Source organism: Manduca sexta, chromosome 2 (assembly GCF_014839805.1).
Source record: "Manduca sexta isolate Smith_Timp_Sample1 chromosome 2, JHU_Msex_v1.0, whole genome shotgun sequence".
Taxonomy (NCBI): domain Eukaryota; kingdom Metazoa; phylum Arthropoda; class Insecta; order Lepidoptera; family Sphingidae; genus Manduca; species Manduca sexta.
Window position 1 is genome coordinate 8,876,034 of NC_051116.1, and position 109,825 is coordinate 8,985,858.

The following is a 109,825-nucleotide window of genomic DNA, read 5'->3' on the forward strand; positions in this document are numbered from 1 at the left end:
CACAAGAAAAGAGATTACCGCAAATATCAACTAAAAGAAAATGATTAGTGACCAATTTAACGGACTACTGCATACAAAACTAATCGAAATTAATAACTTTCTAGACTTCAACTACACCGTAGAACGTGTCCTGTTAGAACATAACTATAAGGCACCCTACTGTACACTGAACAGCGATGCTAGCACGATGTTGGTATGTTTGCGCACATAATGAATGGCCGCCGCACCCGCGCGGCTGTGTGTAAACATCAAGCGTGTATACTCGCGGATCTGATGCGAATCTGAAGGTCGATTGTGTAATGCTGATCTGCAAGTTTATAGATTATCGGAGGCGTCTAGACGTAGCAATAGTGGTGGGGTGATGCGCCGTGAGTACACACTCGAATAACTTTTTAGCAAAACAAAAAGTAAGCTCTCGCCTTCATTTTCATAGTGCTACAGTAGCGAAACTTATAGCTTACGAAATGTGTTGATATCACCTCTACCTACCCCAATGAAGGGATACACTGTAGTTTACATCACATTGATCCGATGGCCGACTATCCCATCCTCACAGCCGGCACTGCGAACTCTTGTAAGCCAGGTACGGCAGTGGCACGGATTATATTACACCGAGTGGTGAAGTTCAGCGAGTCTCAGGGAACATTCATGTGTTTTAACCCCACAAAAATAATGTGTGTAATTAACGGCCAACCTATCATGTATTATTTCCTCTTCAGTTAATTAAGCTTCAAATCGTACCCATGTTATTTTAGTTTACACAACCAAAGAGGTTTTTCTCAACCTGTTTTGTAGCTTTGTCGGCGGTGAGGCTGCGCAACAGCCGCTTGATGCTGCGCCGGCGCCGCACGCCACACGTTTCCTCCGTACCACTCATGATGCGCAAACGCACACAAATCGAACTTCACTTATCACCATCGTCACTTAATATCGAATAGGATTTGGATGTTTTTTCATTTCACTGATGAGGTTTGTTCTTATTGAAAATAAATTTTATATAAGTAAAAACAAAACTTACTAGATACTTGTTAAACTTAGAAATGTAATTCTTGCGTAAAGCTAATTTGTGATATTTGCTGCCGAGTATTTAAGGTTCCAACTGAATTTATATTGTTTCCTGTCAAATACTGTACTTCGCTATTGCATTTGTAGTCTTTTATATTCTATACTTTGCATATTTTTATGGTGTATTTTCTCATTTCCCGGAGTAGCGAGTTCTAAATGCCAGCGAAAGGTTACCAGGCCGCCACGGTCGACAGATATTGCCGAAACTCACTCTACCGTATATTTCCAAATAGGCCAGTTTTTACTTCAAACCGCAATCATATTTAAATGGACGAATTCCTTGTTATTTAGGTAAACATTCGATTTATTTTGAAAAGATACAATTTCGTTCGTTTCAAGACAATCTTTAGTCAGAATAGGGATGTTTATTATGCAATCGAGTGAGTAATAGATTGAATGGTTCCTCTGACGGTAACGGCTACAGCAACCCATAATTAATAACAAACTATCCAAAATTACACAGGCCTCGCCTAGTTCGTGAACCGCTGATAGGGTTTGTAATAAATATTTCCTTTCAGCTGGAAAACAAGAGTTCTTTGACATCGCTCGACTGCAGAAACAGACAATCTGGCGCTAACTATATACCTACCTACCTACCTCCAGACTTTTCCCGCCCTCACACCCACCACTACAAGTCCTGTAAGCCAGGATCAGCAGTGGCACGCATTTTATGACACCGAGCGGTGAAGCTCGGCGAGTCTCAGGGAAAACTAATATGTCATTATCCCGTAACGAAATTAATCGAATAGAAAAATAGGGAGGTGTTGGAAATATTAATTGTCCACTTCCCTACAGAGCAATAGACAAACCACAAATACAGACTGTCTCTAACCAATCTAATTCACATGTTCTCGATGCAAAAATCAAACCCGCTACCTCGATCGAGTCACCGCCACACCACTAATCGAATTGCATTGATTTGCGATCGTTTTTTAATAACGTATCAACCTTCGCCATGTCACTCCGCGCTGGTTATCTCACTTACAATGCACATAGTATCTAATCTCACCTACGCATTTGCAATCAATGCGTAAACTGTTTCGCTCATCATTTTATGATGTATATCACGAATTTCGGTAATTGTGTTCATGTTAATGGTTTTTCGTGCTTGCCTGATTGGTTTTGCTGTTGGTAAGATATATTTTATATCCGCCTCGATTGCTACCGCCGTACACAAGGTGTTAAAACCCGCAATATTGGCCCATATAAGTGTGTCGTGTACTGGAAGCAGCCTGTGTATCCGGCTCTAACATAATTAAACTAAAAACCGGCATAGTAGTGTGGACTGTTGAGAGATAATCATCTCTTACTAACAGGTGCAGTGGAGTCACTTTGCGGCGCTCGTATAAAAAATAGAAAAATACAGTCTTGTGGGGTTACGAATCTTAAGGATGTGCATTCGATTTCCAGGTCGGTAGGGAAAAAACTTTTGTAAAACGCACCTGGATTGCGAACTTATACTCGATATAGAAATAACCTCCTATTACACTTACAGAAATAAGCTTTGAAAACTGTGTATGCACTAATAGCGGCTCTGCCTACACATTTCAAGATAAAGGCGTGATCTTAGTATATCTGTCTTGTTGATAGCTACAACTATGATTTTTATTCTCACACAACTGGCTGAAAACATTTTCCCAGTTACCTGACGATACAACCGTCCATAAACAAAACTATCACCTGACTTGCGCATAGATAAAGTGATCACAATCGGGACACAAATCATTAGGGAATTTCAGGTGTATATTTATTTGACTACTAAATAAATCCAGCGCCCTGCTCACCTCTAACAAAACCAACCGTGACAATATTTACTTACAATCGATTCCGAACGAACGAGCACGCTCTAATCTCAAACGTGTTAAATTAATCGATCTGCAGGCGTGTTAGGGTACCTATAGGGCACCATGGTCTGGGGTCGACGACCCGTGCCCTGAAGGGTCCGAACAGTGGCTAGGGGGATCGATGTTGCCAGGTGATAAGGTTTATACTGAAATAAAAGTACTTAACGTGTTTTTGCATTAAATTTGTTTAGTTTTATCTTATTTCGAAGACTACGGCATTATGGTCACAGTGCGTACTGGATCCATTACGGACAATAAAGGTTGCAAAATAATCGATCGTCGATAGTAAACATTAAACAAATTTATCGCGTAAAAAAACCGTTAATAATCAGGTGGCCTATTCCGTCTACGGATGCGAATCCGTCTTCTTGCAAATACAGGCGTTCTAATCGAAGGATACCATTGCTAGCCGTATAGCTAAATAAAGAATTTGTTGACTCTTTTACCAATACGGCTATAAAAGCTGCCCTTCCATTAGCTCGTTCGAAATTGCAAAAAGGCAGCTGCTCTACAGAGGCAACTTATACTAACCCATCTACTACATAATTAAAATTAGTGTTATAAAAACGCTGGCAGCTCAGCCGGGGTTACTGTGCAAGCCGGCGTGAGATCAAAGGAAAGCCGCGGACCTTTATTGACCTCCACATGCCCTCAGGTGTATTGACATCGCTAAGTATAATGTTAGGCATGAAAAACATCTAGATTTATAAAGGTGCCTAAGTTTAAAACTAACTATGGGGTTAAGGTAAAAAATCAGGAAGCGAAGATTGGATAAGCATATCACTCCAGCATAATGATTTCGTTCTTAGACATTGAAATAAAACCACTCGAACGGATTTTATCACAGTTTTTAATTTCAATTTTCTCCCGATGCTTCGAAGACTTCGGGAGAAAATCATAATAAAAAATAGCAGTTTTATATATTTTCAGCGATTTGATCAAACTTTTTGAAGATTGTTTCGAGTTGCGCGACAGCTATTTTGATTTTACGGACTATAACGTAACATGCGGCGTAGAAAAAAGATACAGTAAGTAATAAGACGGAGAGAAAATACCGGTGATATTTATAATCTCTGGACATATTAGTCCTATTCCGAACATGATGTCACTAATGAAAAGCTTCGTAATGTCTTTTTTTATTGCTTTGAATGACGAGATGAGCTTGCCGTTCGCCTGATTGTAAGCGATACGACCGCCCATAAACAGAAGAAACACCATGCAATACCATGAATTACAAAGTATTGCGCGGTATTCCATTGCGCTCGCTATCCTGAGACATGAAAAAATTTGTCTTATTTCCTGTAGTTACACCGGGTACAATGTCCTTCAAACCGGAACACAACAGTGACTACACACTGCTGCTTGACGGCAGACATAAACATGCATGTGTGCTATACAACCTTTCACATACCAAAGCCCTATTATCCACGGCCATAATCAACCGGTAAATCCGTAACCGCCCCTCACAACCGCGCGTCAACACCGAAAACAAAATATCGAAACGGTTTTTACGATGACAACACGCTTCATAAAGATGTTATAATATTCCGCGCCGGTTTATTGTTACATAATGTGCAGGCGCCGCGCGAAACAGCCCTGATATTTATGTTTTAATGGTGTACAGTCGCGACTGTAAATCTTTATCGCGAGTTATGTGAGGACTGAATGAGAGATGGTATTTACCGACCATTCCGTAACACAAATATGGAATATAAACGCTGATGTAAACGTTTTACGGTTCTTTTTTATTATTGTCTATTCACTTGTCAAATGTAGCGGTAGTCATTAAAATATTTTTATGCAATATTGTCACCATCTTGGTTTGGTGGCAGTGTAGTCTACTCCGAGTGCTCCTAGGTTCGAATCCCAAGTTGAGTAACATTGCGCGCGTCTTCTACGGAATAGAGCGAGTTAACATTATAAAACTAAGCCAAGTTCTTTTCCCAACACGGTTAAAATGTACAGACCGCCCTAGCATAGGGATCGAGTCTCCACTATCTGGATCCCACACCGCTTCCCATTAAATGACTTGCCATAAAAAAAACGATTAGATGTTGAAACAAAGAAACTTAATCCATGATTCATGCATCAATCAGACCTTTTCACGTAGAAGATTGCATATTTTAGTAACCAAATAACACGCCTCATTCACTACACATAAAAAAACTTTTCCATCCGACATTACAATGCCGTGTAACAACTAACAACCGACAACGCGTCTGGCGTAGCGCCAAACAATCGAATATTCGCTTCGGCGCGCGATGTTTTATTGTTGCCCATGTGGATTCAATCACATATATTAACTGGCCCACGTCGGCGCGATTCGGCCGGGTTCACACCTGTGAGATGGTTGGGGTAGGCAGGATTGTATGCAGCTTTTTTTTGGACAACAGACCAGTGGTTCGCGAACATCTCCCCTCCCTCTCCCTTCCAACCAAACAAACTCCTACTCCTTCCTCTTCTCTTCCTTCCCTCTATCCCCCTTCTTCCTCTCGGGCCCCAGTGACCCGCATAGCTGCAGGTTGCCAGCGTACCGTCCGCTGGCACCCTCAGTGATAGCGGTAGGGCCTACCAAATCATCATTGGAACTGCCGTTAGCAGAGTATCCTCGGTGACAACCGCGGCAGTGCCAAAAAAAGAACACCAGTGGCGGTGGGTCAAATTTTTTATAAGGTACCCGACGCAACGAAAAAAAATGACTTAGTTAACATATCGCGGCCACTTTAATTGAAAACAAAGACGAAGAACATAAATAAATCTAAAAGGGAAGAGTAGGAATCAAGTCGAAAGGACTTCTCGCCACTGCAAAAGACGACGATAAAGATGCATATTTTGAGATTCGTGGATATTAGGCTTGGTTGTATAGAAAATTCCTCTAAATTATTAACCACGATGACCTCATAAAAGTAGCTGGATACGGGCCGCTTCCAATGGGTCGATCTGATCTGATCTGACGAGGAGGCCCATGTTCAGAAGTTGACATCCTGCGGCTGATCATGATGATGATGATTAACCGCGGTACGAGACTACGTGTGAAGTTAAGAGCAATTAACCGTGGGTTTTGAATGATAGCAGAAGCATCGCGACGTCTATAGAGGTAGCTTATCTCATAAATGAAGACGTTACAGAAATTGTCGCCACAAAGACGACAGCACTTAGGAGACTGACATTGGCACTTTTTTTTAGTAATCACCCGCCTGTAATTGCCTCGGATGGCGTAGTATTACAGTACGACAGTAGTGCTGAGGTCTCGGGTCCGATGCCCAAATCGGGCAGCGCGATATTGTGCTTTTCTAATCAGTATCAGCCCGATCTATTCCGTCAATACTTTATCAAACAACTCACAGGTGGAACTCTACGTTGTATACAAGACCTAACCTAGTAATTCCAGGAATCCTGAATCTACGAGTATAACTCTCGTATTAATGCGATATTTAGTATGGCTGTTGCCGTAAATAACACTTTTATCGCCTCTTCAACAAATGTTTAGTTCACACATACCATCTGAATAGCAATAGACGAAGGACAAAACCGACAAAAACCCTGGATATTTAGAAAAAGACAGTCTTCCTTGAATTTTTTTTACTTATCTTACGACTTATGTCCATGACTGGGTTATTCCATCTTAAATATCACTGAGGTGCAGCTTGGAATCAAGAAGTTGGAGGTGTGATACCTCCGTGTCTCGGAACCACTTAAAGCCGTTGGTCCTGCGTTTGATCTCTCTCCGGTCATGTCAGAGTGCCGTCTCACCGGACTATGAGAGTGAAAGAACAAAGAGTGCTTGTGTATTGCGCACATACTTGTGCACTATAATATCTCCTGCGCACTTAGCCGATCTCAGTTTAGATTGACCGCCGTGATCGAACTTCGGCTAGGAGGGATTCATTGAAATTTTGTTTTTTTTTGGAACATAGATAAACCACGTCCTTCTAATCAGATAAAGGTGTTGGATGGTGTTTCTACTCTTTATGGGCGGTTGTATCGCTTACTATCAGGCGAACAGCAAGCTCGTCTCGTCATTCAAGCAATAAAAAAGCAATAAAAAAATAAAAAAAAATGGACGATGCTGGCTTCATAAAGATGACGCTACGAATCTCTACAGTGATTTAGAAACTTGTAGCGGGAAATGCTTTTCACGTTAGCGGAGCTGCGAGCAACACCAACCATTGTGATTTTCAAGTTTCTTACAGAATGTAGACGAACGAACAAGTGGATCATTTGAGTGTTCACCATCGCATGTATAAACAGCAAGAGATATTATATTGCTAATATTTAAATATAAGGAAAGGATATTTGATTGTACCACACTGATATTTTTACCACTACGATCGAACATTAATAGGTACTATAAAACCACTCTTCAGTACACGAATATATTGACAAGCACCCCCGAATCGACGCGTATCGTTCCCTGGGGAGCGTGCGTAACGCATCCCGGCCTTGACCAGCTGGCGTCCTGCCAACGAGCGTATCACTCGTTTACAAGCTTAGGGCACGCACAGAGATGACAGTTTTTTTAACACGGAAAACTACACCTAGAGTTTAATGAAAATTTTAAACTAAAGGGAAATGTCGATCAGGAAAAGGTAATGTATCCCATGAAGGCAAAATTATTCCTCTTAAAGGACCCAATCTCTTACTGTTTTATTCTGGCAGGGAGTACTCTAGACACGGTATGACAGGGTAACAAAAAGCTCTACGGCTTTTACTCTAGGGGTACGCAGAGGCGTAACTCACAATTCACCTATGTTTTTTTTTTCATACGGACGCGGCAGACCCCACTGCATCTTATGGTAAGTGGAAGCAAAATTCCAGACAAAGAAAAATCGTTGTCATTTCATTACCAAGTTTATTTCGTTGTGATAAGGTCATAAATTTATTTTATATGAAGTGTTGCGGGTAAATGGCCAATAAAGCTTTCCGCCAGACCTATGCAGATTCTTATTTGCCATGTCTTTGAATTACTTTTTATCGTCTTTTAACGTTTATAGATTTATTAAAGTAACAAAAGATATAATAAAAACTTCACGAATAGGTAATTACATATTAGTGCAATTCAATAAAAGTATATCCACCTTACACACATAGTTCTGTCAAAAAGATGCTACTTCTATCTGATCGTTATATTTGTATTAAACTCCATATATCATCAGGTCTCAGGTCGCTCCTTGGTGTCCAAAGTTACTGCGTATGATATGTAATCAAAATCTATTCAGTAGTTAAGCCCTAAAACCATTAGTGGCGGTCTTAATCGGTGCGAGGACCCTAGGGGAAAGGAAAAAATAAAGTTTCCCGATTTCAACAATTTCATATGTAATGTGCTCTATTGTTTAAAAGGGTGGTTCCACTGAAGCGCGAAGATACCGGGCCTGGTTCGCAAGTGACACCCCCCCCCCCCTACTCTTTAACATTTGGACGGATTGATAGTTCTTAATACTTCACGCTGCAACAGGCATATCATCCCAACCTTTAACTAACCAATTCAAAAACAATTGCCTACACACGGTCCATCATTTACAAAAACCCCATCGCACAAAGCGAGCGTTTATTAATCCACGCGCCATTGAATACGTATTTACAGTTTACACACAACGGCATCGAACCTACACCCCTGTCTAGACCGCGGTAACCCCTCGCTGTGACATAATACCGTTTATACGTGGTCAGGTTAGTATACTACTTCATATCAACGTCTACAGCTGATTGACACATTTTCTTGAGCTTCAGATTACTTAACAAATGCAGTGTTACTTTACGCTAGATAAAAAAAACTTGTACTTTACTTCACCACTGTTTCTGATATAAAACATAGTCTAAAATTTTTCACTCCGAAAATTGTTTTTCCTTGTGAAAAACATTGAAATCTATTCAGCAGTTTACGCGTTTAGTCTAATCACCATCTTAAGTATTTGCAAATTAATAAGAAGCAAACTACTAAACCGATTTTGATAACGATTCTATGGCACCAATACGGAAGTATATTCTATCAAATAAGAAGACAAACAAAAATACATATGCCGCTAACGCCCGAAGGGGTAAGCAAAAATGCAACCACTCACTTTTCGTCTGTATATTTATAACCAACCTCAAAAAAGGGGGAGGTTTTCAATTCATCATGTTGTTTTTTTAATCACGCACCGACTCCAAAATTGGTAACCACTATAAAGGACTTATCTACTGGTTATGTTGATGTTAAATAACTTTTTAGTTTTTCTATGTTTTTGAATACGATTTTTGTCAATAAAAATTTAGATAAATCAACATCTCATCTCGCCCTTAATGAGTCACCGCGGGGAACCCTGCCTGACTCACGGCAGTCACTTGGCACGAGTCCCACCGCATTTGGTTCAAGTTTATTTACCCGCGCGACGCCGTGACACATCTTACGTAAACGCGCGCGTTTTTGGACGCCGCACGCGTGTCAATGTTGAGTTTATTTTTGTTTTGCATTTTTTTCTGATGATGAACACTGTAGCAATACAGTCCAGACTATGCTAAGATGCAAATTTAGTAAGTCAGTGTCATGTACCAATCTAGGAATGACTGTTTTTTTTGTCGGGACACTACGTTTGTGAGCCTAGCAAGTACCGGCTTATACAAACGCAACGGACTTTTGAGTGAACACTTTAGACGCTCGCAACCCTTGAAGGACGAGTGACGGTTTCTATCTATCTATTATCACCAAGACAGGAAATACACAGTTGCGGATCACTGAAGTATGTCTCGAAACTGGAACACACCAGTGAGAGATAGGTTCACGAGGAGAAAATCCAGTGTATACATTGATGACTTTCGAAGCATTGTGTGTATTTTTGAAAAAACTGGTGGTAGGATAAATTAAAAGTGTTAAAACCCGCCATAGCGGCCCACGTATGTCGAGTTCCGGGATCAGCCTGTGTATATCCGGCTCCAACAAGCCGGTATAATTGTGTCGACTGTCGAGGGGTAATCATCCCTCATCAGTCGACAGTCTATTGGACCCGTGCCCATTATAAATATGAAGAAACCTACATATCTGAGAATTCTACATAAGAATTTTGAAAGTACGTGAAGTCTGCCAAACCGCACAAGACCAGCTTGATGGACCTTAAACCCTCTCAGTAACGCATTCTTATGCCCAACAATATATCATAACACAGACCTAGAATTATTTCAATGATAATTATTTAGAAGTATATAGTTAAAATCACATCCAAAACTCAAGATGACCTAGCTTACGTACCATCCAAATCCAGTCCAAACTCATTAAACCAAGTATAAATCCACATCCGCGTAACACGCATCTATCTTTAAATCTTCGCACTGAATGAATGAGTGCAGTGCAGTTCGTGTGCAGTGTTCCTGTGACGTCATCACTACGTCAGCACGCGCGGCGGACACGCGAAACGATCCACGAGATGGCAAGGTCTTTTACGTATAATCTGGTAGTATCATTGTTAATGTACAGAATGGATGTGCGTAGGCGCATAGTGTCTGGTGTTATATAACTGCATGATGAAACGAGCTAACTACTCGACGGATGGTTATAAATTTTAGGTAGTTTTCTTTTTTATTGCTTTGAATGACGAGACGAGCTTGCCGTTCGTCTGATGGTAAGCGATACGACCGCCCATAAACAGTAGAATCACTATTCAACACTTTGAATTACAAAATATTGTTTGGTATTCCACTGCGCTCGCCATCCTGAGACGTGAGATGTTAAGTCTTATTATGTCAAGTAGTTACAATGGTTACAATGTCCTTCAAACTGAAACACAACAGTGACTACACACTACTGCTTGGCGGCAAAAATGGACATTGCGGTGGTACCAACCCAGGCGGAATCTCACATATGAGAGACCTACCACCAATTGGTGCACCAGTTGCGCCTCTGTAGACAGAGGCGACCGATTATCCTCGAAGGGGTAGACCCCTTCGAGGATAATCGGCGTGAGTGTATATGTGGAATTATAATTTTGAAGGAAGGATTGAACCAGTTAATCGCCAGATAAATTCTATCACACGAATAACATTGTAATTTTGACATTGTTTCATAAATATCAAAATTCATGTAACGAATGAAAACCTCTAAACCAAATACAATCATAAAACTACCACTCACAACAACAAGCTCGTTTCATCATTCACTTACAAAACACTAGCGCCCCGGCTTCACACGGGTGCAATGCTGATACTAAATACACTACAGAAAAACTGTGAACGTTGTATATAAAAACATAGCGGCCCGCTCTGGCTTCGCACGGGTATAACATAACAAAATAACAGTATTTCTCCACTATTTAATGGATGTTATTATACATATAAACCTTCCTCTTGAATCACTCTATCTATTAAAAAAACCGCATCAAAATCCGTCGCGTAGTTTTAAAGATTTAAGCATACAAAGGGACATAGGGACAGAGAAAGCGACTTTGTTTTATACTATGTAGTGATAAGACAATTTCCATCAAGCGACAGGAATGTCATATAGAAATGTCACGTACATAACTTGGCTCGTGAACCCTTTACGAGCATTGCTGAACAGCAAACGCCACTGCGGCTGTGGCTAGGCGATCGCAGGACGGTCCGCTGAATAATTTAACCTGAGTAGGGTGGTCACGCGTTCGGATATTACAGGACACGGTTTATAGCATTTATTTTGACAGTTTGTGTAGCATCAGCAAGCAAATGTCCAAATGTATGACCCAATGCTGTTTATTTATTATTTATACATATATAACACCATTACAGTTTTTATATAGTCAAAGTAGGTGAGTATTAATTGTAACAATTGGTTTTAATAAATTTATGGGCCTCTTCTGTTTCTGCTCTGACCACTATAAGGGAAAATTCCTATTTATGTTTAAAGAAAAAGGAAACGCGTTTAAATCCAGAATATCTTAACGTATCGCTAATCTCTCACCAAATTTCGTGTAGTTTGTAAAACATAACACCTGCTTCAATATATAAAAAATTGATAAAAATATGGTAAAAATTGCTGCTGTTAATGATTAGATTGTTTGTTCGCTACTACTACGCGCATCCATAATCGCTAATGTTTCATCCTCTCCCAGTGATCGTCCTGAGCCGAGGTTCCTAACCTGTTAGTGGGTTGCCTTTAGCATGGTCGCTTAATTTTTTTCGGACCAGTAAACGCTCGTATCATACAATAAATTTGTACAAAATTCGTTATTAAAGTCATTCGCTTGTCACCCCGGTCGGTGATCTATCCGGGTGTTTCGACGCGGCCACCAGCCCGGGGAGGGCGGCTCGCATTCTGTGTAGTCGCAAGGGACAGCGGCGGGTTCGTGCGAGGGTCATGGGGACACGTGCTGGGATAAAGCGGTTTAATGTATGTGCGTTTGTGATGCGACATTATATTTTGATTGGATAATGGTTTATATGAAGGAAATAGTATGGGTTTATTTTCATAAAGTTCAAAATATTTTAGTTTTTGTTTTTACTGCTGTTAGATTCCAGGCTCTAAGCTAATTGATACTAACCAGTAAAACCGAGTATCACTGACCGACAAGGGACTTAAACTCAACACTACAATGGTTATCATATCACGCACGTTATACAACCACGTCACGGACGCAATCAAACAGAGGATTAAATAAAGCAAATACTGGCCCATTACACTACACTTAGCCGTAAATAGTATGATCCCAGAATATGTCAGTAGTATATACGCTGAGGATATAATATTAGTTTGGGCAAAAAGTTTCTTTACATTTTATATGACAAACTGAAGACTTGGTTATATTACCAGTTTATACATTCTACAGAAATCACCCCGACCTATTTTTTATCTGCAGGACGAATGGACGGGCTCTATCGGGATACTAATACTATGATAGGTTTATCCACAAGATCGATCCGAAGACAACGACTGAGATCGCATATCGTATCCGCGCTTTAGTTTATCTAACAACCACAGATGTAATCAGTTAGTTCCTCATTCCGTTTCCCCCGGCACGTGTATGCGCCCATACCACTCCCCCCTTTGTTCTACATGCGAGACAAGCGTGTGGTGTTTGTGACGTGTGTATTATTAGACAACATAGATTGCATGTGTGGTTGTGTTGCAAATGGATAGATATTTAGATTGTATGGGTAATGTATGGTATCTTTGCGATTATAAACTGCGTAGTAACTTGTTAGTATATATAATAAACTGTCGCCTTTTTTTACGGGCAAAATGAGCCCACTGCAACTGATGATAAGTGGAGTGGGGTTAATAGAATGTCGACCGACGACAGATGATTACCTTTAGACAGTCCACACTATTATGCCGGCCTGTTGGAACCGGATATACACAGGCTGGTCCCGGAACGCGATACTTACGTGGACCACTATGGCGGGTTTTAACAACTAACTTACGGTGTTCGCTATCTGGGCGGATATAAAATATATCCTACCACCAGCAGCCTTATCTTCGAATGGCTGTATAGAGTAGCTACTAATGCGATTTGGCCAAGTTTATGTGTGTACCGTGAAATAATACGAACAGTTTTGAATCCAAAACAACTGAGATGTTATTTTATATTGAAAATATCACCCAAATACATTATTGTTAGGGTGACAAACCAATCAGCCAAACAATCAAACAGAGATGACAAGACATAACTTTTCAAATAAAACAATGGGACGTTATATATACTAATCATTTTAATAATAAAGATGTAAAACAAACACCAGTAGTGAAAAGTCATATAAATTCAAGGTCAAAATTTAACGAGAAACTCACAACCCTTAGAATTGAGGAAAACGACACAAAGAAGAATACAAGAGCAAGAAAAACAATTTTACGACAGTTAAAAATCCAAGTCTATCCGTCATAATTATATTTCACATAAAACGAATCTATTTGACTCTTTTGTAGTTGTATTCTTCTGTTCTTATATTTAAGGCTGATTTTTCTATTATCACATGAAATATATTCATTATCTTGTGATATCCCACGTCCTTTTCTTCAGCCATTAATTTTATTTTCGCAGTTCCTAAAGAAACCATCCGTACTGAAGAATTATTAACCGAAACAACTAACAGCCTATCACAATAAACGGTCTCAATCTTTACCTTCTCTTCGCCCGGGTAGCGACCACCGTACACAAGTTGGTAAAACCCGCCATAGTGGCCCACGTAAGTGTCGCGTTCTGGGATCGGCCTGTGTATATCCGGTTCCAAAAGGCCGGCATAATTGTGTCGACTGTCGAGGGGTAATCATCTCTCGTCAGTCGACATCCTATTGGTCCCTACGCCACTTACCATCAGGTGCAGGAGCTCACTTTGCTGTGCCCATATGAAAGAAAACCTTTATTCCGATCCTCTGGATCATAAACCAATCATACAAATTCATTTTTAAGCAGGACAAAACTTTTAAAACTCTGACTGGTGCATTTTCGTCATCGATGAATAAAATGATTGAGATCTAATTTTTAAAACGGCCATAAATCACATTATGCATCCAAGACGCATCGAACCCGCGACCCAACGTCATACCGGGAACTGAGTAACGAGCCACGCGAGCGTAAAATCGCTTGTGCTTTGAACGGCTATTTATGAACATCCGGACGTCGTAGAACGGAATATTGTAGACACGATGTAAATGACGACTTTGTAAATACGTTCAATAGAGAGAGACGACTGATGAGGTTCGGCTCCGTGGTCCAATGACAGCATGGACTTTCTTTTGTATACGGGCACGACATAGTGACCCCACTGCACCTGATGGTAAGTGGAGTAGGGATCCAATAGAATGTCGACTGACAGGAGAATATCCCTGGACAGTCGGAAAATGCTGGGTTCTGATCTAGAATCAGTGTGTATGAGATATTCTACCACGATTTGCTCAGGACCTGATCCACAAAGAGTACTAACGTCAGATAGTCAGCCAGCTGTAAACAATAATCCCAGTTTCTTAATATCATTGAAAGTGTGCTGTGCCGACCTAATATTGAAGTGGGATAGGGGTAGGTAGAAGAATTTATGGAACGTGAACTTCGAGATTTTTTTAATGCTTACAAAGACATATTATGGGCCCGCTTTATGGCAAGAGGTCAGCACCATCTATAGACAAGTAGCTGCCTCTCGTGAGGTCCGTGACACTACAAAACAAAGTAAAAGAACATGATCCTGTTTGATTTCATTGGTTGAAATCAATCATAGAACATTCCCGTCTACCAGCATATAATCTATGTACAACAGTGCGGCTGGCGACAGCGTCCAGTAGTTTTACGAGCATCAGTTATAGAAGACTCCTCATGCCGCTGGAATGCTACCACGAGCAAGCACCATGAAAGAGTGGGCAGAGGTGTGTAGTGTTTGGAACGTCGACATTGTTTTTAATGATTGATATTTTTAGCATTAATGCTTAACTGGAATAATTTCAAAATAACTGATTCATAATAACGCAGGAGCGTAATTTTCTCCCGACCACGAAGACTTTGCAGCCTTCATGGTCATAGGGGGTACGAGTACTCCGTTTATTTCAATATCTAACATTTGCGTAAAGATAAGGAATCAATAGTTTATGAATTTATCGCATTTAAACAGGCAGACGCAGCGAGGGACCATGTTTTAAAATATCTAAAATCCAAACGCACTATAGGGCTAGTTCGCACTCTCGTACAAATATAAAATTCTCTCGTTGTGCCGTCGCCCATCCACCCGTTATACCCGATTTGTTTACACCATCGGGCATCTGTTCCGACGTTTTGATAGCAACATTTATTCTATATGACGCAACACTTTCATGTTGAGATCACTCGACGGCGTTCGGCATTGTTGCCAAATTTAATGGCTTTTTTTTACGTAATTAATGAATGAATCTTTGTAAACGAATACGTGATACGATGCTAAGCGTTGTGAACACCGCATAGATATTACAAAATATTTTGTAAGTATACTGCGACTATCACCTTTAGTTTATAATCTATAAATATTATAATACTAAGTCCCCTTTTCTGTATGTCTATATGTTATCGATTTTCTCAAAATCTGCTGAACGGATTTTTATGAAATTTGGTATGAAGGTAGTTTAAGACCCTGGAAAGGTTATAGGCTACTTTCTATCCTGGGAAACTATATAACGGGACTGTTATCCTGGAAAACTCCTTCACGCGGGCGAAGCCGCGAGCTACTTGATAATATTTTCCTTACGGCAATGGAAACACGAGCCTAGCGCTCCCTGATGAAAACCATATAAACCTTTTAATTACAAAGTACTTCGTGACACTCCACTGCGCTCACCACCCTAAGACATATTATATTAAGTCCCATAAAGCCCAATAACACTGACTACTACAATCAAAACGGAACAGTACAGTATACGGACATTCGTGCTTGGTGTTTAAAAGATATTCAAGTCTTATAATAATACCATCCATAGTATACTGATCCACAGTTGAACCTAGGCCTCCTCTACCACATACTTAGGTTTCTTTTTATATCTAGCGCCTACACAATTATAGTGCTAGACGGTGAGAAGAGATAATGTGATGGTACCAATCCGACCCTCGCATACAAGACCCAACTAGGAGATCCAGTCACGTTGCCACGGCAAATTGACCCTTATAACACGCATGAAACACAATGACATACGAACTATCCACATTCTATTTCACGAGTGTCCACTCACGCTAACGGGCGTCTGTTTAGAATTCTCTTTGTCATAAATCAGTTTATAGCGCTGGCGTCAGCTAGCGAAATAGCTCTGCTATTTCCTGATGGAAAAAAACTTTTGCAGATTGTGATTATGTATTATTCTTTTTGAATGTATGCTTTTGTGTGATTATTGTTTATTGCTTACAGCCCGAGCTGCGTAAAAGCCTTTCCCGCTGCAAAAGTGCCTAAAATTGCCATTATTTGACGCCAGTGCCATTTAATAAAAAACACATTTAACAATTTTCCAATGGTAGTATATATTTTAAATCCGCCCGGATAGCGACTGTACACAAGGTGTTAAAACCCGCCATAGCAGCCCACGTAAGTATGTCGCATTCCGGGATCATCCTGGGCAAATTCGATTCCAAAAAGCCGGCATAATTGTGTCGACTGCCGATGGGTAATCATCTCTCGTCAGTCGACTTCTATTAGACTCCACTCCACTTACCATCAGGTGCAGTCACTATGCTGTGTCCGTGTGTAAATAAAACTGATGCTTGTTAAGGTCTTTATACCGCTGGCATATAGCAGAAGACACAAGTGACCTGATCGCCAGTCATTTATATCTTCTGGTATAACTAATTTGTACTAAACACGTTCCCGATGTCTCTCTCGGCATGCGAACGGCCGATATCTACGGGGAGAGGACAACATCCTGCGCGCGCCGATAGCATTTTTGTGTGTCTGTTTATATTTACAGATTTCATTCATTTGCAACATGTTTTAATGTTTAGTATGATGATTTGGAATTGGCTGTCTATTTAATCTGACAATCGTGATGATGTGGATTCAATTTATTGCAAGTTATTTTTTAATGAAAAATACTCTAGATCTCTGATATATGTATTTGTAAATGATTTGGTAATAAATTTGTTCCCCATCACGTAATAGGACATTTAGATCACGCATGCGGGAACCGAACCTACAACATCCCTTTACAGCCTCCTTTCTACGCCCTAAGAACCAAAAACACTATATTTTATATAATTAAATTTATTTCATCTCTTAAAAATCGAGACGCTAATAAAAAGGAATATTATAAAACAAGTAATAACAACAAACAGCAATTTTAATAAAAACCCCGTCGGGTTTCCCGCCATAAAATGTACAAAATGGCGCCGTTGAAAGGGTTCCGGGACATTTGTTAATTAATACAAAAGTAAAACACGACGCTCACTAAAAGCTATATTTCGCTTTATACAACTCCTTTAGCGTGAAGTTAGTCATAAACAGCACCGTGGCTAATGTCAGTCTAAAGGGTTAGATGAGGTATACAGCAGAAGTTGTCTAAATTTAAAAGTAACAGAGTAATATCCGCTAACTAAAGAGGAAATAGGAGACATATTTTTATAGCATAGGCCGTAAAACTAGACAATGGGTCACATAATATTAAATAATTATCATAAACATCTATAATGACATGAGAATGAGGTGAGCGATGTTGGCCCGAGGAAAGAGGGATAGCGGAAGAAAACCGATGGTCATGTAACCGGAAATTTCATTGAATAGGCGTAAAATAAAAAAATGTTTCTACTTAACAAACTTTAAACATATCTTTTAGCAGCTTTTTTATAGCATCGCGTATGCAGTGGATGACAACATTTACAAAAACTCAATTCTTTCAATTAATTACTAGCAAGACATTTCTTATATTATCAACATGACTCCAGGATAAAGATTACATAACGGGTGCGAAAGAGCACCTTACACATTTTTACTGATTTCAAAAAAGGAGAAAATTCTCCATTCATCACGCTTGTACACGACTGTTACGTGGTAAAAAAGCCGACATATTTATGGCGACCGTAAAGAAATGCAAGGTCTCTTGGTTAAGGTCCTTGGCTAACCCGACAGACGTTGTCCCGTCTTAACTATGAATTTGCAGCGCGCATTCTGTCAATCGCTGACAGTTATTTCGTTAAGTTTTCTTAAATGTTCTAATATTCCGCGCAATTTCTTGAAATTTTTCTTTCATAAGAACCTTCTCCTGACAATAACAAACACAACAAAAAAAAACAGTGAAATCGGTTCAGCCGTTCACGTGTGATGGCGTGACCAAGGGAAATAGGGATTCATTTTTATGTATATAGATTATATCAGGTCTAGACTTTAGATTTTTCTGTACTTTACAAGACAATGACTTAACGTAACTCTCAAGTCACGTAAAACAACATAGTTCACATAAAACGGTAGTTGTAGTAAACAAAACTAATTCCTTTACATAACCTATTTCGAGAAAAACACGTACGCCCTTAACCGAGCGCACCCTGTGTTTCCGCCGTAAGGTTGTCAGGCGTCTTGATTTTCCTATTTTATTTAATAAATATAATAATCACTTAAACGAATATAGTTGATTGAATTTATATTGACAATAATTGTCGTAATGTGTAAAGCCGTATTTCCATTATAAAAAAAAAATAGAAAATAAAAATAAATTACCAACTGATATTAGCGTACATCATTACTTTTATAGAAACGTAAAACTGACATAGTTATACTTCCTTTTGCTTTTAGATAGGTAATGCATTTCTAAGCACTTTCCGCAGTGCACATCATACCAGCCGAGCCAACACGGCATAAATCGGAATAATCAATTAATTGCAAATCGGAAAATTTTGTAGACGGTCCAGAATATGCAACGTTGCATCGTCAAATTTCCTATGTTGTTCTATTAAATACGGCAGCCGAGTCGCCGAGCTGTGTTGTATGTGAAGCAATCTAAAGCCTCACTTAGACGAATCAGTTATTGCTAGCAATAATTATATGCAATAATTGCTTAAAAATCTTACCGTGTCTGCAAGTCCCACGCATCATCGCATTCACGTATACAAATCTTTTAACAGTTATTCAAACGACTATTGCTAATAAGCGCTCCGTTTAATAATATCTGCCCTGTATTATATACTGTCCCACTGCTGGGCACGGGCCTCCTCTACTACTGAGAGGGATTAGGCCTTAGTCCACCACGCTGGCCTAGTGCGGATTGGTAGACTTCACACACCCTCGAAAATTCCTATAGAGAATTTCTCAGGTACGCAGGTTTCCTCACGATGTTTTCCTTCACCGTTAGAGCAAGCGATAATTCACAAAGAATACACACATATTTTTTTAGAAAAGTCAGAGGTGTGTGCCCTTGGTATTTGAACCTGCGGACATTCGTCTCGGCAGTCCGTTCCACAACCAACTAGGCAATCGCCGCTTTCAACGAGGGTTAAACCATTACCCCGCGGTGGCAGCCCTGATCCCCCCACTGCCGATCACTCAACACATCGCCCCGTGCCCTTGGCCGCACCCCGTCAAATCTGCGCCGCGTCACTGCCCGCTCCCATACGCATTAACTTAATGATACACTCTTTACTTTCTTTGGTACGTTCTCACTTGATGACGTTGGTTTAATGGTGCCTACGTATAACGACTAGGGCCCTATACAATAGTTGGGAGTAAATTTTATTTGATAATTGTCGTTAAACAGCTAATGTACATAGTACACATTTTATTACAATTTGAGCACCTCCAATATCGAGAGCGTTCAGTTTAGTCCACCACATGTATTTACGAACATGTTTAGGTTATTTGTGAGAAGTAAACACAGAAGCTTCTAAACGGCTTTCAATAATATTTCACACACAAATAGAAAACATTCTGAATTAAAATACGGGATAGTTATTTATCCCAAAAAATACTTACATAGATTTTTATCCTAATTCCTTTTACGAGAGTGTAGTAGTAATCCCCACCCTAATACTCTTAACATTTCTCAAACCTATAGAGCTCATTTTACACTGGCCGACATCAACGCGGACGCAAACACGGCCGTAACTTTTGACTTTGAAACTGGACCGATCTTGTTGACAGGAACCAAACTAGATGGAATTACGTAATACCGACTTTATTGCCGACCCGGTGCCCTACAAATATATAGGAATATTTTTTACATTCAAGGTCGAGGAAATAAGCGGTAATTTTATTTAGGCGTAAAACAATTTTAACTAACCGCCGTTTTGAATAAACGGTCACTTTCGATCCATCGCCACAATGAGCCAATCAGAATAAAAAGAATTTAACATGACAAAAAAATCTAATTCTGATGGTTATTCTGGAGATCGGATCGACAATTAAAATTACGATTAGGAAAATCGCCGTAAGTAGTTAATATGGGGAGACTGGGCGGGTATTGCTTTGTCTGTTTTACCAATAAGCAATGGTCAAGTACTGTTATATCCCGTATTGAATATTGTTATCCGTGTAATTACTAGACATTATGAAGCTTAATAGTTAACATATGACAAGGTTGACAAGCAGTTCAGTACCATGCAAAGGTTTATAATCAAAATTCTGTTTGGTGTTGCAACTGTTTACCAGCAGTCGACAGGTTTGCAATCAGGCGAGCAACTTGCTCGTCCTATCATTTAGTAGTAAAAAGTTCAACCAATTAGCATCTAGACAACTAAATAAGAAACACAGTCTTCCCCAGGTACCTTAAATTTTTAAAAAGTAAATATTTTTTCTAATATTGTGAGTATTCCCAGTAACAATAAAACGTAACCAATTTGCTTGCCTATTAGTATAAAATTACATAACCCAGAAAATATTTTTTTTTATTGCGGATCAGAAAAATAAAAAAAATGGCAAATGATAACGATCGTCCTAATGTTGACAATAAAAACATTCAGTTTCGTTTTTGTTTACTCGAGATGGAATATAGAAACGGTACTTTTGGTTGTTGCGTAGAGTCCCAGTTTGCGTACGAACCTCCGGCCAGGGTGTTTGAAGAGTGTAATTTATTGTCAGGGGAAATCCATTTTTTTTATAGATATCTTAGTTAGTCTAATCTTAGTTAAAACCTCATTCATAATAACCCGCATTCAAGAAGGCACGGCAAAATATTTGATGAACAAACGCATCCACCTGTACCCCGCGCGTTGCCGAAAATATTTTTTGAGACGTGTCCTGGGAAAAACCCATATTTCGCCCAAATGTCCGGGATTTTTGCCGTGTTTATCCGGCGTCAGCCATGTAGGTGATAGCATCCCTAAGTCAAAGGATCTTACGTATACTAGTGAAAAAACTCAATTTTACAGTAGAGCGATTTAAACATTCTAACATTCTAAATTATGGTATAGTTCAACAGAAATCTTTGAAATTTTGAAATACTGAGGTATAACATGTCACAAACATAACGATTGTTAATTGCTCGATATGAATGTTTTTATGCGACTAAGTTTTGATGAGAGTATGAGGCGTTCGTGAGCTATCAGCTGCAATTGGAGTCACTAACGCTTCGACTCAGGAAAAGTGACGTAAAACTACTTCTTGGTGTTGCTTTCGCGAGGTAAGATATCCGAGGATTCAAACAACCGCCATCCTAATCCTTATTGCTTTCTCTCAATTCTGCAGCTATGGTTCTTCTGGCATGGTATGCGTTTATGCGTAGTGGAGATCTCTTGACACACTTGAAAATACTCATATTATGAATGCGAAAGTAATATCGCCTATCCATCTGCCAACCAAAGATAGCATTTCCGTCTGTCCTTCCTTAAAATTATATTTCCTATGTTTTAAGTATTCTATTCCTATAGATAAAATGTTTATAGTTATATACATTATTTAATACCTAATAATTATTGTAATAAAATCTTATGGTGTTCATAAGTGCCACTTTGTTCGCCTACGTGATATATATTTCTATATCTATTACGCGTTTCTAACTAAACAACTAAACCGATTTTGATGAAATTTCGTACGGACTAAGCTTGAACCATCAGAAAAAGTACGGTACTTGTTATTCCAAAATAGTACAGTGGGACTTTGATCCCGGGAAAAAATACGACACCCAGGCGGCGTCGTCTCCCTTCAGAGGCAATTCTTGTGCGCTTGGTCTCCACACCAAATGCACGCCCATGCTCGGGGGCACATTTTCCGCGATCCTAGGCACACAGCTCGTGTGTATATCTCTTGGTTGCTAAGTTCACAGTGAGGTCTATAAGGGTTCGTGAACATTTCCCCTCCCTTTCCCTTCCAACCTTCCTAATAACTCCTACTCCTTCCTCTTCTCTTCCTTCCCTCTATTCCCTGCCTTCTTCCTCCCGGGCCCTAAGACCGAGTAGCTGCATGCTGCTACTGAACCTTCAACTGGCGCATCCAGTGATTGCGGTAGGGCCCACCAATTCATAATGGGACTGCCATGGTTGCTAAGCCGGTGGATCGCTTGTACACCATGAGCACGGTACCCTCGGTGATAACCACGGCAGTTCCCCAAAAAAACAAAAGACACCCAGGCGGCGCCGCGAGCAGCACCTAGCAAACTACGAAGGAAAGGAAAAGTCTTTCGATAAGTAACACGAGCTAACGTCCTACAAACAACTGGCATGTTCCTGCCGTTTCTGGGATGCGCGTAACGGTTTGCACATTAACAGACGGAAGCACAATATGTATGCTGAATAAATTAATTAGACGAATAATGTATGTGAAAGTTTAAGAGCCAACGACGCACAAATAATAAAATTTAATATGACATACTTCTAGCCAGTCAGATCAGTCAGATATAATAGTGCACAAGTGTGTGCAATACCCAAGCACTCTCTGTCCCTTCACTCTCATAGTCCGGTGAGACGGCAATCCGACATGACTGGAGATATCTAAACAGGACCAACTCCCTGACTCCGAGCTGCGACTGAGTAATTTATAAGGTTGTCTCAGGTTACCTTTCGTAAAACCTAAATGCTTTCAGCATCATGGTAGAAAGATCTTGTTACGTAGTTCTGTTCCGATGAAATAAGAGCAAACAAATGTGGATTGTAACTGCGTATGGACAGAAATGATCTATAACCAAGTGACATCTCGGACATCCGCTAAAATTATTCCTTCCTACAAAACAGTAGCCAGATTCTAAGGGTTTTTCAAAGTGCCAAAAGTAATTTAATCGCTCATTCCGTTTCGATAATCCCCTTTCCATCGGCAGGTGGGTTCCCGAGGGACGTCCGTAAGCAGAAACTTCAAGTACCCTTTGGTAAGATTATTGATTTGGGACAAACGAATATTCCTTTTCAAGTATTCCGCTTTCAGAGGGAAAAGGCGTTATTCAAATCATTTAATGAGTTTTTGACAGACGTGTAGTCGGTGTTAGCTTTGTAATGAAGATCCAGGAGTTCGATTCCCGCGTTTGATACGTAAATATTACTATTGTGTTAAGACTGGAAATTCCTGTAGTGTACTTAAATTACAAAATAATAGTTACTATGAAGTCAACAATGATGATTTTTTATTACTTTATATAAATTTAACGCATTACGATTAAACAAACCGCGAAGATAAAGTGACCTTAACACTAACAGTGATAAGCAACATTAACCATACAAACTTATCAAACTTACAATAACAATTCAAACAAAATTGTATAATTTGTACGCCGTCTCACATCCTTATCGTCAATATTTATAACCGTGAAATCAGTATCGCACAATCGATAAAACAGAAAAAAAAACATCCAAACAACACCACGCACCGATAACACAACAAATCGATCACCGAATCACAATTCGAATTTAGAATATAATTTTAAAAATTCATAATTTGAATTTCGAATTTCGAACGCGACGTTCGATTTTTCGTAATTTCGGTTATGCACACTTGTATTTTCGTATTGTAACGGTTTGAGAGAGCGGTGAGGCGACGTCCGCGCGGGCCGCACTCGCCGCCTACACTTCAGAACTTCAGAGCTTTCAGTTTCAGCGCGCGGAGGCGGGCGGGCGTTGGCGGTTTACAACTCAATTTGGTGCTAATTTCGCGGTGAAATGTGGTTTGTTTTGTTTATTGGACATCTCGTCGCGTTTTGTGTGGAACGTGTCACGTTGCGAGACGATTGAGTGGGGTTGTGGGTTATTGTGTTAGCGAGAGTGTTTATGTGGAGCATTTTCGCCATATTGTCCGTTTTATTCGAATGCTGTTTAAATGATAATTCTACCATTAAGTGTTATTTTTTTTGATAAAGAATATAATAACACTAGTTTAATAATAGGATCGCTAACTTGTTTATTGCAATTTCGTTTTTTATTTTATAATGCATCCAGGACAGTCCGGATCAGATAAAATGATACCGCGTTTTTCGGCTGTGTCAGTTCAGATCCACGAATTATGTCCGGAAAACGGTATTAGACTTGGACCCTATTACATGGGATGTCAGAAAACTAAATGCTACGTGAGACACGTAGCTTACTGTAAAAATATGATTAATTTTAAATATGTCATAATAATATCAGCTTTGTATTACTACTGTAACTACCTTGTATGCTTTCCCACTGTTGGGCACGGGCCTCCTCTACTACTAAGAGGCATTAGGCCTTAGTCCACCACGCTGGCCTAGTGCGGATTGGTAGACTTCACACACCCTCAAAATTCCTATAGAGATCTTCTCAGGTAGGCAGGCATCCTCACAATGTTTTCCTTCACCATTAAAACAAGAAATAATACACAAAGAATACACACATAACTTTAGAAAAGTCAGAGGTTCTCTTGGGTTTTGAACCTACATACATTCGTCTCGGCAGTAGGTTCCACTCCCAACTAGGCTATCGCGGCATTATTTTCTTTAAATAGTATCGGTTAAATATAACCGTGTGGCATTTCCCATTAACCCCCGTAAGAGAAAATGCCACGAGTTAGTTTATCCATTCTCGTAACCTCGATAAACGACATCCACTTATGGAATAAATTATTGTGGTGGATTGGAAACAGTGCGTGCCGTTCGCATGGCGTTAATGGAAAACTGCAGCCATTGTTGACGGCATAATTACTTTTTCTTGTTTTTTTTTGTTTCGGTGACGTAAAAGAATTTTCTAAAGCTAGGTTTAGGATAGCAAGAAAACTTGCAGTATTCAACGTCGGCAAGTAATAAGTGTCCAAAACTGACCTAGTGCACGTTGGTGGACTTTACATACCTACGATTTTATTGGATAATTCTCATGTATGTAAATTTATTCTTTGGCTAAGTATACGGGGTGTAACTGAATTGAACCCCCCTCCTTTCCCCTCCAGAAACAAGTTTCGATTCCCGTGTACAGAACAGGAATAATAGTATACCGCACAGTCCGCGCTGGCCGGAACACAATCACACTATTTATAGACAATTGCTTACTTAAACTCGGCAACGCACCGAGTGCCGACTATTACTCGCTTGTGGGTGTTCATAATAACCTCACGCTTTTAATTATGGGTTGGGCAGAGGCGCAATGCATTCGGCTATATGCGGCCCGTGAAAGGACGCGAGTCTATCGCCATACTACGCGTTACGTTGAATCGCGAGGTTAAAAAAAAATATTCGTGAAATATTAACATTTTTGAGTCAAATCATAATAACAGACGAACTAAGTGATATATCAGTTATTCAATTCGCATAATAGACGTTCGTTTTGTTACGAGAATGAATTTAATGTCTGACATGTATATAACTAGATCCATTACATTATAAGACGGAAATCATTTAGAAAAATTTAGAAAGCTTTCTCTCAGAAATTTTACTGCAAGACTAAGTTGAGTTGAGTTGGTGGTAGGATATATTATATATCTACTCGGATAGCGACCACCGTACATAAATTGTCAAAACCCGCCATAGCGGCCCACGTAAGTGTCGCGTTCCGGGATCAGCCTGTGTATATCCGGTTCCGGCAGGCCGGCATTATTATGTCAACTGCCTAGTGGTAATCGTCAATCGACATTCTATTTGAGCACACTCCACTTACCATCAGGTACAGGAGCTCACCTTGCTGTGCTCGTAAAAAAAAACAGTTGAAATAAGTAAGAAATTAATACTAACATACTTTATAGCTATATAACTTAATACTAACTGATGCGTACACATCGCCGGCTAGCCCCGGTCTCCCCTCGAGAGCTTGTGAGTTGGAAGAAAGCAGGGGTCAAGTTATAATGGTCCTGTTCGGACACGTTATGCGTCTGTCATTATGTTCGACTCACGTTTACTTATTGAGAGTAATTGTATATCCGTATGTTAGTTTCTGAAGTGGCCAAATGTTTTTTTTAATGAATATTTTAATACATGATAGGGAGTTGAATTTTCAATTTGTATTACAAAATAAATAATGTATAGAAAAATACCTTTTAGCATAATAAACATATTCGTTCCAATTATAGTGATAAACCCACTTTTATAGGTCTAACGATACGCTGCGTAAATTTTGTCAAATAACGCAACGAATTAATAAAAAATGTATCACAGCGTATAAGCATAAATCAGAGAGCCACTTATAAATATGAATATCTTGTATAAATATGATAGTAAAATAATACGGCAAGTTTTATAATACCCGTAAAATGGAACACTCTGTATAAACTCACCAACACAAATAACCAAATCTATTTGTTAATCATGCCTTAAAGGACACTTTTAAACTTATGTGTAGAAGTATTTTTTTTTTACGTTAACGACCAAAACATCTGAAAGTAGTAGAAAAATCGATAAATTCATACGTAGGTGTGTTTTGTTTTTTAAATCCTCAGACGAAAGAAGCGGCTTTACGATATGTATATGGTCTGTATATAGTATCATAACTCCCAAACAGATGAACGGATTACGATTAAGTTTTTTTTACAATCTATGCTTACCTTGCGCGGCGTTTGGCGTCATCGTAGCCTCCCAAGGGATGTCGTCCTCCATCTTGCGAAAACTTCTTTCCACTACACAGACAAATAAGATGAGGTATTTACGACGATTTGTAAAAGATGGAAAGGTGTCTTAAAAAAATATCTGAATCGCTACACCCTCAAACGCTGCAAATAGGTAATACTATTTGCCAATAGATGGCGTTATGTCGAAGCAATATAAACACTATCCACTGAATAATTATGTAATTTTATCTAGATGTTATTTGTATGAGAATGATATGCATACCTTTAATAGTTATACCTATGTATCAGAATTTGTATAATTATTTGTGATTTTTAGATGCATGTCACTGGTGTGTAATTTAATAAATCAAATAAAAATACTAAAATAATTTATATGTCTGTGAATAACTAATAACACTACTATATGATTATTTTGTACATTTCAAACTTACTGTTAAGAAAGTGCGCGGTGCCCGACGCCTTCCGCAGCTTCTTGTCAGTCGAGTCTTGACCTATTATGACAAAAACATATGTTTAATTCCATAATACCTTATACAGGGTGATTCAAAAAGCAGGTATCTGCAAAATTTACGCACCAAGAGGTTATGGGAGCTACTTCTAATACATTTATTTCGAAGATGAAACAAAATACAATATTAGATCTGTGGAAAAAAATACCTAATATTATTTAACCCCACGAGCTTGCTTTTACTATACTGGGGACCATATCTGAAACCTCGACACGGCAGCCGTATCGCAATAGAGCCATGCCACTAAAAGAATCTCGTATGATATAGCTAATCTTTTTATTACAGTAATACAAAATCATGCTCACTATTAGGCTGGTTGTTATGGTGTATCCTCTCCATGAACCGCGAGATCCTGTTGTTGTGATGCTCGCCGTCGAGGCAGCAGCTCTCCTCCACGAACTTGGCGCAGTGCCGATGCACGCGCAGCTTGCAGTCTGGGTACATTAGCGGAACGTTATGGAATATTCGAAGATAATACTTTGCTTGCATTATATTAGTTCTAATAGGTTATAGGAAGCAACATTCTTCCAACTTATCCAACTATAAAGTAGAATGGACACAGCACTTTGTCAACCTTATTGCAAAAAATTTTTGGCTCGGATTTTACAAGTGACCACCAGCGTTTCCTCTACTCCTTGTCCTTCCTACAATATCTATCTCGTCAACGTGTATTTCTAGCCGAAAAGTTAACAATATTAATTGAGTAAATTATCTAACTGTCAATTTCAATAGCCACTATAAAACCAATTATCTGTTACACAAAAAAACACTTATACAAAATAAAAGAGATGGTTGCATGATAATTACTTACCTGTACAGACGAAAGCCTGCGGCGCCAGTCCCCATATGACGTTGTCGCAGTGGTGGCAGTGGCCCACCGACGTCAACGCTTGCAGCTGAAGGTGGTGGCCACGTACCACGAACTAAACATGGAAACAATACATATATTAATTATAAATATTAAATACTCACATATTTAAACCTCATTAAAAGGACACCCTGTATCATGTTTGAAAAAAATCCAAAAAAGAATTCAAATATTGCACTGTAATTAGTTTCCTATAGGTCGATCTGGAAATCTTTGCGGGAGGCCCATGTTCAGTAGTGGACATCCTGTGGCTGATGATGAATTAGTTTTTTAAGCAACTGAATACCAAAAAGAACTAAACAGAGCACTGCATAAGACTGCACTGCATTCGTTATCCTGAGACATTAGATATTAAGACTGGCAGACACTTTTCTCAATGTGTAGTAATTACACACACACACACCATCACGCATTTTATCCCCGGAGGGGTATGCAGAAGTGCAACCAGGGCACCCACTTTTCGCCGACTGTGTTCAGTTCCAGGATGTGATAGGTGGCGAGCCTATCGCCATATCGGGCACAAATTCCAGACGCCGCACAGTGGACGGAAAAACGGGGCTCCCTTTCATAGGAATTTTGAAAAAAAAAATTGCAATTTTCCTTAAATCTAAGTATGTGGTATTGTTACTATCATTTTAACATTTAATATTATTATAATTTTATCGGTTTTTTTGGTCTCAATAAATAAAAAAATGCACTTTGCAGGTTTTAAATGTATGAAAACGGGTTTTGTTTTCGTCATAACTTTTTATATTAAGATGTAAAGCTGAAACTTTCAGGTATTGTAACTTAGATCCTACCTAAGCTATATGATGTATGACCTTGACCCCAACCGTGCCCGTTTAGAAGATATGAGGTCAATAAAAATGCATGTTTAGCCCATATTCTGATCAAGGCTAATGTGCCTTAAATAAATTAGTTTCTTGAATTTGTCTGTGCACTAATATTATATGATAACTAAAGACCCCATACCACTTATGGTCTTGACCTTAAAGAACCACGTTCAAAAGATATGAATTAATTAAAACTGCACATTTTGACGACATTGTTACACGGACATACCTAAATACATTAAACAAATTATTGTCTTAAATCGATTGTTCTGGTATTATAATACATTAACTGAAGACCCCATATGACTTTTGACCTTGACCTTGAAGAGACCCCGTATAAAGGATGAATAAATCAAAAAATCTTTAGTCTATATTACCACCCGAGATTATGATCATTAAACCTTACAATGTCTCAAATTTGGTATTATTACTTCATAACTAAACAATGCATAAGTTCTTTGACCGTGATTCCGAAGGGCAAAGTTCTAAGAAAGTAAAAAATTAAATCTAAATTTAATTATAATATCTTTGTCTTCAAAAAATTGTAAATGTTAATAGTACTCGAGTTGACAAAAAGAACCTAATCATGATTTTAACTATCATAAAATATTTGGTCCTTTAGACTGACTAATAAGCGCAGGTATTAATTGTTGTCAAGTTACAAAGGACACAAATGTTATTGGGGTTTCTAAGTTATTTATGACTTACTCAATATAATATCTAAAGTATAAACAATCAGATGTCGCAGATTGCACCCAATATCCATTGTTATTCTACAGATGTGGCCAAATATTATTAAGTTGTTAATTAAGGTCATATCAAGTATTTACTAATTAAGTATAATACTGTGTCTCAAATCTAGTATGAGACACAGTATTGTTTGAAGTTCATAATCTCGGGTGGTAATATAGACTAAAGATTTTTTGATTTATTCATCCTTTATACGGGGTCTCTTCAAGGTCAAGGTCAAAAGTCATATGGGGTCTTCAGTTAATGTATTATAATACCAGAACAATCGATTTAAGACAATAATTTGTTTAATGTATTTAGGTATGTCCGTGTAACAATGTCGTCAAAATGTGCAGTTTTAATTAATTCATATCTTTTGAACGTGGTTCTTTAAGGTCAAGACCATAAGTGGTATGGGGTCTTTAGTTATCATATAATATTAGTGCACGGACAAATTCAAGAAACTAATTTATTTAAGGCACATTAGCCTTGATCAAAAAGTTATGACGAAAACAAAACCCGTTTTCATACATTTAAAACCTGCAAAGTGCATTTTTTTATTTATTGAGACCAAAAAAACCGATAAAATTATAATAATATTAAATGTTAAAATGATAGTAACAATACCACATACTTAGATTTAAGGAAAATTGCAATTTTTTTTTTTAAATTCCTATGAAAGGGAGCCTCGTTTTTCCGTCCACTGTGCGCCGGGCTGATATTGACCAGAAAAACCCAAATATCTCCTTGCCCGACCTGGGATTCGAACCCAGGACGTCAGAGCGCTGCCGTACCGCGCATGCAGTACAACTACGCCACCGAGGCAGTCTAGTAATTACACTGACAAAATATTATTTCAACCCACAACACTAACTACTAGGCCTCCGTTTAGCCTGACAATGTAAACTAAAAGCACATGCTCACAGGTTGCGGATGCTGCTTCATGATCTGCTTCGTCCTCTGCTTGTAGAGCTTGTCGCGCTGCAGGAACGACGCCCGCGTGCCGCCCACCGCCGCCGCCACCGTCGCCGGCCTGACACACCACTCACATTATGCTTATTATCGAATAACTTGTCTATGGTACACATCATTAGGTACACAACACTGGTAAAGGGTCTTATGTAAAATCTATTATTAGGTATACATCAGTAGCTATGGGTCTTATGTAAAATCTAATTAACATTGAAACAATTTGCAGACATTTATGCATATTAGTAGTACCTGTAGTACCAAGTTCCCTTTCGGAAAATGTCACCCTTCACCGTATATAATGAAACATAACATAAACTATTTGTTTATTCATAAACACACACCGACTCCACTTTTATCAACAAAAAAGATGGACAACAACGGAACTAGTGCACACACTTTACCCCTTGTTTTCCGTCCTATGATTATTATCTATTATTTATACGTATATTATAACAGTTAAAATACTAATCCGATGTTAGACAGACAGATAATTATTAATCTAAACAATTGGTTTCAATACATCTATGATGTGATAGAGGACTGTGTTTTTATTGTTATATGAGGTAATATTGTATGTCTACTTGGTACACGATACGTGGCATACGAATCAACATAAGCCCTATAGTCTTAAAGGTTACTCAGAAGCTAACCAGTGCATGTAAACTTCGTCGAACTTGTAACCGTCCCGTGATAGCGGGTGAATCTAATCACATAGGAAGCAGTCTATTCTTGATTATAATTGAAGGTGTGTTTATTCAACTTGCACTCACAAATTATAAACCAACGTGTAAAGTAAAGATCCCTAATGGAATGTATAGTTCATGCCTATGGAGGCATTTATTACAAACTTTAACAATTATTGAGAATATTGAAATTATTCTTACTCCTTTATCCTCACAATCATCTACTCCTCTATGTTTTAAAACTTACTTTTTGAAACACCATGTACACGATTAAAAACACACAAAAAATATTTTATTTTATTTTTTTCTAAACTTATTTTTATCTGTATATTCCAAAACATTTGTACTACTATTTATAAAGTATTTTTATCTTTATAATATTAGCGATAGTAACACCTAAGTCACTTCAGGAAGCTTCTGCTGAACCATTAAACGTGATAGGCTATTATTATCTTTATTGGTACCTACATATTGTTTAACATTTATTTAATTTTAAAATAGTAATATTTCAAACAACCATCTATTTTGAAATCTGTATGTAGGTCGCGATTCCTCGGGGAAATCAATCTTCTAAAACGAGTCGCGGATCAAATTAAAAAGCAAGGACTGTTTGTACACTAGATTAGAAATACTTTGTATACATTTTTTTTACTATTATTATACTAAAGAAGATTCTTTAAAAAAAATCTAAAATCACTGGTCTTAGTTTTAGGAGTAGCATTTTTTTTAACTTGTAAAATGGTCGCTTTTTAAAAAAAATGTAAACTCATCCCTACACAGCATTATTAACACAATGAATGACTCACTTGACGGATTTCACTTTTTTTACTTTCTTACTAGACTTGGGTGACTGCCACCAGTGCCGCCTCACTTCGCGCGCCTTCTCCTCGCTTATATCCAGGGTGTTCACCATTTTCCACTTTACTAATCACAATATAAGTGACCACGCCTTATTCACAATTTATAACTAAGTGAATATTTCTCTTATTTCCTATATGAAACATTCGACACAAAAATTTTGTAGCACTAAATTTGGAACAAAAATTTTCTACGTTGTAGTAAAAATACAAAATAACTCATAACAAGCAACACGAAATCTACATTTATTGCAATGAACTAAATAAAGGGATAAATTCTGTTTAAAACGATGAGTTATATCACATGACGTCGGCAGTTATAAGGTCGCGTGTATATGCGCGTGGGCAATTTGATATTCGCTAGTTTTCCAGTACAGCCAAGTATATTTAATTTCGAATTGTCGCTAATAGCTTGGAATCGTCAATATCTATTTGATAATACCTTATCAGCAATGGTATGATTAAGGCCTAATTTTAAACGATTAAAATGCGACTATCTTTGTTAAAAAAAAACGATATAAAGGAAATAACGGAAATAAAAAAAAAAATATACAGACTAAATAGGTTTTAAGGCTTAGGACTGAATACATTGTTTCCTTAGATTTAATTTCCAGAAGAATTACGTGTCATCAGTAACAAACCACGTGATCATGTCGGCCGCTTTACTAGTGAACATATATAGGGTGTTTTCTATTTGAGGGATATTCTCCATATACCAAATTTCACATGCATCAATTTATTAGTTTTTTCATATGTAATAATGTTGTAGTGTTTTTTTTATATTTAAATGTAAAATGAATGATCACTGGACCTTGTTAAAATAAGAAAAAACGCTATAATGAAAAATTAGAGACCTCATATTCACAAATATATTTATCACCTTTTTTTAACATAGTTTTAAGCATTCTACAATTTGGCATACGTAAAACTATGCCTTTATTGGGGACTATACACTGAAAACCATGAAAATAACATCATAAGGAAAACCATTTTAATGTGTCATTTACCTCATTACATTATGTGGCACTTATTATAAGTTATTATAATGCCGACAGCGAGATACCGTGGAACCGATTCGTGTTTAAGACAAATGTTTGTGACTTGCGAAAATACCAATGTTTGATTATGGTTTGTATATATTTTTTAAATTTTTTCTTGATTCCGTAATATGTGATAATCGATTCATTGGTTTCAAGGTAAGATATTTTTTTTTTTATAAAAATAGCACTGTTTGTTCCGCTGATAGAGTATATGTATACGCGATACAGCTTTAAAGTGTTATTGTCTAGATAAAGTGTCGACTGACGAAAGACGATTATCCAAAAATCTTTTTTTTTCTTATGAAGCTAAACATGTCCTATAAGTTATTATATATCAATGAAACATTAACACCAAGCACTACCAGCATCGTATGTAACCAATTTACCCCCTACACGACCTGAGATACAATAAAATGTGAAAGATGAACTTTTATCTATGAGAGACATGAAGTATATTGTACTACTGAGGTGTATAAAGTAGAGTGCGCGTGCGTTAGTGTGTGGTGTGTACGCACCTGCACTGCAGACACAGCGCGGCGGCGATGAGCGCCGCCAGCAGCGCCGCGCGCGCCTCGCCCGCGCCCCCCGCGCCCCCAGCACCGCCCCCCGCACCCGCGCCCCCCGCCGCGCCGCGCAGCACCGACCCCATCACCTGCTCCACCACCACTTGCTCCTGCGAAAAACCAACCATAGTCAACACACACCAACAACCACCTAAACAAATCACATTACGCTCCTTCGACAATCAGCGAAGAAGACCACCCAGAGCTTCACATTAGTTGAGCCAATCACTAATAACAACCAGGTCATCATTAAGCTTGTGACTGAGATAGACTCCTATCACCTGATGAGCTTCAAGTCGTGGTACATACCTGCGCCTTATCCACGTCGCACTTGAGGAGCACGGCGTCGTCGGGCGAGTACAGCGAGGCGAGCCCGAGCTGCCGCTTCACCTGGAACTCCGACAGCTGCTGGCTCAACTCGTCCTTCGCCTTCTGCCGCGCCTTGCGGAACACGTTGCGCACTATCTCTTCTTTGTCGTATTCTGTAAAAAAACAACAGATATTGTTGTATACAGGATGTTACATAATGTCGGAATATTGTAAAAATACATCCATGCGAAAAAATCTTATATAATTCAATAAAAATATTACATTCCAATAGTAAGTAAAAAACTATTTTGTACACAAATTAAATTGTACTTACCGTTGACTAAAACATGTTCAATCTCATTGGCCATGTTTTCGTCGACACCGTTCAACTGTAACACCTGTTAACAATATGCACTGTTTAAAAATCTATCTACTACTTTGGAAGGTAAAAATGTATTTATAGCACACAATGAATCGTAATCATGACGTGTGGGTACTATAAGGTAGTATAGTTTGTATGGTTACCGCGTGCGGCATGAGGAAGGTGGAGTGTATCTCGTAGGCCCAGCGGCGCAGCGTGGCGGCGGGCGCGGCGGCGCAGCGGAACCCCTCCGTCAGCACCAGCACCAGCCCCGCGTGTGCGCATCTACACAACACACGAGACGTTCACATTATGGCACTGTTTAGTAATCGATTGGCTTTGCTTATATAATTCCCTCTAAAATATATGACATATGCCATACATATTGTAATAAATAGCTCATTAAAAGTGCTCCTTGCTTTTATGTTATTAGTAATTTATAAAAATAACACATATAAATATAGAACAATTAATTATAAAGTTAGAAACTAAATATTATATTCCTTGAGAAACTAATTATTATACTGACTATATGCAACCTAGAATTACCCTTTGAATTTTTTTTTTGTATATTATGAAAAAATTATCGGAAATAAGGTTTTTAATATAATACAAAAATTGTCATGACACGAAAGTACACAAGCGAAATGCATTTTTAATTTTTTGATTATTTTCTTTAGTCTCACCTCCTCTCCCCAGTAACCAGTTGAGCAGCACGGCCATTCTCGCGTTGGACTCGCGCACGCAGCGCAGGTTGGAGAACAGGCCGGAGTAGCTCGCCGAGTCCTGCGCAAATACAACATAATCCGTTTGTACAAATACAGATACACATAAAATGGAACACGCTGTACATGAAAGTTTATATTATTATTAACATAATTTAATTGTACAAATGCCCATTAAATAGGACATGCTGTACATGAAATTTTAATCAATTTTATACTAAAAAATATTCCTTCTAATATATATGAAACCTGATTAAGTAGTGCATTATTTCAAATAATTTGTAAGTCAAAATACAATTTAATGACTGAATTGTTTATAAGTAGTTAAACAATATTTTTCAATTTAATTGTATGAACAAATTAGACTTTATTCAACTTTTTTAGGCGCAATACTCACAGGCGCAGGAGCGTCGTCTTCCTCCATTGATATAATGGCTCTCTGTGGGTCGGCACACGGCTGGAACAAACATTTTAACATTTGTATTAGTTTATATTAAAGAACAGTCAAGTTCATAAATTTGATGTTGGGTATCTTCGTAAATACTGATCCAATTCAAAATTATTTTACCAATAGGAAGCCACGATTCCTAAACAGGCCGACATAATTGTGTCGACTAGCGAGGGATGATCATCTCTCGCAAGTCTATACTCTATCAGAACACCACTTCGCTTTCCATGAGGTGCAATGGAGTTTTTTGCAGTGCTCATATAAAAAACTGTAAGACTGATTTTTATCCTATGAAATTCCTTTTGCTATGGCACGAGTTACTAGTTTTTTCACTGACAGTAACAGTCAAAATGACTGTTTTCTTTGCCAAAAATAAAAAAAAATATGTTTTCTTAAGCTTTTACTTTTATTTGTATATCGGTTATACATGTTGGTCGATCATAGGCCAACGCGAGCGCAGGCAAATTTCAAACGTTTGGCAAGGTTGAAAAAAATCTATGTAAGTGGCCAATACAGCTGAGTTTTATGGAGCTGTCCACACGTTCTGCGTTGTCCGTTTTTATTGTGTATAAGTGAGACAAATGATCGCGAGCGACTACGAGTTATTACAAACTACGTCAAATGTCAAACGTCAAACATTCACACGTTAACTCGACCCGCACACAACCGGCACCGAAAGATGACAAAGCAAGACATATCGTTCATACCTCAGTATTGGCTATCATTTGGCAAATATCGGCCAACATGTACAGCCAATATTGGAGTTGGTGTAAGCGAGTACCTGTGTGTTGGTGTGGTAGGGCGGCGGCGGCGTGCCGGGCGGCGGCGTGTCGCTCGCGCACTCCGCGCCCGTGGCGCTCGGCGCACACGCCGCGCCGCCCGCGCGGGGGGGGCCGGGGGCGCACGGACCGCCCGCAACTGCACACGACAAGTTTAATAGTCAATGTGAGGATTTATAGACACAATGTAGTTCAGAGTGCTTTGTACTATAGGTGTATCATTGAGAGTACTGATTCTCTTGAAAAACATAAAAAAATAAAATTTGGTTTTTGTCTACAAACACATAAAAGTTTTTTTACAAAGTTACCATATCAATAAATAGCACCTTTATTGTCGCACTTTGTAAAGTGATATTATAGAAAAAAAAAAATGTTGCCCAATTACAAAAACTCATTTCGTTTTATATAATACTGCTTTCAAATACGTTCCCGTGCTGTGATTGTCATACTCACATCTAGTCAAGTCGCAGTCAAGCTGCTCCGGTGAGGACCTGCTCCTCACGTGCAACACGGGCACATTGTTTCTGTTGTCCGTCTGTGTAACATTATAATGTATTAATCATGTAAATAACACGCTAATCAGTACACAAGGTTCATTCAAATCTACAACGCATTGTTAGAAAAATAGGGTAGATAATTTAAAAAATCCGTTAAACACATTTTCCCCGATCCTCCCCTAGGAAACATTCTGATTTGAAATTTATGCTATTACCAAATTTTTGTAAATATAGGAAATTGAAATGTGTGATAATTCACATTTACAAAAACAAGCTTAGAGACATACATAGATGTAGTTGTTAGTCACGATTCAGAAAAGTTAGAAACAAAGACATAAATAATTAAAAAATTCAAACATACACAATATGTTGAAATATTTATAAAAAGAACCTAACTTCTAAATCCCAATTCATCCTAATAATATAAAATAAACAAGCTAAAATACAAAAATATGAGATCGAAAAAGCTACAGCGATAAAAAAAAATATAAAAACGATCTACCAAAAATCGTTAATAAATTAATGCTCACCACCACCAATTATATGAAAAAAAAAACGTCTTGAGTTGTTAGAATGAGTTTTGATAACGTACTATTGTTTTTTCATATTTTTTTTTATCTTTTCATATTTTTACAATAAAAAACATTCATACAACTCTAAAACCGCAAGTTACCTGCAAAGGCGGCGGCGGTACGTTCACGAGCGGGTAGCTCATTTGTAACGCTATCGAATTCGGTTGCGGCCCTTCCAACTCGCCGTCCAACGAGTGAGACGACCTCCTGAACTGCTTCGTGTTATCATCCTTGTACGCCGGCATTGACTGGTGCATTTGGAACGGTTTGTCCGGATAGTAACGTCCCTTGTAGTACTGTTTGTGCGCCGGACTGGCCGAATTGCACGGCTTCGGTTTCGCTAGCGGATTGACCGGCGTAACGGTCGGACTCAGCGAGCTCCGTTTGGGCCTCTCTATAGATCGGGGAGGTAGGGGCGGAGGGGTCACATTGTCCAAACACGTAGTAGGCACTATCGGCACTGTGTTATTATGTACATGTCTCCTTTTATGGTCAGTTTCGTCCGAGTTTTGCCGGACTAGCGGCGGCTGGTTCTCCTGCTGATTCTTGCTGTTCTGTCTCGCTTGTCTGAGGTTTCGGAGACTCTGTCCAGTGAGGTTGCTGAGGGACCGCGGGAGTCCGCTCAGGAAGCCGGTGTTGGACACGGGCGTGGAGGTCTTCTCTACGACGGTTTTATTGCGCAGGCGCGGTGTCGACGGCGGTTGGGGCAGCTCCCCCGGCTAGATAAAGCGTTTGAGGTTCAAGCGTGAGGTGGGCGCGCCGCCTCATGAACAGATTTGAATGTATATTTAGCCTAATTGCAACTCATTAACGAAACATATTAATAATTTTAATAATAATTGAATGTCGACAGAGCATTTGAAAACCAAATCTATATCCGTAAACTTTAAGCACAATTTACAATGCACATTCAAATCCCGTCACAGACAGCGGATACGGTGAGTTGTAATGCAAACTTGGTAGACGACATCAAAACGACCATTCCCAGCGATGTTGAGGCGAAAGCTATGTTATCATGTATTTATTTATGCCTGTCCGTCTGTTTCTATGCATATTGTTAACAGTTCATATTTATAAAAATCGCCTCATTTATAATTTTCATAAATAAAATCTAAGCCATACTGAAACCGGGAATATAAAAACGATATAATATTTTAAATAATATATACAGACAATAAAAATGTGATTCCTTTTTAAATATTAAACTCCGTTTTTCTATTTTAAACCAATCACACTGCGCCTTAACAAATTTACAATAAAATTAACGTTATTAACATATATTGCAATACATTTGTAAGTATATATTGGACTCCGGTATACATAACTATATATAATTAATAATACATACATCTAGATAAATATGTACCTAACAATTTAACATACAACAATCACAATATAAATCTTACCAATAAAGCTCGAAGACTCAAAATTCAATAACAATTTTCGCAAAACATATAGTGCAAATATACACTGCCAATTATCCCCAATCTCCCCAACAAAAAAAAACACATACTGTACAAAATACACAGAGCTCGTCGTATGTTGGTCCCGTAATGTACAAAGAGCTTTGGTCCCATTAAGTTTGGTCCTATTCGAAACACAAACATGCACAGAAGCAGACACGGTACAAAACATATTGTTAGACCCATGGTTCGGTCCCACATTAGCGATGTTAGTGCATGACACCACGTTATGGCGCATGGATGTATGGACGGAGTCACTTTCGCCTCGAAGTGTACACTTGCGGCCCAAAATATTGTACTCAAAAATATATTTAAAAATAAATAAATATAGCAACAGCGTGATTTAATTGAAGGTAGGTATTTTTTATAATTCAATGACGAAAAAATCTCTATGCCATATAAAAAACATTAAGTATAAGTGTTGGATTAGCCACGAAGGACGATTCCATTTTAAGCGGAACATAATAATCATTACACATTACTCCTTGGATATACTATACGGAAATTTGAACGCAAACGGATTTCGGATACGACAAACTTATCTATAATTAACCCCCATTATAATAAATTAGGTCAGAAACTAGAAGCATCAACTCATAATTTTGAAACATCATAACCATTTTCACCCCTATTTGGCAAATAAATAATATTATCTGAACAAACTTTGGCGGCGACGATAGCTAAGTTAGGAGTTGAACGGACTGCCAAGACGAATGTCCGCTAGGTTCAAAATGCAAGGGCGCACACCTCTGACTTTTCTAAAATTATTTGTGAATTATCGCTTGCTTTAACGGTGAAGGAACCTGCAACCTGAGAATTTCTCTATAGGAATTTCGAGGGTGTGTGAAGTCTACTAATCCACTACAGCGTGGTAATCCACTACAGGCCTAATCTCTCTCAGTAGTAGAGGAGGCCCGCAGTGGGACAGTATATAATAAGGGATCATTGTTATATATTATAAACACACTTGAATATAAAAACATACCTGAATATGAATTAATCCACCAAATACCCTCGCACCATTTACCTAATATAAAGTAATACTAACACCGTTGTGTTCATTCATCGAAGCGTTGTTATCGCTTATACACTGTCAATAATGTATTTAGGACGAGAGATGTACGCCGCGGTACACGCACGGAATAATAAACTCTGCTCTTATTGTTTTAATTATGTATATTGTGTGGGGCGATTTCTTTTATATTCTTAGTAGTAACATGTATGGAAATAGTTTTGTATGATACCAATGGTAATTTTAAGATATAAAAGGAGGCTAGACGATGAAGCATGCATTATGAAAAGGAGCAAGAGTGCTAATAAACCCTTCTCCTTAGAATGGCAATGAGAATTGATTAATATTTTTTTCAATTTCGTAATACACCTATCGAAAGTGTGTTTTTATTGATTTAGCGGTTTGGAAAACTACGTAACTGTCTACGCTATGGTAAAAAATATTTTTTCTTTACTACAAAAATTGATAAAAAAAAATAATTAAATTAATTTAATTGTTTTTCTAAATCAAATAATTGCGAATCAACCTTAAGCTTGTCATCCATAATAAATCGCAATATACATTTATTTTTATTTTTAACAGATTACACGCTTACGACAATCAACCAACCAGTACGAAGCAATATAGACAGCAATGTAAACACACATAACTACCATATTTATTACAGTAAATATTAACTTTGCATAAATCTCATATGGCATGGCCAAAACCAATATTTATTTAACACACAAATTTGGGCCGCAAGTGTACCGCACACATGGTATTATCTAGAAATGGAATAGAAAAAAATTAAGTGAATAAAACTATTAAAAATAAAGTTTTAAAAACGGCAGCAAAATATTCAAAAATTTTAAAATACTTTGTGAGAGAAAAAAAACTGTGGGTAGTTGGTGGTTACCGTGACATCGAACTGGGAACTGTGGCGGAGGATGTGAGTGCCGTACTGTATTTATATATTTATTGCATTTCATACAAAACATGTATATCTGACATAATGCCAGAGACATTCTCTACCAGTCAACCTGAGGTGGTGCGAGATAGAATATAGTAATTATTTAATTATTTTTCTAAATTTATACAACAAATCTTCTTTTTAACCGACGTCAAAAAAGGAGGAGGTTTTCAATTCGACTGTATTTTTTATTTTTTTTTATGTTCGTTACCTCAGAACTTTTGACTGAGTGAACCGATTTTGACGATTCTTTTTAATTGACATATTGAAGTTAATATTTTTACACGACCATATTTTCATAATTTATATTTTATTTTTAAGCGTATAATTATTTAGATATTTTATAGGAATAAACAAATATTAGATCTGTTATACAATTAATATCAAGAAACCACTACTACATTGCAATATTTAAGCGCCCCAATAATTCCCCATTCAGTCCGAAACCCTCACATCCTCCCCCAAACACCCAGACGAGTAAATCCGTCTAACGGGGCGGTCTAACCGTCCGTTAGAGCGTCTAACCGCCCCATTGAGCGTTCCAAACGCCCAACGGAGCAGTTGAACCGTTCAACTGAGCTGTCCAACCGTCCATTTACCTGTCCCGCGGTAATGTTGTCTATCTCGTGCTGCAGCACCGAGCACCGCTGCTCGGCCGCCTCGAGCTGGGCCTGTTTCCTCACGTCTGGCACTTTGGTTAGCTCGTCTGGAAGAGTTTCATAAATTTGGAATTATTATATCGTATAATTACACAAGTGAAATTATACTAAATAGAGTAGACAAAATACACAGACCGAGATTTTATCACAGAAGGTAAACAGAGGTATAACCATAGTTATGTCCAGTGTAACTACTGAACATAATAATACTTAACATCTCATGTCTCATGATGGCGAGCGCAGTGGAATACCAAACAATACTTTGTATTTCAAGGTGTTGGATGTTTGTACTGTTTATGGGCGGTCGTATCGCGTACCATCAATGGCAAGCTCGTCTCGTCATTCAAAACAAAAAAAATAGGATCCTTCTATATGTCATGTGTGCTCCATCTCATGACATATGATGTCATACTGGGCGAGCTTACATCCATATCTTGCACAAATTCCACATTCCGAGCTCATACTGAGCAGAAAACTCGATATCGTAATCAATTCTGGGACTTGAGCGGTGTCATACAGCCTTGGCAGTACAACTATGCCATCGAAACAGTCCAAAATCCAAACATACACGATGGTCTCATTATTCAATTGCAATAAAAATACATGTAGAAACATGAATAGCAAATGTTATAGTAGTACTGTATACTCACTCCTCAACTCCCTGATGTACTTCTGCTCCTGCTCCAGCATCAGCTTCATCGTATGCACCTTCGACACTTCCAACTGGCGCTGCTTCTCCGGCTACACAACACATCAACATAACTTTTGAGAAATATTTAATATGTCTTCCATATCTTAAAAAATATTAATATACTTATCAATTTCGTCATACTAGTCTCGATGGGAATAACATAGACCAGGTAATTAAAAACAACGTGGCAAGATATTTAGTTTTCTGATCAGGCTGATGTATCTAAAATACAACCGCAATCAAGAGTCATCAGTTATTAATCCACCAAGAAATAGACAAGTCAATGGCAACCAATCAGTGTAGTCATCAAACACTAAGCAAAAGTCACCAATAATTCTCCCAACCAGCAAACAAATTAGAACCAATGAGACACAAAGTTATTGCCATTCCCAATAAACCAACTCTAACCACCAAATCTGACTCTTACCCTAAAAACCACTTTTAAACGCAAATACATATCAAAACTTCCCCGCTTCCCACACTACATCTAGAGTCTACACTGATGCATCGATAAATCCGTCAATATATTTGTCCGATGCATGTAGATATCAGTTATCAATATGTTCGCAAACACATCGACCCAATTATATGCTAAAGATTTCTGCATCTTCGCAAGATAGTCGACACGATTCGCAATTTCGCACGATAACGTAAATTATTTGAGTTGTGTGCCTAGACTTAGCAAAGACATAGTGTCTCATGACAGGTCTTTGAAAGCGTATACTCTGATGCGACTGAATATGGCGAGCATATTTCATCATTATCATCAGGCGCTGGATGTCCACTGCTGAACATGGGCCTCCCCCAAAGATTTCCAGACTGACCTATTGGAAGCGAACCCCATCAAGCGATCTCCTGACACTTTTATTAGGTCATCTGTTATTCACTCTGAATAATTCGTGTAGAGTCTAAATAATGTTATTCTGAAAATAACATGTTACAATGACTTCACCACACCTGATAGTAAGTGGAGTAGTCTAGACTCCAGATAGAATATCCACTGTTGTAAAACGATTATTCCTCGTCAGTCTACACAAACATACTAGCCTGTTCAAAATATCTGGCGGCTTCAGGAATTCGACTAACTCCAGTATAGAAAACCGTAATGTTAATAAAAGACATAGTCAAACCTTCGTTGTTATATTTCTAATATGAACTAGAGACTTTCCCGCCGTCGCACCCACCACTACAACTCCTGTAAACCAGGATCTGCAGTGGCACGCATTTTATGACACCGAGCAGTGAAGCTCGGCGAGTCTCAGGGAAAACTAATATGTCATTATCCCGTAACGACATTAATCAAATAGAAAGATAGGGAGGAATAAGAAATATTACTTGTCCACTTATTGAATATTATATTAGAATATGAAGTAGGGAAAAATAAAGAAAAAACGGATATTCTTTTACCAGCAGTCATAACTATAGTAATCCAAGTCCGGTATACAATCCTTTACCCCCCTCCCCGTTTACCCTGCCCCTAGGTATTCGGAAACGCACGTACTGTCGCCGTTTCTTGTACGTGACCGCTGCGTAAACAACGCTAAGGTCACATTTGGTGTAGCATTCTAGATCTGAACTTGTGTTTTAACACATGTGTGTGGCATTTTGGTTGTGTGGTTGAGAGAGATGCAAGTTGAATTCCCCGAGTCGGTAGTGAGCCTACGAGGCATGTCTTTTAGCATAGAATAGTATTTATAGGTACAGGACTTCCCAAAAATATCGTTTGAAAGTGATAAAGATGGTATAATCCAGCCTATTCGAGACGGACTTCAAGCCACTAACAAATTGACTACTTATCTATCGATTGATAATAATTTTTCCATACATTATTATTGGCTATTTATTGCCTTTCAAGTATGTGAACTGCTGACATATTGAAATAACAATAGCCAGGCAATATCCTATAAACATAATTTAAACATACCTTTTCAAGACAAAACTAACAAAATTCGTTGGAATGTCAAGTCAAAACTTTAAAACTTTGCTTTTGTCTGATGAGCACGAAGTTTAGCGATACTAAGCCGATTCCAAAGAACTGGTAACGACCAGTTACTTCAATGACAGAGGCAATCAAAGTTACTGTTACTTTTGACAAAATAAACTCTTTTTGTGGCATTCACTTTAGCGAAGATTTTGTTTTGATAAATCCTAACCCCGTAAATTGAGATACAACAATATTATCACAACGGCCCTATGTCTACGCACTGCAAAGGATGCCATGCCGTCAGCACAGAGAAACAGACTTGTTATCGCAGCTTTACTCCGTCCTTAGATAAATAACGTCTATGAATAAGGGGGTAATGCTTTAAATGTTACTTTTAGTTTCAAGCAAGTCAAGCAATATTAAAATTGACTCACATTAACAGGTACGGGTGCTGTGATCGGCGTTTTGTGCCTCGAAGCGTTCTGCTGCACGGTGAGCACTGTCGTTGGGTTCGCTGGAAAAGCGCAAAAATAGTGATAAGTATGGCTATATTAATTGTTAAACAATAATGATTATGGCTATATTGATTATTATAGTACAAGCCGGCAAACCATCAGTAGGAGAAGTAGCCATATTTATAAACTGTTTCAATATAAAAAGAGTTGTTGGTGGTGGAATATTTGTATGCGCCCGGATAAACCCGCTATAGGCGCCCATGTAAGTGATCAGCTTTTGTAATCTGGTTTGAAACAGGCTGGCATAAATGTGTCGATTTGCGAGGTGTAATCATATCTCGTCAGTCGACAGTCTATCTAAACACGACTAAGTTTACCATCAGGTGAAGTGGGGCAACTTTGCCGAACTATAAAAAAAAAACATACATTCACTGCTGGCTTTTAATGCAAAGGGGTTGAATAGAGATTCCAAGATGCGAAGTATTTAAATTGACAGAAACTAAAAAAAATATAGAGCTCTTAATTATAACACATAATCATTTTGGCTGTTCATTATCATTAGCGATGTTCAATAATATTATTCAATACGTAACGTGAGCAATAATATTTACAATGTAGCGGCAAGTTAACGATACGATAATGTAGTGCACCAAATGTACTGCGGCTCATCTTACATTGTTATCTTCGAGAGATTAATTTAAGGGGTCAAAATAAAAAGTATCTCCATGCGTTTAGCGTCACCATTAATGTGCTGATCAGTTTAGGAGAAGACGATTTTTGAAAGTGTATCAGACCTTCATCTACTTGCAGAGGAACGGAAATTGACAAGAAGTTCCTTACACACAATATTTGACCATAATCTAAAATAGGACAGCATAGTATTATAGCATAGTATCGTTTACTTTTATTTCGGATTACATTAAGACAGCTGTTGCCTTAGCCTTGTTAGATCCTCTCCCCCCCCCCATGATTTCTGCTCACCTCGTATCATGTGCACGACCTGCTGGTGCGTGTGGTGGTGCACCGGCACCGAGTCGACGCGCAGGATGCGGTCGCCGGCGCGCAGGCCCGCGCGCCACGCCGCCCCGTGCTCCTTCACCGATTGCACGTATACGGGGTTGTCACCTGACGTTAACACATAATATAATGATTTGCTTCATGACTTCTCAGTAACTACTACTTCTCATATGCATGTATAATACATCAAATACAAAAGTCACATTCTTATCTATGCTTTCAAATTAGTTGTAATTAAAGGAGTTCTATTTAATTTAGCTGTTTAATACGCTGACTGTCGAATATAACTTGAACTTGGTGAAACAGCTCCTACCATTATATTTTGTTATGTCTAGCGTGATTGGCATATGCACGGGAATATGATTTTCTTAATAAATCCATGGATATTTATAATATCAGAACTTACTGCGTTGCCTATATTTTAAATAGACGTTTGATTTAATTTAATAATTAATGGTAACGAGGGAGCTGTATTGACTAGCACGAATTACTCATTTCCTTTAGAATGTACGAGTGCTGTCGGTATGGCATATGATGCTGGATTGCTAGACGGCCACTCACCGGACACCTTCATCCCATACCCGTGCTCGTCGCGCACGACTGTGACGGTGAGAAGGTCGTCGCCGCCCGGCGACCCCGCCCCGCCCAGCATCACCTGCAACAACACATCACACGTTTTACAACATACAACATTACGTATAGCATTATATTATTATACATATGTTTATAAGATGTCATGTAACACGCTTATGTAGATGTAACTAGTGTTTTTTTTTAAACCAGATGTCCATCAAATAGATATTTTATGCTAAGATTTATTATATATCTATACCCATAAACACCCACAATTCTTAGGAATTAAGAAAGGAAAGGATATTGGGGTTTAATTCTGTGGAAAACACGATATGGAACAGCGAAATTACAGCAAGCCTGTTTTCTGTAGAATTTATACATATACCTTCGGCTGAGGTAAGCAAATGTACCATAGAAAGCCTAATTTTACCACCGCAGTCAACAAGAAAGAAGCTGGCTTGCTAGTGAGCGCCATGCTTGCTTATAAACTGTAGTGCTGTATGGTAGCACACTGGACTCAGCCTATTTATTTGGTTTATACAAAATAAATTGTACTTAAAAATATAATGTCGATATTGCTTGCCCAGAAAGCGTCAATAATTTGAACATTTCACCATCACCTACTCCTAGCTTTATTCTGCGTCATAGTTGAATGAAATCAAAAACTCTTATTTACAATTGGCAACATCCTACCCCAGACCACGTACTCATCAACAAAAGATCAAGAAAAACACGACGAAGATAGGAATAACAAAGGCAGTCGCGATCACATGAATGAACACGTAAACACGTGGGTTAAACGACATCAGGTAAACAGGAAGCCGTGCGAGTTACTGTGTAGTTGAATGTACACCAACTGCGTTGCATTACAACGAATTAACATATCTGTTGTATGGTATTTTTGAAGTTATACTTCTTTTGGCGCTTTAGGGAAAAATTATGGAGTAAATTTTATGATGCGCGCGCACACTGTCACGAAAACGGGCCTGAAATTAGCTAATCAATAGTTAATTATTACATTATTATTTAATGTGTAATAAGTGTACAAATAAATTAATAATAGAAACAAATAATTTTAAATAGTAAAGTCCGGAAAATTTTAATTGTTCTGTGATATTTAAATAAGATTTATTTAACTTAATAATGCGTTTAAAACTTTTTTCTGTGTATTAAATACCTTTTTTTCTATTATTAGTTTCGTTTTCTCTACAAACAGGATAACTTGAAGGATCATACTTTTAGAAAGATTTTTATCCTGTTACACCAAAGAAGTATAACTTCTTACGTGCGTACATAACGTATACACACACGTTTTTAGATAGATGTTGCTCTGTTGCTTTACTAATTTCGTTGCAAAGACAAATTAGTGTTCCTGAGACTCGGCGAGCTTCACCGTTCAGTGTCATAAAATGCATGCCACTGCTGATCCTGGCTAACAGGAGTTGTTGTGGTGGGTGGTAGACCTAACACAACTGATCGGTGACGGACATATTTTTATAGGAGGGGAGATTTTTACTGGTGGTAGGTTTCTCATATGTAAGAGTTCGCCAGGGTAGGTACTACTGCAATGTTTATTTCGGCCAACAAGCAGCAGTATGTTACTGTTGTGCTCCGGTTGCAAGAACATTGTAGCCAGTGTAACTACTGGACGTAATAAAACTTAACATCCCATGTCTCAGAATGGCGAGAGCAGTGGAATACCAAACAATACTTTGTAATTCAAGGTGTTGGATGGAGTTTCTATTGTTTATGGGCGATCGTATCGCTTACCATCAGGCGAACAGCATGCTTGTCTCGTCATCAAAAAAAAAATTGTCACTGACAATTCAGTTTTATACTTGCTACGAAGAGATATAAAATGCTTTACTTGTGGCCTATTGTCAGCAGTAAACTTCCAAAAACTAAAGAAGAAGAAAGAAAATAAACGATAACACAGAATCATTAAACATTCCAAATAAGCCCCACCAGTACAAACTGGAGTACAATACATTTCCCAATGGCTAAAACACTTATACTAAATATAGCTCGCACGTAGTGCCGAGTACGAGCGCCGCGTGCGCATAGTTCGCGCCGCGTCGAGTTATAGTTAATACAATAAACACTGGTTTTATATCCGCTCGGATTTAGGAGTTCATTCAGCTTTGCGCGAGAGATACTTGTCGGTTCGAGTGACGAGAACATCTTTCGCTTATTTCGCTTTTTACAATCTGTATTGAAAATACATACACCAGAACAAGGTTTTGTGACATGGTTACAAATTATTTATATTGCTTGATACTAGGGATCGGATGGAAGATTAATTATTTATTAAAAAGTGCCATAAGCAGATGTCAGTCAATACTTATTAGAGAGTGAAAAGGATTTTAGAAAAGAAATACGTTTTCAATCACAGGGTAAATACACCATAAATGTGTTACTTTTAATTGTGTATTATGAACTTTGGGTTGACTTCATTCTCTTACTCATGACTGCATTTTACAGCAACTCTTGTAAGGCAACACTGGAATCACTAATCTGCCTTTAACCCACTCCATAATTAGTCAAATAGTGAGGAGTTGGAAGTCTCGTCAAATATAACAAACGGTATAATTTGCTACAGTTTTATGCAACTGTTATTTGCTTTTTGTCTGCGTTGTACCACAGCCGCTATGTGTCGCCGCCGTCCTAGGAAATCCGAACCGTATTACTGTAGCGGTGCGAGTTCAAGTGGATAATAGTGACCCAGATGCTTCGCTAGATCGTTTCCTACCAACATTTGATACTTTCAAGGAAGTTTGGGTATCAGACGCGGTGACTGAGATAGGAGTTAATATTACACACGTTTATTATAGCTTTTTTAATTATTTAGTTATTCTTTGCAAACTTCATGTTGCGCCCCACAATGCTAAAGATTAAGTGGAGCAACTTGATGAAAAGAAAAGATTACTCCACGTTCAGGGAATCACGACCCTCAGCAATGAAGAATACGATGCGAGAAGGAGAAGAAGTTATTCTTTATTCAACACACAGTCATTACATTACCCAATTCAACTTGCGGGACATAAACATAAAAATATATAACATAAATTATCTCTGCACCACCCTAAGGTTGACTGGAAGAATATGCCTATGGCATTAAGTCCGCCTGTATACTTTTGTATATAAAGTGCTAAATAAATAAATTAAACTAAGTACAAAATAACATATGACAAATTTTTAAACCTAACACAAAGTAAGTAGCTAGATTAATGGTATGCGGCATGAGTAACCATAAACAAAGTAAAGTCACTCAGAACTATTACAAAATACTAAAACTACCAGTAATCACATTGACTAGAATAATAATATTAATCAGACCACTTTTTTTTATACAAGCACGTCCCTGATCCGACTCTCTGCACCTGATGGTAAGCGGAATGAGATCCAGATAGTGTTGGATGATGAGGCGATTATCCTTTGCCAGTCGAAGAAATTCTACCGGCCTGATTGATACCGGGTGTACACAGGCGGATCCCGGAGCAAGACGCGCGTGGCGCTATGGCCGCCACTATAGCGGGTTTTAAACGCTCACACTTTGTTTTTATACACAAATATGGATATAAAACGATCAGACCTACCCAAAAAAACTCTCACATAGAAGATACCACCTATTTCTTATCATCATTATTAGTTACAGAAAGTCCACTGCTAAATATTCACTTATACCTCTTAAATGAATAAATATATTTACGATCGTCGCGAATGTAACAAAACAACCGTAAAACATTTGGCAGAGCGGTGCGCGGCGACAGAGATCGCATTAATTTTATGGCGTTAGGTCATAGCTTCAGTTACAATGGTTCTAAGAAGCGCGGGTTTGGCAACCGACGAGGACACATCATTGCTGAAGCAGTCCGATTGTATAAATAATTAAAGAAGGTAATATTAGTACGCGATGAATTCTCGGTGATCCTAAAGTATCCCCATGCTCAGTGTCATTAAAGACACGCTAATGCAAATTTGTTCATAGCATTTACTGTATAAGTCAGCCTATTTTGTAAAAAGCAAGAGATCTTATTTCCAAACTGCAATTATAAACTTACAGATAGGTCATTGTCATTAGTAGAGGAGGTTCGTGCTCGCCAGTGGGCAGTATATAATATAGGACTGGTATTATTATTATATATAAGTCTGTGTTAATAAATTCCTGGCAAATGTAGAGAGATACAAAGGCATTCGTTGGTCGATATCTCCCTTTCGAAGTTGGCATGTCTTCCCAATTACTAACTAATAATAAAGCATTTCAAAAAACATAAAATGAAATACTTTTAATCAATAATACAGCCAACTTCGCGTCCCAATACACTTCGCATTTTTTTACCTGGAAAAGATTTTAACGCGAGCGAAATGGCCCGCAGAAACACGTAAACATAAAATCAATACATGATACTTGCATTGTCCACTTAAATACATGAGCTTTAACTTGTAGTTGTGTCGGTATATCGATTGCAAAGCCACGCTGCCCGCTATCTAATCTGCATGTAATTGTTTCCCCGTTCGAGTGTACATTTCGGTCAAGGACGTTAAAGGGCTGCTGTTCATATGTCAACTATGATACAGATCAGTGCGAAGTATGCATATTTTGTTATTACAAATGAATAAAGACACTTGTAAGCGAGCTTAGTGTTAACCGTCATAAATCTTTAAATGAGATTAACATCTCATGTCCCAGGATGGCAAGCGCGGTGGAATACCAAACAATACTTTGTAATTCAAGGTGTTGGATGGTGTTTCTACTGTTTATGGGCAGTCGTATCGCTTACCATTAGGCGATCGGCAAGCTCGTCTATTTAAACAGCAACAAAAAAAAAATCTATAACAGTAGGAACTAGGAACACCAAACTTTAAGTAAGGGAGCACTGTACGGCAAGTCATTACACTGGCTGCAATATTCAAGACAACAATAATATCCGCCCCGTATTATACTGTCCCACTGCTGGACACGGGATTACTACTAAGAGGGATAAGGCCTTAGTCCACCACGCAGGCCTAATGCGGATTTGTAGACTTCTCACACGCTTAGTACAATATTCAAACCGGTACACAATCCTAATATGGCAATGTGTTCTAATAAATCGTCAAATATGATAACTCGTGCAAAAAGAAATTGTAGTTAGGTCAGTTCTTGAGAAATATTGTTAAAGCTAATCCTTCATCGATATTTTTGACATAAGACCGATTGGTTTTGTTCACTAATCATTGTTCAGCTTGCCAAGCATTTCCATGTATAATTTTATTATCAATGTTCATAGTAGTTCCCTAAACCATAAAACAAGTATCCATAACAGATATCTGGAACATCATCATAACTGTATGATGATGTTGGCAGACTACACGCCGCCATAGCAGAACATTTATAATGACACGTAAATCAAAACAAGACGTATTTAGACGGCAATATTGGGGACCGAATCGCCCAACCTATTTTATTTAAAAAGTAGAGAGCAAACCAGCAACTTGGTCAGCTGATGATATGCGATCACAGGCGCACATGAACCTTACAATACTGGAGCTCGGTCTCCACACCTAATGCACACCCATGCACGGAAGGACATTTGTCGCGGCCCTAGGCACACAGTTAAGTGTGTATACATCATGGTTGCTAATTCACACTGAGACCTATGAGAGCTCACTAACATTTCATGGCCTTCGCCCTTCCTTCCATTCTAAGAGGTTTCCTTATCCTTTCTTCTCACTCCCTTCCCAGCTTATTCCCTCCCAACTTTCCTCCAGAGCCCTATAGTCGTTAAGCCGAAGGATTCCAGTACCCCATTCGCGGGGTCCGATACCCAAAAAAATCTCTACAATACTTGAGGACTCATGGAAGTATTCTTAGTGTTTGAATTAGGAATACCCACTACTATTACTTCTACATTATTGACAATAGAAAGTCCACTATATATATGAACAAATCCTTGACCGTTCACTAGCAATTATTGTAAATTACTTTTTTCGCTGACGGCTCAAGGTTGTGTATATCATTTTAGTCTTTAATCAAAGCTGAAGGAAAAAACTATTAGAATGTGCCATTGAATTTCTTTTTAGGTCACGAAAATACTGCAACGAATCTCAAAATATAGCAACAAATTTGTATTTATGTAACATAATGCCACGCTTATTGCTCCGAAGGCAAAAGCGTAAGTATATGTATTATGTAATGAATTGAAATTTCACCAAACTCAATAATCCCTAATAATATAATAAGAACAAAACCTATCGCCAATAAGATCAAATACTAAATTTGACATCCAGAAAAAATATAAAACTTTTGTTTAATACGTTATGCTTCTCTAACTTCTCATTCGCTTATTTTCATAACGTTCTGAAATCAGATTTTTCTCAACTCCTTCTTAGATCAAAAAAACAAATACACATCACTACTTTTAACACCGAAGGGATAGATAGAAGTGCAACTAGCGGATCCACTTTCCGCCTGAGTTTTGCCTTATTGCCGTTCCATGATGTGATGGGGGAGAGCTTTACCCTTTTATCGGGCATAATTTCCAGACTCCGGGGTAATACAAAAACAAAAACATTTTAATTTAGTCGGACCTAGGATTCAGATCCAAGCCTTTGGAGCGGTAGTTGTACCACTCACGCAATACTACTACGTCACCAAGGCAGTCAGTCCTTCCTACATACAGGTTTAAAATAATTTTGCCATACAACAACTTTTTATAAATTAAATCATCCCACTATACATTTCACATGCGTGTTGTGTAGTGCATCAGAGTATTCGGCAGACAGGCCGCCGCCGGTCGGCCGCAAAGCATTCAATATAGATTTTATCATGCGCGCCAACATCCGTTCTGCTCCGGCGGCCGGGGGACGTATTCAGACCGGGAGAGGGGGGACCGACCCCCTCGCCGTTTATTGTCAGCAAAACAATGGAAAACCAGACCTTTCTCCAACGTCGAGAGTATGTTATTGATTTTCTAAGATTGAATTTTAGGTAAATCCATCGACACAAGTCTATCGACTTAATCAACCTTCAATAGGGGACGGCTCAAAACAACTGTACAGATATAAAAAACTTAGTAACTTGTTATACAAAAAGTAAAAATACTTATTTAACAACATACATACGGTCAAGGAGAAAAAAGGCCAGAAAAAATACATGTTGTACATGTATAAATGTCAGTTGGTTTGGGATGACCGTCGCGCTGTAATTACTAACCCGACTAAAAGTTACTTCACGAATAGAAACCTACACTACACTGTATTTCTTAGGAAAACCATCACTGACCAAGCCTTTTAGTCTGCTTACTCTCTCCCACCCATCCTACCATACCAACAAAACCCAAACATTGAAATTAAAATACTTTTCGGATTCTATCGCGGTTTTTATATTTTTGTTTTCTCCCGACGTTTCGAAGCCTTTACAGCCTTCATGGTCACGGGGTGGACTGAGGTGTTGTTCACCCGTAAAGTCAAAATTACAATATCTACCTACATTTTACAATTCTACAACTTTTTAAAATTTTAGCTGTTGGTGGTCCGATCTACGCAGAATGAGCTCACAGTGTATTGAAGTCTGCAGTCGCTGAACACGCTGAATGAGGCGCCAATCATTATCTGCGACTAGACAAGCCACAAATCCTCGCCAAAGAACACCAATTCCTGTCTATCATGATTCGCGAGGCTATTGAAATTAAAAAGCATCCTAATTTCAATAGGGAAAATGGTTGGAAACTTGCACAAGCCTGGGATCCAGTTCTACATTTAATTAAATCGGAACCCAAAAGACCGGCTGCCAGACTTCGAGACACTGTGAGCTCATTCTGCGTAGATCGAACCACCAGCAGATAAAAGTTTAAAAAGTTGTATAATTGTAAAATGTAGGTAGATATTGTAACTTTGACTTTACGGATGAACAATACCTCAGTCCCCCCCGTGACAATGAAGGATGCAAAGTCTTCGAAACGTCAGGAGAAGACAAAATATAAAAAACCGCGATAGAATCCCAAAAGTAGTTTAATTTCAATGTCTAACATTCGCGTAAACATAAGAAATCATTAAAATCCAAACATATCTTCACAAATAATCACTCATACACATACACACTGCCCAATTCCACAAACAAATCCTAACAATATTATATCCCCCAAAATCCGCACTAAATCCATCCCCACAGTAACGTGTACCGCAAACGCGCGCGTATTATTTAACATTGGTTTATTATCGGTTTAATATCGTTTGATTGCTTTACGTTCAAACAGCAGATAAATGTACGCGTTTGGTAAGTGCTTCGGTAATAGATTAGAGTGGTTACAATTTTGGGCTTCGGCTGTTGTGCGTGGTTTAGAACTGTTGAGATTATCCATGATCTGTTCGTATGATCAAAACACTGTAAAGTATGCTACAGCCTTCTTCTGTCTTAGCTTCCCATTTCTGTATTTGTTAAGCGCACATTTTTTTTTCGTTTCATTCCATTACTACTTAAATCATACTGTGACAACTTGCTGAATGAGAGGTAAGTTTATTGGTCTTTTTGTTTTTGCTCTACATTTTACGTGTTACCAATATTTTATTCTTTTGTATATCAATATTGTTATTACTGTCTTTTGAAATGGTGCCAGCATTAAATAAACCTTTATTTTCCATCACGATAGATTTTCCTTGTTTTTACAACCGGACGTTTACCTGACGTTTGTTAGGCGTCGGTAGTTACACCCAGATCGTGATGGTAAATAATTGTCACTTCAATGTGGGCATTATAAATAGTTTTTTGTCGGTTCCTACGTCAGAACTAAGATTTTTATAAAATATATAATATATTGACATAGTGAAAAGAGAGTGAAACAAGTGAAAGCGGACGTACCGAGTGACATAAACGTGAAATTACGAACAAACACCTTAAATAAAGATTTTATATAATGTTGCTACGCATTAACATTCACATTACTAAACCAATTTTGAAGAAGGTATCGTATTTCGGTCATCTATATCTCCAACAATCATTGACTGCAATTTATGGAATAGGAAAAATGTTGCCTAATGTCGATTCTCTTTAACAATGAACCATTAATGCTAACCCAAAAAGCAGCAGCTACTTAAAAATCAGCCTAGTGTTAACACAAACGCTTTTATCGAAAGCCATGTCAACAAGAAAAGAACAAACAATAATAACCATAACATCATCAGAACACGTGATCGCATCTATCAGTTAAAACTGCGGAAGACGAGGGCGAAAATCATTTATAAAAGAAATATTTCATACGGAGAACTTTTCATAATGTTTTTTTTTTTTATTAAATGTCGTGACTCGAGTCGACAGCCTATCATAATTCAGACAGGCCGGATGAGCGACGGCTGCTATGTGCCAAGAAATATTGTAGGCACAGGGCATGTATGTTTGTTGATCAAAATATTATTAATCGATTTTACTCGAAAAATCGATCCGATCGACTGATAGGCAACAGTTGGTAATATGGCTTACTTGGTATTCATGCAGATATAATATGATACACTAAAGAGCAAGTGAAATGTTATCATTAAATCAATTGCATAAGAAACCAGTCACCAACAGATACGCTATAAAAATACCTTCTCTTGAACTCTCAAAGGACCAAGAGTTCCGTAACATTATCAATCTAGAATCGATTCCAATGCGATCGATTTTAAAACCATTCTATCGGAATAATCGATACATCACAGCGCAATACGTAAACGCAACAATTGATTTACGAATGTAATGGCGGCGCCTTCTACGACAAGCTTCCTGCATCCAAAATTACCACCTATACATTAAATGCGAAGGTCGGCGGATATTTTTTTGGCAATCCTTTGTTTCAAAGTCAGAAAACTTATTTGGTTCGATTAGAATTGTCGTCTGGTATTTTGGTAGACATGCCCAGTCGCTTTACAAATAATATTATAAGAATGTGTGAATATTTTAAACTGTTCCAATATTACCTAATGAATTATAGATTCGATTCTCATACAACGATGAATCAAGTTTAATTGATTTCGCCGTGATTCAATCTCAGAAACATGACTTTTTTCAATAGACGACATTACATCGTGCTCATCAAACTGCGTACTTTTATCGTAATACTAATAAAACAATTCTCACCAACATCTGCCCAGCCTGCTTCAGAATATCCGACCAACGCGCCATGGTACATCGCAAGATCTATGAATACACTATCAATATCACGCGAATGCGACCTTGTTTCAACTGAACCAAAGGGACCTTTACCTCGTCCCTGGGGTCCACATCACCCTTTGAATATGCTGGATGAATTCTAGTAATATTTATAAACATACACACATGAAAACACTAATGTATACGCTCCAATTGCAACCACTCGCCCCCTAATAAGAGGGGTTGGAAATAGGTCACAGGCAGTCGTGTTAGTTAGTGCTAGCCTGATTTAATATCCAGTTTAATATAAAGTTTCGTATGTATAAGACCAACACTTAGGTATGCCTTCTAAATTAAATCAAACTTTTTTAAATCTCACATTACTTAAAGATTGTAATTCGCCTCGAATTGCTTAGGACATCGTTGTAGGACCAGCGGTAATCAGAAATAGGAGAGTTCACGGAGCATGGTGTATCCGTCGACATTCATCTCAATTACTTATTAATTATTATACCGGCCTTTCTAATTGCTTCATCACATTCTCATCAAACCAAATATTGGCATAAACAGACAATTGTCTTTGAACATAACCGAGTAGACACTAGAAGACGCCAACGCTGCAACAAATAAAATATTCAACATCTGTATAAAAATACCAAATCCAGGTCATATGTCATAGTCCTGCCGCATTGCGGAGTTGAGTCGCGCCAGTCGCCGCTCAGACGTAATGCGTGGCTTAAGGCTTTCGCCTAATTGAGTCTTCTGTTGCCAATGCGAAGATTTTTGGCAGACATAATGCGTACATATAGAACGACGAATCACTGTACATTTTGGTAAAATGTTTATTGCTGTAGAGGATTGTTCTGGTGCCAAATGGTGATAGTAAGTCAGGAGTCGTATAAATAAGGATATTCGTAACAGCGTTGAGATGTTGGGCTTTAATTGGATTTCCTCGGTGGCGTAGTACTGCGTGTGCTTTGCGATCACCGCTATGAGGTCCCGGGTTTAAAAGTCGGGTTGAGCAAAGTGGTATTGGGTTTTATGCTCAGTATCAGTCCGGAGTCCGATATTGCCCGATATGGCGATAGACTCGTCCCTTAAAAGGTATGCTTTGAAATGTTTAAGGTTCAAGTATAAAAGACGATCAATTGATATTGTCAATAACGCTCAACAGCTCTTACAATATTCACGAGATTTTAGTCCACCAATTTTATATTAAAAGAGAATTCGTTGACAATAAAAAACAAGCCTTAAATCTTTTAAAGTAAGCTTAGAAGTTACGCAATAAATCATGCCGAAATAAATGAATTCAATCAAAACCACAAACACACAAATATTGACCAAAGCCATATCACTTTACGAGCAAATACGAGAATCATACACGATGACGTCACAGCATAACAAATCTTCGAAGGCATCTCGTAATTAGCGGCGTGATGTCACCGCACCGCATCAGAATTCCAATATGTATGCTACATTGTACAGTTGTACACCTTTATTAGATGGAAAAGGTACAGTATGGGAAGTGTTATATTTGATAATCAAATTTTATTCCCTGTAGAGTACTGTACAGAGTTTAAATTATGTAATCATAATCAGCCATAGCATGTCTATTACTTAACGTAGGCTTCCCCCAAAGATTTCTCAATTTGAGTTGTCAGTAGCGGCTTGCATTCAGCGAATTCTTGCTACCTTGTATCCAATTATTTAATAACATATAGTCATGTTGGGTACCAATTTACATCCTAGGCCACTTTGATATTTTATTACATTGACACAATTGTCTTTTTCTCAGACGAACGAACGCAGAGATTTCGGAAGCATTCTGCTACTAAACTTTTATTTTACTTTGCTCTAAACGTTTATCGATTTAAATGCTAAACCGACAACGGTACATAACAAACAAAATTAAAACGTATTCTTACTACAATACCTCGACATTTTCCCCGCATATTTTAAAAGGAAAGTATAATAATGGACAGATTAACTGGGTCACTGATTACTTAGTAAACTCACTTGTAATTTGCGAAGAGAGTGAAGACGTAACTGCGAACAGCTCATTAGTTAAGCGAGTACGTGGGCTGTGTACTATGCAGTCTAGGTTCTATTATAGAAAGCATTTGAGAGATCTTATCTATATATACATATAAAAGAAAGTAGTGTTAGTTACACTATTTATAACTCAAGAACGGATGAACCGATTTTGCTGAAAATTGGTGCAGAGGTAGCTTAGAACCAGGAGACGGACATAGGATACTTAGTATGCCGTTCCCACAGGCTCGGGACGTGACATAAGACGTGGTATAAGAAAGCAAAATTTGGTATGGAGATAGTATAAGACCCTGGGAAGGTTATAGGCTACTATCCCGGGAAAATATATGGTGGGAATTTTATCCCGGAAAACTCCTTCACGCGGGCGAAGCCGCGATCAAAAGCTAGTTTAAAATATAATTATCATTAATACGATTTGCAGACCGCATTTATGCATATCAGTACCTATATCTTATGTCAAGTTCCCTTTCAGAAAAGATTTCGACCTTTTGCTACTGGTATATTACATGGAATAAGATTTAAAGACAGAATTACTGATATATTGACGCAATAAAAACTACATAACTCACGCCTATATCACTAAATGGATAGATAGAGGTGCGACAAATGCAGTCAAAATTTGCTGAATTTTCTTTTTTCACTACAAAAAACGCTAGCCTGTTCTAATCTTAACAAAATTACGCGTGGTGTTTTACCAAAAAAGGTAACAGCTATTTTATCAGTCAAATCAATAAATTGAAAGCAGGAACTCGACGATCCCGGAGCAGCACCGCTTCCACTGGCCCAATGAGCCTATTAAAACTATAAAAGCTACAATAACACTAAAATATAGTCTTGAATCGCGGCCAAAGAACGAAAATGTGACTTGGAATAATATTCAACATAATTTATTTGCGATATTTGTCTACGGATGAGATATGATCTCTGTCTACACTTTAAATTGGTGTGATGAGTAAAATGTCGAAGACATCTCGGCTTAATGACGTGGCGACATTGACATAAGCTCGGAATTCGATTCTTGGTACTGCTATAAAATAAGATAGTAGGAAATGGCCTTCATACCGCTTCGAAAACTGTACTTAGTTAATTGATTTTCAGTATCTCTAAAAATACCCTTTCCACGAGGCTTGTAAGGTTTTTGCTTTATTTAAAAGCGGATTCATTGCGTGTCAGAGTTAAGTTTCAAATATTGTTCATTCAAGCAATAATATATTTTTTTTTGTTTATATAGGATTTTCATTAATTCGATAAGTGGTGTACTTACGATAAGATTCTTAATAAAAATAAAGGGGACTCTTGATGTAGGAACTACAAAGGCCAATGTTTCAATACATATAACTGTATCTTCACATCACGTCTTAGCTCAAAATACCAACACTACCCATAATTCAATTAATAAACCCATCAAAACCCCCGCTACATTAGGAGCAGATGTCCTCAGCGCCTAATATAAGCATGATTCAGACACAAATCATATTCTTGGTGTCGTACTGTCTACTCCGCATGCGAACCAACCTCCGCTGACTCATATTATAAAACTAGGATTATGTGACTTATTACTTATCAGTAGATTGTAATTAATGTGATGTAATACAAACATAAAAGGTAACTTCTAGAATTATGCTAGACTGTTCTATTGCTTTTTCACTTAGAGCACCACCCCAATCAATGGGAATTCATTATATAAAAGCCATTAAATTGGAATATGATCCAATATCACTATAACCTCTAGAAGGGGCTGTCGTAAAAACTAGATAAACTCGTTTCTGCAATTTTTTTTGTAAAAGTTGACCCCATATTTGAAATGATTAATTGCAGGATAGAAGAAAATATCCATCATTCTTTTCCCACAATGTTACACATTATTCTAAAATATAAAGGGCTATAAACAATCCAAATGACTACAATTACTAATGCCAACGAAGGTCGTTCTCTGTCCACCCACTGACACGAAGGTCGTGAAGGCAGACCAAGTTTATTATAAACCAAAAATAACTAGTTATTTATGATTCGTAAAAATCCTATTCTTGTTACTGAATATGTTTTTAATCCGATTGTATCAAAGAGAACACAGAATCAATTTTATTAGCATATAAAATTTGATGTAAAGAAAATTTGATTTATAAGTAATCTGCTAAATAATGGTAATAATTTAAAACCGAAAAATAATAGAATAACTATAGCGCCTACGCTAAATGAACAACTTAGCCAAAATTAGAAAACAAAATATGGGTATAAGATAAATCAATTTTAATTTTGGGGCGATACGGTATTGTATTGATCGTATTCCAAAATTAGAAGTCAGATCATGGCCAGCATTTCATGTTTCTCCAATTTAAATATATAAATGAAAATAATCCTAGTTGGCTTGTGTAGTAAATCAAAAAGGATTTAAATGGATTTCTATTATAAATTCATTTACAATGGCACATTTATATTAAAATTATAGTAAATCATGAAATTAATGCACTGTTCTTATTCCTTGTAGTGGGCATTTTTAAAACCTTTCCATTCAATTCGTATTAGCATACAAAACGGATCGCAATGTAGCCTATCAATAATAATTGAAATTTAAATTCTCAAGCAAAAATATCTTCGATATAACTTTTACCCCAAACCTAAAGCTAAACGTTTACTAATTATTAATTATAACATCTGTATTACGTTTGCTGCTAGGTATTTAAAACATTTCATACTCTAGTAATGTCTACAACAGATTTATTATCATTCCGTACTAAATTCCGACGGATCTCGCCCACTCGTTATCATGTCATCTGTCCTATTACTGCTCAAAGATCAATTAACAAAACTAAATTATCAACAAAACTTTATTTTGACATTACAGTGACAAATAAACCGATAAACAGTGTGGGAAATAAAAACAAACAGTTTTTGATAACGCGGCCGGTGGAGACTCGACCGCGCGGAACGGTACTGCGGAACCGATGAGACAACCGCGCGCGATGACTCATCGCCGCGGAATGACAGCCAGCGCGCGAATTTGTGCTTACGTTTTTTTTCTGTTTATTTTTTTAATTTCTCGATAACCGTGTACGGTCACCGAGACCGTACTGCCACGTTTGATGTAACTTCTATAATATGCTTTCTCTATTTGCTTACGTGTTTTTGGTGTTGCGGTTTTCTTATTTAGTTCTACATGCGGGATGAACAGATTGGATTACGATATGACTGGATTAACACATTACAGATAAAGGGAAAGGTCTTTGATTGATTCCAGCTAATGGAACAGTAAGGCTAATAAACAAAGAAAGAAACTTAATACGTAATGGTTTCTTTAGTTCTTATTTTTTGCTATAAACTAGACACGTAAAGATTTTCCATCCAATTATCAATTTATTTAAACAGCATACCTAGCCTATAGTCTCTAAAACTATTTTCCAGTTTTAAGCTAGTCGCGACTTCCTGGCTATATTTTTTTAACAAAACAAAGGTTTTACAGAAGATTAAGATAACGCAACTTATTTTGACCATGTATTGTTTTTCTATTTGCCTCTTAGACTTCATAACTCTCTCGTCATACTTTATACCACACTGTCCATAACCGCATAGGGGAAGGAGCTATTGTTTACTACAATATTGATGCGGGCATGGCGCGGCGCTCGCGAGTCGTACGCTCCGCTGCGTTTGGAACAAGTCGGCTGGTACGATGACGTCACAAGTGCCAGATAAGTGTATTGTGTATTAGACCGTCACTTAACAATCACGTGAATTGTGGAATGGACAATGTTTGTAAATATTATTTAGGTAATGTTGATGCTCAAGTCTTTCAACTTGAGAATTCGACTATATGAAATAGCGATATTTAATGAGAATGGTATGGCGTCATGTCAACAAGGACGATAAGTATAATATAAGTATAGTGAAACATGCATACCTGGGAACTCTATAATAATATCTATAAACACATATCAGGCGTATTGCACTCCTCTCATAGAGATGAACCAATCAGTCTTATAAGTATTTTCTCAGCTGTTAGCCGTAGTATTAGTACTAATCAACATGTACAATAAATTTCTATAATCACAGGACACAAGTGTTAGGATCATTTAGTTTTACCCGAAAAGACACTATGCTAAGCTCTCGAAACGAATCACAGTTTTGGCTACGCCTTTGAGAATGTATGTATATGTAGGTATAACAATTTTTTTACGATCGCTATTGAGACGCAAACATAGTGATATTTAAATGCCGTCTTGTAATTAAAATAATGTGTTGTTGCTTCAGAAAAAGGTCAGCCGTCAGCTCCTGTCGTTCACAACAAGGAAAAAATAATCAATAAAGGTTTATCTTAAATATTTCATATTAAATACGAATGTCTTTATAATAACCACAGTACTCACAGGTCTTTTCTTTTAAAGTTCCACGACTTAGCGACTGCAGGGCCCTGGAGGACAGTTGGAAGTCGATAGCCGGGAAGGGAGAGTAGGGGAAGGACAAGGAGCCATCTTAGGATAAGAGCAGAAGAGAAGACCAGGAAATGGTAACTTATAGGCCTCACTGTGAATTGGCAACCATGAGGTATACACACATAACCGTATGCCTAGGGCCCCGTGCGAGCGTGCGTTCGGTGGAGGGACCGAGGGGCGACTTATCTGGCAGCAGTCTAGTAACTGAATTTCCCTCAGTATATTTTACTTAGACTACACTGCTATTACAATGAATCTACAGCTTAGGACAAAATCCCAGGCAAATCATGAGATCAAAACTTCTTGTTCGTAGATGGATAAAGATTATTTTGACTACGATTTGTACATAGCATTTAATTCCCAATTTTTCTTTGAAAGTGACAACATTTACTACGATAGAACTTTTTGTTTACTTATTTTACCTTCCCTAAGTGCTAGATTAGATTACCGACTCATGGTGTTATATCACTATCTGTTGGCTGAAGGAAAGGGAGCGGCGCCTGATGTAATCTAGTAAATATGAATGTGCTGTCGAATCGCAATGTTTATTTATACACGGTATACGTAATGATCAGTTTAATTTACTAATCTGTAGCATGAATGAACAGGCAATCCCGAGAAGCATTGCACAAAAATGAGTGCTATTATTAGGTTTTCTATGGACTATAATAGTCTACATAATAGTTAAAACGCCTCCTTAATTCATTATTTTGTCTCCCGCTTGACTATAGAGGGAAGTGGACTATAATAGTCAGTGGAATTACCAATAGACTAAATATCCATTATATTTAATGTATGTATAAGTTATTGTAACGTGCGGCGTGAAAGGACAACATTGCGGACAAAAATGAACAGACTAAATCAACTAATTAGATTTATTAAAAATCGTTATGGACCCTGTGAGGTACGGAGTGTTAGATGCATGGAATGACATCAAAATTGTCAGAAGTTGATAAATAGTTCAGAATCTATGTGCGTATATGTACGCTACTAAGAACATCGCCATCAGCTTTGCCGTATTCAGACAAAAATTTACCGAAATTCGGACTCGAAACTGAACAATGCGATTAACACAAAAATATTGTACTTTTTTTTTGTTTGTGCATCGGAAATAGCTACAGCGTGCAAACTCTTTTGATGTTTATTTCTGTCGGTTAATTTTGGCCGTGCTGAGCTAATTTTGACGCGTGCGTTACGTGACGCGGTTTGCGTACATTATTCCTAAACTGGGATAAATAGCTATTAGATTTATCGCCGGATGGGTTTGTTTGAGAACTAGTTTTTACTATTTCGTTTGTTGGTGTAAACTGTTAAATAGGTCTTTCAAATGTGTGAGCGACTGATAAACCGAGACCTCTAGGCATGTGAACTATTATTCCTTTTCTTCCTTTACCTCGCCCTATTTCAATACAATGCGGGGTCAACGCAACACTTTAACAATCATATTGCAGAAATGATTTGGTTTAACTTTTACGACAAGTCCCTCGCTCCACGTTGAATCCGTGTGGTAGAAATGTATTTACTAGTACACAATTCATTTTAGACTTATCGTATTATTTTCCTCCTTCACGTATTTAAGGAAACTTCTTAAATTTTTACGGTGCTTCGTAAAAATTTGGCTAAATATCGGTTCTTTGTAAATTACCGTGAAATTGTTAATTTACAACGCCAATCAAGGTAAACCAGACCTTCCTCTACTGGTAACACGTGAAGAAAACAAACCACTACCACGAAACATCACAAACGACTCCCTGAATCACAATCACCAGAAGTCGATAATCACCCGAATATCTATTACTAGATTTTACGCTGTATTTTACGAGCTTCCCAAAACCACGAAGCAATGGCTCCCAAATATTTTTCTTGTGCACTAATTAAATAAAGAAGTCAATCTCGCGTATCTTATTTTTGGAATAAAACAACTAAGTGGTATCCCTTTCATGGTAAGTGATCACTGCTGCCCACAAACAGCCATTATACCAGAGAAGTCATGGGTGTATTGACTTTGACTAGTTTAGTTTCGCAAGCGCGTCGCATAGGGAAAAAAATTCTTGCCAACCGATGAGGAAGTGGTAAATAAAACCTATCTAGTATTTTACGAATGCTTATTCTTTAATTGAAGAACAATACCTTCGAGTTGCAATCAGTGGTCAAATACAATTGCCATAATGTAATATAGAAGCATCAGTAATATTTAACCAATATTTTTTATTTAATTTTTTTACCCCCTTATTCAGTTTTTTTTTATTCTTAGGACGTAGTAAAGCTGTAAGTATTGTTGGATCTCAATATTAGCCAATCACAACGGCCGGGCCCTATGTCTACGCACTGCGAAGGGTGCCATGCCTTCAGTCTGTGAAACAGACTTATTATCACAGCTTTACTCCGTCCTTAGATAAAAAAGTCTATGAATGAGGGGGTAAGTCATTACCATCATCAAGTATTTACCGCACACATTCCAACAAGCTCATGCATTCCTTTGAGAACCACTGGCACAGACTAATAAATTATAAAATAAAGTTTTAACGGGGTATCGGCTATATCGCGACATTATATGATGTCATCATCATTATTTGGACGGTGTGCCAGCAGGTGACGTCATCACCATTCGCTGGGTACTGTTGGCGTTGATTCGACCGTGGTCTGCGGTAATATAAAAAATTGTTTGCTTCAAATTGTTTATTTTGACCGTGATGTCATATGGTAATGAAATATTCACTAAGAAAACTATGTAAAGTTAAAAATTATAAAAAACATTAAATTAAAAAGAGGATCGAAGACTCAGATTTGATCACCCTACCAAACACGACACTATAAATTTGTTAATTTGATATACATTTTTATTTACTTCTTATGTTAACTTGCCATAAGTACTATTGTATTGCCTACATAATGATAAACCAATTCCATGTCATATGTTTGTAATTTCAATTTGCAATTCCCACAAAACGAAGAGGGACAGACGCAACTTGGCATCTATTACAAATAAAGTGGTTATTAATTAAAAGCTTCTCAATTTTTGTACAACATAGTCTTCTAAACTTTTAAAACATTTCTTTCACTAATCATCTCCTTCATTGACAATAGGCCATATTATATTTAGTCTTACAAAATTTATACCAAGAATATGCACGAAGACAGAGTCACGAACGAATACACGTTAAAATAAACAACAGCAAAATTATTACGGAAAAAGATGGCATCTAGTAGTTGACCCATTTATAAACGTTCATTATGCGACGCATAAATAAAACACGACACATTAGTCGCTTTATTTTCGGAACAAAAATGTACACTTGGACGATAATAACTGGAGTAGGATCACGAGGATTAGCTTTGCAACGCGACATTGCACGCATTTACAACTAAAAATAGATAGGCATTGAGTTAGTGTTTATTTCTAAGAATGAAATAAAAAAGGGATCACCGACCGCCGACTATGATTGCGAATGTGGAAGTGTGAAAGTGTTTGGATGTTTGTTAGAAGCTGAACGGCTTTGGATGTAATTTGGCACACGGATAGACCATGTCCTTGGCCAACGTATGGGCTACCTTTTACCCTCTAAAAGAACTCAATAGGTTTTTTACATCGTTAAATGTCTTCTACGCAATTATCTTACTCTTAGTAATACTATAAATTCCGTTTTTTTTTGGATATCGGTGAGAAACAAACTCAGACAATGTCCCAGATTAACATATAGGCTACTTTTGTGCCGGTTACATGCGCCCGTAAGATTTTTTTTTAAATAAATGGCGTTGTTATTCTACAGATGGCGCTATGTATCCGTAATAAACATAAAATAAAGTAATGATTTAGGTACTTTTATAGCGGGAAATGCTTGTAACGACGTAGCCGCAGTCAACACTTAGTAAAACATAACATAACCTTGTCAATATCATAACACACACAGCCGATGGAAAGCGAACGCCTGATTTCACACATGATTTATTGACGATCCACTGTCCATGACAATGTACGTAATAAATTAATAATGCATATTGCATACAGCGATGCATTACTCTATTAATAATACATGAGGAACCACATTTTAAATTTATAAACAAGTTTTGTACAAATTGTGAGAATATTTATCCAGTTTTAATCTATGTTAATTTTGCTTTTCCGTTTTATTAGGATTACAAAAAAAATAGTTCCATATTTTACTGCAAATGGCGAGGTGTATTATCTTTACAGCCTCATTGAGATGTGTATCTTTAATGTCAACTACGAGACTTCACTCCCGCACTCCAGTACTCGTAACAATTACTGACAATAAAAAAAAGGATTTTATTTATTGATATCGAAGCTTAATAAGCAATTAAATACCCCTTAAAAGCAATGATGTCATATATTAATAAAGAGGTAAATATGGCACTATAACGCCCAATCTGAGTACTCGAAATTGTCCCAATACGAACTTTTGCATACACTACGTGTACATCAAAGTCTTCCACGCATTAGGGCGTATAAATAACCGCGATAAAATGCGTAAATAGTTTCATTTCAATGTCTAACATTCGCGTAAACATAAGAAATCATTAGGTCATAAATCAAAAAGCATGATTTTACAGGTGTCGTGTTTAAGGGAGTTATTGAAATTCATACGCAGTAGGCAATCCTAATAATCACGAACCCGTATAACAGAGACCACCGCAACCGAGTCCTCACTGCGTGCGGAACTTTTTTTTTATTCGTTTTCTTAAGGTACGCCATATGACACATCTATACTTGTTGAAATATCGCTGCCTGAACTGTAATAGTAATGTAGAATACAAATTGTTTACTCAGTACATACATATTTCATTAACCCAGAATTTACAGTCCTACACTAGCAGTCGAAAGCGCATCCATAGATTTAGAGAGCGCATGAAAAGCGTTCAATTATCACTGTTAGCGCATCAGACGTGTCACAAGTCTAGACCCAACTGTGAACTGAAAGTGGGACGAGTGTGAAGTTAATTATATTGGATACTCTCGGGGCATGTCGTGGGAACATGGATCCCGTCTGTATCGTAGTGCTCGAGTTATTAAGACCCTTCCCCGAGCAAACGGCCTTAAACATTCGTTCCATACATCTTCGGCACACGAGTTGCGGCGAGAAAATGCAATATACGAACAAATTATTTAAAAAAAGAAACTGTCTTATGAAAAATTTAAACTAGAAAATATTCATTATTAAATTCTATGTTTAATAGTGTTGAAAAAATATTTGAAAACTAAATTTATGGTAAAATTATTATAAAAATACCATCCAACAATCACAAGTCCCCTCCTTACTCCCACTTTGATACAAAGTTCACATCATATAACTACGAAGAACTTCACAACACTCAAAACAAATATTCGCAAATTATACATTTGTCTCGGTGCAAACGCGGCGTCGCATTCGCGGTCGGCTTATCGCCAGCGCCAGAGAGGATGGAGGGATAAAGTTTTGCATTGTTATTGCTTTAGTTTGTTTACTTTTTATTATGAAGTGCTTTTCATGAGGATAAAAAACTCATACACCGCAAACTTTTACAATTATAATATATACTAGCTGTGCCCACGAATGCGTACGCTTGGATAATTTTTTATCCAATATTTGATTAAATGACACAAAGCCTATATCCTGCTCCTAATTTTACTCTAACCACCTGTGAAAACTACATGAAAATCCGTTCAATAGTTTCGGAGATGTATGCTAACAAATAAACAGAAAAGAATTGAAAAGATCGGTGATTTGTGTTCTATTACTCTTTGTCACCTCTTTCTTATTACTCTATTTCAAATCTACACATCGTGTTCTGCTGTTATATTGTACCTAATAATAATAATAATATCAGCCCTGTATTATATACTTGCCCACTGCTGAGCACGGGCCTCCTCTACTACTGAGAGGGATTAGGCCTTAGTCCACCACGCTGGCCTAGTGCGGATTAGTAGACTTCACACACCTTCGAAATTCCTATAGAGAACTTCTCAGATGTGCAGGTTTCCTCACGATGTTTTCCTTCACCGTTAAAGCGAACGATAAATTCACAAAGAATACACACATGATTTTTAGAAAAGTCAGAGGTGTGTGCCCTTGGGTTTTTGAACCTGCGGACATTCGTCTTCGCAGTCCGTTCCACACCCAACTAGGCTATCGCCGCTTTTTTGTACCTATATCAATGAAACTAAACTGACCAAAATGGCCTGATGGCTTTTTGTCACTTCTTTTTTGAGGGCACGCTAATTCTCGAAAGTTATAAGTCCATAATTTTTTGTACCCTCTCCTTTTAACATGGACGATTAAAAATACCAAACAACGTCTGCACTTACATCCGTATCATGAAGCAGACGTTTCATTAAACGTGGGAAGTTGGTTTAAATCATTTATGACGTACTCGCGTTTAACAGCCGTCCATTAATTGCTCACACTTTATTATAGGGAGAGGGAGGGGGATTAATGTGTATCACAGTGCATATACATAAAGCATAGTTCAAAAGACTGAAAAAGAGCACTTATTAATAAGGAAATAATCATAAACGCCAAAGAAACGTGGGTTATTAGGCAGCCCTGAATTATAAACTGTCCCATGGTGTGCCCAATCTGTTAGTTTCATCGACCACCGAGAGCGTTAACGCTTTTATCCACCACGCTGGCCCAGTGATGGTGTATGTGTATGAATAACACCAGCATCGTCACAAGTATCGAACCCTCTACCTTTTACTTTCTCTATATTGACAACTACACTCATTCACTCTTTTCATCATGGGAAAAGTAAGCACATTTAAATGTATCCTCCATTAGCATTTATCTTAGCATTGATGCGTCCGACATCCGCATTTCGACATCTGCATTCGCATCTGCCACCTCGGCGGATGTGACGCGGAAGCAATGGCAGTTAACAACTGGCGAGCGTCTTGCGTTCCAGTGTAAGTAATTAAAGGGTCAGTACCTATTAGCTACCCACCGTAACGGAGCTGCATTCTCTATGACAGTGTAAACACGTAACACGCCACGCCATCGTCGTGAGTTTTGAGTGGAATAGTATTCTGATTTCTGAATAACATTTCCAATTATCGTAATGTCTTTCTGTTTGTATGTTTGTACACTCATCGCGAAGACACTGCTGCATGGAATTGAATGCAGTTTTCACTGATGTATTGCTGGAGGTCAACTTAAAATATAGGCTCTAATTTATCCCGGAAAAACTTTTTCACATACCGCCAGGAAAAACTTGTTGGGACTTGCGAAGAAAGTCATAAAAAAGGCACACAGTAACCAAAGAAACCAGCTCGGCCTAGCAAGAAAAGGGGGTTTATCAACTTTCGACAATTGATACTCCATCTGCCACTCCTCTTACCCGATGCTGTAGATTCACTTTGCCATATTATAGACCCTGACCATATCAAATTCCCTTTAGACCAGTACCCGCTCTGGCTCCGTGTCAATTAAGTTGACCTCAACAGCTAGCTCGCCGGCCGCCGCTAATTTGCAAACCGTCCGCACTGTTTTTATTTTTATCGCTTTTTTTAACTCGTCATAATTGGACGCGGCGAGAGGTAATTAACATTGACCAGTATGGGAAAAGTAATATTTGACGGCAATTTTTTCGGTTATGTCATAATTAGAGAAATTCAGAACCTGATTTTTTTAATATTGCCTTCTTAGTGCGGCTTATTTGTTTTCTATCCATAAGAGGCAAAGGAAACACGAAAATCTAGTTTTTTGTATAAAATACTCGTTTATTCCAGTGAGTACTGATAAAACAGAAGCTTTAATAGGTTTGACATTACATCTCAAGTTACTTCACCGCAATTGTACAACTGCCCTGAATTGGCTTAACACCTGTAATCTCAGGGTGACAAACGCTGTGGGAGACCAGTCACGTCATATATCGTTCTGGTGCTGTTTCTGTTTCTGAGCAAGGGTTTTACCATCATAAGCCAAAACAAATCCAGAATTCACTTTTAAAAATGGGCATAGATTGATCCAGTGAAATTACTTGCTGGAGTCAGAAGGACAGTATATTATTGGCAAGTTATAACCATCAATATCATAGTCACCCAAGTTGCTATTTGGTTCTCAACAAATGCCGCTGGTGCGATATAAATTTTCTCTCTTTCCCTTAACGGATGTTTCTATCTGTATTTAACTAAATTCGAAGTTCAGTACAGCAACTTCACTTTACACGTCAGAACAAAAAATACAACGAAGTCCGCCTCTAATAAGCCTACTCGAATCGACTTTCATTTCAGGCCACAAAATAAACTAATCTAACGTCACGACAATTTAAAATTTCACAAATGACGTCACACGTCAACTTACATCATGAGTATATGACGCGAACAACTAAAATATTAATAACATGCTAATATTGTAATAGCAAAACACATCACGCGTCTACTATGAGACGACGCAATCTTGGCGACATTTCTTGTTAAAACATATAAAATAACACTATAAACAACACCAAGTAATTTTTCTCGTGGAATAGTAAGTACTAAATACAAATTGTGCTTCACTATAAACCAGAGTATATAACTTTACATTATTTTCTACTATAGCAAATAATGTACTCACCCAATTGCAAACTAGTGAATCCAGGTGTAAAGGCAAACTTTTGGTTATCTAAGGAGACTTTTTTGTAAATTTAAAAAGTTTCCGAAGAAGCTATGGCTTAAATTCTTAAAACGACTATACTGTGAAACATTTTTTTTAGATCGATGGTTGTTGATTTTTGTATGAAAAACACGTGTCACGACGTCGTATTACTGGAGTCATTTTGATAGGAGGATGATTGTGAGATTATATAGATATCGGATTTATCAAACATAATGCCTGATCGCAACTTTGCATCAATTTAAAATAATATCTATTAAACAATCGATAAGATCGAATATCGATAGTAACATATTGTATTTTTCTAAGTATTGTTTTATTAGTCATCAACGGTTGATAACAAGCGGCGCGACGCTCGGGCGACATTCGGGCGATACCTTGACCCAGTGGCGTCGAAATCAGATCTCACGGTCGCAACCAAAACTGATAACAGTAAGCTTTGCATTGTTTCCTTCGTTCGCACGGCTTTTTGCATGTTTGATGCTGAGACATGGTTATTTATGACTGGATTTTTCTTATGAATGAGGAAATAATAAACATCACGAATGAAGACAAAATCAGGCAATGTAACCGAGAATTTTGTATTACACTGCCTTTATTCCTTACAACTAGGCATTAGGTTTTAATTCACATAATCCCAGTAAATGGTGCAATAAGCTAACAAAATAAATTCAAAAATGCTTGCAAACTGCTGATACTTACATGCGCAGACGCATTTTCAAATATACGAATAGTTAGATGCATCTCTTAAACATCTGCATTATTATCCCAACACCTTTAATTAGGTGCCAATGGAAGAATTACATCTAGATATTAAGTATTAACTTTCGCCTGAATGAAAAAGTGTTTCCTGAATAAAAAGTAGCCTAAAGCACTTAGGAATAATGTAGCTTCCTATCAATGAAAAAAACTTCAAAATCGGTTCAGTAGTTCCTGAGATAAACGCGTTGAAACAAACAAATTCTTCATATTTTATTAGTATAGCTATAAATAAAAGCACTTAACTTCACCATTGATATTTTTATAGTGAATGATATTTTTAACATGAAACAACTTACTTGGGCAATAAAAGTAATGCCAGTGACCTGCGCATTATCTGTAAAGACACCGACGGCTCTCCGTTAAGTAATCAAACGTCCCGCCGCACCGTCCGAATCCTACCATCCTACCATGCACACGGCGGAACCGACGACGCGACCGATGTAATCTCATTTCACCGCTTCCTTTTCCGGTGTGTGTACTTAATGCTTTTTGTATCAGTTACCGTCTATGACTCAGTACTGCTAATAAATAAATTTAGTCACCGTAGAGAATATAACAAACTTGTTAATTGCTGTAGGTTATGGATGCAATCTATACCCACTATCTGGTTTAGGGCCTTGTCCCGATGGTTCAGTTTTATCATTACAATGTTCCGGTATTATAGTTAGAAAAACGATCGCATTTTTTTATACGAAATTTTCTTTTAAAATTTCAAATCACCTTTAAACTTTTGTATCCGTATTGAAAATCGTTTGTTCTGCACTAAAATAAATTTCAAAAGAATTCCTTTTTTATACTAAAAATATAAATTCGATTAAGTTAATGTGTAAAAGCTTTTTGAAGATTTGAATTTGTCCAGCTACTTTTATGGGGTGTATAAACATCTTCGGGAGATTTTCCATGGGCCATTACCACTAATCGAAGTTAAAATGTCCCAATTAGGCTGCAGAGAGCTATGACAACCCTACTTTCCATCGTTAAGCATGATATTTTAGCGAGTGACTTGTTTCAGTTTTTAATTTAGACCATTACGCTACTCTAGGTAGAGCTACGTGCCCGCCTACGACACAACGCTGTAATAACATCCCGTACTAGTTTTTTTTTTATAGATCAATAATCATAAACAAGATAAAAGTCAACAAAATTAAAAGGTTCCTTGACTTCGAATTAGTTCCGCGTATTCAATAGAATTATTTTATTAACTCAAACAAGTTCTTCCTGGTAATAAATCATATTATTATTTTCTTATTTTGAACAATAGTTCAGTACTAGCTTTTGCTCAACATCATCCGCTTTTTAAGAATAAAATCCAACAAACACTTTTCCGGGATGAAAGCGTAGTAGATAGATTATATCCAATCTTTAGTCTATCCGAGCTATATTTTCGCCCAAACATATTCAACTGTATGAATGCTAACATGTCAAAACATCTTTACAAGGTATCTTTATATTTATAGAGACTACGCTAAACACAAATCTTATACGTGAACATTTGGCTTTGATGTAATCAAACTAGCATTACCTCTTCTCAGCCAGATCACCGGCCGCTGCGCCATGGAGGCCGATTCTAATTTCGAAAATCTAAACATGATATTATGTCCAATAAACCCAAGCAAATGTCTTCCTACAAATAAATATCATTATTATTAGCTACAAGTTTTGCACACGACTGCGCTTGCGCACGCCGACAATATTTTTGGAACTGGAGTGGAGAAAGTCGAAATTATCGTCTCGATCTCTTTTAACGTCATAATGAACATTTCCACAAATATATTTGTTCCATTTAACGAGAGGGTTTCGTGCAAAAATTCTGGGAATTTTCGTAACAATAATATGACGAAATTGGTTTGACTTGAAGTCTAGGGTATTTTTTATTAGCTTTACTATTCCCTATAGCAAGTAAAATACTTTTTCTTTTTCTAGATCCTTGCTTGCTAATGCATGCCAGGAATTCCTGTCTTTTTTTTTATTATTTAACAAAAGGCATAACATGTCTACGTAACTAAATACTGTAGAAGTTTCTCAGTTGTAATTATCTTTCGTATTTTGTTCCGTAGTAATGATTGAGCGCCTTTTACATGCAGGGGTGAATGAACATAATATTAAATTATTAGGGGAGATTTTATTTACCCATTTGTAATATTATGTACTTGGAAAACACGATAAAAACCGAGACCGTCAACAACCCACTATAATTTTATTTATATCTCACTTAAACAACAAATAAACAATAGCAAACATATTCCCCTAGCCTTCCTATTTCCATATTGTAAGTTTCGGCCGATTGGTTTTACACGCCGCACGTGTGACGTCATCCCATCGTGGGAAAACGGGACGCAAATATTCACATCTGCATCCTGTGTGATGACTAAAGTTAGGAAGCCCCGCAAATGCTTCGTAACTTTCAGATAACAATTTACGCGCAACATACGCCCGACAACTTGTACTATCAAGCTACAAATGTTGCGCATCATGTTGCAGTGTTTTTATTATTTTTTACCGAGTCCAAGGATGAAGATTATCAATTAGTCATATTTTTTAATCATTATTTTAATTTCATTAGTAAAGGACCTTGGACTTCGTAGATGTAGAGGAGAACACGTTAAAATGAAATAGGATTTTGATAATTTATTCTAATGTATGACGACCGACACAAGTCACTCGTTAAGTAGTAAACGACATACCATGGATAAACAGTAGTAACACCACACAAAATTCATCATCAAAAATAAAATCACATAATACCCATTACACTAGCCGCGTAATATGTCAAAAATAATTAACGAATCGCGTCAACTCGTTACACGATTGTCTAAACAAAGAAAAAATCTAAACAAGTTACCCAATACTGGTTATTGCGTACATTTATTCAACCACGATTACCATCACAAACGGGTTTGCCGAAAAAAAAACTATCACATCACGAGCCGAACACGCAAAGCGAATTTTAGACCGTGTTTTGGCACGCTATTCGGAATAAAGGCTTGGACAAAGAACGCAAACAGGCTTGCGAGTTACACTGGCCAGTTTTATTTTATTTCAAGAAAAAAATTAAATAAACTTTTATTCAACATTTCAATTTCAGTCTTTTTAAACTTCTATACTCAATGTTATAATTTAGGAGAGATGAAGAGAACACATTTACTAATGAACTTTTCCACAACTTAATTGACAGCATGGCAATAGAAAAATCTTCTACTACTAGTAATCACAATAGTATCTATGTTTCTAGTAACTACTCGTCATTGTATCTGGTTGGTGCGATTCTAAGTACTTTTTGTTTACACAAGCGATTGACATGAACAAGTCGATCGCTTGACGATAATCGGCTGCTCGTAAACTGTAACAAATCTAGAACTTCGAACCACAAAAAGCTCTAGACTACATCATGCTCATCACCCTCAAACGCAAAATGACAACTGTCTAGTGCCCTAAAATTATACAGGTTTCTAATATTATAACGGGTGAATGGTAAATTGATTTAGGCTACATTTATTACGAAACTTTTAACGAGGTTCAAAAAAGACGGAAAAATCGTTAATTCCAAATATGAATTTAACTCAATATCGCTTGCATCAGTTAGCTTTCCACTCTTCGCTATATCTGAAAAACTCGTTATAACAGTAGTTGTCCACCAACAGCTCAGTAGCTCGTTCCGCGTGACCCTTCCTGAACGCAGTCCAACTCGCACGGTGCGTCACGTCACGTGATGACATCACGTCGCGCCGCCGCGTGCTTACCTCACCGCCTCCAATACGGAGTGACATTTGTTTGCCGACCACCTGTTTCGACGATTCGATAATGCGATAGAATTTTTTGCGACTTTTGTTTACTAGTTCTATCTTGAGGGTGAAGTTATTAAATGAGTTTTTACTAAAAGTACAAAATATTTTATTCCCTTTATTGAGAGAGACCCTTTAAAATTTATAATAATCATTTTATCTGATTTGCGTTCATTGCGTTTACAGAGGTTTAATGACCTCTTTTACTCCTGGCACGTAAAAACACTAACTTTCCTTGCATAACATACGAGCATTGTGAATGAAACTAAGTAATTTAGATGTTTAAAGTCCCGAGGGCTAAAGATATATGCAGCGAGGCTTTCTGACCAAATCCAGCAAATTCCCTGAAGACGTCCTGGCATTTTATAGTCCGAGTTACTAACCTAACTTGTCTAGACTAGAACTAAAATCCATGATGGCTTAAATTCGACGCACGACTGACACCTTTGGGGCACCGTAACATCTTCGCAACTTCCGACTTAACAAATCATCATAATCTAATCATTTCCATTATGAGCAAATACACAAGTAATTCAAGCGGCTACTATTTTTAAATTACAGTCATTAATCCAAAGACTATTGACTGAAGCAATCACCTGTAATAAACCTAATATCAAATTTATTTCTTTCAAACGAGAAGACGAGTCTATCACCATATCAATCAGCATGATGATTCATGACACCGTAATCAAACAAAAAACTAAATGATTTGACATCCAGTACCACAATATCACTGCCCAAGTACACAACCATTAACTTAAAAACACTGACGCACGCATATTTATTAACATTATTATATATTTAATACAAACTTTTTATATTCTCGCAATGATATTTTTATTGTAAATAATTGTATGTTGTTGTTAATAAAACAGTTTTAGTATCGTTTAGATCTTATTGCAGAATGAATTACACTCGGCATTGGACGATACGATTCGAAATAAACACATGACGAATATAACAGTAATGCTAATCTAAACATTAGCTGATAAAAAATTGCACGATTGCATTATAAAATCATAATCAAACAGTCAGCGTCATTGAAGTTTTACTCGTGTAATTTTTAAACTGCCAGTCATTTTAGAATTTAATATAATTTACGAACAAGACTTGGCACCTCATAATGCGAAGTCCCACTGCTGGGCATAAGCCTCTGTCACACCATACCATTTCTCATGCCAAGCCAGTTACAGATGTAGGTTCAAACCGTAATATTTCTGGTGGAGCTGAGGGTTACCAGGCGGTAGGTCTATCATATGCGATGATACGTCTGGTTAGGTACCAAAGCAATGTCTATTTCTGCCGTCAAGCAGCAGTACTCGTGCACTACTATTTGCTTTGAAAGACATTTTATTTATTATTTATACTTATACACCATAACAGTTACAGTACTAAAGCAATGTCATACACAGTAGGTAATTATAACACTTGGCTTCATCTCACCTTTGGGAACTTCTTTTATTTTCACTTCGGTGAATTCCCGCAGGTTACAAATAAATAATTCAAAGTTCTAGGATATAATGTTGAGAAATCATAATAACTAGTGTATTTACTGGGCACTTTGATTCTACATCTGATGCTTCAGGGTAACCAGCGTGGTTCAGTAGTGTTAAGACATTTGTAATTCAAAGTTTTTATTGAGTTTGCCACTGTTTATGGAAAGTGTCGCTTATCATCAGGCAAGGCTTGCTCGTCACGTCATCCGTATACATAAAGTTGGTCACATAAAAAGTCGCAAGCAATCTCGGACACAAAGATAACAATCTCGTCAATATAACCGGCCGTCAAGGGTTGCAACATGTGTGTGACGTCACAACACACGAGTTGTGTATTTACTTTAGACAAAACATCGTCCTCCCAATATGGTTTAATACTAACAAACTTGTGTAAACAATTAACTTGTACAGACGGGTCCGCACATTTATTAGTTTTCTATCTTTACCCTCTTACTATTTTATTTGGGATACCTCCCCGTAATATTTTGTTCCTATACGTGAATAAATTATTGACTATCATTATTTATTTATTAATAACTATTGACCAACAAAACGACATTTCAGTCTTTAAATAACTATATCATATTGAGCTGGTACAAAAGGGCATCGACCTGAAGTCATTCCTATTCGTCCGAAAAAAAAATAACATTCAGTTGCTTGATTTCTGTAGTAAAACACAAACATAGATTAATCAATAGAAAACGCACGTAAAACGTAAACGGCATTGTCCAAACTGTGCGGCCTTGCGACTTCGTCTTTGATTACAAACACACATGCGCACGCGAACGCACACGTTAGCAAGGGTTGCATCATCAGAGTATCGATGTTCGCCTCTCCAGTTACAATCACACCTTCTACTGCAATGTTTTTACGCACATTAGTAACTTAGGAGCTAGAAATGCAAAGGTATCATCCATAAATATACAAAGGTTTTACTACCCCACATAGGAGTGGGATCATTGAGTTCATACAAGTATCTGGCAAAGTTTAAGACTAAAATTCAGATTGTATACGATGTTATTGTCCTGATGATTGACAGCATCATGCTGACCTATATTACAGTATGTCTATTTTATTGTACAAAGGCTGACTTCTACACGCAAATGCTCGAGACGAGCCACAAGATAGACAATACATCCTATAGCTTCCCAACAGCAAACCTGGGTCATGATGCCTCATCTAATTATCCATGGATCCATTGCGCCTCTCCCTACCCTTTTATAACTAATGCCTGAGCTTGTGTGTGTCTAAACATTCATTGTATATTCTCATCATAATCTCGTGAATAACGCGCCTGATTATCCGGTGTTTAACCGGACCCCCGCTGAGAAATGTTTACATTCAAAATCTCGCCCATTGTGATACTATTATAGGATGTGTTTGTACAACTAAATGAAAAACTTATAATTCTGATGGAAGGCATGACGATTGCCACAAAAAAGAAACGTCACAAAGAACTTTTGGAGGAGCTGTTTCATGCCGCCGCTGAGCTTTTACAAGTTAATCAAATTACTACAAGGAAATAAAATTATCCAATTAGACTAAAATGATCCTGCTAAATGGATATACTTGTGCTTATTAAGATATATAAAATGTTAAATTTTAATTAAGTTTTTGAAATCTTATGCAGAGGCGCCTCTGGGGAGAATATAAGCGATCTGTTTAAGGTAATTATAGAGGAAGCAAGAATGTATATTGATGTAAATAAGGATACGAGTATTGAGAAGTCAGATTAAAATTTCAAATAGAGGAAAATAAAACATTAAAAAAAGCACTGTTCGGTTCATTTAATTCTAGCGACACAACACCAGTGTAACATATTGTCAAGGCAAAGGTATTCAAAACTGTACTGCCACTGAAACAGATTGGTCACGGCGCGGCAATTAACTCGCGTGTTGTGCGCACAACACGATGTTGTTGCAACAACAAACTTTACGACAAAACGTACTGGTAGTAGCGCGCTCGTTAATCGTTTTATTTCTAAACATACCATCGCGCCTTTACCCTTCTCGGAGGTCGGCAGAGGTATAACACACATACATTTCGTCACCTAAGTTAAATCGCATGTAGAAGCCCCGACGTTATTGTAATATTACTTGTCAGATATAATAATACTTTTTACGTCTAGTAATTCAGACATCCTTCATGCTTCGGACAGATCATCAATTTGACTCGGTTTTTTCCTTGAAATGTTTTGAAGTCGTCAATAAACAAACCAATTAAACGATAATTATTGAAGTAAACTAATTGTTTAAAATGTATTTTAATGTCGTAAGGAGAGATCACGGTATATCCGATATTGCTACATGGACTAGTTTATAACTATTATAATCATAAAAAGAAATTGTAATCGTAATAAGCTAACACCTTAACTTTAGTGGTAGGGAGAAGCATCACAATTATATCCAAACTTCGGCTGGATTACATCCATTCCATGATGTGATAGAGGCGATAAAATTACAATATACGGCTTAATTTGTCGTACAAATTATCTTTAATAAGCGTACAGTCAACCAGAAAAGTAACTGAACTAACTCAAAATTTCAAATCACCTTTAAACTTTTGTGTCCGAATCAACAGTCGATTTTCTCATTGAAATAAGCTTTAAAGTCTTTAATTTATTTTAGATAAAGAAAAAAGAATATGCGATTCAGATTAATGTATAAAAGCACTGTGAAGATTTAAATAGTCCAGCTAGTTTTGTTCCTGACTATAGTACATCTCTTTCTTGTATTTGAAATCTCACTCAAATATATATAATAATAATTTAATTTTACGCCCTTCAAAACCAACGCCACGCGCCAGTATTCAAAATACAACACATCATTTATAATATTTAATACCAATGAATTCAAAGTTAACATATCCCCTCCCATCAAAATCCCAACACAATGGCTTCAAACCCTCGGCTTACAAGTGTCCTATTTCATTCATCGGCGCACGCGCACCATTAAGTGGGCATAACAGCTTAAGTATACAAACATGGCGTTAGGGGATTCAATAAAGACATTTCAAGACGCTGGTTTTTGTTAGATGTTATGTTTGGATTACAAGGGTCAGGGCAGTTATTACAAAATAGTTTTGTTATTTAGTCTCAGACGAATACGTGACCCGTAAACAGTAACAATGCGGCCCAGAATTTAACTTTTTCGACTGAACAATTTGATCACTTATGATAAGTGATTAAAGTTGGTTTTTGCACACCAAGGGTATCGCAATTGCCGGTGGTAGGGAAAACTATTTTCCAAGAATGATTAAAAACTGAAACGTTCGCACATTAACATGACAGCGGGCTGTGTGTGCGGCGCGTGAAGGGCATCGGTTGCAGACACTAGTTTCTCTACAGACGCCTGGCACTACGTGTGGTGTACCATCAGCTACAAAAATTTATAATCCGTACTTATTAAATGCGAAAGTAGACAGCTAAACATAGACTATTTTTGCTTAGATCATGTTCTGGACTGGCTGGTTGGAGGATCAGTAACACGACGGATTTCTTGTTCACTAAAAATACGGTTCTTATAAAACTATTATTTGAAACTGAGCACAATATAGAGGCATAACCTCAAGGTATCTATACCATATCATGCGACATCGTGAGATTATAGTAAATACGCCAGGTCATCATAAAATAGTATTGATATTATTGCCACTTGTTAGTTAACCTTCATAGTCGACTCTACTTAAGAGCAGCATTGCATGGCATCTAGAATTTAAAACCGAATTTATTTTTAATAATATTACATGTCTTTTCAAATGACTTTCCGTCGTCGACTGTACGCGAGTAAAGCATTGTACGGCGGCCGGCATTGTGTTACCGAGTCGGTGTACACCGAGCGTGCTCACATACAACTAACCAAATTGTTTTGTTATACAATTAGAGCGTGATGATGGATACGGGGGCAGCGGGAGGGGGGGGAGGGGGGTGTAGCGTCTGAACGAACTGAATATGGTTTGTTGAAACAAGCTATGCATTAGGGCATATGATTAATAAAAAATAATCTGTGATTTCTCCAAAATATATTAAACTAGCGACCCGCCCCGGCTTCGCACAGGTGGAATGCTGATACTAAATACACTACAGAAAAACTGTGAACGTTGTATATAAAAACATAGCGGCCCGCTCTGGCTTCGCACGGATATAACATAACAAAATAACAGTATTTCTCCACTATTTAATGGATGTTATTATTATACGTATAAACCTTCCTCTTGAATCACTCTATCTATTAAAAAAAACCGCATCAAAATCCGTTGCGTAGTTTTAAAGATTTAAGCATACAAAGGGACATAGGGACAGAGAAAGCGACTTTGTTTTACACTATGTAGTGATAGATCAAGACATCGTAGTGTTTGCGTTTCATTAAAGAAATAACATTGTCGCCTGTAGTAGCTGGCATTATGAGATAACATTGTAATTTTATGTGTCACGATGAAAAACATAGTGCATTATGTATTACTATTTCTTATTATTGCTAACTTGCTACTGAATTCGTGGCACTTGCCATGAGGCGTGCGAATCGACTACCCAGTTAGACCTTCGCATAACGTAATAAGGTGTGATTTACGAGTGTAATCACATATCCAAAAACCTGGTGGTGATAGCATATTCGTATCTGCCAAGAAATCGACCACCGTACACAAAGTGTAAAATCCATCCTAAAGAAAGAAAATACGTTTATTGCGGAAGCTCACACTAAACATAAATTATAAGTATTAAGAGTAATTGTACCTAATTATAGTAATTTAAAGTAAAAGGAAAAAATAAAACGATAAGACACTAAAAGCCTAACAGGTATGACAAGCAATGTGTACCATACCTATTGAACAGTTGTGCGAGTCCGCAAGGGGTCCCAACTCGGCTTAAAATGCTGCAACATGGCAAACTTTGCAGCGCTGAAAAAATCAGTCTGAAATAGGCCGCCATAATTGTGTCGAGTGGTGAAGGATTATTATTTCCCGTCAGTCGTCACTATATGGATCCTACTCCACTTACTATCCATATAAAAAAAAAACAGCTATAACAAAATACTCTTACTTCACACCATAACATGATCACAAGGTGTACTAGTGTAGGTAACTGCCCCGGTGGCGTATTTGTATTACGGTGCGACTGCAGTACTGAGGTCTCGGCTTTGATCCCCACTTCGGACAAAGTGATATTGGATTTTTCCACTCAGTATCAGCCACGGATTCTGGAATTTGTGCCAGATATAGAGCTCGCTCCCTGTGTCATCACGGGACGGACTACACACGGCGGATAATGGTTGCACTACCCCACTTCTAGGATAAAAGGCGTGACTGTGTGTGGTACATATTAAACGGTACATAGCGTCCAATGGCGTCACAACTGATCCAGAACGTTTCATGTAAACATTGGACATTGAATTTTTGTCGAAGCCATCTTTACTGCAGTCATAAACCACAAATTACGTGCAGCGAGCTAATCGCGTACTACACTAGATGCATTGTTAAGTAAATACCTAATTGTCACTGCCGCAATAGCTATTTACTTGATGTATTTATATAGAAATAAGTGTTGCTTGGATAAGTTCGCGCGAAAGATCTTTCTCGGTAAATTCCCATTAAGTATTTTCCTTGAAAAACGTTTAGTTATCATGGAAAAGAAAATAGGTGTCACTGCCCTACAACTACAGCAATATCATTAGACTTTGAATTACGCCGAGAGCCATTATACTGCTCTCGTCACTCTGATGCAAGATGTAGTCATAATGCCTGGTAATTACACTGGTAACAATGCCTGTTCGAACTGGTATGCAACATTGCATACTGGTGCTTAGTAACAGTAACAAACGCAAAGCAGTAGTAACAACCCAAACCGACTAGCCGACGAGACACCAACCAATTAATAAAGTCTTCGAAATGTCGCGAGAAAATCATAATATAAAAAACCACGATAAAATCCGAAAAATAGTTTGATATCAATAGTAAACTCATTGTAAACTGAAACACGTATTTTACGTACAATTAAATACAGGTCGTTTCGATATTAAAATGAACAAGACTCAACACCCGACGCGTCCCAATCGTGATCCCGATCACGTTCCAGCTGGAAACGCAGTGGAAAGTGACGCATACCAATTAATTGGGCACCTACATACCAGCCCTTATGTAGGACACGGATTGCGGACGACCTATAAATGCAGGATGCACTACGTCGAGGTAATTAAACCGACCGGCGTAAACGTGGCGATGGGAAATGATCATTCAAAAGCTGGCATACTGTCATGGTCTCGGCGAAGACAATATCACATATTAACATTCAATATAGTATTTTGTTAAGATAATATACATTATACAACCAGCGTTGGTCGCGGCTTCACCAGTGTGATAAGAGTTTTTCTGGGATAAAACTTCCGGTAAACATTTTACTTGGATAAAAGTAGCCAATGCCCTTCTCAGGGTCCCAAACTATTTAAATACCAAATTTCATCTAAACCCTTCCGCTAGTTTTTGAGTTTATCGCGTTCCGATACAGATACGGCGGAAGACTTTGTTTTATAAAATATATAACGATGCTTTTCGTGTATCGTAATAAAATAACATAAAATAAATAATTTTCTACATGAGTGATCTCATGCATGTGAAAGTATTGCGTAGTACAACGTATCTGATTGATATATAGAACCCTAGAACAAAATCGAGCCAGAATGTAGCCAACTATGCGGCAGAAGGCAAACAATAATATCGCGATGATATTAATAGTTTTTTTTTTTTTTAATTTTTTGTTGATTAAGCTCCATAAGTTATTTTCCGATATACATACAAATACTATTATAAAGGAAATATGCAGTCTGCTAGGTGTTCGCACAGCGTAGGTCGCAATCCTAACTCAGCTTGACCATTGCGTACCTTCTATATCATCAGTCCGAGTATCATATTACGCAACTACGGACATGATGTGAGCGGATAATTGCTTGCAACTAGTAACAACTGACTGTTTCCTCAGAACACACTAAGGATTTAGCACGCGACTTTACTAATACGCGTTTTAAACATAAATTATATTAAAACACTGATTTTAATATCAAATCGATTAGCAATTCGGATTTTAATATAATTTCTGGATTTGTGAGATTTTAAATGCAATGTCTTAGGATTACGGTGAGCTATGCATGGTGCGCACTACTAAAAAATCATTGGTGCGGCATATTAATTTAATCATAAAAAGATTAAAAGTGCATCCTAATTTCTTACATTACATACATTTTTGGTCCATCAAGGCAGATAGCATATCTATGAACTAAATTTTAGATTCAATCCATATATACTACTTTTACTTTCTCAACTTATTCCTCTATGGAGTCTTATAATTCCCTATTATTAACTTTGCTTACCACACTAGTGCCACTATCTCCGTAGAAAGTGATATGTATCAGCCATTGGTATGCATGCTGCCATGCTGCAGGTGAATGGGTGACGTAAAGCAGATTTTATCTGCACACTGTTACATGTTGCCTGCATACAATGCTAGATTATTATGTCACATTTATACCAGTAAGAATCAATCTTCTGCAAGTTAAGTTAGCCTTTTGAATTATTTAAGATTAAGGGCATATAAGTTCTGTTTGATTTTCAGTCATACCTACCATCATTACTGTGATTTATGGTCAAAATTGCCAAAAAATCACCCCTATTGTGACGGAAATAGAATATTTTCATCAGATACTAATAAATGTTTCAAGTCTTATAACTTAAAAACAATTTCCATTTTATGTTTTTGTTCAGTGACCCAGTAACTTGCAAAGGATTACAGGGTAAACAAACAAATATCTTACAGATATATTTTTCTTATTTCCTAATTTATTTTAATTAATCAATTAAATCATACTATGACCCATAAGATAAATTAAGAGATAACCAGTAAAGTAAAAAAATAAAATATTTTTAGTAGTGTAAGAATATAGCTGCATCTAAGTGCATATAAGGCAAGCAAACAGAACAGTTATTTTTTAACATCTCAAAAAGAAGTTTGCCACCAGAAATAATGAAAAATTGCTCACGGCTCCACCTGCCTGAAAAATATTTTCAGAGATAAAAGTCCCACAGTATATTTCCCCAGGATAAAAAATTACTGTCCAATATATACTTTACCACAAGACATTACGCACTATTTGTCATAACGCACACTAATTACATCGGCTACAATGTCCTCCAAACAGGAATTTCATAACTAACATTGGCTTACAAAACCAACAATTTATAATTATGTTGCAAGCTCATGAAGGAAGTTGGTAAACTGTACAATTAAATATATTTTAATACTTTGTGTATACAGTGATTACTGACATTATCACATCATACTTGATTATTTATGTAAGATAGCATAGAATTGTCACTTCTGGTATTGGGTTTTCGTACTAATTATCAATCTGATGTCAAAAATGTATTTGTGATATGGTCATCCCATATCATATCATGAGGCAGAACAAATAACTAAAATAGGTGGTTGCACCTCTGTCTACCCCTCCTGGAATAAAGGTGTAAACATTTGAGTGATTTTATTGTCATTTCGGTCATGTAAAAGAAGAAGACTGTAGAAGCTGTGTGAGGTTTTGTGTTCAATTCCTGGCTTAGAGAATATATTGTGTAGGTTTTGTGAAGACTTTTGGATGATAACATATTTGGATATGTGTTAAGATTAAACTTAGCAATAGCTGCATAACTTTATACAAATACTGGTACGTATTTACCAAAAAGTATACCAGAAAGTTTTCTATATATAGGTGAAGCCAAGAATAAAAGCTAGTAGTACCTTTGATAAAATTTATTGATGTTTTATCATATCAGAGATTTCTGGGTAATTAGGTTATCTACACCATAATATGTTGGATATTTAAATATTTAATTCCCACTCTATTGATTTATGTTAATAATTAATTAGTAATTACATTTGCCATTAGAATTTAAACTTTATGAACCATATAAATTTCACTAATATTTAGTTTTTTTATCTCATATAACGACCAAGATGGTACATTGAAGGGATCCATGATCGGAAACATAAAATAAAACAACAAAGAAAAAATTGGGACGTAAGAAATAACTGTAATTTATCGAAGAAACGCGCAAGCACATTGTCATTCTCATCACATACGACCTGGTCCACTTCAATTACAACATCTACAGCAACACCATCTTGACAATCCAAGCTGGACTCCAGCGCACAATAAATCGCCGTCCATTTGCAAAAAAAAACAACTATTACTCTTAAAATACGCGAAAATAATTTCACTGTCGCATACGCATCTCGACCAACCTACGCGACTTATGTCACCGTCTAACTTAGACGACCGGCCACTAATTGCCTCTTGCCGGCCTCAGGAACGGCAACCAGTCTACAAATCAGTAATTTCGTAATAGGTCACCACCAAAACAATAATACGCGGCACACTTTCCAAGGAACAGGGAGTGAACTTAATTCCAACATTATTTTTCTATCCCTTTCACGCAAACTTGATAAACATACATGTGATAAAGACAAAATATTGTCAAAACTTTACGAAATAAAGAACTATTTACACGCTTCACTGAATTAAAACTAATTGGTTTTCTATCACCAAACATGTAAGATTTGGTCAAGCTTACCGTGTTCAAGTGTACATAAATCCAAAACAGATGTCAGAATGAAGTTATTGGTGAAAACAAGGCACACAAACACACACAAAACACCTTTTTAGATAAATGTGATTCCACGACGTAAACACTTGGACGAACACAACATGCACTAGCACTGAGCACTGTAGGGGTCACGCCACTTGCACAATATTGTTTATTTACTGCGGTTAACACACGACATAATACATATTTTCCAAGACGTCCGTCGTACCACAATGAAATTCGGCCATTTTAGTGGCTGTCGAAAGAAAGAGATGCCTGTTACTATTTAAACCAATCAGAAAACAGCATTACGACCGTTACTCCATCTATGAGACACTTTTGAATAGTACTGGCAAGCGTTTTATTCCTCAATTTTTAAAAAATAAGTGAGACTTGAAAGTTTTAGAGTCAAGCTTAATTTTTCAAATAACCTAAGAATATAAATTCTTTTTGGCCAAATTACTTTACAAAATTTTAATGTGGTTATTATTTTGTACTGCAACAAAAGTTCAAAGGTATTAATTTAGTTACATGTTGAGTAAATAAAACGTAAATGGAAGCGGGAGATTTGAACAAATTCGTAATGACATTTCCCAATCCAGAAAATGGCACTTTTTATGATTTATTTTAGACAACATACGAAATTAGAAAAATCTTAATGACCTATATTAGAGTATTATGGAAAATTAATAGATAAGAATTTATTGAACAATGTATAAACGCTTCGTCTTTTGCTTGGTATTATTAATGGTAAGACTCAATCAGCTTTCAACATAATCATCATCATAGAACTGTAATTAACGTATATCTTTATTTACAGATAATAGAAAATGAATCTAGAGGCATAAAGATTAGAGTAAAACGACAGACAATAGAAGAAGGTAATCTTCTTTTATTACCCTACTAAACATAATGGTTACATGTTGTCCCGAATCTAACCATGAATTTAGCAAAAATCCTTCCGACACTGTTGAAGATTATATGCAGTGACCAGTTATGAGGGGGCCCACATGCTATTGGCCTAGCTTTTCCTTAAAAAAATGAGTTATATCCTATTTTTTCAGCCCCTCCATTTACATTCTCCCTATCTGGAGTGATGGAAGATGCTAGCCGAATTTTTGGAAAAGTTGTAGAGAAATTGTTTGCAAATAAAAAAATGTTGGGTGTCGAGCCAAGAATAATTTCTTGATTGTGTTTTTGAAATGTAATCTGTACACATTGAAAAAAGGCTTATTTAATTAGTTTTTATTTTTAGCTACTTTTTTTAGATATCATTTGGCAGATATTTATTTATATGCAAATGTTTGCAAAAAATTGTAAGTCTAAATTTAAAACTGCAATAAAAGTATGTTTTTACCAATATGTTTATTAACATTTGATACAATATTATTATTTACAGCTGCAAATATATATATAAAAAAAATGCCATGACTTGATATGTTATACAGCAGATTGGTGTAATTTGCTACTAGGATCAAAATGCTTCTCCCTATGCCGCAGCAAATAGCTCCGTATCTTAAACTTCTTATGGCACAGGTCACACTCCAGTGTTGCTGGCATGTGATGTTGCTTCACATGCGTCAACCTGCGTGACGCGGACAAGAAACTGCTATCACAATATTGACATTTGTATGGCCTTTCCCCAGTGTGTGTCCGTGTGTGATAAATCAGAGACATTTTTGTACCAAATCGACCTCCACATTGTCTACAAGTAAATCTCTTCTCCTTTGTATGAGTGATAATGTGTTCCTTTAATTTACTAACCGAACTAAACTTCTTTTTACACCAATTGCATTCACAGAACTTTCCATTTTCATGTTCAAATTGTATATGCACCCGTATTGCAGATTTTTGAGAATATTTCTTTCCACAATAGTTGCAAATGAAGATTAGTTTTTCTTTTAAAGCACCATAATGAAATTCTTGTATGTGGGCCTGGAATGCTTGTTTAGTTTTGTAAACTTTACCACAATGCTGACAAATGTGTCTCGTTTTGTGTCTTTTTTCATGGCTGTCTAGTGCATATGCATTGCTGAATACTTTCCCGCACTCCGTACAACAGACACCAGCAGTGTGATGGTAGTTTCTGTGCGTTTGTAAAAGAACAGATGAACCAAAGCTTTTTGGACATATAGAACATTTATAGATCTTAGGTGCATGCACACTATAGTAATGTTTCTTTAGATTTGGAGCTCTTGAAAATATATTATGACATATTTTACATTTCAGTAGTGATAAGTTATTTTTATCATAAATTATATCGGTTAAATTTACAGTTTTGTGGGATCCTTTATTTCCCTTGTATATTTCTGTAGGCAAATTAGGCAGTTCAACTTCTGGTTCTAGTTCAATTTTTATCATATTTAATATTTCAGTGCGATGTTTTCCTACATCATTAATAGTATAATCTTTAACATTATAGTCTGAACCTAAACAGAGATAAAGATTTTTTGTATTTACTTTTAAATTTTCAAAGTAATCATTCAGAGTTTTAATTGTAAGGTATAGCTGTAAAGACTTTTTTCTACAGTCCATGATGAATTTGTAAGCTTGTATTGCAGTTTCAGTGCATTTTTGACATATTGCAACAAAGTCCATTATGTCAGATGGTACCTAGAATAAAACCATATCATAATTTGGGATCCATAAACAATAAGAAACTTTGCAGGAATCTCATACTGACAAAAAAATATGAGTCATTGGGTATTATTAATATATAATCCCCCCAAGGCAATTTAATCTGTACATCAAATGCATACCCATGCATGAGGAAACATTTGTTGTGGCCCTAGGTACACAGTTATGTGTGTAATGTATACCTCATGATTGCCAATTCACATTTAGGCCTATAATGGCCTGCAAACATTTCCTGGGCTTCTCCCATTCTAAGAGGTTTCACTATCTTTCCCTCACACTTCCTTCCCAGCTTTCATGTCCTAACTTTCCTCCAGGGCCCTGCAGTCGTTAAGTCAGGGGATTCCAGTATCCCATTCGCAGGATTCCCCAGATGTCGACAGCAGGGTCCAATACCCAAAAGAGAAGATATAACAGACAATGGATATGATTATTAAATTAAAAAATAAAATAAGCAATGTTTGTTACTAACTTCGTTTCCAAGGACACAGGACAGAATTTCAAACAAATTCGTATTTTTCGTATCAAATACTATTTCATCGTCAATATGATAAATAATGGCCTTGTCCGTAATATTACTTAGACATAAACAACAGAAATCATAGCGATCGTGTAAAATTTTGTCTAATACGACCTTAATCCTTTCCATATCGACATTTATTTAGTAAATTATACATATGATTTTTGTTTACACTCAATGGAGCCACCGGTACTTTCTTTTATCTAAGCTCCACTGCAATACCAGTAACTGCGAATGTAAAATAACTATTATTAATACTTGAAATTATTAATTGTTTATTTTGAACTTTCATAAAAATCTAACTTTCCATATGTATTTTAATCTCTTTGAATCTAACCAGACTTTTCACTTGTATTTTGCGACTTGTTTGTCAATGTCACTGTCATCTAACATTTTTTTTTTTTTGGTTTGATTTACTCCTTAAGGAGAAGGCAAAGGCTCTTAGCCATACAGCCTAGTCTGTCTTCTTTTATACTCCTTCTTTATTACAATTTAAAGGCCGGAGCCATATCTGTAATATTCTTGAATTATAAGACGAAAGTCATGTTTGCAACGTTCAATTATAAGGCTGAAGCCATATCTGAAATATTCTCAATTATAGGGCCGAAGCCATATCTGATATAGTCACAATTCTTAGGCCGAGGCCTGTCATCTAACAGTGTTCAGCAAAGTGTGTACCGCGGCATACTGGTGTACTGTGGCCATAAGTTGGTGTGCCTCGCAAAAATAAGGTACCTATCTTATAAACTTATTTTTAGTAAGTAGATAAGGGTAAAAAAGTTATTACATATATACAAAGCTACATAAGTTACGGTTTTACATATTGCCGAGACGAATATTATCCTACCCCAAAATATCTTGTTTGCGGAGAAACTTTGGGAAATAATTCGATGGTGCCCAGTAAACTAATACGTAATTTTTGCGCTTGGTTTCCACACCAAATGCACGTCCATGCATGGGGACACATTTGCCGCGACCCTAGGCACACAGTTGAGTGTGTGTACTTATCTCATGGTTGCTAAATACACATTGAGGCCTCCCCTCCCTCTCCTTTCCAACCATTCTAAGAAAGCTTCTTCTCCTTCCTTTTCTCTTCCTTCCCTCTGTCCCCTCCCTACTTCCTTCCGGGCCCTGTGACCGAAAAGCCGTAGGTCGCCAGCATACCGTCAGCAGGCACCCTCGGCGATAACTTTTAATTTGTGGTGTACCTTCAAAAAAAAATTTTTTCCTATATGTACCTTGAACACAAAAAGTTTGCGGAACACTGATCTAACATATCCAAAGGGTAATGGCTGCCATACATGCTACGGTCCATCGGAAAGGTCCACCGGTGCAGGTATGCCTGCGTCGGTAGACCGAAGTGGGAATAGACCTGTGCAGATTTTTGAGCCTGTGCAGGCGACCGGCGCAGAACCGAAAATCAAGATACCTGCGCAGGCATACCTATTACCTGCACAGATGACCTCTCCGGTAGACCGTAGCGTGTATGGCTTACATAAGAACATATAATTTATTTCTATACTTTTTCTACAGAGATGTATTCTATACATATGTGTAAGTAAATAATAAATTATGATTTATGAATATTATCATCTATAAAAACTACGTACGTTTATATGGTAACTGCAAAAGATAGTTGCAAGGAAAATGATGTTTGGTGTTCATTATGGGTACAGTTTGCATGTTGCGATAAATATTTTTTTTTCTGAGTGGTTTAATATAACAATAGATTAGAAAACAATAGAATTACTATTTTGTAAGAATGTCAAATTTTAGCATTCGCGCTATAAATGGATAGAATTATAGTTTCTGAAAACAAAATCGGCAAACTCTCAAATCTATCCGCCATTTTTTTATGGCGTCAGAAATGTATGTACCATTCATTTCACATTTACGTTGTTGAACGAAAAGTTTGCAAAAGCGCGCGGAGTTTTTAATGTTTCAGTCATAATTAAGTTCAAAACAATGCTTGAAACGGAGTTAAATTATCTTGTGTACAATATAGTTAACGAAAACCATTACAAACATTGCAGGTTATGTCTTAATGAAATTGAAGAAAATTATATTAAATTTGATGATTCTCTTATTATTGATAGCGAAAGTGGTAATTCTGAAAGCCTTTCTGAATTGCTTACTAAATTATTTGGAGAAGAAGTAAGTACCATTGTATTTTCAAAATATTTTTTTTCTATTATAAGTGTTTATGTTTTGTTCAATGGTTTTGTTTACAACTTTTTGAACATTTCATCAAATTATCTTGTTAATCTTTGCCCCAAACTGATATAATTTTTAAAATATATGTTCAATACAGTACCCAAATGAAGGTATCATTAAAGATTATATAAGTTTCGTGCATATGTATACAATTCTAAATTAATCTTATTTTTTAGATATGCAATGAAGTTGCTGGGATTGATGCTGTGTGCACGACCTGTGCTGATGATGTTCTTCAAACAGCAAAATTCCTGCATAAATGTGATAACTCTACGAAATTACTACACAAAGTACTTGATAACTTGGTTGGTACCTTAAATGTCGATGTAAACACTTTGGTGGGAGGAGAGTCCCTCTACATAGTAGTTAAAGAAGAGGAATCCAAGCTTATATTAGTCAAAGATGAGAAGGAAAAGAAAATGCAATTGCCTATTATCAACAACATACAATGCTTGCAGTGCAATGAAGTTTTCCACACCATGGAGAATTACAAAAATCACAACATGGATGTACATGGTATCTTGTCATGCCACAAGTGTTTAGAGACTCTGCAGAATGAAGAAGACCTGAGAAACCATGAGGCCAGTGATGTGGTCTTCCAGTGCAACGAGTGCCATGAGTTCAGGTGCACGGAGAACAGCCTCAAACAACATCATAAGAAAATTCACCAAATGTTCATATGCAAAGAATGTGGAAAATCATTCAAAACTTATGATAAGTTACAAAGCCATGAACAAAAACACCAAATCAAATATAAATGCCCTAAATGCGGGAAAACATATACCACAAAGGAGTTCTTTTTGCGCCACAGAAAACAATGTCTGGAAGGCACATTGGATCCTCATCCCATGAGGAGTTCACTTAAAAAGACTCATTTTTGTGAGAAGTGTGATAAAGGGTACAGTACTTCTGGTGGGCTGCGAGTCCATAATAGATTTGTGCACGGTGACGCTAAACCTCACATCTGTCCACACTGTAACAAACAGTTTACGGCACCAAGTTATTTAAAAGTTCATATGGTCAAGCACACTGGAGAAAAGAATTTTGAATGTGAGATCTGCTTCAGGAAATTTGTATCAAAAGAGGCCCTTATTTACCACATTAGGAGACACACGGGAGAGAGACCATTCAGCTGTCATATTTGTGAGGAAAGATTTGTAAACTCTTCAGCAAGGGCTGAGCATATTAAGTTTAAGCACATAGGTCCCACTCTCATGTGTGAGATCTGCTCTAGGAAGTTTGTCACACCCACATTCTTGAGACTGCATATGAAAAAACACCATGACCCTTCTAACAAATTATTTGCTGGCAGGTGTCTAGCAACACCCAATGTTCCTGGAAAAAATAACATAACTGTAAAAATTACAAAATGATGTTAAATTGTAACAATTTTTTATAAATAATGAGATGGCCAAGTTTCAGGGCTCACCTGAAGGCCTAAATATATAATACACGGCTGGTATTATATTAAGTAAATATGGTAAACAAGAAATATGCTTGATGATAAGATCTATGAATAAATAACAAAGGTAGAGTCACTTCCAAATTTCAGTGCTGTGAGACATCACACCATGCTTATAAGCATTCTGGGACTTATATAATTATATACATATTCTGGGAAAGATAATCGAATGTAAACAAATTTAATAAATGTATTGTTCAGAGTAAGATATTTTAATTTCATCGTATGTACCAAAGATTTCAAAAGACAGTAAAAAGATCTATATTTTGTATACATTAAAGTTTTTCTTTCCCTGGATATGGTATAAAATTTGATAATATTTTATTGAGCCTCGGCAAAATGTAATCTAATTGATATTTGTTACACATTTCATTATGAATCAGAGCTTGTGTTGAAATTTTAATATCCCATATTAAAATTGCCTTATTACAAATTTGAAGCATTTCCAAATGAGTTTTAGTTATTTAAGAATGCATTTTGTACAAAGAAAATTAAAATGAAATCTGTTTGCATCCTAAAATTAGTACCTATAGTAACGAAAATATCTTATGTCTGTAAATAATGTTGGCTTGTACTATGTGTATAATATTGTAAGTAAATTCAAAGACATTTGTATTAGAATTGTGTTCTATAAAAAAAACGTGTATTTGTACTTATTATATTCACATGTAAGAAGTTATACTTCTTTGGCATAACAAGATAAAAATCTTCTAAAAATATTATCCGTCGCATTATCCTGTTTGTAGAGAAAACGACACTAATAAAAGAAAAAATGGGGGCTTACATAGATTGAAAGAAAGTTTTATTATAACGCATTATCTAGTTAAATAAATCTTATTTAGTAATGTAAAGTAATTTGATTTTTCTGAACTCAATAATTATTATTTATACCTATTATTACTTTATTTGTACACATTAAATAATAATGTAATAATTTAATTAATGACTAGCTAATTTCATGCTGTCGATTTTTCGTTATGATATGCTCACGCATCATAAAATTTACTCCAATAATTTTTCCCTAATGCTAAAAGAAGTATAACTTCGAAAATACTTCATCAAGTATTCCATTTATTATTAAATTTTATTTTAGTTGATAATATCATGTGATATTTTATTAAAACTTGACTAATTCATATAAATAAAACTTTTAAATTAAAAAAACCTGTACTTTTAAAAATAATAATTGAAATTCTTTTTATTAATAAATATCACATATACATCTACAATGCCAATAAATCTGTGATTTTGGAGTATTCTTGTCCTTCTACATTTGGGTTGACATTAGCTTCTGGCACAAACAACTTGCTCTGAGGATTATAATGTCTTTGCACATGTTTCCTGAGCTGATGTCCAGTAACAAACTTAACATGGCAAACTGGACATTCTTTAGTGGGACCAAAATGTTTCCGCCTTTTATGCTCCATCCTTCTTGATGCTGAGAGGAAGCTCTCTCCACATAAGTCACAGGGAAAGGGCCTCTCGCCAGTATGCAGTCGTATGTGATAGACTAAAGCCGCCTGTGTTACAAATTTATTGCCACAATGCTCACAGTGATAATTCCTCTCTTTGGTATGTTTCACAATGTGATTTCTTAGTCTACTAATTGCATCAAATTTTTTACCACACCAGTTACAAGATAGAACATTACCAAAACCATGATCAATTTTTAAATGTGATCGTAAACCATTCTTCCTAGCATATCCTTTATTACATATGTCACAAAAGAAACTAGGTTGTCGTTCATCACTTTTTCACATATTTTCAAGTGATATTTATATGTATGTTTATTAACAAATGATTTGTTGCAGCGAGCACACTTGTTTACGTCATGTTTGTCTAGGTGAGCTCTCAGATCCTTCTTGGATGGGAACTGAACAAAACAAAGTTTGCATATAGCTGCAATGTGATGCAACTTGTCATGGTGCTTGAGCATTCTGTTAGTGCTGAACATTTTTGAACACTTGGGACATTGTATTCGCTTTGGATAGTGCACTCTCTCAGCATGTTCTTCCAGTTGGAGTTGTGATGCGAACACTTTAGTACATTGCGGGCAGGGATAACGTGTGTCACTGTGCACCCGCATGTGTTTCACAAGGTGGCAGTTGGACTTGAACCTCTCCCACATTCCTCACATATAATGTTCGAACTTTTCTGCCGCACTTTTACATAAGTTTCTCTACTTTTGAGTATATCTTTTATTTTTGCAAGCACAGTCTTTTTGCTTTTCAATGTGTGACTCTTCTTACTTGTAAACATAAAATTTTCGTTTTAGCCATCAAATACACTGTTTGTACATTTGGTCCAACTGTGTTAGATTGGTCTAATGTTTTGTTAAACTTATTTAATACATCGTTCCATCTGTCATTTGAATGTTGGCAAAGTTTACGAAATAAATATGAGTTCATTGTCATTGAGGCACAATTTGAGCACAGCTCTTGAGGTAACTCAAGTTCTGATGTTACCTGAAATGAAGCAACGATACCATCATAAAACAAGTGATTGCTTTAGGGTCAGTGGTTTCATCATAACCTATCTTGAGTATAAGATAAACCTCTCATTGAATTTATAATAGAGTAACTTTATGGCATAGGAAATAAGATTCAATAACTAGATTAAAGCAGCAATAGCCTAGTTGGTTTGTGGAATGGACTGCAAAGACAAATGTCTGTAAGTTCAAATACCAAAGGCACACACATCTAACTTTTCTAAAAACTTATGTGTGTATTTTTAGTCCATTATCGCTTGCTTTAAGCAGTGAAGGAATATATCGTGAGGCAACCTGCATGCCTGAGAAGTTCTCTATTGTAATTTCGACAGTATGTGAAGTCTACCAATCCAAACTAGGCCAGCTTGGTGGACTAACTGTTAATCCCTCTCAGTGGTAGAGGAGGCCCGTGCCCAACAGTGGGACCGTATAATATAATACAGGGCTGTTATTATTATACTATCATAAAGAGCTTTTACTACTGATAAAAAATAAACAAATTTATAATAAATTTGTTTATGTGTATGTGTGATGAGTACAACATTTGATAGCTATACTCCTTACAAGGTTCCAAAATCCTATAAAAAGATATTTCACAAAAAAATATTTCTAAAGGGGTGAAATAGGGGTTAAAATGTATGAATTGAGCAAAGCTTACAGAGTAAACTGACAAATATTTACCCTTATAAAAGTTTTACACACTAGTACCCACCCCTAATTCTTTGTAGCATGTCGGAAAAAGTCAAAGTTTCATCAATATACGGCCTTTGGAACCTCGTAGTGTCTTCTAAAGATATCACTGCTCCTTCAGTCGAAGCAAAACATAACCTACAAACGTGCTCTGTTTCGCCCGTTAAGTATTTTAACGCAGGTAATGTTACTTCCACTTCGTTTTGCATGTTTACTTATAAAAAGTGCTAGCATTTATTACTTCTTTATTATTTTCTCAATATAATTATAGAGTTTGTCGGCTATTTTTTAGGATTCATCAATTGACAAATAATGACATATGGAAATGTCAAATCAGTGTTGCCACTCATCATATAACGGATTCATTCAAATCTAATCTATACTATTATATAGAGCTGAAGAGTTTGTTTGTTTGTTTGTTTCTTTGAACGCCCGAATCTCAGAAACTACCCAACGGGTTTAGATGAAGTTTGGTATGAAGATAGTTTGATACCCTGGGAAGAACATAGGCTCCCGGAAAATATAAAGCATGACTTTTATAACGGAAAACTTTAGCCCGACAAACTTTATCAAGCGGGCGGATTTTTTCAGAAAAAATATGTCTAAAAAATTGGAATTTCTTTCATTTTATCAGGGGTAGGTGAAGATGTTATTACACCCATATTTCAAAATCTATGTTAGGTCTCATGTATTCAAGTAAATATAAACACATACATAATCGAATAAAAAAAAATCTTTAATAAAAAATATTATATTATGTGTGTTTACAAAACAAATATGGAAAGAAAAAATATTTAAAAAACGGTAGTAAATAATTATGGTAATGAATAATCTAGAGAAATTAAAGTAATATAAAATATCAATACGATTATTAAAAAAAAACTGCAAATTATGAATGATTCGCATGAAACGATGGCATGCTATTTCGCATAATGAATTTTATTGGGAAAATTGTATGTGCAGCGCAGTATGTGTAATCAATGGGTGACTTGGGTCGCAAATAAGAAATATTTAAATGTTTCATTTTCAAAATTATTCACGGCTTCAATTAATTCCTTATAATCATTACGATCGAAGTTATGTTGTAGCTTTTCTATTAGATACAACGCAGCTCTAGCTTCTCCTCCTGTACCTTCCAGGATACCCTTTGTATGACGGCCTTTAAAACTTAAATTTAGTTACATCATAAATAAAATACTCTGAAAAATAATCTGTCATGCCCATACAATACAACTCCACAACGGATTCAAAATAACTTTCCGTCAACTCTTTTATTTCTTGTGCTATTTTTCTACCAAAAATATTACCTACCACCTGTATGCCTTCGGTTAATCTCCTCTTTTCGTTATTAAGTATACCTGGCTCTGTTTGTATGCTCAGTCTAATAGATTTAAAATACAACATGGTCAGATAAATACGTACATAGGTTACGAAATGTAATTCGACTGGTAAATATTGTCGCATCCACCTGACAATGTTTTCTAAGACAGGAAACAGGGTGTGAGATGTAAGTGTTGTCAAAAAAACACTTTTATTGTATTGCAAAGTTGACAGGATCTCTCGAAATATGTCCATGAAAGCCTGAGAGTTATTGAGAGATAGATCTAAACATTTTAAAAAAGGTTCTCCAAGTAATTGAACCGTTTCGTTTGTGTCTTTTCCGATTTACAAAGTAACAAGCTAACACTTGCTGCATACTGGCTTGCTCTTAAGTTGGTTAGAAATCTAACAACAATTCTCGCTGCAGTCCTTGTATAATGAAGTAATTTTCTATTGCTTAAAATGATCATTGCTTCGTGATGTTGTTCTTTTCTCAAAGCCTTATAGAGTATCGCATAATAGTCTGATTTGATCGTTAAGGGCACGTTAACCTTTCTAATCATATAGCTACGTAAATAGATGCGTGTCTCCGTACACAGGTCAAATTTGTTAATTAACTGCTTGAAAACTTCGAACACACGTGGATCGAAATCGGGTCGACCATGGAGATATTTCAGAGCAGCCTTGAGGTAGCAGTAGGCCTTAAAGTGGCAGCTGTGATAAATATATGTGCTTCTTTTCTTGTTCTCTCCGCTAGTACCAGAGCCACTCGGACTGTTCGCTTCCATGTCAACAGTTCGAGGACGTAGTTATCGACATCTGGACACACAAGCACTTTATTAGCAACAGCTTTTGGCTCATACACGTCTCCGGATCGCGGCCGCGAAGCGTGTTAGAGACTTATTTTTAAGATCCAGTGACCCCAGGTAGCCGAGACACGCGCCTGCAGTATGCACAGTGGTCGTGCTATTGACTTTCCGACAAATTTATTGTTGAGGACACGTTGTCTCATTTCAGTTAGATAACGCTCCATCATACCGGAGCTTTCTGCAAAATATATAGCCATCTTGCGTAAGAACTGTTCCGGATGAATTTCAGCTCTTTCAACTAAATCAATGAACGTTGATACATTAAGCACTGAAGTGTCATGTCGTAAAGCATTTAAGTAGGAAGCATCCGTTTGTATTAAAGGGAATTCTCGGAACAACGTTCGGCGAGCGATTTTGGCTTCGAATAAACGTCGAAGAAGGCCCTCTGCAGCGGATGAGTCGCGCTTTGCTAAAACTGCCACGGCCGGTATCAGAGCAGAACTTCCGATGTCTACTTTATACTGTTGAAGCATGTCCAGAAGTGACGTGAGTAGCTCCGCCTGTCTTACTGAACTTGACTGCGCGCGGCCAGTAATAACTCCGGTAACTTTTGTTTTATTATTTTACGTTCTTCGTTATTGGTGGCATACTCGTCGAGATTTGAAAAGTCCTTTAAGAAAGCTTCTCGTATTGCGGGTTCACACGTACCAGTCCCCAGTAAACTTCTTATGACAACTGCGTGTAGACCTTCGCGACAGTCCGCTTCCGACTCGCTGCCATCTAATCCGAGCCCCCTCGCGAACTCTAACAACGTTTCCCAGGAGTGTCGGGGCAGACGCCACAGCGGCGCGTTTTACCAGGCTCCTCACCACCGCGGCTCTCACATTTGTTGGCTCATTCAAATGCTGCTGCAACAACTGCAAAAGTGACGCAACTAGTTCCGGCAGTCCTCCACTCTTGCTCACAAGTACCAGCAAATGTACTGCCGGTTCTGTGGCGAACTCTCTTCTTTTATTTTCTTGCGTAGTTCAAATAATGTACGTTCAAAACTCGTAAGGCGATATTTATCAAAAAGTTTATCGAGGTATGTTCGCACACGAAAACATAAATCTCGGCTTGCTGAGCATAGACGGATACATTGACGCATTTCACCTAACTTATCAAATTCATCTGAACACATTAAGTATGAATCACTGTAACACTTGACATAGTCTTCAAATATATGGTGATTATATTTTCTCTTCGGTAATGACGGTATTTCATAGGGCCAGGAATTGACCAGTTCACCTGCAGCTTTTTTCTCAAACACAAGTTTTTTGAAAGTTGCTCTTTCATTCAACGGGATTTTTTTAATGAGTGGTTCCACGTACTTGTAGTCTATTCGGCGGTTGAGATACGATGCACGAGCCAGCGTTAAAACGAGCTCCTTGCAATCCTCGGAGCTCAAATACTCCGCTAGAGTTCGCGTGTTTAACAACATGCCTGCGTACAGCTCGAATCTTTCCTGTGGTGAGCCATTATGTGTTTCGTTAGAGAGCGATTGTACCTATTATCGAAATATTTTTCTGTGATTTCGAAAATATGTCAGCGTCCAACTTTAACACCACTTTTAAACTGTTGTAGATTTTTTTGCTGAATCAAGAATTTTTTCTTTTAGTTCATCGTTATCAGTATATTATCGAAATATATCTTCGCCACTTGCGGACATTTCTCACATAAAATTTTGAAGTGGTGAGGCGAGTTTCTCTAAAATATTTGGCGCTTCTATATATAAACTTGACGTGGCAGCGGCCTGGAAATTTTATCGCGTAATTGAATTTGCTTTCTGAGTAATATTTATAAAAATCTTCACATCTTTGCGGATCTCTTAAATGTAGATACAGCCAGTTCTTAATTTACTCACAGCTGTAGTGACCATGTATGGATATAGGTTTTCTTCCAAATACGGGATGAATGATGCTCTGGTGTTGTTGTTCCAAGAGCCACTTGGCTTTCAACGCCTGCTGACGTACAATGTCTTCGTCCTTGATGTTTTGCAGAATGTAGTCAACATTTCTTAATTTCGAGGCTAGGTCTATTTTGAAGAGTCTATCTACAGGAGTTTGTTCTGGTAGATCTTGTATCGGATTGGTGTGAAGGGTGACATCTGTAAAGTATCAAAACAAAACATTATTTAAAATAGCTGTTCGATATTTATTATACACTAAGTACAACGCCTCCAGATATAAATCTATTATCTGCATATATATATATAACATCGTAAATATTGATCCATTCATCCCCCCATCAGTAACATTCGGCTCGTATTTCAACTCAAGAGATGACACAATCTTTTTTTTATCGAATATTGATTGTTCATTTTAATTGTCTACTATTTCTAAACCGTTAGTTTTATTATATACTTTACCATTTACAGTATACACCTAATGAAAATTAATAGTTGACGTTGTAGTTATTCTACTTATGTAATCTATACTAATAACTTATGAATGTCATAATCATCATATGGAACCAACTGTTATATAGTGAGTACTGCAGGTAAGTATTAATCATTAATAATAATTAACTAGACAGCTACTGTTCCAAACTAGTTATGTAATTAATGGACAGGAAAAATGCTTACCGTTCTTGATTTTTGAAGATTTAATTTAAATAATAAATACCTATCGCATATTTTCAGTCACCGATGAAATCAAAATCAATATTACTAACACGTCAATAAGTAGCTTATTTGGTAACAGAGAAACAATTAATTCACCGAAAAGAAATTATGTGAAAATATCATAACGAAGAAAAAAGCCACAAGAATCACATTTTATCAAACACTTTACATGCCAAAATCATAATAAACACTAGGCAGTGACATGGTTTGGCCTCGCTAAATGCTATTTGGTTCGATCTTAATAATCCGTGGTTTGGCCTCTCAATTTAAACATACTCTATGGTTTAATCTTGTTGCCAGACCTAGGGTTATTAATAAAATTTTAGATTGTTTTGTGTACTTTGTTTTCCAATTTGAGTAAGTAAGTATATTCATATTTACACGTCGCGATAAAATATTTGTTTGACATTATTATTTTTTTTTGGTGACCCAGATTAAAAAAAATATAATATACTAGTTGCGGCCCTTCTGAGCCATACAACTTTGTAGGTATTCAATTGTCTGTAAGTATATTAATCCCGGATATCATAAATCTGCGTACCATATATGTGCAATAGTATCTGCATTTATTTAAAAAAAAAAAAACAATATCCAAACTTTTGGATTGCGTACCTTAAATATATTGTTTTTTTAAATACGTACGTACGTAATTTAGTTAACGAATAATACAATAATAGGTTCGAAAAAGAAGTTTTTTAATACAAAAATGCATTTAACATTTCCAGTTTTATTACAAAAAATTCTTTAAACACCGTTTAAACATGTGCTTAGCTAATAAGTGTTTAATGCTAAATACCATGTCTAAAGTCTTTCTAAGTTTCTGCATTATAAAACAGTGTTTAAAAATTGTTTATATAACACCCGTTTAACTACAAAAATATTGTAGTAACACTGCAACATTTTTGACTGTCAGCTGTCAAATTAGTCTATTTTCCAATGATTAAAGAGTATAGAGGATGGGTAATATGGTCACGTGACATGCGGCACATTTAATGCATAAAATGGCGCCGACTCCGCCCCTTACAATAGTGTATGCTAGTACGAAAATTTTGTATCGACATCGAAGAATTAAAAGAGAACCAAACAAGCCCAAAAGATCAAATACGAAAAGGGTTAGGTTCTACCATAATATAAATATAACAAACCATAATATAAACAAACAAACTGAAACTGATTTATAAGTAACAATTGTTAAAGAAAGCAGTACCTGTTGGCTGACAAACATCCAGTTATGTTTGATCTATATTTGTATGTTGCCCTATTCCTTGCTAAAATTTAAGTTACAGATTAACATATTTACTTAATACATGATAAATGGAATAAGAGTGATAGCGTAGTCAGCAATTATTTGGTTGGTTTTATTTTTATTTTATTATTATGCTCTTTGATCGAGAAACATAACCATGTTTCAGCAAACTAAAATCAATGAGCGTAAAGATGGTGGTTAAGATAATCAATTATAATAATTATTTGCAATAACAACAATATGATCTATCACAACAAAAATAATTGCTTTCTTCGAATATGACACTATTTCGTTTACTTCAACACACTGGGACCGCCTTGCGGCAGAAACGCCATTTATTGCAGCCCAGTCAGCAAGTACATGTAGTGTCAACGATGTGAACAAATCTTCATAAATATTGAATTTAAAGTAATATAATTATATTCTCAATTGTTTAGTTTGTTTTAGTGTATTTGTTAAGTTTCGAAAGTGACTCAGTGTTGTGTGAAAGGATATAAAATCGAATTGACGCAAGAAAGACTGAAATATCTTTTCACATAGGTTAGTAACTGTTTTTTACCGAAAATTAGTAAATATCTTTTGTATATTTACTTTTTGGATGTGTTTTTATCAATTAAAATTATATGTGGATCTTGTTTGATAAGCTTTGAACCCTTTTAGGCGTGATTTATATCCATTAAAATCATTATGTTTGTTTACACACGAGCTTAGGGATGTTTGTTTAGAAATTATTGATATCGATATTTTAACAGACGCCTGTTTATCAGTTACGGATTTTGTCTTTGAAAGAATGTTAGAGCCCATATCAATATTGTATTATCCAGAACGACAAACTAAGTGAAATTAGAATATTTTTTAAGTTACCAAAAAATTTAAATCCCAAGGCAAAATGAATTGAGAATTACGGGCGACGTGATTGGAATCCTACACCAAATACATATATTCGTTCTTTACATTTTGAGAAGAAATAAACCACACGTTTAATTAACGCGAGTAAAGATAACTGTTTTCCAACAATATTCCCGATAAGTAAAATAGTAATGATTATTATACTTCACCTAATAGTAATATTACTTTAATATATTACTATGAATAAAATTAGAATTGTTACATAAAAGAATAAATAAACATAAAAGAAACAACACAAAGATGAAATGTTAGATATATTTTTACAATTGGCCGTCTTATGTTTCGAGCAACCTTTGCATGCACGGAAATAGATACATAATCATATTGTTGTTATTGCAAATAATTATTATAATTGATTATATTAACCACCATCTTTACGCTCATTGATTTTAGTTTGCTGAAACATAGTTATATTGCTCGATCAAAGAGCATAATAATCAAATAAATAAAACCAACAAATAATTGCTGACTACACAATACTATCTTATTCTTAATTAAGTAAATATCTTAATCTGTAAATTAAATTTTTAACAAGGAATAGTGCAACATACAAATATAGATCAAACACAACTGGATGTTTGTCACAACAGGTACTGCTTTCTTTAACAATTGTTACTTATAAATTAGTTTCAGTTTGTTTGTTTATATTATAGTTTGTTATGTTTATATTATGGTAGAACCTAACCCCTTTCGTATTTGATTTTTTGTTGGGCTTGTTTGTCTCTCTTTTAATTCTTCGATGTCGATACAAAATTTTCGGTACTAGCATATCACTATTGTAAGGGGCGGAGTCGGCGCCATTTTATGCATTAAATGTGCCGCATGTCACGTGACCATATCACTCATCCTCTATACTCTTTTATCATTGAACTATTTAAGATCAGCTTAGTCTTGAAATAACTAAGCATATCTTTCCGAACATTATACGTAAGATTGTGCATTGCTAACAAATGGTGCCAAAAATTTCGTCGGTGTAAACTAGTTATACTTTTATTGCATTAGGTAATATACTTTTTACCCGTTTATCAACAACGCTTGTCTCGGTACTACATGATACCAGCATAAAAAATATTTAATTTAGGATTTTTTTCAGTATATTTCTCTAATAAAAATACCTATTCAATTAAATAAAAAGCTTATTAAATATTTTATTACTTAAGACAAATCACGGATATGATACAAATGTTCAGCGAGTCGATATAACACATTATACGTCTAAGTTTAATGAAGGATAAAACTCATGTTATATGAAAGTCATCTAGTATCGTGTCGGGTGCTTTTAATACAATGTACGATAAATTGAGGGAGATCTAAGATGTTTTTTATTAGCAATTTAAAACGTTGGGGAGATTTTCACGTGTCGCGCATATTCCGTGTTACGGCGAGGTGTATCGGGAGCAGTATAATTAGTAAGATAAAACGTGGATAATAGTAATTACCCTTCAAAACGGCACTTCTTTTTTTTGAGTTTTTTCTATGAAAGTAAAAAAATATTTTCTTTTTCTATTCTTTTATGAATAGTCAGATGAAACCCCCGGTATGCAAAAATGGAAATATAACGAGACATAATAGATTTATTGAGATGTGTTTGTAGGACCACCTGTAAGCCAATCAACTTATTAAGTAAATTGGGGATTTTATAATTTAAGAGCGTTTACGCATCCGCGCGCCGTATGTCTCAAAAACAGCACTTTTCGAAGGAGATAATATCCATCAAAACATTATTTTAAGAACATATGAATTAGTAATTATTATAGAAAATTTTGTTGTCTAAAAGTTAGTAGAAAATTTTTAGATTTATTGAGTATTTGTAAATTGTTTAATGCTTACTGAACAGAGGTTTTCAAATTAGCGTTTCGAACGTCTATTTAGAAGCTCAAAATATCTTAAAAAACTAAGTAACATAAAAATATGTTATTTTTATCTAACTAAAATTCTCCTGAAGAAAAAATTTAGTAGAGAAAAACTATCTTTTTATGTTTAATTCATGAGAAATAAAAATTCAAAAATTTGAAAATTTCAGATGTTGGTCATTTAAATGATTTTTTTATCACTATATCTTACTTAATTGAATATAATATTGGATTACTATAATAGAAGAACATCTCCTTAAAACATACAATTTAAAAATTCTACAAAATTAGTTCTGTTATTTTTCTATAAATATTTTAAATACCACTATAAAACGCAACGCGCAAATCGTTTCAAATTAGTCCGCCTTGAGGCTTTCTAGAGAGGAGGAAAAATAGTCACGTGTATACAGTGATTGCCACATCTTAGTACTTTAGTAAGTAAAATATTTTTTTCTTTAATGATTGACAATAATTTTAGTAGTTACTATAAATTATTATTATATTATTATGTTTCAGACACAATGGGAAGTAAAGCTATTTCTAGGCAAGAAAAGGAAACGTAACAACGCTGAAACTTCGGCTAAAGCAAAAGCTAAAGGTTGATGTACTAATGTTATAACATGCGTCTGTAGTTATGGTTGTTGCTTTTTTACTCATTAAACACTTGAGCATAGTTACTCGAAGGAAAATAACCTTAAGCTAAAACAATTAGCCCATTGAAATGTTACATGAGCTTTGTATTTTTAGAGGACCCAATTTTATTTTAGAACATGTGTGGGGGGTCAATAGAATCTCAAGTTTGTTAGGTCGCCCCCCTTGTCCCCTGGCCGCCATCATGGAAAAAGGGGTGAAAACACTTTTTTCGCGATATCTCGGAAACTATGCGTCTTACATAAATTTTGTAAAGTTATAATTTGTAGCAAATTGTTTTGCCTACAAATATGTTTATATAACTTTTTGCCCTAAATTAAAAATTAAAGAAGTTATAAGCAAAAATGTGAGAAAATGTTTATAAGTTTTCTTTTTTTTGCTCCTAACTTTTACATTTACAAAAAAATTACCTAAAACCAACTTGTAAATGATCTTTTTTAGTTCATTCATTTAAAACGCTGTTACAGCGCTCCAAAGTTTACCGGGTTCGTCAATGCTCATGAGAATCCAGTCGAAACAAAATGTTTAACTTATTTTTGATTTTTTTTTTATTGTAAATATATTATTACAATTTTTTTGTTAAATTCGTACAACTTTACTTATTTATTCCTAACTCTTTTCTTTCTGCCATAGAAGCGTTTAACTTATCGAATGTTATGCAGGTAGAAAAGGTATGAGTTACCACTTGGGAATAAAGGAGAAAAAAAAATCTTTGCAGGCAAAACAATTTGCTACAAATTATGGCTTTACAAAATTTTTGTAAGACGTGTAGTTTCCGAGATATCGCGAAAAAAGTGTTTTCACCCCTTTTTCAAGATGGCGGCCGGGGACAAGGGTGGCGACCCCACAAACTTGAGGTTAAGCTTCTATTGACCCCACACATTAAAAAATAAAATTGCGTCTCCAAGAAATGCAATATTCGGTCCTTAAATTGTAACATTTCAATGGACTAAACGCACATTTCAAAACTCGTTTTACGCCCGCGGCGTGCGCAGGTTGTATGCAGTACCCGCTGTATTGGCGGCCAACTAGTAGAATCGTGCGGGCCACGGTAGCACCAGCGCGCTCTGTGGTTAGTAGGTGGGCGACTGCAGTAGTCGGTAGGGGAGGGTGGTTACAGAAATCTGACGCCATTTTCCTCCATCGTGATCGATTCGATATATGTCCTTGGCGTTCTGGAACTCAACTGACCGTTAACTGTCCATCTTGTAACCGCCCGCCTTGCGATAATCGCTCGCCAAGTTTGCAGGACATAATCGGAACCGCGGTGGTTACAAATCGCACAGATCTCCGGTCGTCATGAGTTTGGAAATAAAACAGCCGTTTCTCAACCACGGCGGGCGCGAGTAAAACCGCTTCGTGAGTTCTTAGCCTTATAGAATCACTTTGCTGTCCCGTTGTCAAAACGTTTACAACTCGCCAAATACCCAGTGCGCGAGTCCCACTTGGCTGATTTTTGCATAATGCATAGGTACGCTTACTTTCAAATAACAAGGTTTTTGTGTTCACTGATGCGCACTGTTAAGAAAATTCAAGTGACGAGAGACGGAATCCTATATCTTTCTCCTCTTTGAACCTTAGAAATAAGGGATTTGGTAATTTATGTAGCTAGTGAATAAAACTACTAGTAGTAGTTAGTATACCTATCTTCTTAACTATTTGGGCTAGTTTAGGTTTACACGCTCACATCAATTTTACATATAATTTTATCCTGATGTTTAACCCTGTGCAGGTTTCGGCGTCATTATACTTGTATAAATTAAACGCGTCTAGATCCATATGCAGTTTTACTTAAGTATGTAGTGTTTGCGTAAACTTCGATAACAATAATAGTATATTCTATATATTTTTTAATTTTTAGGTAATCGTGCCTGATATTACACTCAAAATAAATAAGGTTATTAAAAGCCGCAAAATTATAGATTTTCAATATTTTTGGATCAAATTAAAACACTCAATAACCACAACAGAGCAACAGGTTGTAATCTGAACATTTACAACTATTGAAAGAGAATGTTTGCTTGCAGTCAACATTTTAATGAAGTGTAATATGTGCAATATGGAATTTAAGCTATTTAAGCGCTAAGAGATATACTGATAGTATGGACGTATATCGTGGAACTGTGAATGGAGTTATAATGACTGAAGTTGGTAGATCAAATTTAAACGAACAGTTAGCTTCCATAGATTTACCAATATTAACGCAAAATGTTTACATGAAATGTTACGACGAGTTAGCTAAACGATTGAAATTAGCTGCAGAGGACAGGATGCAAGAGGCCGCTAGGGAAGAAACTGATAAAGATGTTGCCTGTGGCGATGTAAAGACGGTATTCCCATACTTACAGTCAAAGCTGACTGCTGTTGGTCAAAAAGTACAGAACCAACTATTTTGCTTCGTCGTGTGTCGTAAATATTATGCAAAACTATGGATATAAAACTGGTAAATTGTTATACATGGATGTACAATCGATCTATTGATGATCGATGTCACTGAGAAGCACCTATTAAAAAAAAACTATCCAATAAAATATAACCAACTTCCGAAAAAAGAAGTCTTTTATTTCTCACTTTTTAGTTATACACCTAAAAATGACATCTCATTACATACAGATATTACATTACATACAAAATATAAATTCCAATATGTAATTTCTAATGACTTAATTTAAACTTTCAATACGCTAAATATTAAAAACTGCAGATCTATGGAGTAATTATGTGGTCCATTATAAACATCGTAGCACAGTAATTTTCCTGATTTATTGTCTGATTACGGAGTTCTGGTGCCTATCTTTCGGCTTCATGATGAGCTCCACTTTACTAAAGAGGTACTTTAA

The 109,825-nt window shown here is 36.8% G+C and overlaps 3 protein-coding genes, 1 long non-coding RNA gene and 1 pseudogene across 6 annotated transcripts; 2 read left to right on the top strand and 3 right to left on the bottom strand.

The window, feature by feature from the left end:
* Positions 1–27,007: 27,007 nt before the first annotated feature.
* Positions 27,008–87,812, bottom strand: LOC115448588. The gene is made up of 20 exons (XM_037437073.1): positions 87,516–87,812; positions 46,680–46,773; positions 46,083–46,226; positions 45,081–45,160; positions 42,682–42,772; positions 41,972–42,078; positions 38,047–38,664; positions 37,330–37,411; positions 36,879–37,015; positions 36,047–36,106; positions 35,614–35,710; positions 35,089–35,213; positions 34,898–34,961; positions 34,564–34,736; positions 34,207–34,364; positions 31,064–31,172; positions 28,521–28,632; positions 28,015–28,143; positions 27,632–27,691; positions 27,008–27,248 (listed from the first exon to the last, which is right to left on the bottom strand). Exons 2-20 carry the CDS (start codon positions 46,768–46,770, stop codon positions 27,160–27,162), a joined length of 2,526 nt encoding a protein of 841 aa, XP_037292970.1. The 5' UTR covers positions 46,771–46,773; positions 87,516–87,812; the 3' UTR covers positions 27,008–27,159.
* A 262-nt stretch (positions 87,813–88,074) lies between these two features.
* Positions 88,075–88,887, top strand: LOC115448594. The gene is made up of 3 exons (XR_003939110.2): positions 88,075–88,277; positions 88,348–88,408; positions 88,592–88,887. It is a non-coding gene; the product is annotated as an uncharacterized LOC115448594 (long non-coding RNA).
* Positions 88,874–91,082, bottom strand: LOC115448591 (zinc finger protein 625-like). 3 transcript variants are annotated; one of them, XM_030176067.2, is made up of 3 exons: positions 90,985–91,082; positions 90,634–90,909; positions 88,874–90,140 (listed from the first exon to the last, which is right to left on the bottom strand). In XM_030176067.2, exons 2-3 carry the CDS (start codon positions 90,808–90,810, stop codon positions 88,968–88,970), a joined length of 1,350 nt encoding a protein of 449 aa, XP_030031927.2. In that variant the 5' UTR covers positions 90,811–90,909; positions 90,985–91,082; the 3' UTR covers positions 88,874–88,967. The 3 variants fall into 3 exon arrangements, with proteins under 3 accessions (XP_030031927.2, XP_037292983.1, XP_037292984.1); XM_037437086.1 differs by having other exon boundaries at positions 90,989–91,074; XM_037437087.1 differs by having other exon boundaries at positions 91,019–91,036.
* A 223-nt stretch (positions 91,083–91,305) lies between these two features.
* LOC115448593 (zinc finger protein 25) lies at positions 91,306–95,352 on the top strand. Its single transcript, XM_030176068.2, has 3 exons — positions 91,306–91,412; positions 92,715–92,835; positions 93,072–95,352. Exon 3 carries the CDS (start codon positions 93,315–93,317, stop codon positions 94,266–94,268), a length of 954 nt encoding a protein of 317 aa, XP_030031928.1. The 5' UTR covers positions 91,306–91,412; positions 92,715–92,835; positions 93,072–93,314; the 3' UTR covers positions 94,269–95,352.
* A 173-nt stretch (positions 95,353–95,525) lies between these two features.
* Positions 95,526–97,880, bottom strand: LOC119188346 (annotated as a pseudogene).
* Between the last annotated feature and the right edge of the window lie 11,945 nt (positions 97,881–109,825).

Coding starts and splice junctions, on each gene's coding strand:
- LOC115448588 (XM_037437073.1), bottom strand. CDS start 46,770: ATGCTGGGCGGGGCGGGGTCGCCGGGCGGCGACGACCTTCTCACCGTC. Junction 42,079..42,681: donor GTACATCAGGGAGTTGAGGA/GTGAGTATACAG, acceptor AAACTCTTCCAG/ACGAGCTAACCAAAGTGCCA. Junction 28,144..28,520: donor GCAGGCTTTCGTCTGTACAG/GTAAGTAATTAT, acceptor TAATGTACCCAG/ACTGCAAGCTGCGCGTGCAT.
- LOC115448591 (XM_030176067.2), bottom strand. CDS start 90,810: ATGGAAAGGATTAAGGTCGTATTAGACAAAATTTTACACGATCGCTAT. Junction 90,141..90,633: donor CCTGTGTCCTTGGAAACGAA/GTTAGTAACAAA, acceptor GTTTTATTCTAG/GTACCATCTGACATAATGGA.
- LOC115448593 (XM_030176068.2), top strand. CDS start 93,315: ATGCAATTGCCTATTATCAACAACATACAATGCTTGCAGTGCAATGAA.